General features: G+C 43.2%; 1 protein-coding gene across 1 annotated transcript; it reads right to left on the bottom strand.

The window, feature by feature from the left end:
• Nucleotides 1-9,855: 9,855 nt before the first annotated feature.
• Nucleotides 9,856-88,831, bottom strand: GPRC6A (G protein-coupled receptor class C group 6 member A). The gene is made up of 6 exons (XM_030195523.1): nucleotides 88,220-88,831; nucleotides 82,876-83,179; nucleotides 67,082-67,903; nucleotides 43,807-44,022; nucleotides 41,402-41,525; nucleotides 9,856-11,018 (listed from the first exon to the last, which is right to left on the bottom strand). Exons 1-6 carry the CDS (start codon nucleotides 88,417-88,419, stop codon nucleotides 9,895-9,897), a joined length of 2,790 nt encoding a protein of 929 aa, XP_030051383.1. The 5' UTR covers nucleotides 88,420-88,831; the 3' UTR covers nucleotides 9,856-9,894.
• Between the last annotated feature and the right edge of the window lie 55,348 nt (nucleotides 88,832-144,179).

The following is a 144,179-nucleotide window of genomic DNA, read 5'->3' on the forward strand; positions in this document are numbered from 1 at the left end:
TTAAAGCTTAGCTCAAGTTATCTGCAGCAGGACCCATTTTATTCTTATGGGCCCTGCTGCAGATAACTAGAGTTAAGCTTCAGTAAAAGACCCCCTAAGGCAGGGTCCACTTAAAGAATGAGTCAGGTAAAGAACTGGTTCAGGCCGCCAAAGCTCAAGGGTGCCAAAAGCTTGTCTCACTGGCTGAACCTTCACAAAAGTAAGAGGGTGTCCCTTTGCTTTCACAAAAGTTGTCTCAGGGTGCAGCAACCCCTTGAGACAGCCTTGGTCTAAGGGTCATATTTACTGAGCATTTTCCCAAAGACACAAAATTGGAGAAAATAATAGGCTCCCAAATTTGTACCTAAGACAATGGGGAGTGAATGACATGCCCAAGCTGAAAAGAAGACATGGGATTCGAACCCTGGCTCTATCCACCAGGCCACTCTTTTACTCCCATGTTAATGTTAAAAAAATATCATACTGGAAAATGTTTAAAGCTTAATGATGTGTTATACATTTGACACTTATGCAGTAGATGACTTTGATATGCAACTGATGTCCTCATGATGAAATATAGAAATTAGACATGACTGCAAGTTTTATGAAAAATATAAAAAGTGTTTTTATTTGTCCTACATATATATATATTGGATAAGCTCAGACATTCTAACATAACAGAGGGTTTGAATTGGGAGTTCCAAATATTTAGTTTTTAGTACTTATTTGTACCTAAATATCTAATAATCAGGTCAGGCAACAATTTTATTTCAATATTAAAACAAAATAAAACGACTAGTGCAGTCTTCATACAGCAGTCTGGTGAAGTTGTTTTGAATTATTTTCCTGACACTACTACTACTACTACTACTATTTAGCATTTCTATAGCGCTAGAAGGCGTATGCAGCGCTGCACAAACATAGAAGAAAGACAGTCCCTGCTCAAAGAGCTTACAATCTAATAGACAAAAAAAAAATAAAGTAAGCAAATCAAATCAATTAATGTGTACAGGAAGGAGGAGAGGAGGGTAGGTGGAGGCGAGTGGTTACAAGTGGTTACGAGTCAAAAGCAATGTTAAAGAGGTGGGCTTTCAGTCTAGATTTAAAGGTGGCCAAGGATGGGGCAAGATGTAGGGGCTCAGGAAGTTTATTCCAGGCGTAGGGTGCAGTGAGACAGAAGGCGCAAAGTCTGGAGTTGGTAGTAGTGGAGAAGGGAACCGATAAGAAGGATTTATCCATGGAGCGGAGTGCACGAGAAGGGGTGTAGGGAAGGATGAGTGTGGAGAGATACTGGGGAGCAGCAGAGTGAGTACATTTTTAGGTTAGTAGAAGAAGTTTGAACAGGATGCGAAAACAGATAGGGAGCAAGTGAAGCGACTTGAGGAGAGGGGTAGTATGAGTAAAGCGACCCTGGCGGAAGACGAGGCGGGCAGCAGAGTTTTGAACCGATTGGAGAGGGGAGAGGTGACTAAGTGGGAGGCCAGCAAGAAGCAGATTGCAGTAGTCTAAACGAGAGGTGACAAGGGTGTGGATGAGGGTTTTGGTAGAGTGCTCAGAAAGAAAGGGGTGGATTTTACGGATGTTGTAAAGAAAGAAACGACAGGTCTTGGCGATCTGCTAGATATGAGCAGAGAAGGAGAGAGAAGAGTCAAAGATGACCCCAAGGTTTCGAGCTGAGGAGACAGGGAGAATGAGAGAGCCATCAACAGAAATAGAAAACGGGGGGGAGTGGGGAGGTGGGTTTGGGGGGAAAAATGAGAACCTCAGTTTTGGTCATGTTTAATTTCAGGTGGCGTTGAGACATCCAGACAGCAATGTCAGACAAGCACGCTGACAGATATCTATTACTAAAAAGAAATGTTTATATGTAATAAGTTATTTAGTATACATGTACTATATACACAGTATCAAATTTGCATACATTAAACAAAATAGTTTGATACAAGCACATACACATTAGAACAAATTGCTACTTTCCAAAATGTGTTATCATTCAGGAAGAAAAGAATAAGATAAATATTGAATTGTTTTGTACAAATAATTAGTAGTAAAAAAATAAATATGTTAATGAATACGTAGCATAATTATTAGTTTAAAACAGTGGTTCTCAACCTAGTCCTCAGAATTCACCCAGCCAGTCAAGTTTTCAGGATACCCATAATGAATAGGCATGAGATAGATTTGCATACATTAGAGGCAGCAGATGTAAATTTATCTCATGCCTATTCATTGACAATAAATCTAAACAATTGAGTATCTAACAATAATATCAACAATAATCACCACTGTTACCTATATCAGTTGTTGATTTCAAACATTTTGGATATATACTTTTATTTTATTTTTTTTTTAATTTATGAATTATTTTACAATATATTTTCAAGCACAAACATCTTGAAAGAAAGTGAACCATATTCCATAATATAAAAAGAAGAAAAACATAATATGCCTTCAATATTACAAATTTCACTCAAGTCCATCAACTAAGGATTCCAAGACTTAAAACAGAGGAATCTATTAAGCAGTAATTAAACAAGGAAAATGCTATTCGCACAGGACTTGAATATATACTTTTAAACAAGAAATACGAGAAAAAAACACTTTATTAAACAAATATAATACCATTAACAATATAATTATACTCTCTAGACCATTTGGATAACCTACTCTCGCTGGTCACCACTAGGTATACCCAACATCTGACAGCTGGCAGGACTCCAAGTCGTAGATACCAACGGGGCTTCACCTTTCTGTAACCGTTTATTATTCAGGTGCTGAGCCATCTGAAATTTAACCTTATGGATGGTTTCCCCAGTGTACTAGAGATTACAGGGGCATTTAACCACATATATCACACCTCAGATTCATTCACAGTTCGTAGTGTTCTTCAAATAAAAAAATATATATATATTCAAATTAGGCACCCACATTCTCGTGTTTTCCAAAGCAGGTTTACAGTATGCACAATGTCCACACTTCTTATGCCTTCCCTGACTTAAATGCCCCTCCAGTGTTTTACAATAAGAGAGCAATAATTGCAAATTATGGAGGTTGATTGAACCCATTTAACAAAGACAACACTGGCCAATGATTTGTTATCAATTGTTGAATGGCCCTAACCTGACTATAATAAGGGAACATACAAGTAATTCTGGAATCTTTATCCCTCATGGCAGGATGTAGTAACCACTGACTATGAACATTATTCCCTCTTTTCATAGTTCTTCTCACTACCCATTTAGGATATCCTCTAGCTTCAAATCTGTTAAACATGTCACCCACTTGATAGCTATATTGCTGATCTTCAGTCCATAAAAGTTTCAGGCGCATAAACTGTCCTATAAAGGTGCTATTTCTTTATTTCTTGGGATGATTATTTGTGTAATGTAACACCATATTGCGATCTGTGGGTTTTCTGTATGAGCTTGTAGATATCCCAGACTGGTTTAACTCAATAGAGATGTCCAAAAACTACACTCTTGATCCCCCTATATTGGTAGTAAAGTGAATATTAGGATCACACTGATTCAAGTATTCCAAAAAAGCATTCAGATCTTCTCTTTCACCCACCAAGTGCAATACAAATATATTCAATGAAACGTTTCCAGGTAAAAATAGATGACCTTTGCTTATAAGTATAAACAAACTTAGCTTCGAATTCTGCCATATAAAGGCAAGCAACCGTGGGGGCTACCATGGCCCCCATGGCTACTCCTTTGATCTGACTATAGAACGTTCCCTGAAACTCAAAGTAATTCTTTTTAATCACCAATTGTGCTAATTGTTGTAATAATTCAACCATCTTCCCCGAAATAGACCTTGCATTCTGGGTATGCTCTATTAATAATAAGGCAGAATTTTGAGGGATGTTAGTGTAGAGGGAAGTGTCATCCAAGGTCACTAATGTCATTTGATGTTGTTGAGGTAACTGCAATGCTTCCAAAAATAACTGCAAATCCAATGAATCTCTAATATATGATGGTATCTCCAAGGCAGCTGGTTGCAAATAGAAGTAAAAAAACTGTGAGAGGGGCTCGAATAAAGAGCCCTTCCCCAATACAATAAGTCAACCAAGTGAGCTATGTAGAGTTTTGTGTATCTTGGCAAGAAGTATATCGATGGTATCATGGGAGTTTCTTTATATAAATATTTAAATTCCTTATAGGATATGATGTAATGTACTTCTTGCCTGCAATTGAAGATCTCTTGTTGGGTCTAATGATAACTGCCTCATAATCATTCCTATCTTGAATAACTACACCGCCCCTCTTATTTGCTCAATACAATTATTGAAGGGTCGTCACGTAAATTTTCCACTGCCTTCCTCTGTTGTTTAGTCAAATTCTTGTGAACGAAAATCAAATTGTTCTCTAGACTCAAAATATCCCTCACCACTAATTTTTGAATCGTATCTATTACTGAATCAATATTACCGGGTGAGACCCATGAGGAAGGGAGATGATGTTTCTTTAAGAATGCAATATCGCCTATTGAGTCACTGGTACCCTCTAATTCTCAAAACATTTTTGCAAATGCAACGTGCGAAAAAAATTATTCAGAGCTAATCTACATCAAAAGAATCATAGAAATAGGTAGGAACAAAAGATAATCCCAAAGATAACAGTTGTGTAATGCCTGCTTCTGAACCATTGTCATTTGACTCATCATCCAGCTATGACAGATGATAGGAATTCAATGGTTTTATTTTTTAAGAGAATATAGTTAGGAGAGATGTATAGCAATGATGTCTTTTGCTCATACTAGGATTTGGTCTCCTGAAGAAGCCAAGTGAAGCTTGGTCCATTTAGAGACCAAGTAACTGCATTCCATGGTTGCTTTTGGAGTATATGCCAGCTGCCTGTTCACTTGTGAGTTCATCTGTAATTTTATTTGCAAGCTTCTGTGAAAAATTGAAAGGAGTTTGGAACACGCTTTATTGCAATCACCAAAGGATTTGAGCTGAAGATCTGGATGGCTAATTGAATAGTATTTAAGAGCATATTGGATATATCAGACTCACTAAATAAGCCACTTCAGAGAAGACAAGGTTTATGTGAGAATTGAGGACACTGAGGAGTTTTACTCAGACTCACTAGTATGACTGGAAGGTACTGTATCTATTTGCTTTACTGAATTTCTAAGAGTCTGTTTGGAATTACTGTCAGTTACACTTCTGTCTCCGCTTTTCAGATCCGAAGAGTGTTTAATAATAGGTGAATTTGTTTATTTAGTGTGTAGCAGTGTCACTCGGGGGGTAAGGTAGTGAACAACTGTATGTTTTACAGTGATAGTAGGTTATTCAACTAGTCTAGAGAGTGTAATTATATTGTTAATGGTATATATTTGTTTAATAAAGTATTTTTTAAGTATTTCTTGTGTAAAGGTATATATTCAAAATGTTTGAAATCAACAATTGATGTAGGTAACAATGCATAGTCATTGTGGATATCCTGAAACCCTGACTGGCTAAGTGAGTCCCTAGGACTGGATTGAGAACCCCTGGTTTAAAATATATCAGCAATATTGAAAAAACCAACAGAACAGTAGTTGGGCAAACTGAATGGACCATACAGGTCTTTACCTGCCATCATCTATTATATTACTGTATTCCCCATGTTGGCTTCCTCCTAATTCTAGAAACTGAAAATTGTGAAATTCTTCTCATACTCATTTGCAGTCTGTCTTAGCATTTTCTCATTGCCCAGTTTAGCCAACTGTGATATTTTGGATTTAACTAACACTTTTCTTCAGTGGTAGCTCAAAGCAAGGTTATGTTCAGATAAGTGATTTGCACAACATCAGAGGAAACCACAGTAAGATTTGAACCCTGGCTGCTGGCCCACTGCTCTGAACATTAGGCTACTCCATGAACACAACCTCTCAGGAAGGGACAGTGAAATATTTACTGAGAAAGAAATGTAGCAAATATGGGACAAGTCTCTGGTACCTCTAGTATTAATAAGGACCTTGAATTGATTTAAAAGCTCTAGTTGCTTCTTTGTGATGCCCTTACTGAGGACAGCTTTCAAATGCATTCCCAATTTAGGTGCACATGTATATATGGTGATATTCATGTAATAAGTGTGTACATATATTTATTTATTTATTTGTTACATTTGTATCCCACATTTTCCCACCTATTTGCAGGCTCAATGTGGCTTACATAGTACCGGAGAGGTATTCACCGAATACAAAGTGATGTTGTGGTAAGATAAGGTTCATATGGAACAGACACATTTGGGAATCATAGAGCAGAAGAGTTGTGTTAAGTCCATTATGTACTTTGGTTTCATTGTGTTGCAGAGTTCAGGCATTTAAGTTGGATCGGTAGGGTATGCCTTTTTAATCAGGTTGGTTTTTATTAATTTTCAGAAGTTTAAGTGGTCATATGTTGTTTTCAAGGCTTTTGGTAATGCGTTTCACAGTTATGTACTTATGTAGGAAAAACTGGATGCGTAAGTTGATTTGTATTTAAGCCCTTTACAGTTTGGATAGTGGAGATTTAGATATGTTCGGGCTGATTCAGATGAGTTTCTGGTTGGTAGGTCTATGAGGTCAGTCATGTATCCAGGGGCTTCACCAAAGATGATTTTATGAACCAGGGTGTAGATTTTGAAAGCAATATATTCTTTGATTGGGAGCCAGTGTAGTTTTTCACGGAGGGGTTTTGCGCATTCAAATCACGTTTTTCCAAATATAAGCCTGGCTGCCGTGTTTTGGGCTCTCTGAAATTTCTTTAAGGTTTGCTCTTTGCATCCTGCATAAATTCCATTGCAGTAGTCCACGTGGCTTAGTACCATTGATTGTATCAAGTTGCAAAATGTTTCCCTTGAGAAGAAAGGTTTCACGCGTTTGAGTTTCCACACATTGGGTGGAACATTTTCTTAGTCGTGGATTTCACTTGGCTCTCTAGTGTAAGGTTATGGTCTATTGTTACGCCGAGGATTTTCTGGCTGTCGGAGATAGGGAGGGTGTAATCCGGGGTGTATATATTTATGGGGTTGTCTATGCTGTATTGGGATGAGAGGATGAGACAATGTGTTTTTTCTTTATTGAGTTTTGGTTGAAATGCATTTGCCCATGAGTCCATGATGTTCAAGCTGAGTTTGATTTCATTGGTGATTTCTGTCAGATCATGTTTATAAGGAATGAATATTGTGATATTGTCTGCATAAATAAAAGGATTGAGGCCTAGGTTGAATAAGGACTTGGCTAGTGGGGTCATCATTAGGTTGAAGAGGATCAGTGATAGTGGTGATCCTTGAGGTACTCCACAGTCTGCTTTCCACGGTGATGATATGTTAGAGTTTGATTTCACCTGATATGTTCTAGTGGTTAGGAAACCTTTGATCCAGCTAAGTATATTTCCTCCAATCCCGAAGTAATCTAGTAGTCTTAGTAATATGTTATGATTTACCATATCGAATGCACTAGACATGTCGAATTGGAGGAGGAGTATGCTTTTGCCTGTTGCTATTTCCTGCTTGAATTTGGCTAAGAGAGTAATTAGTACTGTTTCAGTGCTGTGGAGGGGGCGAAATCCTGATTGTGATTCATGTACTATTGAGAATTTGTTTAGACAGTCAGTAAGTTGTTTAGTTACCATGTTTTCCATCAGTTTGACTACCAGTGGGATAGATGCTACTGGGCGGTAGTTTGTTATTTTTTTTTTCTTGGTGCCTTTTGGTATTGGGGTGAGTAGGATGTTGCCATTTTCCTTGGGGAAGAAGCCTTGCTGAAGTATGTAGTTTAGGTGGGATGTGAGGTCTGCTATGAAGTGGTCAGGGGCGGATTTTATTAGGTAGCTGGGACAGGTATCTAGTTTACAGTGAGTGTTGGAGAACCTACTAATCACTTGGGTAACTGTTTCGAAGGTGAGGAGAGCGAAATTTGACCAGGTTCGGTCATCTGGGTATTCTCCAAGGATTGGGTCCAAGCCATTGAGGAAGTGTATATATATATTTATATAGGGGAGGCATCCTTGGATGTGGAATTGGCACTAAGAGTGCAGTGATGTGTGTGTTCTTGGAATTCCAGAGGTATGCATGTATGCTGTCACTGAAAAAGTACCCACTGAAATAGCAGGCATACCCATGTCAATCCCCCCCCCCAAAAAAAAAAAATCTTTTCCTTTTGAAAATCAATTGGGTCAATCGGTGGCGTACTTAGATTGTTGGCCATCCAGGTGGGTCGCTGCTGCACTTCCCCAATGAGTCACCTCCCAACCCCCCCAAACTGCATCACCCCCACCTTTCCTATCAAGTGGGTGCGCGGAGCAGGTGTGCAGCTGTCAGCGAAACAGGAAGCAACGTCAGAGGGGATAGGGGACCAGCAGAGCCGACAGCCATGTGCCTCCTTTGCACATCCCCTTGCTGCCTGCACCCAGGGTGGACCGTCCCTACTGACCCACCCTTGGTATGCTACTAAGGTCGATATGCAAAGCAATTTAACTAGCCAAAAGCGGTTCCTGGCTGGTTAAATTGCTTGTTTGGAGCTAATCAGTTATATTCAGTGGCACTTAACCTATTGTCATTGCTGAAAATAACCAGTTAGGGCTGAACTGAAAACTGGTTATTTTTTTTTTGGGGGGGGGGGGCGCATTCTGGGGGCTGAGTTGGCATGTGGCCAGTTAAGTTCTGATATTCAGCACTGAACTGTCCAGGGTAATGGCATAAATAGGACCGCATAAAAGTCAGTCCTAATTTGATTAAATTCCTATAATACTTCCCTAACTCTTTTCTCTCCACTCCTATTTGAGGTCTAAGGAAGGTTAATATAATTATTTGAAAAACATTCTAAAGAAAAAAAATTCTTAATGTTTAAGTTTTATGAAAATGTTGTAAATTGATATGAACATGAATGTTTATAATTTCTTTTTTTTTTTTCTTTTTTCTTTACCTGTTTTGTTAAAACAAGGTAATCCTTGTAAATTGTAATTAAAAGCATAAATAAAGTTAAAAAAAAAATCAGTCCTATCTTTGTGTGGTGCTCCATAGCTGGTTAAGTGATGAATTTCATACTTAACCAGCTGTGCGTTAGCCTGATCCACAAATCCGGAAATTCAATGCTGGTGCTCGGACGTGCTGCTGGTGGTGGTCAGTAAAACACTTGTTGCCACTGGCTGAATGTCGCTTGGGCCCAATGTAAGGTCTGTGGGTCCCCACTGACTTTACACATATGTACTTTGTTTGAAAGTTGCCCCCTAGGATTAGTATGAGAGCCCCCCCCCCCCCCCCCCCAAAGCAAACCAAGAAAGGAAGACTATAAATGAGCACTGCAAACAATTGGATCAGTATTGAGCTGAATGTGGATAGAGGTCATATTAAGCCCAATAGTTGGACAGCTAACCAGAACAGTTAGTGCAGCTCTTTTACTGTCCTAACCTTATGTGGATAGTTTTTTGGTTAACAGTTTGAATATTGTTGATAGCCTTTGGGGGCCATGCTCACTCTGCCCATGGACCATCCCAGTGCTACTACTACTACTACTATTTAGCATTTCTATAGCGCTATCTGAATAGCGTTGAGGTGCTCTGTAAAGGTCTCATTGCATAAAGTGGGACCTGTGTTACAATAGCACGAGTTAGTGATAAAATAACATATCTTAATGGTAGCCTACATTAGTAACTATGCTCCTAAATCAGAAACTATCAGAAAACTTTGAAATACATTTTCTTTCTTTACCTCATCTTCCACTGTGTACTAGGAAGGGCCAATGTACATTTGGGGCTTTGTTTACTAAGGTGTGCTAGCGTTTTTAGCATGTTCTAATGCTATAGACACCCATATGGGTGTCTCTAGTGTTAGCGTGTGCTATTTTTTAGCATGCGCTAAAAATATTAGTGCATCTATAGCGTGGCCTAGTAAACAGGGCCCTTGGTGTTATGCAATGCATTCTAGGGACCGAAATTTCTAGTCATATGCTAGATGTTCTCTTTCTTGGGAGGTTTCTAGCTAGACTTCTAAGGGGTCTTTGTCCTGATATAAACATCTGCTCAGGCTTCTGAAAATAAAAATGACCATTACTTACACAATTGATTGAAGTCTTATAGCAGGAGTCAGCAATGGAAGACCTGTGCTCTGTGCTCCTGGACTCCACTGAAGCCTGACTAATAGTATGACTGCTTACACTTTTAGAAGAATAATTATAAATCAACTTAAGAAAGGCAGATTTTGTGTTTGACTCCTGCTTGTATAGTATTACATAGCACTTAGGAAAGAAAGTACAGACTAGAATTCCATAATTTGATATTAGAATGACAATCACTTCGACGGCTGGCAAGAATTTGCCAAAAGTAGTTACATACACAGGAATGAAGGTGATCCAGACTATAAAGTAAATGAGCATGCCAAAAGTTATGAATTTCGCTTCATTGTAATTTTCAGGTAACTTTCTGCCTTTGAACGCAAATATAAAGCAAGTAAATGCCAAGATGGCTATATATCCCAACATGACACCAAAAATGACGATAGATCCTTCTGCACATTCCAGTATAATCATTTTAGAAATAGCAACATTTTCTACAACATGAGGAGCCCTGAATACCAGCCAGAAAGCACAGATGATGACTTGAATTCCTGTGCATGTGAAGACCATGGTGAACGGCTTATAGAGGCACTTCAAGATGTCTTGTATCTGGGGATCAAAGCTAAAGGCTAGCAAAATTTTCAGGGACTTCAGCAAAATGCAAGAGACGCAAACGGTAAAACTGATGCCGAACATCATTTGTCTGGCCATGCATTTGAAATCTTCTGGTTTGCCAATAAAAAAGCCAGTGCTCAGAAAACTGAAGAAAAGGCTGAGAAGGATAATATGGCAGAGAAGTCCACCAGAGGCCTTCACGACTGGAGTGTTCAGATGCTTGGTAAAGATGATGCAAGTTGTCAGAATGAGGATGATCCCAATACAGGACAGAATTGTTAGAACAATAGCAAGCCCGTCGTCCCAGTCGAAGTAGTCAACGTCTTTTTTGAAGCATATGGAACTGTTTGCGGGAGACCAGTGAGTTTGGTTGTTGCAGAGCAAGCAATACCCCATATCTAAAAGTAAAAGAATTAAACATATTTAATACCAAAAGTGCCCTGGATCATTGAGTATAAAATCTGTGTATGCATAATGTTAATGACGTACATATATTGGCTAATATGCTGGTTAATTAAGGGCCCCTTTTAAAAAGCGGTAGTAAGCCTAACATGGGTTTACTGCTAGCTAAAAAGGAAGTACCGCCGCAGCCCAGCGGTAGTTCCCACCCCCAGTGTGCTGTCATATCACACCCAACGGTAATCAGGCAGTACTGTGCACTGCCCGGTTACCACCAGGTTAGCACGGGAGCCCTTACCGCCACTAAGGGCTCCCCTCCCCCCCCCCCCGAAATGGCCGCACTGCAAGTGAAGCACTTGTCGCATGGCCATTTCCTCAAAAAAGAAAGACCTACCTTTTACTCACTGCAGTAAAAGGGGGGCCTCTGCGTACATCAAAAACACGTGCCAATGCAAGCGCAGGCCCCCTTTTGCTGCAGCTTGGTAAAAGGGGCCCTAAGATTTCTTCTTGAAGGCCACAAGTGTGTTTCAGGATATCCCAAATGAATATGTATGAGAGAGATTTGCATACAACAGAGGTAGTATGCATGTGGTTTTACATGCAAATTCATTATGGATATCCTGAAAACCTGATCCACTGGTGCACCGCCCTCAAAGCCTGGGAGTGAATGAAGCAAGTTTAGAGAATGGAGATGTTACAGCCCTCATAGCCTGGAGTTAGGTATGCTAAGCATGGATGTTATTTGTAGCCAGTTTTGGGAGTAGCTGGGCAAGCAGAGTAACTGCCTAGCTCCCTATTATCACAAGAAGACCTCTTGGTGAAGCTGAGTTGTACACAGAAGTTGAGCTTCAGGGTGCCTGGAAATAGCTGTGCTCGCTTTCTAGGTTCTGCTCTGGCCCTTTCTGCAGCCTCGAGATGCACATTTTTAGGCAAAATTCATATTTGACTCGGATTATTTATCATATGCCCCTCTCCCTCCAAATTACAACATTAAGAAAAAAAATAATCAGAGGTTTTTGTTGATACTGTGTGGCCTAGTGGTTAGGGTGGTGGACTTTGGTCCTGAGGAACTGAGTTTGATTCCCATTTCAGGCACAGGCAGCTCCTTGTGACTCTGGGCAAGTCACTTAACCCTCCATTGCCCCATGTAAGCCGCATTGAGCCTGCCATGAGTGGGAAAGCGCGGGGTACAAATGTAACAACAACTTATGTCTGATAAAGGCTCAGATTTTTAACATATGAAGCCCTATGAATAACACTCAATGAATTATTCTTGATTCCAAAATAGGCTGCAGTCTTATTTCCTCTGCATTCAGAGTTCAGGCAGATATCTATGTACGTACGGCTGCATACAAGTATGCAATCAATTGCAATCCAACGAGAAGCTGAAGCTAGCACTTGATTCACGATTCACTCAGTAATTCAAATAATCAATTGAACCAAGTTATTTAATGTTCATGTTTATCCATTTGTTTGATATACCATCTTTTGTCTTGTAGGGCAACAAGACAGTGCACAATAAATACAATCTAGCACAGCAATCTGCACACAAATCAACTAACAAACAAGTTTAAGCAGGCGAACCAAAATATGGAGCATAGAAACTTGAGAAAGACTGAAACAATATTAACATTAACAATATAACTTGTATCCCACCAATACATCACAGTTCAAAGCGGATCCCAGTAGAAAAAAGAAGCTGGACATTTCCAGGAATTATAAACGAGAACAACAAATTTTAACTCTCAATTACAAAGAGTCTAGTTCTACTAATCCACACTAATTATTAGATTGCAAGACAAATTTCTGAAATAGGTAAGTTTTTATGAGCTTCTGAAATTGAAAATAGGCTTGGAGTACTACATAAAAAAAAAATGAATATCTGCACTAAAACGAGCAGCCTGAAAAGCAAAAAAAAAAAAGCAATCTGATAATCTAAATCTTTTCATAAGGAAAAGTCAATAAAACTGGCAACCATGTAGCTCTACGTTTTTGAAAGAAAGCAAAATGACCTAACAAATAGAGTACTGCTAGCCCTTAAATTACTTTATAAGCAAAATAGCAAAATTTAAATTGAACTCTAGTGTAGACTGGTAACCAATGACTTTTTGTAGAATACTGAGACACACTATTGATTTTTTTTTTCAGAGAATATATCAAATGAAGTGTGGTGTTCTGGATGGTCTGCAACTTTCTAATTACTTGTTTTGAGACACCCAAGTAGACAATGTTACAGTAATCCAACATACTCAGGATCAATGACTACACTATCAAGCTTATTTTTGAAAGAGATCCCATCTTCTGACACAAATCGGGAGATGGCCGGCAGTGGCGTTCCTAGCCTCGACGACACCCGGGGCGGATCGCCGATGCGCCCCCCCGGGTGCAGCGCCCCCCCCCCCCGGCGAAATGACATCCTCCCCGGGTGCACGCCGCTAGGGGGGGTGCTGCGGTGCGCGCCTGTCGGCTGCGAGTTGGAATCGCTACGCTAAATTCTCTCGTTCGCTGCAGAGAGGGAGCTGCAGCGAATGAGAGAATTTAGCGTAGCGATTTGAACTCGCAGCCAACAGGCATGTGCCGCGGCACCCCCCAGCGCCGTGCACCCGGGGCGGACCGCCCCCACCGCCCCCCCTTGGTACGCCACTGATGGCCGGCCATCTCCTGAAGCCAGACAAATCGGTATAATCGAAAGCTGATTTTGGCTGACTCCAACTGCTTTCCATCGCCAGGACAGCCAAAGTTCCTGGGGGCATGTTGGAAGGGTAGCGAAGGCAGGACAGGGGTGTGCCGGGGCGTGCTTAAGAGATGGACGCCCTCGGCCAATAATAAAAAAAAGAAGGGCATCCCTGCCGAGAATTTGGTCCACTTCATTTGGTCCCTTTTTTTTCAGGTCCAAGTCCCAAAACAGTGCCTGAACTGACCAGATGACCACCAGAGGGAATCGGGGATCACCTCCCCTGACTTCCCCTGTGGTCATTAACCTCCTCCCACCCTAAAAAAAAACAACTTTAAAAACTTTTTTTTGCCAGCCTCAAATGTCATACTTAGGTCCATCGCAGCAGTATACAGGTCCCTGGAGCAGTTTTAGTGGGTGCAGTGGACTTCAGGCAGGCGGACCCAGGCCCATCCCCCCCCTACCTGTTACACTTGTGGTGGAAAATGGGAGCCCTTCAAAACCCACCCGAAACCCACTGTACCCACATGTAGGTGCCCCCATTCACCCCTTAGGGCTATGGTAGTGGTGTATAGTTGTGGGGAGTGGGTTTTGGGGGGGAGGGTTGGGGGGCTCAGCACCCAAGGTAAGGGAGCTATGCACCTGGGAGCTAATTGTATTTTTTTTAAATAATTTTTAGAAGTGCCCCCTAGGGTGCCTGGTTGCTGTCCTGGCATGTCAGGGGGACCAGTGCACTACAAATGCTGGCTCCTCCCACGACCAAATGCCTTGGATTTGGCCGGGCTTGAGATCGCCGGCCTTGGTTTCCATTATCGGCGAAAACCGATGCCGGCCATCTCAAACCCATTCATCTCTGACATTTGGCTGGCCCCAACCGTATTATCAAAACGAAAGATGGATGCCCATCTCGTTCGAAAATACGGTCGGCCCTGCCCCTTCGCGGCACCATCTTCGGAGATGGGCGCCCTTAGAGATGGGCGTCCCTGGTCGAAAGTGCCCCTCCATGTGGCTTACATAACAATTAGAAAAGCATGAACAAGTTCAAAATATATTAACAGAAAGTAAAATACATGATATAATGTTGGACCAGTAAAACTTGAGTTAGAAGCAGATGTTATAGTGATTTAAGCTAGATAACTAAAATATGGAGGAAAAGGCAAGGGCTAGGGTTAGCTGGGATAGATAGGAGTAGTGAGAGATGGGATGAGGTACAAATTAATACCATGAGTTTATTTGAAAAGGGTGCATATTTTCTTAAAGGCTAGACTGAAGAAATGAGTTTTCAATAGACTTTGGAATAACAATCTGCTGTGCAACTGTTGTTTATAAATCACAAATAGAAAACAATAATACCAATGAGCAATTATAATAATCCGCCCTGTTAAAATGTCCAGGGGTACAAAGTGGGGGAGAAATATGCCCTATGAAGCACTGTTATGATTTTTTAATCTGTGGATGAATAAGTCATCAACAAGCTCAGGATTCAGTCTAGCTCTCCTGTCTTCCACAGTCCTTCCTGCAATAAAAGATGTCTCACAAAATCTGAAAATTCTTGGAGTTACCATTGATCGAAATCTAATACTCGATGCCCACGTGAAGAATACGATGAAAAAGATGTTCCAGTCTATGTGCAAACTTAAAAGAGTAAAACCTTTCTTCCCGAGATACATCTTCCGTACCCTGGTACAGTCAATGGTAATAAGTCATCTGGACTACTGCAACGCACTGTACGCTGGCTGCAAAGAACAGACTATCAAAAAACTCCAAACAGCCCAGAACACCGCCGCTAGACTCATATTTGGAAAAACTAAATATGAAAGTGCAAAACCTCTAAGAGAGAAAGTTCACTGGATCCCACTCAAGGAACGCATTATGTTCAAGATCTGCACGATTGTACACAAAATCATTCACGCAGATGCCCCAATCTACATGCTAAACCTTGTGGACTTGCCTCCCAGAAATGCCGTAAGATCATCCCGCAAACTTCTCAATCTGCACTTCCCCAGCTGTAAAGGTCTAAAATACAAGCTGACACACGCCACCACCTTCTCTTACATGAGCACGCAGTTGTGGAATACACTACCTACAGACCTGAAAGCTATTGATGAAATAACTAACTTCCGCAAATCTTTGAAGACATATCTCTTCAACAAGGCATACAAAGAGAACCCATAGCCTGACAAAACCACCTTAATAACCCACCCAGCTACGAAAGTCCACCTCTATACTATCCCGCCTAATACCTTTCCTTTTTGATTCCTTTACTCTACTTTAACACACTATCTTATATTGTATCTTATATCCTGTAATGAATATGTCATGACAAATCTCTGTAAGCCACATTGAGCCTGCAAATAGGTGGGAAAATGTGGGATACAAATGCAATCAATCAATCAATCAATCAATCAATCAATAAATAAATGTGCTGGTAGCAGAAATGCACAGGATTCCCCATGAACATTTTGCTAGTTGTGGCCAGCATGTTTGCTTGTTTTTCTAAAAAAAATCAAAATATCATCATCTGCGTCACTCAAACATAAATAACAGTCCAGTTCATTAACAAGCTTCAAAGTAGAAAATGACATGGAGACAAAGTTTGTCCCTGTCCCCACGGACTCTGTCCCTGTCCCGTCCCCTCAGGCTCTGTCCCCACCCTGTCCATACAGTCTCTGTCCACGCCCCGTCCCCACGGTTACTATGGGTCACCATCCCTGTGTCATTCTCTACACTGGAACTGAGCTCTCCCTGGCTCCAAACCCACTGCTCCTGGGTTGGGACCCCTTTTTTGCCCGCCTGTAGCACTTGTAATTCATCGTTTGCCACTTTGTGGAGTAGCCACCTCCTTGTCAGACAAAGGTTACACTCCTTCCAACATGACTCTCCTCTCTCCTCCTGATCTATTGGCAGGGGATTTTTTAGATAGCCAAAAAAACATCTGTAGGCAACCAAAAGACCCCTCTAAAGGGAAATACTTAACTTTATCTTCTCCTAACTCCTCCCCCCTTGTCACTCAGCCCAGGGGTGCTTTTCTCCTTGCACTTACTTTCTGCGTTTTATTTCAAAGCTACTTCCCTTGGGCTGGGCTTACTTCCCAGCAGTGGTGTAGTCAGACAGCCAATTTCGGGTGGGCCCAGTGGCGTGGGAAGGGGGGGCGGGAGGGGCGGTCCGCCCCAGGTGCACGCCGCTGGGGGGTGTCGGCTCCGCTGGTTCCCCGCTCCCTCTGCCCCGGAACAGGTTACTTCCTGTTCCGGGGCAGAGAGAGCGGGGAACCAGCGGAGCCGATGCAGCTCCCAGCGACAACGTACACTCGGGGCGGACCGGCCCTCCTGCCCGCTCCCTTTCCTACGCGCGCGACTGGCAAGAATGCACTCTGGGGGGGGGGATGCGCGCCAAGGGGGGGTATGCCATGCTGCACCCAGGGGGAGGTGCGCAGCGGTGAACTGCCCCAGGTGGCAGCCGCCCTCGCTATGGCATTGGGTGGGCCTGAGCCCAAAATGGGTGAGCACAAACGTTTCTCTGTCCCACCCTACCCTCACCTCAAAATATAAATACTTTAGCTAATGAGGATCCCCACACAATGTCAGCTAAAGACTTTCTCTAAAGGTGGCCAGAGCTCCCTTTTACCAAGCTTGGCAGGCAGCAGCAAGGTCCCTAAGTCACTAATGCTGGCACCCCATGCATACTTAGTTGTTGGTGGCTCAAGGATGCTGTTACCGACTGCAGAGCTTGGTAGAAGAGAGTTCTGGCCATCTTTGGAGGACATCTTCAGTTGGGGATCCCCACAAGCTATATAGAAAGGGTCAGGACCAGTGTTAGACATGCTAGAGCCCAGATCAGAAAACAAAAAATAAAGGAGGGCCCCCACTCCCGATCCCCTCTCCTCCCTCCCTCCCCTCCAATTTCCCCACCTGCCAATACCCTCACCAAATATAGAACAAGGGATCATAAATGAGAAATAAAAATATTTAGACAAAAAACAGAAATTCATTTCCTTTTCTACAAAACATAGTACAAAGTCATTTGCTATGCACATTTCCCACAGCTAACATATTCCATTTAAAATATTCAAAACAAAATGCTTTTTTTCTACCTTTGTTGTCTGGAGATTTTATTTTTCCGTCACGTTGGTTCTAGTTTTTCTTTGATGCTTTCCTGTCTGTCATCTGCTAATTCTCTTTCAAGTGGCTGCTGTTCATTTCTTTTCCCCTCTATCCTATCCATTCCCTCACTACGCCTGCCTCTGACATATTGTTCATTCCTTTTTTATCTTTTTCCTATCTTTTATTTTATTTTCTGCTTGTCAACTCAAATTTCACTATTTCTCACTCTTCTCCTGCTCTTTACTTTTCAGCTACCTATCAAATATCCATGTTCTTTCACCTACTAGCTATCCCATTCCCCATCTCACACCTTCCTCAGCCCTCCATTCTCATTACCATAGCTCTACCCTCTGTAAACACTATCTTCTCATTCATTTACTTGCCAACCCCTTCCTCCCCTTTCTGGCTTCTCCCACATGGTTCCACCATTCCCAGCATCTTCCTCCCTTCACCCTTCTACCCTCTTCCCCATGATCCAGCATTTCTCCCTCTCTTCTCTCACTCCCATTGTCTGGCATCTTTTCATCACTCCTTTCTCCTCTCTCCACCTCCTGTGTATCTCTCCCTCCCTCTCATCCCCCCCCCCCCCCCCCACTTGACAAAAATCCCTCCCTCTCTCCCATTGTCCAATATCTCTGTCTCTCCCTCCTTTGTGCCCCAGATCTAACATCTCTCCCTTCCTCCCCTCCACCATCATGTCTAATATTTCTCCCTTTCTCTCCCATACATCATCTCTCCCACCTCTCCATGCAGTATCTTTCCCTCCCTTTCACAACCCTTCTACCCCTTTTCTGCATCTCTCCCTTCCTCCCCTTCACCCCATATCCAACAATTCTCCCTCTCTTGCTTCTCTCTCCCTCCTCACTATATCTCCCTCTCTCCCTTGTGCCCTGGGTCCAACATCTCACCCTTCCTCCCCTTCACCATCATGCCCAATATTTCTCCCTTTCTTGTACCCCCTCTCCATGCAGTATCTATCCCTCCCTCCCTGTGCAGCAACTGTCCTTCCCTCTCTCACCCCCCCATGCAGTATCTGTTCTTCATTCCTTCCCTCACCTCACCCTTCCCACGACTCTCCTTGATTCAGCACCTCAGCGGGTCCCTGGCAGCAGCAACAATTCCTATACACTGCCTGCCGCTAACCCAGAAGCCTCCCCTCTGTCACGTCCCACCCAGGCAGAGAAACAGGAAGCTGTGGCAGAGGAGAGGCTTCCGGTTTAGTGGCAGGCAGCGTATAGGAATCGCACTGCCACTGTTGGGGACTCGCTGAAGCAGGGGCGTAGCCAGACACCCAATTTTGGGTGGGCCTGGGCCCAAGATGGGTGGGCAGAAGAACCCTGCCCCATCCTACAGGTGATTTGGTATCTCCTTCTCTCACCAGCATGCCATATGATCTCTCAAACATCCCCCTTCTCCCGCATACCTTTTAAATAGCAGATTTTCACCGGCAGCAAGCAACAACTAATACACGCTGCTCATGTTGGCCTCACATCCTTCCCACTAATGCAACTTCCTGTTTCCACACAGGCAGGAATATGTCAGAGGGAAGGCTGTGGGGCCGGTGCGAGCAGTATGTATCACTTGCTGCTCACTGCAGATGAAGTACATAAGTACATAAGTAATGCCATACTGGGAAAAGACCAAGGGTCCATCGAGCCCAGCATCCTGTCCACGACAGCGGCCAATCCAGGCCAAGGGCACCTGGCAAGCTTCCCAAACGTACAAACATTCTATACATGTTATTCCTGGAATTGTGGATTTTTCCCAAGTCCATTTAGTAGCGGTTTATGGACTTGTCCTTTAGGAAACCGTCCAACCCCTTTTTAAACTCTGCTAAGCTAACCGCCTTCACCACTTTCTCCGGCAACGAATTCCAGAGTTTAATTACACGTTGGGTGAAGAAAAATTTTCTCCGATTTGTTTTAAATTTACTGCACTGTAGTTTCATCGCATGCCCCCTAGTCCTAGTATTTTTGGAAAGCGTGAACAGACGCTTCACATCCACCTGTTCCACTCCACTCATTATTTTATATACCTCTATCATGTCTCCCCTCAGCCATCTCTTCTCCAAGCTGAATAGCCCTAGCCTCCTTAATCTTTCTTCATAGGGAAGTCGTCCCATCCCCGCTATCATTTTAGTCGCCCTTCTCTGCACCTTTTCCAATTGTACTATATCTTTCTTGAGATGCGGCGACCAGAATTGAACACAATACTCAAGGTGCGGTCGCACCATGGAGCGATACAACGGCATTATAACATCCTCACACCTGTTTTCCATACCTTTCCTAATAATACCCAACATTTTCCTAGCCGCAGCAGCACACTGAGCAGAAGGTTTCAGCGTATTATCGACAACGACACCCAGATCCTTTTCTTGGTCCGTAACTCCTAACGTGGAACCTTGCATGACATAGCTATAATTCGGGTTCTTTTTTCCCACATGCATCACCTTGCACTTGCTCACATTAAACGTCATCTGCCATTTAGCCGCCCAGTCTCCCAGTCTCGTAAGGTCCTCTTGTAATTTTTCACAATCCTGTTGCGATTTAACAACTTTGAATAACTTTGTGTCATCAGCAAATTTAATTACCTCGCTAGTTACTCATTTATAAAAATATTAAAAAGCAGCGGTCCTAGCACAGACCCCTGAGGAACCCCACTAACTACCTTTCTCCATTGTGAATACTGCCCATTTAACCCCACTCTCTGTTTCCTATCCTTCAACCAGTTTTTAATCCACAATAGGACATTTCCTCCTATCCCATGACCCTCGAATTTCCTCTGTAGCCTTTCATGAGGTACCTTGTCAAACGCCTTTTGACAATCCAGATACACCACATCAACCGGTTCTCCTTTGTCCACATGTTTGTTTACTCCTTCAAAGAATTGAAGTAAATTGGTCAGGCAAGATTTCCCCACACAAAGCTGTGCTGACTCGGTCTCAGTAATCCATGTCCTCGGATGTGCTCTGTAATTTTGTTTTTAATAATAGCCTCTACCATTTTCCCCGGCACTGACGTCAGACTCACCGGTCTATAATTTCCCGGATCTCCCCTGGAGCCTTTTTAAAAAATTGGTGTTACATTGGCCACCCTCCAATCTTCCGGTACCACGCTCGATTTTAAGGATAAGTTGCATATCACTAGCAGTAGCTCCGCAAGCTCATTTTTCAGTTCTATCAGTACTCTAGGATGAATACCATCCGGTCCAGGAGATTTGCTACTCTTCAGTTTGCTGAACTGCCCCATTACATCCTCCAGGTTTACCGTGAAGTCAGTAAGTTTCTCCGACTCGTCCGCTTGAAATACCATTTCCGACACCGGTATCCCACCCAAATCTTCCTCGGTGAAGACCGAAGCAAAGAATTCATTCAGTCTTTCTGCTACGTCTTTGTCTTCCTTGATCGCCCCTTTTACCCCTCGGTCATCCAGCGGCCCAACCGATTCTTTTGCCGGCTTCCTGCTTTTAATATACCGAAAAAATTTTTTACTATGTTTTTTTGCCTCTAATGCTATCTTTTTTTCGTAATCCCTCTTGTCCTTCTTTATCTGCGCCTTGCATTTGCATTGACACTCCTTATGCTGCTTCTTGTTATTGTTATGAAGATCTATTTACAAGGTACGCAGGAGGGACAGTTGTTGGGAGTTTTCGGCTGGTGGGGCTTGGGGATCTCTGCCAGCTACTACTGGGTGGGTCTGAGCCCAAAGTGGGTGGGCCTGGGCCCACCCAGGCCCACCCTTGGCTATGCCACTGCGCTGAAGCAAGGAGAGTCGTGGGATGGGCAAGGTGAGGGAAAGAACAAAGAACTGATGCTGCACAGGCCCCATTGGAAAAAAATGCTCTCCTTATACGGATTGACAGGTGCTGTACCTGTGGGTCTCACTGAGATTTGATGTTATTTTAATGTTATTGTAACCTCGGGCATACCTTCAGCTTAGCTCCTCACTCCAATGGTCACTTACTCCTCCACACAGGACCAGGGTCACACAAACAAAATGTTTTTTTCCATTCACATTCACTCTGCTCCCACTTTCTAGGTCACTCGAGCTGGGTGCAGGCCGGGGCTGGAATAACTCCGGTAGGCCGAGGGTACTCTCGTTCTGGGCACTTTTACTTGATAATTAGTCAGCAACAACTTCAACATGGTTTACTAACAGCAACTTAGAAAAACAGTTCATAAGTTTGATAACTTGGTCTGCACAATTCAGGGTCTTTTTAGGTGGTCAGCACAGTGCAAAACATATTCTCCAATTATATCAGGGCATACAAATCACAGTTCAGTCCTATCTCAATATCTCCTCTATTTGCAACTAGAACAAGGTAATTGGCAATCTCCTCATGATTAATTTTCAGTCCACGATCATCTCCACATAACTGTTTTAACTTTTTCAATTACTTTGTCCCATCCCGGAACAGGGTCCATTTAAACATTGCAATGAAAGTCCTGCCAGAAGTGAGGCACTCCTGCTCCCACTCCTCGTACCTGGGGTGTATTTTCCCCCAAGCATTCCTACCTCATTCCCAAGTCAGAGACACTCCTCAGGCACCCTCTGCATTGTGCAGGGGCTTCCAATCACCAAAAACTGCAAATGTCTCTGCCTTGGTACCTCGGATTTCCCCCTCAGTATTACGGGTCTCAGCAAGGGTGGGCTATGAAAGAACAGAATTTTCTTCATGCAATGCCTTTTATTACTTCTTGGCCCTGCCCCCATAGGCTGGCTCTTCACAAAACCTCCCACCAAGCTTGCAAATGTAAATAATTTGCGTGTTCCCACCAATTATCTCGACCTCATATTCCCCCAGACTGCTCCCAAGCAGTCCAGGAATTAACAAACTCCATAATCAGAAGGACTCACTGGGATATAAGAAGATAATTTATTACATTCTCACCAACAGCAGTACAGGTAACCACGTATTCATATGGTAGAACAGCACCTCACGACACATCTACAGCCTTCTGGAGTCTCCTGAAGTCTTCTGAACTAATACCCTCTAAGCTGCCCTTTTTATACTATTTTGACCCTATTCATTTCAATGGACCCTAGCTTTCTCACCAGAGCTCTTGGCCCTTGTCAGTTGATCAGAATGACTTCACATGTTCCCAAACTCTAAGTATAAACAAATTATGTTCAGAGCACATTTGTGAAGAGATGACTTCATAGGTCATCTTGCTCTCTTCAGCTTCCCCCTCCCTTCTACTTGCATCTGACCCTCTACTATCTTTCATTTTAATCAAAACATCTTGCTCATGACTTCTCGCAGGTGCTAGTCCCAGGATTGTTGACAAGAGCAAATGCCCCCTCCCTTGCCAGCTCTCTGGGACCTCACTTCAGCTTGTGCTGCACTGAAATATATTTTGTATCAGAGATGATTTTTGATTTTAAGAGGCTGAGCTCTTAGCCTGTGCCATTGGCCTGTATTCCACTGAGAGCAATGGCTAGCATATTTCTACATTCCCCTCTTGCCAGGCCCCCTCAGGGGGGGGCCGGCACACATGACTACTAGTGTGTGTGTGGCTGTCCTTTCCAGAGGGCTCCTAGAGTCCTGTGGGGGGATGTATAGGTTTGAGGTGACATGGGTGGTCTGGCACAATAAGGGACAAGGCCATAGCAAGAGTCAGCATGTGGATACATAATCGTATGCTGGATGAAATGCAGCATTGGGATTCCCCATTTATCATAACCAACCCAAGGGGCCTAACTATCCTACACCTACCCCTCTAGGGCAGAGTGAGACTTGGAAACATGTGAATTCATTTAAATCTATGTGTCATACAATGGAATCAACACATTTGAGTACATATGATTGCAATCAACTAATATATCATTATTACAAAGCTGATCATTAGTCAAACTTTGATTGTGTAAATATAGCTAAAACTGGTGTTATTAGGGCAGCAATGTTTCATTTTAGCTTTAATAAAAGGGTTAATATTGGCTACATAAAAAAAACTCACTAGAGCAAATGTAATAAATAACTACTGCTTGCTAGGGAGCATTATGATTATGAGTGAGGCAGTGGCAACACTCTGAGTGTAATGGGCCTAGATCGTATATGAAGGCACTGTTGAGTTATAGTGTTTTTAGAAGATACATAGGAACATAATCTTCTTCCTTGGTACAGAAATTGAAGCAAATCAATACATTTCTCGCTTGATGATTAAGAAATCATCAACAGTAGAAAACAGTCTGCTTAGTTATCACTCGAGGTCCAATGATGAAAGGTACAACAGTTTGAAAATGAAAAAAACCCAATCTAAACCTGTCTATACAAATTGGCAAAATGTAACAAACTGAAAAGAAACGTATAATAGTTCAATTAAACAGCATAAGCAGAATAAATGTCTTCCTTAATAAAAGAGGTATACTTGTGTTACATGCAATAGAACTAAAATAAGTAAAATAAACAGCAGTAGTCCTACACAAAATTTGTGGTGGAAATGTAGTTTGCCTTGTACTGAGAGTAGTAACAAGGAGGCTTAAGACTAACCTCCGAACATAGGGAATAATGCACTAGATAACAGTATCAACACCTGGTTTAGTAGCTAATTTTGTTGGCTAAGGCAGAAAGGTCTTGTAATGCCTTTATAACAGAATCATCAGTGTCAGTATTATTGGGAATGTAGGTACAACAATGATTTCTGGCTTTAAATTGATCAAGTACCCCTCTTGACACTCCTATAGCATTTATAGTGAGAGGTACAGCACCTGTCAATCCGTATAAGGAGAGCAGTTTATAAATTTCAACATATCTATTTCCAATTTTCCAGATGAAAAACCAAGGATGCCACCCACTTTGATCAATATTAAGTTTAAATCATTTTTATTGGTAACATAAACAGCAACAATTCTTACAGGCAATTCTATAGGTTGATACCATCATTTTAACAACTTAACTCTGTTCAATTTTAATTTGTCCACATCCCTGGAAAATTTCAAAGTTATCGAACACGGACCTGTTAGATCCAGTAGTCCATGCATCAAATAAAGGGTAACACAAGATATCAAATCTAGTTAAAGGGTCCCAGTTAGGATCATCATCCATTCCAGGATCCCAATCTAGGGGGGGGGGGGGTGAGTGGGGAAGGCACCGTTCAGAGGCTCATTAGGGTGAGCTCCAGCCATTTGATAACAAAACAAATGATGATTCATATTGTCAGGAATAATAACATTAAATAGAATTAAAAGGGAAAGTAATGATTAGATACAGGGTTTCAATTAAAACAGGGTAAGTCAACTGTTGGGGTACCTAGGGTGGATTTTTGTGATTGAGGCCCAAGATAGGGGTTGGGGGGTGTCGGCCTGAGTCATGCAGTGGAAAATACCTCCCTAAGTCAGGAGAATTAAACAGGGAAAATATAGGAGCCAAGTAACAGTAAGGAGAATAGAGAAAGTAGGCAAGAGTATAGTAACAAGAAATTCAATAGCAGTCTAACATTAGTCTAGGTAACATTAATGAGTATACTGAAGAAACCTGTGAATCTTTTCAAATGTATAATAGATCAATCCCAAAACCAAAGTTAGGAGTAATATAAGTACAACAAGTCCCAACACAGTTTTTGGAGTACAGAGTACAGTGTTTTCTTGTGGGTTGCTCTGAGTTTCAGAGCAAAAAGTTGGACTTGCGTCACACGGTTCCACTGGAAAGATGGCAAGTGCAGCAGTGGGCTCACTTTGATGGGCAATGTTCCGTTCAGGTAAGGTGATTTCTTCCTGTAAGGTAATATCTGTAGTTGTTAGACACAGGACAGAAGGTTTTAGTCCATCAGCATGAAGTGGTAGTACCAGAGATTCCGTAGTTTGTGGAGGCTGCAGAACCAGTGGTAACTGCTGAGCTGGTGGGGATGGCTGGTTTATTTGTGGTGATGGATCTGGAAGTGTCAGCGGATTTGAAAAGGTCAGGATCAGGAGGTTTATAGATGTGGATATCTTTCAGTTAGACCCAGGATATGTGATCCCGTAACTTGACTAATTTGGAAGGGTCCTACGTAAATAGGGGTGTAGTACTTCCGGTGAACCAAATCTCCAACTTTGAGAGCTTTTGGATGACCGGTGGCAGGGGCAGGGCTATCATTACCCTCTGCTCTTCTGGATGAGATTGCCTGTGGAATCGAAGACAGAGAAGTAATGATAGTTTGCAATACATCCCAGTAAACAGAATAGGTGTCAGGCAAGGTGTTATCAGGATTGCCTTTAATAAGGCGCATATGGCGGCCTGTGCAGAGCTGGAAAGGAGACAGCTTCAAAGAGGCAGATGGGGGGCTCGCAGGACTAACAAGGCCAGAGGCAGAGCATCGAGCCATGTCTTAATGCCATTTGCCATAAGTTGTCTCAATTTCGTTTTTAAAAGGCCATTGTAGTGCTCAACTAGGCCATTGCTGGTAGGTTTGTAAACACAAACAGTATGGTGGGAAATACCCAAAGCAGGAAGAAAAGACTTGAGGAAGTCATTAACAAAATGAGAACCATTGTCTGTAGTAATCCGGCAAGGAATCCCAAATCTAGGAATGATTTCCTGACAAAGAGAAGGTGGCATGACCTGAGCAGTTTCTCTGGTGCAGGGAAATGCTTCTATCCATCTCGAAAAGGCATCCACGCAGACAAGCAGGTACCGTTTACCTCGGACAGGTATCTGCATATCTGTAAAATCAACATGCCAGTGGAGGCCTGGGCCTTGCACAATGGGCAAGTGACCAGTAGGGATAGCAGGACCCCGCTTAGGTGTATACAGAAAACATTTGTAACAATGCTGCACAACCGTCTTACATAAGGCTAGCAGCTGTGGAGTCTACAACTTAGTAGATAGTTGGTTATACAATATAGCAGCATTCAAATGACGTGGGTAATGGAGTGAATGTAGGAGCAAAGAGACCATGTACTGTGAAGCACATAACTGACCATGAGGGTGCGTCCAGACACCATCAGGATTGAGGAAGCAGCCTGCTAGTTTCCATTGGTTAAGTTCTGCTTGTGTAACTGAAGACTGCAAAGTAGAGGCAAAATCTGGTAAAGGGGGAGGGGGGTAAGGGGCGGTGGGACGTTAGAGGGAGTGGGCGTGTTAGGAGGAGTGGTGAGAGGAAGGGGAGAGGGTGGAGGAGGCGTAGAAGGGGGAGCGGAAGGGTGGGTGCAGGAAGGAGGGGTAGGAGGGGGAATGGAAGAGGTAGAGGAAGGAGGGGTGGAAGGGGGAGAGGGAGGGGGCTGGAGGAAGGGGGAGAGGAGGGGGGCTGAAAATCCTTCCTCCCACCCTTCAAGCATGGGCATTTTCAGGGGAGGGGGTCACACTATGCTGGTATAGGAGGAGGCTAGTTCATCATTTATCTGTTCTGGGGTGGGGAAGATTACACTGGGTTTGGGTGTCTTAGGTAGTGCATGCAGGTTAAGTTTCCAAGTTTAATTAGCATTTGTTGTCTCACACATCAACAACATATCTGAATGGTTTAAAGTTCTAAAATGGGGGCAGCAAGATAGAAAATGGAGAGAGAGACTCAGAAGTGAGGAAGGCAAGAGGTGGAGGGGAAGAAAGTTAACTTCAATAAATAATAAGCAAGATAAACAGTAGAGTGGAATAAGGTACGAAGGAAGTGGAGTGTCTGGCAAGCTTGTGCCGAAAACAGTCTCAAGGGTTAGGTATAGCCATTTTCAAATGGAAGGCTTTCAAATCCGATTTGAATTTCTTTAGGGAAGTCTGCTGTTGTAGATGGAGAGGTAGTGCATTCTAGAGAATAGGGCCTGTGACTGAGAAGATAATGTCAGATGGTGTCGTACTTAATTTGCCTGAATGAAGGAACAATTAAGATTTAATGTAGCTGCAGCCATTGCTTTTTTGCCACATTGATTTCTGTGTCTGTTCAGTTATTCTGGTTGAAATAAAGTTGAGCGATAGCGTGAGGAGTGATGCGAATGCCCATGTTACAGTTTATCAAATAAAACTGCGGCCCATAATTTTGCCACTACCATAATTGTTATGTCTTATTTAATTAAAGATTATGCAAATTTTGAAGAAGAAGCAATAGGCATTTGTAGTATATTATGCAAACAATATTGAGATTTCAAAAGTGTTAAGTAATTCTTTTAATGAAAGTAATTCTACATTAACTTATTCTAGCATATCACTTGTTAGAATAATGAGAAAACATCAAATCAAATCTGACTTCTTATTTGTATAGATAAGCACAAGTATATTTATAGAGTAAATGATCAAATCTATTATGCCATTCTATGTGGGTAATACCCAATGCTTTTTTTGTAAGAAAAAAGGTGCTGGTACTCATACAGAGCCAACCTTAAGAGCAGAGTCACTATCTATGGCTCCACCCCTACAGTAGCCACAACCTGCTGTAGCCACACCCATTTTACCAGCCATGAAGCATATAAAAAGGCATAATTGACAACAGTACACAAGTCCTTGGCCCAACAAAAAAAAACCTAAGAGTGACCATAAACGGATAAAATATGTAGACAAAAATTCAGCTGAAACCCCCCAAAACCAGACTCTGGCATGCAGGACAACACCAGAAAAACAAAAATATTTTCTCCTTGTACTGCTAAAATGATATCAGATGTAAATTTCAAAAACTGACATATTCCATTCACTACATTACAAATTAACAACTGCAAATAAAAAGAAAATTAACACAGCTACCACACTACTTTATCTTAAACTAAAATTAAATTTCTTTTTTCTACCTTTGTTGTCTGGCCACATACTTTTTTTCTATTGTGTTGTCCCAGTCTCTGGTTTCTACTTTCCTCACCTTCTGTTAACTCTGTTGCCAGGATTTCCTGTTTGTCATTTTTCTCTCCTCCTTTTCCTTTCAGCTTTCTTCAATTTTATTTTCTGCCTCTGTCCACATTTAATTCTTACTATCCAATCTTCAATTTCCCTCTTTTGACTGTGTCTACCTACAGCTTGCCCCTACTTCCATCCAGCATTTTACCCCCTCTCTCTTCTCCACACTTCCATCCAGCATTTGCCCCTCTCCTCTCAACTGCATTCCAGCATTTGTCCACTCATCCCCCCCATCTCCCGTGGCCACTGATGCTTCTCCCAATGAGTAGCAGTGGCAGGCAAATCAAGGAATATTTATTTATTTGTAGCATTTGTATCCCACATTTTCCCATCAATTAGAAGGTGTGGGGCCACAGTGCTCAGATGCGCACTATCAATTCTGCCGATCTCCTGCCCCAGAACAGGAAATTGACATCAGAGGGTCAGAGGATCAGTAGACCTGACAGTGCGTATCTGAGCACTGCAGCCCCACGCCTTTTACTCCTTGATTTGCCCGCTGCTGCTGCTCATTGGAAAAAGCAGCAGTGGCCGCGGAAGATGGGAGGATGAGTGGGCAAGGAAATAAAGGTGGCAGTACACTGTACTGGCGTGTACTGGCACAAAAAAAGCCCTGGTAACACCAAACTGAAATAACCCAAGTGAAGTGTCTCTGTGCTGCTCTATAACACCTAATAAAATTTCTTGCAGAACTATTTCTTATGTGTGTGCTATGTTGTGCCCTGTGTTCAGGGTTCTTGATCTGTGTGCATGCGCAGATGTGCACAGCTTAAAAGAAACACTGCTCCCCAGCCCTGATGTGGGACTAAAACATTTTAACTCTCTTCCTCACTTCTGTCACTTATCATAATTAAACCGAGGATCAGCTATGGGTTCAGCAATGCTATTTTGCATAGGCATCCACCTGGGCAGGAGTGAGTGGATTTCTCTCTTGTCTCCAGGGGGAGACTGACCATAGGAATAATAGGGCAGTGCTCAAGGGCCCACAACAGTAGGGAGCCCTAGCCTCCATCTAGTTTAATCACTTTTGATAGGTAGTTAGGGGCCCAGATCACTGTTAGTCCACTCTTGCTTGCCTCTATTGTCCCCTGGCATTCTGACTCACCCCAAGGGTTGGGTAGGAGAGGCAATGGAGGGAGGAGAAATATCCAATTTTTCCCAGTGGTTGTTTAGACAAAATGGCTCTACATAACCAAACCCCTAGTGGTAGCTTTGAGGTAGTATTCCTAGGGGTCAGGTTTCTGACACCTAGCATGAGTGTAAAATCTGTTTAATCAGGGTGAAATCTGATTCCTTGGAGAGATTCTCAGACTCAGGTTCTATGTTTAATAGAGGAATTCTTTGAACAGCAATGTGTATCAGTTGGAAGCATTTGTTTGACTAAGCCTGACTAAGCAATAATTACCATCAGGAGCCTGCATAACAGAAGGGAAGTCCTTGATCTCCCTGTGGACAGATTTTGCTCTTAGTTCTTTCTCAGCACCTGACCATTAATGGCTTTCCTTTTCAGTTTTTCCTTTACCTCTGGCAGCTCTCAATCCTTCTTTCCCTTTTCTATGCTGCCATGACCTCTACTGGTCACATGAAACACTGCAGCTTATATTTGTAATATAGTGGAAGTGGAACTAGTTTGTTGTGTTTCTTTTTTTTTCCTCCGTCTGCATTTTTGTGTAGCTGAGGAGTAGCCTAATGATTAGAGCAGTGGGCGGCAAACCAAAAGGCTCACATTCTTGCTTTGGGCAAGTCATTAAAGTCTCCATGCCTCAGGCTCAGGTTCTGGCAGCAGTGATCATAGGAGCCAACTTTTCAAAATTATTGGGGGTGCTAAACCCAATGGAAATGACCCCTCCCTGGACACATACAAGGAATTTTCTCAATATTGGGGGTGCTCAAGCACCCACAGCACCCACAGAATCGGCTCCAATGGCAGTGATATAGTTGTGCCACAAGATAAGGATAAACCACTCCTGTGTCATGCCAGGAAAACTAGAAGGGGGGTAAGGTCTCCCATTGTATGGTTGTGAGGAGTCAGTTCCACTCAAGGGCACAAATCTGTTTTATGTAAATAAGTACTCTAGTTTAATTAATTAATTTATTTGTTACATTCGTATCCCCCATTCTCCCACCTATTTGCAGGCTCAATGTGGCTTACATAGTACCGTAAAGGCGTTTGCCAATTCCAGTATGAACAAGTACAGTAATGTTGTGGTAGAATAAGGTTCGTATGTACAGACACATTAGGGAATCGTAGAGAGGAAGAGAATCGTAGAGAGGAAGAGTTATTATATGTCCATTACGAGCTTTGGTTTTGTTGTGTTGTCATCATAATATATTTTCTGCACTTTAAGAAGCTGTGAATTTTATAGTTTTTTTTCTTCTAAACCAACTCCAGGACTTACTAAGGCTCTCAGTCAAACAAATACTTCTAACACCAATAAATTAGGGTTAAAAGGTTACTTTGTATTTTTTAAACACAGACTGCAGAGTCCGAAAATCCCTCAGGTTAGAAGCAATATTCAGTAGGACGACTGCTACTTAAAGACAAGAGAATGACTTATCAAGTTATCCTTAAAAGAATATTCAGACAAGATATCTAAGCAGGACTGCCAGCTTTGTAGTGCTAAACTTAAAGAGAGTGGTTATCTTTTTTAAGGTAGCACTGCTGTTTGAGTCAGACAATATTTAGGTGCACTGTTTTGTGGTCTGTTCAGTTTCCTGGTTGTCAAACAAAAACTCCATCATGAAGCTTTCATGCTGTGCCTGCCCTTCTGACTGGGTCTAATCGATAGTACAGTTTAGTGGTGGCTGATTTGTCTGTCAATTACAGCAATTGATTCAGTCAGAACAACTTCTTGATGGCAAAAACCTTCCTCAGTTTGCTTACCTGAATGTGTCAAATTTTACATTTTTCCCAGCTGGTGCATAAAGACCAGTTTAACATTGGCCATTTAGGTAAAAACGCAAACAAAAAAGGACACCCAAATCTGGATACGCATATTTTGATGCATATTTTGCAAAAGGCTCACTGAATGCTGAGACTTTTGTAAAAACACTATAAGGCCATGGGAAATATACATTGTTTTTCGCTGTGTGGACAATGGGAATAGCTATTTTACAAAATGGCACATTCAAAAAAGAATGACATCCCTTGGGGCTCTGCACGTTTAACTGCTGGCACTTACCAATGTAAGTGGCAGGTTTTGCAAACTACATGTGTAACTTTCGTGCTTCATTGCAGTCCTGCTCCACTTCTTGGAACAATAATTTATAGGGATAGAATGCCATTTGAAAGAAATGTTTGTTGATAAGAGTGTGCACTATATGCACATACCAGTGGTATAGCCACAAGGGAGGGGGGCTGGGCTCCCCACTTTGGGCTCAGACCCCTTCCAGAACTGCAGCACCCCTTTACCTTTGCTGATGAGGATGCCCAAACCCCACCACAAAATAAATATAGTGCTGCCACTCCCCTCCTCCTTGCACCACTTCCTTCTTGCAGAAGTCGGTAGTGGTGCCTTCAGCCGCTAACTTCTGCAGGAAGGAAGCAGTGCGAGGAGGAGGGAAGCAGCTCGGGCACTATTTATTTGACTGGTGGGGGCCTCAACATCCCTGCCTGCAAAAGTATATTTAGCGCACATGGGAAGAGGTGGAGGGAAGAGAAAGGAGGAATGTGTTGCTCTCCCAGTCCACCCCTGGGTGTCCCCAAAATTGGAGGGCTGGCTACACCCATGTCACATATCCCAGATTTTATATATGGTGCCCAAATTTAGGAGCAGTGCCGAAATGCATGTGAAAATTAATTGGTTAATGAGCTCTTAACCATCAACAGTTGAATGCCAACAACTAATTACTGATGTTAATTGGCACTCATTAAAATCTGCGTGAGCACCTGGTTGGTTGCTATTCTATAAGGCATGGCGTCTAACTCTACCAATGTGTAACTCAAAAGGTGGCATATCCATGAGCGTGTTGGGGTGTTCTGAAAAGTTGCATGTGTGGTTACACAATACCGTCTCAGTGTACCTAACTTAGGTGCCAACATTTACACAGGTTTTAGCAGGCCTAAGTCTGGCGCCTAAAGCTGGGTGCGGGAATTGGCACTACGCATTATTCCATAAAGGGTGAGCACCCTTTAGAAAACAGTGCCTAGCATCTATTTTTTTTCAGCGCCCATTTTGAGCATCATTTATAGAATTTCCCCCGGATTCTATATAGCGTGCCTAGCATTTCATGCCAAAATCCAGGTGGATTCTATAACAGTGCATATAACTTAATTGGCTTAACAAGCCAATCAGAGCTGTTAACAGCACTTAACAAGCAATAATGAGCACTATTTGACAATAATTAGAATTTACACACACAAATCACTAAGCTCTGTAATGCAGAGAACCTAAATTTTAATGCATACAGGGGAAAAGGGGCATGGTTATGGGCGGGGAAATGGCCTTTCGTGAGCATTCTAAAATTTACATGCGTAGTTATAGACTATGGTTTCAGTGCGCCTAAATCAACTTGCTGGGATTTACGCCATGTTTTTATTGGTGTAAATAATGGACGTGAGTAGTTTTAGGTGTGGGATATCAACTAAGGGTATTCTATGCTTATAGAATATGCTTAGGTGAAAATGGTTTTCCCTGTGGATTTTTTAGGCGCCATATGTAGAATCTCCCACAATGCGTGCTTTTTCCTGATAGAATGTGCACGTGCACATGTGTACATAGGTTCACACATGCATGATGCTTTGCAAAAGTGTATCTATTAGAAAATAGCATACATCATTTATTGGATTTATTTTCCACCTTTTTCAACAAATTCACGCAAGGCGGTATACAGCAAGATGTACAAATAAGGCCAGATTCTATATTTTGCAGCTATCAAAATCAGCACTGATGGAAAATGCGTCTATATTTATTCTATAAACTGTGTCTAAGTTTAGATGCGGTTTGTACAATACACATAACGCCATTCATACAACTAAAATTTAGGTACAGTCATTTTCACCGATGAAAAGCTGATATTAATGTCCATGCCTAACTTTAGGCACAGAACAGGGTATTCTATAACACTGCACATAAATTTTAGGAACACTCACAACCCACGTATGCATCACCCACGGCCACGCTCCCTTTTGAGATCTGCACGGTGGAATATGCTCAGTGAGTAGTGCACATAAATTCTAATTCATGTAAATTAGTGCCGATAATTGCTTGTTAACATCCAATTATCGGCACCGATTGGGTCGTCACTCAATTGATACGTGCACAAATCAGCTATGTGTACCGATTTGCGTACATATCTCTAGGTGCCATATATAGAATTTAGGGGATAGTGTGTACTCTTTAAAGAGAATGTGCATTATGGAGGAAATTCTTTATATGGCGCCAAACATTACGTGTTACTTCTGCACTGAATTTTCAGCACAAAAAAAAGCTTTTTAAAGGCTGCAAGGCACTAAAATGGGGCAGAATCAGCAGATCTGTGCAAAAACATATTTACACGCCCATTTATAGAATAGCATGTAAGTATTTCAGCACAAAGTTGCAAAGAGAGTGTGGCCATGGGAGAGGCATGGGGGCCAGAGGCATCCCCCCCCCCCCCCCACACACACAAACAAGAAAGAAAAATGTTGTGGGTGCCTATCCCTAATAATTTCCCGTTCCAGGCCTTCACCATTTAGCTCAGTATCCTGCTTCCAACAGTGGCCAATCCAGGTCACATGTACCTGGCAGAAACCCAATTAGTAGAAACATTTCTTGCTATCAATCCTGGGGCAAACTATGGCTTCCCCCCCCCCCCCCCCCCCCATCTCAATAACAGACTATGGACTTTTCCTCCAGGAACTTTGTCCAAACCTTTTTTAACCCCCCAAAAAGCTAACCACTGTTACCACATCCTCTGGCAACAAGCTTCAGAGCTTAACTATTTGTCGAGTGAAAAACTATTTCCTCCTATTTGTTTTAAAAGTATTTCCATGTAATTTCATTGAGTGTCCCCTAGTCTTTATACTTTTTTGAAAGAGTACAAAATTGATTCATTTTTACCCGTTCTACACCACTCAAGATTTTTCAGACCTCACTCATATCTCCCCTCAGATTTCCCTTTTCCAAGTTGAAGAGTCTTAACCTCTTTAGCCTTTCCTCATATTAGAGGAGGTCCATCCCTTTATTATTTTAGCTGCTCCTCCTTGAACCTTTTCTAATTCTGCTATATCTTTTTTGATATATGGCGACCAGAACTGAATGCAATCTCAAGGTGAGGTCGCATCATGGAGTGATACAGAGGCATTGTAGTATTCTTGGTCTTATTTACAATCCCTTTACTAATAATTCCTTGCATCTTGTTTGCTTTTTTTTTGGACGCTGCCGCACACTGGGTAGAAGATATCAGCATATTGTCTACAATGACATCTAGATCTTTTCCTTGGGTGCTGACTCTAAAGGTGGACCCTAGCATCAGGTAACTATGATTTGGATTATTTTTCCCAATGTACTGTACATCACTTTGCCTTTGTCCACATTAAATTTCATCTGCCATTTGGATGCCCAGTCCTCCAATTTTCTATAGTCTTCCTGCAATTTTTTCACAGTCCACATTTGTTTTAACAACTTTGAATAGTTTTGTGTCATCTGCAAATTTATTCACCTCACTTGTCATTCCAGTTTCCAGAACATTTACAAAAATGTTAAATAGCACCGGTCCCAGTACAAATCCCTGCGTCACTCCACTATTCACCCTCCTTCATTAAGAGAAATGGCCATTTAACTCTACCCTCTGTTTTCTGACCAGTAACTAATTCCTAATCCACAGCAGAACATTGCCTCCTACCCCATGACTCATCAGCCTCTCACAGAAGACAGTGTGTATGAACAACTTGAAAATCTAAAGGTGGACAAAGCCATGGGACCAGACGGGATCCACCCCAGAATATTGAGGGAGCTCAGAGAGGTTCTGGCGGGTCCTCTTAAAGATTTGTTTAATAAATCCTTGGAGATGGGAGAGGTTCTGTGGGATTGGAGAAGAGTGGATGTGGTCCCTCTTCACAAAAGCGGTGATAGGGAAGAAGCTGGAAACTACAGGCCGGTAATCCTCACTTCAGTTATTGGAAAAGTAATGGAAGCGATGCTGAAGGAAAGGATAGTGAATTTCCTGGAAGCCAATAAGTTGCAAGATCAGAGACAACATGGTTTTACCAAAGGTAAATCGTGCCAAACAAATCTCATTGAATTCATTGACTGGGTGACCAGAGAACTGAATCAAGGATGTGCTAAAGATGTAATCTATTTAGATTTCAGCAAAGCTTTTGACAAGGTTCCCCACAGGAGGCTCTTGAATAAATTTGACAGGCTGAAGATAGGACCCAACGTGGTGAACTGGATTAGGAACTGGTTGACGGACAGATGCCAGAGGGTGGTGTTTAATGGAATCCACTGGGATGAGGGAAATGTGAGTAGTGGAGTGCCTCAGGGATTGGTGCTGGGGACGATTCTGTTTAATATATTTGTGAGTGACATTGCCGAAGGGTTAGAAGGTAAAGTTTGCCTTTTTGCGGATGATACCAAGATTTGTCACAGAGTGAACACCCCGGAGGGAATGGAAAACATGAAAAAGGATCTGCAGAAGCTAGAAGATTGGTCTAATGTTTGGCAATTAAAATTCAATGCAAAGAAATGCAAAGTGATGCACTTAGGGAGTAGAAATCCACAGGAGACATATGTGTTAGGCGATATGTACAGACAGGGAGAGGGATCTTAGGGTAATAGTATCTGATGATCTGAAGGCGATGAAACAGTGTGACAAGGCGGTGGCCATAGCCAGAAGGTTGCTAGGCTGTATAGAGAGAGGTGTGACCAGCAGAAGAAAGAAGGTGTTGATGCCCATGTACAAGTCATTGGTGAGGCCCCACCTGGAGTATTGTATTCAGTTTTGGAGGCCGTATCTTGCTAAAGATGTAAAAAGAATTGAAGTGGTGCAAAGAAAAGCTACAAAAATAGTATGGGATTTGCGTTACAAGACGTATGAGGAAAGACTTGCTGATCTGAACATGCTGGGTCAGACCAAAGGTCCATCAAGCCCAGCATCCTGTTTCCAACAGTGGCCAATCCAGGTCACAAATACCTGGCAAGATCCCGAAAATGTTCAATACATTTTATGCTGCTTATCCCAGAAATAGCAGTGGATTTTCCCCAAGTCAATTTAATAATGGTCTAACGACTTTTCCTTTAGGAAGCCGTCCAGACCTTTTTTAAACCCCACTAAGCTACAGTGGTGGAAATAAGTATTTGATCCCTTGCTGATTTTGTAAGTTTGCCCACTGACAAAGACATGAGCAGCCCATAATTGAAGGGTAGGTTATTGGTAACAGTGAGAGATAGCACATCACAAATTAAATCCGGAAAATCACATTGTGGAAAGTATATGAATTTATTTGCATTCTGCAGAGGGAAATAAGTATTTGATCCCCCACCAACCAGTAAGAGATCTGGCCCCTACAGACCAGGTAGATGCTCCAAATCAACTCGTTACCTGCATGACAGACAGCTGTCGGCAATGGTCACCTGTATGAAAGACACCTGTCCACAGACTCAGTGAATCAGTCAGACTCTAACCTCTACAAAATGGCCAAGAGCAAGGAGCTGTCTAAGGATGTCAGGGACAAGATCATACACCTGCACAAGGCTGGAATGGGCTACAAAACCATCAGTAAGACGCTGGGCGAGAAGGAGACAACTGTTGGTGCCATAGTAAGAAAATGGAAGAAGTACAAAATGACTGTCAATCGACAAAGATCTGGGGCTCCACGCAAAATCTCACCTTGTGGGGTATCCTTGATCATGAGGAAGGTTAGAAATCAGCCTACAACTACAAGGGGGGAACTTGTCAATGATCTCAAGGCAGCTGGGACCACTGTCACCACGAAAACCATTGGTAACACATTACGACATAACAGATTGCAATCCTGCAGTGCCCGCAAGGTCCCCCTGCTCCGGAAGGCACATGTGACGGCCCGTCTGAAGTTTGCCAGTGAACACCTGGATGATGCCGAGAGTGATTGGGAGAAGGTGCTGTGGTCAGATGAGACAAAAATTGAGCTCTTTGGCATGAACTCAACTCGCCGTGTTTGGAGGAAGAGAAATGCTGCCTATGACCCAAAGAACACCGTCCCCACTGTCAAGCATGGAGGTGGAAATGTTATGTTTTGGGGGTGTTTCTCTGCTAAGGGCACAGGACTACTTCACCGCATCAATGGGAGAATGGATGGGGCCATGTACCGTACAATTCTGAGTGACAACCTCCTTCCCTCCGCCAGGGCCTTAAAAATGGGTCGTGGCTGGGTCTTCCAGCACGACAATGACCCAAAACATACAGCCAAGGCAACAAAGGAGTGGCTCAGGAAGAAGCACATTAGGGTCATGGAGTGGCCTAGCCAGTCACCAGACCTTAATCCCATTGAAAACTTATGGAGGGAGCTGAAGCTGCGAGTTGCCAAGCGACAGCCCAGAACTCTTAATGATTTAGAGATGATCTGCAAAGAGGAGTGGACCAAAATTCCTCCTGACATGTGTGCAAACCTCATCATCAACTACAGAAGACGTCTGACCGCTGTGCTTGCCAACAAGGGTTTTGCCACCAAGTATTAGGTCTTGTTTGCCAGAGGGATTAAATACTTATTTCCCTCTGCAGAATGCAAATAAATTCATATACTTTCCACAATGTGATTTTCCGGATTTAATTTGTGATGTGCTATCTCTCACTGTTACCAATAACCTACCCTTCAATTATGGGCTGCTCATGTCTTTGTCAGTGGGCAAACTTACAAAATCAGCAAGGGATCAAATACTTATTTCCACCACTGTAACTGCCTTTACCACATTCTCTGGCAACGAATTCCAGAGTTTAATTACATGTTGAGTGAAGAAACATTTTCTCCAATTTGTATTAAATTTACTGCTTTGTAGCTTAATCGCATGCCCCCTAGTCCTAGTATTTTTGGAAAGAGTAAACAAACGATTCATGTCTACCCGTTCCACTCCACTCATTATTTTATAGACCTCTATCATATCTCCCCTCAGCCATCTTTTCTCCAAGTTGATGAGCCCTAGACACTTCAGCCTTTCCTCTTAGGGAAGTCGTGTCATCCCCTTTATCATTTTTGTCGCCCTTCTCTGTACCTTTTCTAATTCCAGTATACCTTTTTTGAGACGCGGTGACCAGAATTGAACATAATATTCGAGGTGCCCTACCAGTATACTCCTTCCCTTCACATATTAAATTTCTATCCACAAGTATTCCACGCTGCTGTTTCGTGTAGAATGTTTATTTTGTTTGACTCAATTCTCTCTCTAACATATAATGCAACACCCACCCTCCAATTTGATCCACTCTATCATTGCAATATAATTTGTACCCTGTTAATACAGTGTCCTATTGATTGTCCATCAGGTCTCTGAGATGCCTACTATATCTACCTCTTCATTTAGTGATATACACTCTAACCCTCCCATCTTATTTTTTAGGCTTCTAGCATTTGTATACAGACAGTTCGAATTGTGTATTTTCCTTGTATTTACAAGCTGCTTAGAAGATGACGGGGATGATTTGCATCCTTTACTCTGTTCTCCTATTAAACACTTCTGGTTTTCTTTCACCATTGTTGAAACCTCTCTACTGGGATTCCCTAAATGTCCTGTTTAAATAGTAGCCTTTAAGGATACTCCACACTGAACCATGCACTCCTGGGCGACTGTCAGCTCCCCCCCCCCCCCCCCCATCTCCATTTTAGTTTACCAGCTGCTCAGTCTCCCTTTTAAATGTTAGTGCCAGCAGCCTTGTTCCATCCCGGTTAAGGTGGAGTCCATCCTTTCCGAATAGGCTTCCCCTTTCCAAGAGTATTGCCCAGTTCCTAACTAATCTAAATTCCTCATCCTGCTTTAATCAGGAATGTAGTGTTACCTAGCAACTAAAAGCCTGTAGTAGGTGGAAGGAGAATAGATGAAGGAGGGGGAGAAGAGACATTAGCGAACTGTAATGTGAAATCTCAGAAGAGGAAATACCTGACCTACAAACTAAACCATATTATTATTATTATTATTATTATTGTTGTTGTTCTTATTTATATAGTACTAACAAATATATGTAGCTATTGATAGATATACATTATAGACAGTCCTTAATTCTATGAATTTACAATCTAGTCAAGACAGACTGACAAGATATACAAACAAAAACAAAAATCTTCAAGTTAAAATAGGGAGATGCCATAGGTTTGGAAGAATACATAACATAACATAGTAAATGACGGCAGATAAAGACCTGTACAGTCCATCCAGTCTGCCCAACAAGATAAACTCATTTTACATGCGTAGTTATAGACTATGGGTCAGTGCACCAAAATCAACTTGCTGGGATTTACGCCATGTTTTTATGTAAATAATGGACATGAGTAGTTTTAGGTGCTGGGATATCAACTAAAGGTATTCTATGCTTATAGAATATGCTTAGGTGAAAATGGTTTTCCCTGTGGATTTTTTAGGCGCCATATGTATACCCGAGTTTGATTTGTCCTTGCCTTTCTCAGGACACAGACTGTAGAAGTCTGCCCGGTACTGTTCTTGTACTAAGTTCTGAAGCTAACATCAAAACCCCTTAAAATTTACACTCCAGCCCATCCCTATTTATTCAGTCATGATCAGGGCGTAATGGGATTCATTGAAGTATGGACAACTTAAACTTAGTGGAGCAAAAAAAAAAAACGGGACTTTTCAGGAGGATATATAAAACTGCTATTGTGGTGGGTAGGACCACAAAGAAATAATTTGGGGTGAATTCACTTCAGCTGCTTGGGGACAAGTGACTTCCTTTCCGAGCTAGGTGAAAATGAATCTTAATGGAAAAGTTCTAGCTTGCTTGAATGTTGTATGAGAATGAGGTGTGTATTTTTAAATAGATTATGACAACAGAATTACCGTATATAGCCTGACTCTGCAAGATTACACTAGATTTAAAGCACCACCACTCTCTCCGCTCTCTTCCTAGTTTCTCAGCCTAGTTTCTGCAGAAGCTCTCTGGTGTTCATTTTGCCCTATACCTCATCCATCCAGCCCAGTCTGGCATTTATTTATACATTGACTACAGGGCAGAGTTCTCATATCTTGCAGTTTCAGATTAGCTAAAGGAAGCAGAAAGAAAAACAAATTGCTTTATTCTCTGCCTTATTCATCTCAGAAGGGATTGCATAAAAATGATATTTCACTAGAGATTCTTGTGCCATAAACTTTTCCATATCAATAGTGACAATAAACCACTCAGCTCCCTTCCTTTCCCTTTTCTCTATGCCAGTAGTGTACTCACAGCTGAAATCACACCACGGCTGACATGTCCCCTGGTGCCCCTGCCACACCCACTGCACCATGATCATGAAGAGGAAACGATGAAGGGTGCTTCCCTCGCACCCCATGTGGCCACACCACTCACACAGCTGTCGATAGAGTCCTGCCATACTCCTTTTCTAGTTCCTAACTTTGACCCTTCCTCAAATTAAAAAAAAAACAAACAAACATGTGCCCAAGTCCTTTTTCTTCCTCTGCTACCTGCAATTTTGGGGGTGGATTATGCTTTGAGAATCTCATGTTTTTCTTTCTTCACTGTAGAAGTAAACTCATGCTTCTTTGACATCCACCAAGGCTTGTAGGATGATAAGTCAATATACTAAACCTATTAACTCCTGAACTTCACCTATTGATCACCATTGACAAAAGTGTAGAAAACAGAGCTGCCCTTCTCCTAGCCTAAAGATTCTGGATATGGAAAATGCTCCTTTGCCTACCTGTCTCGTTCGTGTAATGGTTTTCTGGGCATATCACGCATTCGTAGCAGCATGTGTGTGGACTGGTTGATGTCTTCTTCATTTGCCCTGGTTGACATTCATCTGAGCACTTGGACTGAATCGCCTACATTGTCATTGGAAATAAACATGATTACCTTCTTTGCTGCCAACACATTTGCTTACCCTGTAATTATCTAAGATGTGTTGTTCCCAATTAAGCATTATTTAGAAGCAATAGGCAAAATATTGCTGAAAAGGAGAAGCCAGTGTTATCTCTTGAGTATAATGATTGTGATATCATGTACTATGCAATAGAAAAACATAAATGACAACATATACTGGTTCAAGGAGCTGAATATGTGACAGAAGGAGCTTAGAAAAAAAGGAATAGGACAGACAAAATATTGTTAATGTATCCACACTGTTAACAAATTGTTTTTAGTGTTACATATTAGGAAACTTGTATGTAAACACACAAAGTTCCTTTAACAAACATGAATAACTATACTGTACATGGTGGTGGCAGCAAGTACTTTGCATGTTGTAATATACTGAAATGACCACAGCCTTCCACATGACTCTGGCATTCTAGGCAGAATGCTGCAATGGCTTTCTTATGTTTTTGGCAGCCCACAGCACCCAATCTTCTATGATGCTCTATCCAGATATTTGCTAGAAACCAAAGATATTCACTGCTGTATGAAAAAGCAAGGCTAACAGCAATATAAGTCAAAGAGACTTTACTATGCTCATGCTATAAAACTAATGCCATTACTTTGTATATCTCATTGATCTTATTCATAAAGAGTGCCCTCAGAAATTACCACTCATATAAATGCAACATCATAGCACATCTTTCATAGGGTCACTCTGATATATAAGTGTAAGTGCTATTGCCTTAATCAAAACATGCTATAACATAATTTAGTGCACAAAAATCTGGAAAAAAGTGAACTTATCTTTTGAATATTTTTCACTGCTCAGCAGTTAAGTAAGTTCACGTTTTTCCAGATTTTTGTGCACTAAATTATGTTATAGCATGTTTTGATTAAGGCAATAGCACTTACACTTATATATCAGAGTGACCCTATGAAAGATGTGCTATGATGTTGCATTTATATGAGTGGTAATTTCTGAGGGCACTCTTTATGAATAAGATCAATGAGATATACAAAGTAATGGCATTAGTTTTATAGCATGAGCATAGTAAAGTCTCTTTGACTTATATTGCTGTTAGCCTTGCTTTCATACAGCAGTGAATATCTTTGGTTTCTAGCAAATACACTTTTACTACCAAGGATTGTGGGATTTGTTTTTGTATCTATCCAGATATTAACAAGGACTAACCACGTTTAGCTTCCAAGATCTGAAAAGTTTGGGCTCACCAGGGGGCTGTTGAGGAGTTTGGGTGGGGCATATCCCATGTCATTGCATGTTATAACTCAGTGGTTCCCACACCTGGTCCTGGAGGCTCCCCGGCCAGTCAGGTTTTCAGGATATCCACAAAGAATATTCATGAGAGAGATTTGCATGCAGTGGAGGCAATACGAATACATTTCTCTTCTGAATATTCATTGTGGATATCCTGAAAACCAGACTGGCTGGGATGCCTTCAGGACCAGGTTTGGGAACCACTGGCATTACTCATCAAAACAAGCAGAAGAAAACACAAATTTTGGGCCCTGTTTACAAAGGTGTGCTAGCGTTTTTAGTGCATGCTAACCATGTAGATGCCCATAATATTCCTTTGGGTGTTTATACAGTTAGCGTGAGCTAAAAACAGTAGTGCGTCTTTGTAAACAGAGCTCTTTGCGTTTGTTTCATTTACTGATAATAATGTGTCTTCTTTACAAAGAATGCGCATTGGGGTCCTTTCACTAAGGTGCCCTAACGGATTTAGTGTATGCAAATTGTTAGCACACGCTAAATGGTAATAAGCCCATAGGTATAAAAAGAGTTTCACAGCATTTAACGCATGCTAAATCCATTAGCGCACCTTAATAAAAGGACCCTACTATATGCAAAGAGGGTGTACTCATTTAGAAAGAATGCACACTCTTTGCAGGCAGTGCATGCATGAGTGAACAGTTGTGCATGTGTAAACCATCGGGAAAGAGTTTGCGCTCTTTCTGAATGAGTGCACACTGTTTGCAAACACTCCCTACTCTTTGCAAAAAGAGTGCACTTTTTCAAAGAAGTTAACACTCTTAACAATGCCCCCCAAAATGAAGACTAACCAAGCCAAAATGAACAATGCTGCATATGACATGGGAAATGAAAGGAACATTTTTGGGCTGCCCATCCCAATTATATATTCTTAACATTTGTATAATAAACAGAAGTCTTAGCAAAAATATAACTGTTATAAGGTAGTTTGTAAGAAGTGTTGACGTAGAGTACTATACCTTTAAATCATAAAAATCTTTTTCTTCTTTCTCATCCTTGAAAATAAATGTCTCACTTTCCAAGTTATATGCTGCCACAGTAGTAATATTCAGTATTCCCTTCTGGGTCTGTTTCCATATCACCACATCATATCCAATGTTGATGTCTCCAGTTGGATTAAATTTAATCCTTCTCCCATCATCAATAAAGGTCACTTTCTTGAGTGCTTGGAGTAACTGTGCAAATGAAAGTAAAAGATGTTCACTATGTAGTGGATTCTATTTTCAAAACAGTTTTGTCATTAATATAGAAGGTAAGAAATCAGTATGATAATAGAGCAAACACACAACATTTAACCCCTGTATTGAAAATGTTTAGTGTAATGTGACCGTCAGTGCTACTTTTGGTTTCATGGTATCATGGCATTGTGTTACTGTACTTTGTTTTGTTACAGTGTGATACGTTGCCTTTGGGAAATAATTTTTTTTTTTGCTCATAGAATAGAACACAAGACATTGCAATGACAATTTAATGAACCATTTATTAAGCTTCATTTGAGTATCTGTATAATAAAGACCTGACTTCTGAGATGGAGAGGAGCTTAAAGCAGAACCAGATTCTATTCACTATAATTTCTTCATGAGTAGAACAGGGAGAGATAAGGAATTTACCAATGTCATTAATAGAATAAGGTATGGCTAGACCTGTTCTTATTTTAGTTTAAGGAGTCCTGTTCTTTCTGGACACCATGTATATTCAGCACCACTATCAGGGTAATTTTATAACAGGGTGCCCAACTAAACAAATGCCTATTTTGGGGTTATTATATAGAGACACATGGAGGGGCATTTTCGATATGACATCTAAGTCCAACTTTGGACGTTTTGCACAAAATGTCCAAAATCCAAATAGGAAATAAGGCCATTTCGAAACAAGGTTTTGTGCTTTGGATGTTTTGTTTTTTGGTCCATTTTCAAAAAAAAAAAGAAGAAGAAGAAGAAGTGCAAAACGTAGAGATTCATGCCATTGGGATGTAGGAGGAGCCAGCATTTTTAGTAGACTGGTCGCCCAGACATCCCAAGAGAGCAATGGCGCACCCTAGAGTGCACTTCATGAAAATTCTCCCAGGTGAACATCTCACCTTTGCTCCTTTATCTTGTCCCCCAAGCCTTCCAAAACCCATCCAAAACACACTGTCCCCCACTGCAGTAGACCTTATGGGTAAAGGGGGCATCTATATGTGGGTCCAGTAGGTTTTGGTGATTTTGGGAGGGGTCACAGTTTCTACCACAAGTGTGACAAGTAGAAGGAGATAGGGACCTGGGTCCCCCACTGTGTACTGCACCGACCACTGCACTATTTTTTGGGGGGTGGGAGGGGCATTTGGGGGTCATCTCTGACTCCCTCCAGTGGTCATCTGGAGGGGCATTTTCAAAAGGAACATCCTTGTTTTGATTTGGACATCCTCGCAAAACGTCCTGATCCAGGGGCGGGGAAACCTGTATTTTCGAAACAAGATGGATGTCCATCTTTCGTTTTGATAATACGGTCAGGGACATCCAAATCCTGAAATTTCGTCATCCTTAGAGATGGTCATCCCTAGACATGGAGATTTCTGATTTTCAGCGATTTTCGAAATGAAGGATGCCCATCTCAGAAACGACCAAATTCAAGCCATTTGGTCATGGGAGAAGCCAGCATTTGTGGTGCACTGGTCCCCCTGAAATGCCAGGACAGCAACCGGGCACCCTAGGAGGCACTGCAGTGGACTTCATAAATTGTTCCCAGGTACATAGCTCCCTTACCTTTTGTGCTGAGCCCCCCCCTCAACCCCTCCCCAAAACCCACCACCTACAACTGTACACCACTACCATAGCCATTACAGGTTAAGGGGGGTACATAGATGTGGGTACAGTGGGTTTGTGGTGGGTTTTGGAGGGCTTGCTATTTTCTCCACAAACGTAACAGGTAGGGGGAGGAAGGGCTTGGGTCCGCCTGCCTGAAGTGCACTGCGCCCACTCAAACTGCTCCAGGGACCTGCATACTGATGTCATGGAGCTGGGTAAGTTATTTGTGGCTGGCATAGAGGCTGGAAAAATATTTAAAAACATATTTTTTAGGTTGGGAGGGGGTTAGTGAGCATTGGGGGAGTAAGGAGAGGTCATCCCTGATTCCCTTCGGTGGTAATCTGGTCATTTCGGGCATCTTTTTGTGCCTTGGTCGTAAGAAAAACACGTCCAGGTAAAGTCGTCCAAGTGTTCTTCAAGGATGTCCTTGTTTCTTTCGATTATGGGTCAAGGTTGTCCAAGTGTTAGGCACGCCCAAGTCCCGTCTTCGCTACGTCGCCAACACACCCCCTTGAACTCTGGCCATCCCTGCGACGGAAAGCAGATGGGGATGTCCAAAATCGGCTTTCAATTATATCGATTTGGACAACCCTGGAAGAAGGACATCCATCTTCCGATTTATGTCGAAAGATGGGCGTCCTTCTCTTTCAAAAATGAGCCCACTGGTCATTTAGGGTACGTTTTTGTTCCTTACTTATTCTGAAAACATGTCTAGACCAAAACATCTTGGTTTTAGTCCTGGACGTTTTTGTTTTGTTTCATTATGGCTGTAAAATGTCCAAATGTTAGCACACTCTAATCCTGCCTTCAAAACGCCCCCGACACAGCCCCTTGTGATTTGAATGCACTGTAGACGAATTGCATAGAAAAAGATCTGCAGAATAGGTTTTGAAAATACCAATTTGGATGTTTTCAGAAGAAAAACGTCCAAATGCTGCTTTATGACACTCTTTGGATGTTTTTCGCTTTTGAAAACAAGCTCCTTAGGTATCTTATATGACTTTATAACACTGGTGCATATCCAGCAGTAATAGCCCCTAGATCAGTGATGGCGAACCTATGGCACACGTGCCAGAGAGGGCATGCAGAGCCCTCTCCCTTGGCACGCGCGCCGTCGCTGGTCCGCCCACTCTCCCTCCCTTCGGCTTCCCTCCCTCCCTCCCGCCCTCCCTCCAACCCAACAAGCATCAGGCCGCCCGCCCGTCCTCCCTCCCTCCCAGCACCAGGAACCCCCCTCCTCCTAAAATTTAAAAAGCGTACCATCCTCGGAGTCATGGGTTAAGGCGGCGTGCGTCGGCAGTGGCAGCGAAGTGCGTGTTCTTCACTCGACGTGCCTTCGGCCTTCCCTGTCTCTCAAGCTCTGGTCCCGCTGCGTGCTGGGAGGGAGGGAGACCTGATGGTGGGTGCTGGGTGGGAGGGAAGCCTGATGGTGGGTGCTGGGTGGGAGGGAGGCCTGATGGTGGGTGCTGGGTGGCAGGGAAGCCTGAAGGTGGGTGCTGGGTGGGAGGGAGGCCTGATGGTGGGTGCTGGGTAGGAGGGAAGCCTGATGTTGGGTGCTGGGTGGGAGGGAAGCCTGATGGTGGCTGCTGGTGGGAGGGAGACCTGGTGCTGGGTGCTGGGTGGGAGGGAAGCCTGATGGTAGGTGCTGGGTGGGAGGGAGGCCTGGTGCTGGGTGCTGGGTGGGAGGGAGGCCTGGTGATGGGTGCTGCCGGGTGCTGGGAGGGCAGGGGGGAGAGGAGGGTGGCTGGACATTTGTGGCTGGAGGAGAGAGGATGGTTGCTGGACATGGATGGAGGGCAAGAAATGAAGAAGAAAGGAGGAAAGTAAAGAAATAAATGGAAAGGAAGCCCTGGAAATGGAGTTAGGAGAACAGATAGAGAGCAGCAGAATCAGCGACTAGAACCAATATGGATAGAAAAACAAAATCACCAGACAACAAAGGTAGGAAAAATCATTTTATATTCATTTTAGTGTTTGGAATATGTTGAATTTGAGAATTTACATCTGCTGTCTTATTTTGCACTGGGTATACTGGAGCTGTAACAGCTTACAGAAATGATTTATAATGGAAGAAAATCATGTTATTTGTTTCTCCTATACTAGTATAATATTTTCAGTGATGTCTGTTTATATGCGCCATGGCTGATGTAAGGGGTGTGGCTATCATAGGGGTGGAGTCATATGTGGTGACCCCACCCATAATGAGTACCGGCACTTTGCGATAAATAATTCGATTTTGGGTTGCTGTTTGGGCACTCGGTCTCTGAAAGGTTCGCCATCACTGCCCTAGATCAAGGGTTCTCAAAACAGTCCTCAGAACACACCCAGCAAGTCAGGTTTTCAAGATATCCACAAAGATTATGCATGAGAGAAATTTGCATGCACTTCTTCTATTCTATGCAAATCTTTCTCATGCATAATAATTGTGGGTATCATAAAAACCTGACTGGCTGGGTCAGTGGCATAGCCAAACCTGACATTTTGGCTGGGCCCAGAGCTAATATGGGTGGGCTATATATATATATATATATATATATATATATATATATATATATATATATATATATATATATATATATATATATATATATATATATATATATATATATATATATACTCCTCCACATCCAAAGTCAGACTTAGGCATCATATCAAAAATGCCCCTCCACATCAACCAGCTCACCTTTATCCACATGTTGGTTCACTGCCTTCAAAGAAATGTAGTAGATTGTTGAGGCAAGATTTCCCTTCACTGAATCCATGTTGGCTTTGTCTTATTAATCCATGCTTATGAATATGCTCTGTAATTTTGTTCTTTATAATAGTCTCTACCATTTTGCCCAGCACCAATGTCAGGCTCACCTATCTATTATTTCCCCTATCACCTCTGGAACCTTTTAAAACAATCAGTGTTACATTGGCCATCTTCCAGTTTTCCGGTACCATGCTTGATTTTAGAGATAAATTACATATTACTAACAATATTTAATTATTTAATTATTTATTTATTTAAATTTTGGTCACACCTTTTTCAGTAGTAGCTCAAGGTAAGTTACATTCAGGTACAGTGGATATTTCTCGGTCCCAGGGAGGCTCACAATCTAAGTTTGTACCTGAGGCAATGTACCTTGTGGAATAGCTCCACAAGTTCATTTTTCAATTCTATCAGTACTCTGGGATGAATACCATCTGGTCCAGGTGATTTGCTAATCTGCTATTTATCTAATTGTCCCATTATATATTCTAGGTTTACAGAGATTTGATTCAGCTTCTCTGACTCATCAACTTTGAATACCATTTCTGGCACTGGTATCTCTCCCAAATCTTCCTTGGTGAAGACCAAATCAAAGAATTTATTTAATCTCTGCGCTATGACTTTGTCTTTCTTGAATGCCCCTTTTTATCCTTCTGTCATCTAGTGGTCCAACTGATTCTTTTGTTGGCTTCTTGCTTCTAATGTACCTTAAACAGTTCCTGCTGCACAGACATTCGGAAATACTGCCAAGATACTGAAAGAGCCCAGTGGTAGTTCCTGCCCTCACTGCATGCTATTTCCAGCGTATCAAAATATTTTTGTATCCAGTGGCAGGGGTGCACCCAGCAGTAATCCTAAATAGGAGGTGGTAAGGGCTCCCCCGGGAAATGACTGCATGGGATGTATTCAACTTACTGCATGGCCATTTCCATTTAAAAAAGAAAAAAAACTTTTTACCAGGTAGTGGTAAACCTATGTGCTGACACCACTGCAGGGTCCCTTTTACTGCCACTTGGCAAAAGGGGCCCTAAATAAATAAAACAAGAAGAAAAACAAAATATGTAAATAGACTGATCATAATTTCACTTAGTTTTCAAAGAAAATTAATTATGCCAGAGTCCTAAAATTTATGTGTTGCCAGGGCAGAGAGAAAACACTGAGGGGCATAATCCAAAGGGACGCCCAAGTTTTGCTGAGGACATCCTCGCAAAACGTCCTGGTGGAGGGGCGGGGAAACCCGTATTTTCAAAACAAGATGGACGCCCATCTTTCGTTTCGATAATACGGTCGGGGACACCCAAATCTTGACATTTAGGTCGTCCCTAGAGATGGTCATCCCTAGACTTGGTCGTTTCTGATTTTCGGCGATAATGGAAACTAAGGACGCCCATCTCAGAAACGACCAAATGCAAGCTCTTTGGTCATGGAAGGAGCCAGGATTCGTAGTGCACTGGTCCCCTGACATGCCAGGACAGCAACCGGGCACCCTAGGGGGCACTGCAGTGGACTTCAGAAACTGCTCCCACAACCCCCCCCCCAAATCCCACTACCCACAACTGTACACCACTACCATAGCCGTAACAGGTAAAGGGGGGCACCTAGATGTGGGTACAGTGGGTTTCTGGTGGGTTTTGGAGGGCTCACATTTACTACCACAAGTGTAACAGGTGGGGAGGGATGGGCCTGGGTCCACCTGCCTGAAATGTACTGCACCTACTAAAACTTTTCAAGGTACCTGCATACTGCTGCAATGGACCTGAGTATGACATTTGAGGCTGGCACAAAATATTTTTAAAGATATTTTTTGAGGGTGGGAGGGGGTCATCTGGTCAGTTCAGGCACCTTTTTGTGGCTTGTTCGTAAGAAAAACAGGACCAGGTAAAGTCATCCAAGTGCTCGTCAGGGACACCCTTTTTTTTCCATTATGGGTCGAGGACGCCCAAGTTCCGCCTTCGCTACGCCTCCGACACGCCCCCATGAACTTTGGTCGTTCCCGTGACGGAAATTTGATTATGCCGATTTGGGCAACCCTGTGAGAAGGATGCCCATCTTCTGATTTGTGTTGAAAGATGGGCATCCTTCTCTTTCAAAAATAAGCCTGTCAGGCACTCATTTTCAAAGCAAATAGACATCTCAAAATGGCCAAAAAAAAGTCCACCTGCTAAAAATGTTCAAATTGCGATTTTCAAAAGGCAGAATTTGGATGTCCTACACTGCAGTTCATCCAAATAGCAAGGGGGCATGTTGTGGGTGTGTTTAGTACTAGGGAGGGCCCAAATTTAGAGTCCAACTGCAATAATTGAAAATAAAAGAAAATACAAATACACTATCAGACAAACTAAAAGAACGTACTACAAAACCATAATAGGACCAAACTACAAGGATACACACAAACTCTTCTCACTCGTAAACAAACTCCTAAATACTACATCGGTCACCTCTAATAACATAGACACCCCATCCGCAACCAATCTTGCGAACTACTTCAATGAAAAAATTATAAAGCTCCGACTCATGATACCTACCAACATCACTGAGTACACAAACATCCTTGAATGTCTAGACCCGAAACCCGGGGAATGCCCAGCAGATCGATCATGGAGTAACTTTGACATGTTATCGTCAGATGAAATCTCACAATGGCTTGGAAAATATGCCAAGTCACAATGCAAACTAGACATTTGCCCTACTAGCCTAATAAGATCCACCCCCAAACAATTCAAAGAAGACCTCACGAATCATGTAAACCACAGGCTTCAAAATGGTCTCTTCCCCACGGATAAAGGAAACATCCTACTTACTCCGCTGCCAAAAGATGATAAGAAAAGCACAATGGACCTAACCAATTATCGCCCAGTAGCATCTATTCCGCTCATAACCAAACTCATGGAAGGCATTCTGACGAAACAACTCACTAAATACCTAAATAAACATTCCATTCTGCACGAGTCTAAATCAGGATTCCAGTCAAATCACAGCACCAAAACTGTACTAGTGTCCGCAATGAACTCATTCAAACAAGCAATTGCAACTGGTAATAACATACTCCTACAATTCGACATGTCTAGCGCCTTCGACATGGTTAATCATGGAATACTATTACACATACTAGAATACTTTGGAGTAGGAGGCACAGTTCTCAAATGGATTAAAGGATTCCTGACCACAAGAGCTTACCAAGTAACAACGAACATGGACATATCACCCCCATGGATACCTGAATGTGGAGTTCCCCAAAGATCCCCCCTCTCACCAACTCTCTTCAACCTAATGATGAAACCTTTAGCCAGACTTCTAGCCAACAACAACCTCAACCCCTACATATATGGAGACGATCTAACAATTTATATCCCGTTCAAACATGATCTAAACAAAATTACCAATGAAATCAACCAAAGTCTCCAGATCATGCACTCCTGGGCAGATGCATTCCAGCTAAAACTCAACGCAGAAAAAACACAATGTCTGGTACTCACTTCTCAACACAACACAAACAACTACTCCACCATAACCACACCATACTTTTCTCTTCCCGTCTCACAAAATCTGAAAATCCTTGGAGTTACCATTGATCGAAACCTCACACTCGATACCCACGTAAAGAATACGACGAAAAAGATGTTCCACTCCATGTGGAAACTCAAAAGAGTAAAACCTTTCTTCCCGAGAGACATCTTCCGTATCCTGGTACAGTCTATGGTAATAAGTCATCTGGACTACTGCAACGCACTATATGCTGGCTGCAAAGAACAGACTATCAAAAAACTCCAAACAGCCCATGATACCACGGCCAGACTCATATTTGAAAAAACTAAATATGAAAGTGCAAAGCCCTTAAGAGAAAAATTGCACTGGCTCCCACTCAAAGAACGTATTGCATTCAAGGTCTGCATGATTGTACATAAAATAATTCACGCAGACGCCCCAATCTACATGCTGAACCTCGTGGACCTGCCCCCCAGAAATGCCATAAGATCAGCCCGTAAATTTCTCAATCTACACTTCCCCCATCTGTAAAGGACTAAAATACAAGCTGATACACGTCACCACCTTCTCTTACCTGAGCATGCAGTTATGGAATGCATTACCTACAGCCCTGAAAACCATTGACGAAATAACCAACTTCCGCAAATCTCTGAAGACATTTTGTAATCAGCTTTGCTCACGCTCAGTAAACAGTGCTTCTCTGGGACTTTGATGAAAATAGTCGTGGCTAACTCCCAGTTTCCACACCACTGAGCGTCAGAAGCTGTACAGGTCACTAACCTCGCCCTTTATTCCCGTGGAATGAAGGGGGAAGAAAAACTAAGAATTGGATTAATCCTGATTTTGGAAATGATCAAACTTACTGGTGCAATAAAGAAAATTTGGATTTATTGAACTGTAACAATATAAATCTGCATCAACATATCATTAACTCATTATGAAAGTATAACCTTTTAACATATTTTGTTTCTTTTACAGAATGCACCTCTGCTACCCAACATTAATCAGATAAGTATAGTTTTCCAAGTCCTCTCTTATCCTTCAATTTATTTACCCCTTAGACTTTAACATTTCAAACTTCCAATAACTTTTACTAAGTGCCTTGTCAAATAAGTGAATTTTGTGTTTTATTCTTTCCATGAATATGTAATACTTTAAACAGTTTCCTTGTGCTTGTATCAGGTAAATATTACTATTAAGAATTTGATTCTTTGTCTTTCTTTCTCTTTTTCAGGTGTCTCTAAGATCTTCACTCCCGGGAGACTCTAGGTAAGTATGTACTCAATTAGTTTGTTTATTATTGCATCTGTATTCCTTCACTATCCTTTTTCCACAGTAGTACTTAGCTGAAAGTTATAGCGGTGACAGGTATAGCATATGTCCACGAAATCTTTTTTGCGGTGGGGCCCTTTCTTTCCTCCAGAATAGATGTCCTTCTCTGCCGTTCAATCTTCTGGCTACACCTCACTCTTAAATAAAATAACTGGGAGCAAAACCCTAACCTTCCCATCTCTCTTTCAATGATGCTAAACTAATGGGTTTTTAACAATTAACTGTGGCCCACTATCATAAGTAAAATAAAATTAATTTAAAATCCCTTTCTTCCAGACCTGAGCTATATTTTTCTTTCCCTACGCTGTATAAGAGTGCTTGATTCCATTTTTCCACACTGTGCAGCTTCCTACATTCCGCTGACAGGCTCCATCACCAACATTCTAACCCTGACACTCACTGTACGCACACACAGGCTCAGACTTCTGATTTCTCTCAGCCTTCTCATGACACTTTCACAGCTCACTATCACTCTCACAGACTTCCCAAACCTCCCTCAACCAATAGTTTAATTAAATCCCTCACCCTTTTACTTGACCACCAACACAATCCCTCCAACCCCTGAAATTTAATAAAAAAACTCTCCACCCAAATCAAATTTACACACCTTACAGCTGCTTTAGTACATCCAACCTTTCAAATTCCTCCAAAATCCATCTCTTCCCTTTCTTCTACCAAAATCACCCTTCACCTGCTCACACACAGCACAACAGCTCCTCTCACCTTGGCAATCAAAAGCACTCTGCCAAACTGTCAGCTGAGCCATTTCCTAGGTTACGGCATCCACGCTTGGGATTCTGCACCCCCTGGACCAATCAGGAAACACCCAAAAATTCCATTTTTTTTTTCTAAAAACAGAATGGAATGTTCATCAAAACAGCCCAAACCCCATTTTAATTTTATTTTTCCCATAGGAAATAATGGAAAAATTACTAAATACGAAATTAAAAAAAACAATATTCCCAAAATCACCCCAACCCCTAAGCACTACTTTCCCCATTAAACCATGTTTTTAAAATTTAAATTTAATTATTTTTTACGTACGCCCCCTCCTTTTCTCCAAAAACACCCCCTCAAAAATCCCAAAATTATTTAAAAAGTATCTCAAAAATTCATACAACACCTTTTAAACCCACCCCGTCGAATAACAAATTTTAACCCTTAAGTAACTCCTAAAAACTAGCCCCCCTCAAAATCACCCTCTAAAAATATTTAAATTAAAAAACTAACCTGACAGAAAAATTCAGAAAACTCCCCTGAACCCGAATCCAAAAACAGAATTTAAATCCAACAAATCCCTGAATTTTTAAAAATCAAAAACCCAATTTATACAATTTAAAATTAAACCAATTAAAATTACGGGTCCAAAGACCCCTTACCTGATAGTAGATTTTCCCCTTACTCAATGCCTGCCACTGGTTCCATTCCCGCTGGTACTGACACAAAAACGGGGGTAAAACAAAAAACTGCCCCCAAAACCGCCATTTTGTCTGGAGCTCCGGTTTAAAATTGAGGCCCAGGCTTCTAGGCCTCACCGGAGCTCCGGACAAAACGGGTTGGTACGCGCTCCCGATTCGTGCATGAGGTGCGCGACTCGTGGGAGCGCGCACCCCTTGCCATCTTCGCCGCTCCGTCTCTTCCTCCCGGCAGGTTCCTCTCCTGCCGGGAGCCTCTTAATTTTCTTCTTCGGCGTTCCCGCTTCACTGCGGGGAATGCCAGTCAATTGCCTCCCGCTGCCGACCCCGGAGCAGTCGCGACGCTGTCCCTCACCGTACTTCCCCTCTCGCTGTCGTCCCCTGAGTCCCATCACGCCGACACTGTCCTTTCACTCTCGGAGACGTGCCCAGCTGTCCCGGGAGTCCGAAAAATGCGGCGCCCACTACCGGAGCAGGCCCAAAATAAAAACGAACCGCGCTGCTCTCCCCCACTGTCCGGTCCTCTTCACAAGGCCCGAGGACGCTCCCACCCATCCCCTGGCCACAGAAATGGCAGCGCTGCTAAGAGGGAGTCTACGGCAGCGCTGTTCCTCCTGCAGTGTCCCTTGTCCGGTGCCCTGAATTTGAAGATGACAAACTAGGCCCGAATTCAGCCCCAGATGTCCCAGCCAGCTACCATGCCCCCAGAAACGGCCCCAGATAAGTATTATTTAATTTCTTTAACCCCCTGTTACAATATCTCTTTTACAAGGTCTACAAAGAGAACCCACAGCCTTACAAAACTACCCCACCAATCCATCCAGCTATTAAAGTTCACAGTCTATACTACCCTGCCTAACACCTTCCTTCTCTCTTCTCTTACTCAATCTTTGTACAATACTAACTGTATTTGATTTCCTGGAATGACTTTGTGCAAAGGTCAGCTTACCTCAGCCAGGTTATAGCAGCTAAATGTATTCTGTAAAGGCATAGACTTAGGTTTCAGTTCCTCCTTCCCTGGGCCTCCTTAACCTCAGCCTGGCCCTGTCTTTTTAAACTCCCAGGTATTGATTCCCCCCTTCTGGCTCACTTCCTCCCGAGGCGGGATCAGTGCTCTTAAGGTGGCCCAGGCTAGTTAGAGAGGGGCTTTTCTTAAGGGTGAGGGGCAGTGCTCTATAAACCCAGTGCGTTTTTCTAGCAAAAAAGGTGCAGGTACTCAAATGTCAGGCCATCTTTCAAGGGGGGGGGGGGGGGGGTCATCACAGAGGGATCCACCTCACAATAGCCAGGCCCCCTGCAACCAGTCACAGAATCTATGACAAGGCAGAATTGGTGTGTAGAGCCTGAGCTCTTTCATTAAAACTTGGGGACCATGGGTCAATTGTAGCAGACAATGAAAAAGGTGCCGGTACTCAGTACCCCAAGTACCTCCTCAATAAAAGCCCTGTATAAACCCCATCAAACTCCTCTATCTTTGCGCTGTGTCAGCATTGCTATGCAGCTTTGTAAAAAAGGGGGAGGGGTAAATTTGCTCTTGACATAAAGTTATTCAAAGTTGTTAAATCACAAGAGGATTGTGAAAAATCGTGAGAGAACTTTAAGAGACTGGGAGACAGGGCGTCCATATGGCAGATGATATTTAATGTGAGCAAGTGCAAAGTAATGCATGTTGGAAAGAGGAACACATAACCATAGCTATGTGATGCAAGGTTCCACATTAGGAGTCACTCCAGGAAACAGATCTAGTTGTCATCATTGATATATCTTGAAACCCTCTGCTCGATGTGCAGCGGCAGCTAAGACAGCAAATAGAATGTTAAGAAGTATTTAGGAAAGGAATGGAGAACAAAACTGAGAATATTATAGTGCCTTTGTATCACTCCATGGTGCGACCACACCTTTGAATACTGTGTGCAGTTTTGGTCACTGCATCTCTAAAAAGATATAGCAGAATTAGAAAAGATACATAGAAGGGCGATGAAAATGATAAAGGGGATGACATCTCTATGAGTTAATGTTAAAGAGGCTAGGGCTCTTCGGCTTGGAGAACAGACAGCTGAGGGGAGATATGATAAAGGCCATCAAAGCTGGGTTTTCCAGTACTGCTCAGCGCCCTAGGTGTCAACTTTCCCCAGCATCCTTGACTCATATGTTCTGGTCCAGTGATAGTATACATCAGTTTTGGAAACAAATTTTGGTCTATTTATACTCTGTGCTGCATAGATGGATACTCATATGGGCGGATATACAATTATTATCTAATTTTGTTTCCTGGGATTGAAAAGAGGGACCAATAACTTATTGGAAAAAGCATTCGTGTTGGCCCAGAAATGTATTTTGCACAATTGAAGGCAACCACATTCACCAACTTTGACAGAATGGAGAAATTAAATGTATAAATTATTGAAATGGGAGAGATTGGATGCAAGGAGGAGTTCAGTGAAGACTTGGAGAAGTTTTCAATAGACGTGGCATCCTGTGTGGGAGACTCTACTTCATAGAGCTCGCAGTTACCTATTAAATTTGTGAGTCTATGTTCCGGAATGGCAGACATGTAGTGCTTGTTTTGGGTGGTGGGGTAGGGGGAGGAGGTTCAGGAGGTGGGAGGAGGGGTTTCCAGTTCCCAGTTTGGTGGTGGTGGTGGTGGGGTGTTGTTTCTGGTTGGGGCCATCTTGAAGAAAGTACATGGGTTATCTCAAATATGCTGTTATTATGATCCTACTAGGACAGGCAGGGTAGTGACTGGGTCTCGCTCCTGATTGGCCATGTCAGGGATTGGGCTGATGTGTGAGGTAGCTGACATCATAGGCGCCGACTCCGTGGGTGCTGTGGGTGCTTGAGCACCCCCAATATTTTGAAACCTGCCCTCGTTGCCTTCCTGCTGCCCAGCTCTTAAAACTAATTTTACCCCGTATAAGAGGCTTGGGGAGGCTAAGCCTCCCCAGCCCGCCACTGCCCCGCCCCGCCCCCCGCCGTACCTTTAAATATTATAGTTTTGCTGGAGTCGTGGGCAGCCGGCATTGAAGACATCGGCAGGCTTACACCGGTTCCAGCAGCCTTCCCTTTCCTCGTTGCAAGTCGGATGATGGCTCCGCCCTCTTCTGACGTATTTCCTGTTTCTACGAGGGCAGAGCCATCATCCGACTTGCAACGAGGGAAGGGAAGGCTGCTGGAACCGGCGTAAGCCTGCCGATGTCTTCAATGCCGGCTGCCCGCGACTCCAGCAAAACTATAATATTTAAAGGTACGGCGGGGGGGGGGGCAGGAAGGAAACAGGGCAGACGGGAGAGGAGAGGAGGGTTGCTGCACATGGTGGAAGAAGGGGAGAGGAGGGTTGCTGGATGGAGGGAAGGGGAGAGGAGGGTTGCTGGACATGGTGGAAGAAGGGGAGAGGAGGGTTGCTGGATGGAGGGAAGGGGAGAGGAGGGTTGCTGGACATGGTGGAAGAAGGGGAGAGGAGAGGGCAGGGGAGAGGAGGGTTGCTGGATGGAGGGAAGGGGAGAGGAGGGTTGCTGGACATGGTGGAAGAAGGGGAGAGGAGGGTTGCTGGATGGAGGGAAGGGGAGAGGAGGGTTGCTGGACATGGTGGAAGAAGGGGAGAGGAGGGTTGCTGGATGGAGGGAAGGGGAGAGGAGGGTTGCTGGACATGGTGGAAGAAGGGGAGAGGAAGGTTGCTGGCTGGAGGGAAGGGGAGAGGAGGGTTGCTGGACATGGTGGAAGAAGGGGAGAGGAGGGTTGCTGGATGGAGGGAAGGGGAGAGGAGGGTTGCTGGACATGGTGGAAGAAGGGGAGAGGAGAGGGCAGGGGAGAGGAGGGTTGCTGGATGGAGGGAAGGGGAGAGGAGGGTTGCTGGACATGGTGGAAGAAGGGGAGAGGAGGGTTGCTGGACATGGTGGAAGAAGGAGAGAGGAGGGTTGCTGGATGGAGGGAAGGGGAGAGGAGGGTTGCTGGACATGGTGGAAGAAGGGGAGAGGAAGGTTGCTGGATGGAGGGAAGGGGAGAGGAGGGTTGCTGGACATGGTGGAAGAAGGGGAGAGGAGAGGGCAGGGGAGAGGAGAGTTGCTGGATATGGGTAGATGGAGGGGAGGGTAGGGGGGGAGAGGAGGGTTGCTGGACATGGAGGGGGAGGTAGGAGTGAGGAAGGAGATGAGATAACCGAAAAGGAAGAGAGTAGAAAAACTGCACATGGATGAAGAAAATAGGCAAAAGCAGGATCTACTGGACAGTCAAGTTTGCGGAGGACCCAGCTTTTACTTACGGATGTAGGACAAGAAATGAAGAAGAAAGGCGGAAAGTAAACAAATAAATGGAAAGGAAGCCCTGGAAACGGAGTTAAGAGGACAGATAGCAGCAGAATCGGATACTGGGCCAGCACAATCAGAAAAACAAAGTCACCAGACAACAAAGGTAGAAAAGATCATTTTATTTTCATTATAGTGTTTGGAATATGTCCACTTTGAGAATTAGGTGTTCAACATTAAAAGTTTATTTACTTATTTATGACATTTTATCCCACATTAAACATGAATTAGGATGTTTTGTGGCTCTACATGAGAATTGTGATATTATGATCCCTTGTTTCAATATTGTTGACGGTCTACATTTTCCGTATGGGTGGTATATTGGTGTATTAGGTTCTGCCCAGTGTAATATTTATGGTGCAGTAAGGTTCAGAGTGTGTTTTTGCACAAAGTTGTGCATAGTGTTTTGCAGTTGAGCAATTGTGGTTAGTATATGCTTTGAGCAACCACTTTATTCTTTGACATATGATACATAGCTAATATCTAAATTTAATAAAAGGTATTAATTGTGACATTTATTTTTTTTTTTTTTTCTGTGTGTGATCAGACAATTATGGATTTAAGCTCCACCCCTGGCCCCACCCCTAACCCCGCCCCCTTTAGCCTCCCCAAACAGTTGGGCCACCGACCGCCTATGAACGGCAGTGAAACAAGAAGAGTACAGCTGGCTCTGTCTTCAGCTTCTCCTTCCCTCTCAGCGTCCCGCCCTTGCATAAACAGGAAATGAGGGCGGGTCCACAGCTGAGCTGAGAGGGAAGGAGAAGCTGAAGACGGAGCCAGCTGTACTCTTCTTGTTTCACTGCCGTTCACTCGGGTAAAATTAGTTTTAACTAGTCAAGGCTTTTTGATTTCATATTTTGATGTCACATAAATCAGTTAAAACAAGCTGATAGTTTAATGCATTTTGAATTAAATATGTTTTTTTTAGACAACAGTAAAATATTTACAAGGGTGTGAAGACTTTTGCACGGCCCTGTATCCTCCACCCCTCTAACTGTCCTGACCTGAGGAAAGAGGTTTTGGCCTTTGAAAGCTAATTGAAAAATGTATTTAGTCCACTAAAATGATATATTTTCCATTTTTGTTGTATTTGTTAACCTATAGTATAGTGATTGAAATATGTCAGTTTTTGACATTTGCATCTCTTTATATTTGCACAGTATAGGGGGACTGAGGGGTGGGACTGTTCAGGGAAGACGTCCTGGTGCAGGTTGCAGGCAGCCTATGAGCGGTGCTGCCACTGCCCAGGTGAAGACTGCAGTAGACAGAATTTTAAGGTATTGGGGGGGGGGGGGGGCGCACTGCTTGTAAAAAAAAAAAAAATTTCAGCACCCCCAATCATTTTGAAAAGTTGGCTCCTATGGCTGACATCAGATGCCAGACCCTATTTAAACATACCACTAACTGCATAGGATGCTCTAGCATTACCTCTCTCAGCTGTGAGCTTACCTTTTTCTGCTTAGTCTGTGCATGTAGCACAGGGTGAATTCTCTGTTGTTTGGTTGCCATTATTCGCTTTGTCTGTGTTTGTTCTGTGAGTCTGTAGAAGCCAGCTTCTTCTCTGATTATTTAGCTGTGTTCAGCTTCTCTGTGTCTGTTGCTTCACTGTGTGCCTTGCCTTTCCCTTCCCTGCTATGTGTGCTGGCTGAGTCCATGGAAAGAGCTTACTTCCATTGTTTGGATTTCCCTATTAACCTTTACCTGCTGTATCTGTTGCTTGGTTCTTATAAGCACTTCTCCTTGTCTTACCTGTGTACCTAAAAGCAGTCTCTCTCTGTAGTCTTCTTAAACCCTTTATCTGCTGTATCTGTTGCTTGGTTCTTGTGGGTACTGCTCCTCCTCTGAGCTGTATAACTAGAAGTGGTTTGCGAACTGCTCCTTATCTACTGTGTTGCTTTCATTATATTTTGTGTGGTTTCCCTTTTACCCTATTCTTGCTGTAGCACTTGTTTGGATCCTGTGTAGGTCACTCCTTTGTTTAACTGTGTGGTGCAGCTTGGGTTGCCTCTCTGTGTAAGTTCCCTTACTCTGGTTACAGTCTGTATCTGTCTGTTTGGTCTGATAACATTTTGTTGGTGTCTGTGTGTGGTGCTGTGTGCATGGCCCGAGTGCCAGTCCCCTCCGGGACTTCTCTCTGTTCTTTTCCCTTTCCTTGTGCGTGTTTGGGTTCCAGTTTGGCCTTGTGGCCCATATGCATGGATACTGTATGTGTGGGTTCCACTTCGGCCTTGTGGCCTGTTTGAGTGGTCTATTTCCCTTTCTGGTGGTGCTTGCTGGTCTCCCTGAGTGTGCTGGGCTTCGTAGCCTGTTGTTACTGTATAGCGTGAGCTTGGTCTGCCCTAGGCCTCAGCCTAGGTCTGTCCTAGGACTCAGCTGTTATGTGTGTTTCCTTCTTTCTATAATAAAATATAACATTATAAAAAGAAAAATCCTGAATGGAGTGGAAATGGTTGATGTGAATTGCTTGTTTACGCTTTCCAAAAATACAAGGACTAGGAGGCATACAATGAAGCTACTAAGCAGTAAATTTAAAACACATCAGAGAAAATATTTCTTAACATGTAATTAAACTCTGAAATTCACTGCCAGAGAATGTGGTAAAAGCAGTTAGCTTAGCAGGGTTTAACAAGGGTGTGGATAATTTTCTAAATTAATAAATTAATTTAATAAATAAGCCATTATTAAGATGGACTTCATAAATCCACTGCTTATTTCTAGGATAAGCAGCATAAAATTTTTTTTAGTCTTTTGGTATATTGGCAGGTACTTTTGACCTGGATTTACCACTGTTGGAAGCAGGATACTGGACTTAATGGACCTTTGGTCTGTCCCAGTATGGCAAGGCTTATGTTCTCATCTATCTATCTATCTATCTATCTATCTATCTATCTATCTAATGAAGAGCCGTGAGGCTTCTTATACAGTTTCTAACTTAGTCACTTTAGGATCCATAACAAGGGTGCTCAGTTTATTTGTAAACCACCTACAGTATTTCCATAATGCTTGTGCTGTGGCCCATTTGCACATATGTTATTGAATGTGCATTTTAGCAGATTTAGGTTCAGGTTGCATTTATTTGATATACTGCTAATGAAAACCAACGTCATAGCGGTGCATAATATCAATATTAGGAGAGACTTAAGGAAAAGAACTACAAATATCAATAGGACAGCAGAAATAAAAGAGAGGGGGGATAGAAAAGAAGGGGAGGTCAAAGAATAGGAAAGGTATAGTTTCTGTCAAGTAATGTACTCAAACTGCTGCATACCATAGGAGAAAAGAAAAAATCCAGGAAGAGTTAAATAATCAGGATAGAGAGGCATATATCTGCTGAAAAAAATAAGTTTTTAAGGCCTTCTTAATCTCTAAATGGGAATAGAATTAGCACAAATTTAGAGGAAGTGTATTCCAAAGGGACAGTCCTTTGTTTTACAAAGAGTAAGTAGAGGGGGCCTCCCATAAGGAGGGGATGACAAGGAGGTCTTGGTGTTAAGAGCAGAGCACTCCATGGCGCAACCTCACCCTCAGCATTGTGTGCAATTCTGGTCACTGTATCTCGAAAAGAAAAAAAATAGTGGCATTAGAAAAAGTTCAAAGAAGGGTGACCAAAATGATAGAGGGGGTGGGCCCCAGTGGCATAGCCAGACATCATATTTTGGGTGGGCCCAGAGCTAATATGGGTGGGCACCTTGAGGTTGATATTCAGCAATCCGCTCCCCCCTTCAATGTTTTTTTTCCCTAGTTGAGGACAGATTGTAATTTCTTATCAGGGCATTCCTCCCTGCAGGAGTGAAAGAAACTAAAACAAGGTCTGTGTAACAGCAACCTAATCCTCCTGTCCTCTCCTGCTATCGAGAAACTTCACTTGAAGACGGGGTTCGCTGACATCTCTTAATGTATTGCATTTTCAAGGGGTTTTTTTTCAGCCCTGAGCAGAGAGGAAACGTTTCAGCATTTTGAAAGTTGGGATTCCACCCCCGTGCTGCAATTAATTTAGTAAATTGTTAGTATTTTTTCCCCTCTAGATTTACAGCTATTCCATCTCTTGTGATTTTTGTTCTTTATCCCGGTGGAGTAACTGAAGAGCGTCTTCAAGGCTTGTGAATTTGCCTGAAGCTAGAGCAGCTGGTACCCCCCTCCCCCAGACCTTGTTCTCTAGATTGGGCTCCTTCAGCTGACTCTGGAGCACAGAAGACTTCTGGAGCTATTTATGTGTTTTGTATCTATTATTGCTGCCGGCCGGGGTCTCTTCTGTGCTGAATGACTAAGGCTGTCTCATCGTATCTCAAGAGGAGTTCCTATTTTCGTCTGATCCCTGCTGGATACATAAACCTGTTTCTTTTTGCTGGAGGGGAGCAGAGGATCTTGATCCGATTGCCCTATTTGGAGAGGAGGGAGATCCAGTCCTGACGTCTCCTCTTAGCTGCCAGAGATTTTGATCTTTTCTTTCCCAACTGGACGAAGAACGTTTTGCATGGACAGTTTCTAGAAAGACGTAAGTAGTGCCGGCCCAGAGCTCCAGTCCAAATAAAACAACTTCCTGCGCCGATTTTGCTGCAGACTGCCAGATTTCTCCAGCAGCACAGCACAGCAGGGGGAAGGGGGAAGCAGCCAAGTTAAAAAAAATAATAAAGAAGCGCCAGAGCTCCAAATAAATAACTTTCCCGGTCAATTTTGTTTTGCTAGAAGTGCTGCTGGCAATAGAGCAGCAGCAGCAGCATCCACTCCAACTTGGCCGCAAAGGTAAGCTTGTAGGAGGTCCTCCCCTGAAGCTGGACTCTAGGGCAGCCCGAAAAACAAAGTCCTGATTGGTGCACAGGCTGAGACAGGGTGGGCCTGAGCTGAGATTGGGCCCACCCGTAGCTGCGCCCCTGGTGGGCCCACATGAGGAAAGGTCAAAGAGGTTGGGTCTCTTTAGCTTTGAAAAAGAGATAGCTGAGGAGGGTTATGATTGAGGTCTACAAAATCCTGAGTGGTGTGGAACAGGTGGAGGTGAATCAATTTTTCACTCATTCAAAAAGTACAAGACCAGGGGACACTCAATGAAACAACATGGAAATACTTTTAAAACAAATAGGAGGAAATATTTTTTCACTCAAAGAATAGTTAAGCTCTGAAACTTGTTGCCAGAGGATGTGGTAAAGGTGATTAGCGTATCTGGGTTTAAAAAGGTTTGAACAAGTTCCTGGAGGAAAAGTCCATAGTCTGTCATTGTGATGGACATGGGAGAAGCCACTGCTTGCCCTGGGATTGGTAGCAATAACATAGAATGGTGCTGCTCTTTGGGTTTCTGCCAGGTACTTGTGACCTGGTTTGGCCACTGCTGGTCTGACCCAGTATGGCTATTCTTATGTTCTTATGTAAACAGCTAACATTGTATATGGTCATTAGGTAGTTCCTTAATAACCTCATGAAAACGTTAAATGCATGTTTTAGCACTGAGTTAGATGGGTGAAAGATATGTAAGTAAAAATGGGAAATCCCACTGGAAATGAAAATGAAGGCTTGTGGTTCTATAGTCTCTGTTGTACTAGATAGTGACTGAACTGGAAGCTCAAAAACCATGTAAAAAAGCTGCATGGATCTTATCTGCAATATTAATTCTCAGGGAGCAATAGCACTAGAATGACATGTTGAAGGCTCATGTAAAAATTGTTACTTCTTACATACATGGTTTTTTTTTTTGCCTGCTAGACTTCTCTCCCTTGGTTTTCAAAAGAACAGTTTAGAGATATGATCAAAATATAATTAGTACATGTCTGGGGCCATTTTCTGAGCTATGTGGGTCAGGGACATAGCCACAGGCGGGCCTGGATGGGCCCGGGCCCAGGCCCAGCCACTTTCCCTCCAGGCTCGCCCACCCAACACTGACCTGTCAAGTCTCCCGCGAAACACGCGGCGCCAGCTCCCATTTCTGACCACTGCTGCTTCTCCTGTTGAGCAGCAGTGGCCGCTACAAAAACAAAAAGTGCCATCAAAAATGTTTTTAGAAAGCAAGCGCAGCACCGCAGGTAGCCATCAGGCATTGGCCGTTGGCTCTGCAGCCGCTCCTCTCGCCTCCACGTCACTGCCCTGGAGGACGACCCTGGAGGAGCGCAGCGACGTAAGAGGCGAGAGGAGCGGCTGCAGAGCCGACAGCCAATGCCTGATGGCTGCCTGCGGTGCCGCGCTTGCTTTTTAAAAACATTTTTGGTAGCACTTTTTGTTTTTGTAGCGGCCGCTGCTGCTCAACAGGAGAAGCAGCAGTGGCCGGAAATGGGAGCTGGCGCCGTGTGTTTCGCGGGAGACTTGGCAGGTCAGGGTTGGGTGGGCGGGCGGGCGGACCTGGATGCAAAGAAAGGGGTAGAGAAAGAGAGACACTGGATGGAAGAATTGGGAGAGGGGGGTAGACGGATGGAAGGATGGGGAGAGAAAGAGGGAAAACAGATGGAAGGATGGGGAGAGAAAGGGGGAGATGGATGCAGAGAGAAAGGGGAGAGACTGGAAGGATGTAGAGAGAGAAGGGACACTGAACAGAAAAGGGTAGAGAGGGAAAGACACTGGCTAGAAGGAGGGGGAGAAAGACATTAGATGGAAGGATCAGGAGAGAGGGTAGATGGGTGGAAGGATGGGGAGAGAAAGAGGGAAGACGCTGGATGGAAGGGTAGGGAGAAAGAGGAGACACTGGATGGAAGGATGCCGAAAGAAAGAGGGGAGACATTGGAAGGATGGGGAGAGAAAGTGGGGAGACACTGGAATGATGGGGAGAGAAAGAGGAGAGCTGCTGGATGGAAAAGGAGAGTAGAGAAAGACTGGAGAATAAGAGGAAGGGGCATGGAGCCATAGGTAGATGAAGAAAAAAGAAGGAAATTAAAGAATGGATAGTAAGAATGAATTCAATCTGGACAGAGAGAGAGGCTGAAAAATATTGAAGAAAGTAAAGAAAAAGGAGAGAAAAATGACAAATGGAGCAGAAGAGTTAAGCAAAAATGAAGGAAAGCAGAATCTAGAGACTGGGAACAACACAATGAGAAAAAGTAAATGGCCATACAACAAAGGTAAAGAAAATAATTTTATTTTTAATTTAGGATCAAGTAATATGGTACCTGTGTTAATAATGTTTCAGAGACCAATACTTCCTTAGGTCAGGAGAGGATACCATAACAGCATTATACTGGCCTGAGGCAGGAGGTTTTGGCCTCTGAAAGCTCATTGAAAAGGGTGTTAGGCTGTTAAATTATTTTCTGAAACCTGATGCACTGAAAAGCAGCACTTTACCCCTGTGTGACAAATGCATCTGATTAGTGTGACTAAATTTTGCTGGGGGTGGGGGTAGAGAGAAATTTTTGTGCCCACCCACTTTGGGTTCAGGCCCACCCAAAATTGGCAGTCTGGCTACGCCACTGATGTGGGTAGCCTGAATAGCCACTGTATGTTTGCACCAGTTCTCAATGTATGCTCATCCTTCTCTGAAAATTTTACAGGGAAGATGTACCCACAGAGGTTTTCACCTGTTTTATTTATCTGCAATAATTTTCTCCTGAAATAAAAGTGAATAGTTTGGAAAATATAAAACTATGTGCATTGTTATCCCTCCCCCTAACCTACCCCTCCTGCCCTTAAGCTTTACTACTTTTCCTGTGGGTTAAAGTGTGAGGGGTGTTGATCTTGCATGCTTTTACCTGCAAATAATTTGTGGACTTTTCACACCGCCTATCCACTGTGGCATGCGGCTTTTAAAAATTGCCTTTCGTGAGAGTTATTGAGAAATCTGAGTATAATTCAGAAAGACTTGAATTAAGCAAAAATTGAGATACTGTGTAACTCTTGGGTGTATCTTAGAGAAAGATGCTTGATCTTGCAAAAAGCCATGTTTGAAGTGCATCAGTCCACTTTGTTGGATGAAGCTGTTTTAGCACCTTTTACCTGTTCAAATCTGTATTTTACAGCACGGCTTCACTGATCAGTAGAGTAAAGATTTACAAACCCCAAAGCTTAATTTCACGTACAATTGACTACAATATAGCATTTTACTTTATACAGTTTTTCTATGAGTAGTTACAGCAGAGCAGGTGAGTGACAATGAGAAAAGCGGTGAAAAAGAAGCATGGAACTAGTTAGAACAAGATGTATAATTTTCAGTTTAGTGCAGACTATTGTAGTATAAATAAAAGTATTACCTCCCAAGGACCAAACGCATTTGGGTCCTTGCAGTTTCGATCCTTGCACAGATTTCGAATGGCATATGCAATGGCATTCACTGCCATTTGAGTACTGTGTACAAATCCCGGTTGCACAATATCAGGGAGGAAATCCACATGAAGGGTCTGGTTGTCCACCGAAGTACTGTACATCCAACTCTCTTTGGAATAATTTGAAATGCACTGGATTAAATTGATGTCCTTTGAACAGTCTGACAAAAGCGCTGCATACTGTTTTAAGAGTTTGTTGTTTCTGATTTGCTCTTTGCCCAGATATGTTAAGAAGTTTAGAAATGCAGACACATTTCCATTTTTGAATGTAAACCCAATCACGTTTCCAATCTTGTTGAAATTTAGAATGGAGCCGATCTTAGTTGAAGTAGACCAAGAGTCACTTGCAATCCAGGTTCTCTGTATCTTTCTCACAATCGCTTTCTCAAACAATTTGACAACGAGGTAGGATTTCAGAAAGGCAACAATGACATTTACTCTTGACTCTCTTGTGATGACATTCAGCACTTTATTTATTTTACTGTTAATGGTGCTGTCAGAAAGATGGGATGGCAAAATTTCTCTAAACGCAATGCAGACATTGAATGCCATAGCTTCATTTCCAAAGTTCTCCAGAGCTAGACGACCATAGTCATCATCTGTGGCTAATATTCCAATCCAGTTCCAGCCATATCCATGGATCAACTGGGCCATAGCCTTAGTTTGATAGGAATCACTAGGTATAGTTCTTAAAAAGGATGGAAAGCGAATTTTGTTACTTAGAATTTCTGCGGATGCTGAGTGACTGACCTAGGAAGCAAGAACAATTCTCATACAGAATCTAGAAAGGCTTCAATTCATTTCAATCCCAAATCATGTAGAACAGTAATAATTATTGCACAAGTTCAAGTTGAGCCCATTACAACCAGAAGTTAATGATCACAAGCCTCTATTTAATTTGCAGTCAACATTCAGCAGGAGGTATTTGGGTAAGAGTAGCTCTTACCCGGTTACTTCCCACTGTCCGGACCCCCAACAAGATATTCAGTGGCACTTAACTGGATATTGCCACTGAAAATCTTTTGTGATTATAGCATAGCATAGCATTTATTCTTATATTCTGCATATACCAGACAACTAATTCAACATGGATCACAAAAACAAAATCAACTAGGTACAGCCCGGTGAATTACCACAGTCAAATAATTCAATAAATCACAAACAAGGGAATATACCCTTTAACATAAAACATATTTTTGAAATAAAGTTGTCTTTTAAAACTTTCTAAATTGAATAGATCTTAAATCAGGAGGAAGAATCCCCAAAGCTTCTCTGCCTGAAAGGAAAAAGAGCATTCAGACAAACGAGAGGATGTATTCCTCTAAGGCTTGGATAATCAAACATGTTGGTATCTCTCAAAGACCAAGATCTCATTTTGGGAGAAAATTCAAACAGAGCATATGAATAAAATGGGGCATTGCCTTGTAAAATCTTAAAAAGAAAACAATAAAATGTAAATAATATCCTAGCCTCTATTGGAAGCCAGTGAAGGCACAAATAAAAACTAGAAACAAGTTCCTAATCCTGACTAATCACTATCACCCTATCCAGCTTATTTTCGAAAGAGAAAGATGCGATATTTCGACCCAAATCGGGAGATGGGCGTCCGTTTCCCGTGGGCGCCCAAATCGGTATAATCAAAACCCGATTTTTGGCGTCCTCAATTGCAGTCCGTCACAGAGACGAACAAAGATCTCAGGGGCGTGTCGGAGGCGTGGCGAAGGCGGGACTGAGGCTTGGTTATCGGCCGAGGAGAGATGGGCGTCTTTAGCTGATAATCGATACAAGAAGGGCGTTTTTGACGAGAATTTGGTCCGCTTTATTTGGACCCTTTTTTTTCAGGTCCAAGTGCCAAAAAGTGTCCCAACTGACCAGATGACCACCGGAGGGAATCGGGGATGACCTCCCCTGACTCCCCCAGTGGTCACTAACCTCCTCCCACCAAAAAAAACCCACTTTACGAACTTTTTTTCCGAGCCTATATGCCAGCCTCAAATGCCGTACCCACCTCCATGACAGCAGAATGTGTTCTATCCTGTGACAGCCTTTCCCTGGTTCTGATGGTGGTCTCAGGTGAGTGTGACACCTTTTCTGTTAAGGGCACTGCAGAGTCACATCAGCAATGCATTGTGGTGGGTGTAGGGTATTGGGCTTCGTGATTCCACTAGCTTGTGTTAAATGCTCACGATGATGGTAGTTGGTAGGCTCTACTCCCATGGTGCTTTTCCCTCTGCTTACTGGGTCAGAGTGTGCCCTGTTTTGTTTCCGGTAGTCCATGAGGTAGTGGCCATTTGTATAAGACACTTTTAGATCCCTTTCATGTGTTAGCCACGTTACAGCACTTAGTTCTTACCTTGAATGTTGCTGAAAGAGGGCATTGTACACCATTCTGCCAGCTCTGACCTACTGCTAATCTCAGTACCAGCGAGACTTGTTGTCAGTGGGGCACAACCTCTGATCTGCAGTTAAATATGAGTAAAGGTGCTTATTCAAATAAAGGACGTTTTCAGCGAGATTAGTCTTCAGGTGTCAACTGCTGTGCCAAGGTTATACACCAGCAACAAGTCCTGTCCCTGGAGCACCTTTAGTGGGTACTGCAGTGCACTTCAGGCAGGCAGACCCAGGCCCATCCCCCCCCACCCGTAACACTTGTGGTGGTAAATGGGAGGCCTGTAAAACCAACTGTACCCACATGTAGTTGCCCCCTTCACCCCTAAGAGCTATGTTAGTGTTGTACATTTGTCCCTCCCACGACTAAATGGCTTGGATTGGGACGTTTCTGAGCTGGGTGTTTTTAGTTTCCATTATCGCTAAAAAAAAACCCCGCCCATCTCAGAAGGGACCAAATCCATGGCATTTGGTCCGTCCAAACCATATTTTCGAAACGAAAGATGGACGCCCATCTTTTTCGATAATACGGTCTGTCCCGCCTCTTCACATACCCGTTTTCGGACAGACGCCCATGGAGATGGGTGTTCGTGTTTGATTATGCCCCTCCACGGCTATTAGGGACGTCACTATAGGTAATATGATTTACCTGTTAATTACCACTATGAAAATCTTAGGTATAATTATTGACAAGTATGTGTGATTTGAACTTCAGGTGTCTAAGGTGAAATCCAGTGTCTTTAATACATTGTGCAGTTTGAAGCGATTGAGACCTTTCTTTCTGAATTCAATCTTCTGTTCTTTGATCCAAACACTAGTACTCTCTAAGTTTGACTACTGTAATGCCATTTACTCAGGTTTAAAGTACTCATTAGTCAAGAAACTTCAATGATCGCAGATCACTGCTGTCTGGTTCCTCGTTATACCAAGAGGGGCATAATCGAAAGGGGCGCTCAAGGTTTGCTGAGGACGTCCTCGCAGGACGTCCCGGAGAAGGGGTGGGGAAACCCATATTATCGAAACAAGATGGGTGTCCATCTTTCTTTTTGATAATACGGTTGGGGATGCCCAAATCACGAAATTTAGGTCGACCTTAGAGATGGTCGTCCTTAGAGATGGTCGTCCCTGATTTTCGGCGATAATGGAAACTTAGGACGCCCATCTCAGAAACGACCAAATCCAAGCCATTTGGTCATGGGAGGAGCCAGAGTTCATAGTGCACTGGTCCACCTCACATGCCAGGACAGCAGCAGGGCACACTAGGGGGATAGTGCTGGGCAGACTTATACGGTCTGTGCCAGAGCCGGTGGTTGGGAGGCAGGGATAGTGCTGGGCAGACTTATACGGTCTGTGCCCTGAAAATGACAGATACAAATCAAGGTAAGGTATACACAAAAAGTAGCACATATGAGTTTATCTTGTTGGGCAGACTGGATGGACCGTGCAGGTCTTTTTCTGCCATCATCTACTATGTTACTATGTTACTGCAGTGGACTTCAGAAATTGCTCCCAGGTGCATAGCTCCCTTACCTTGTGTGCTGAGCCCCCTAATCCTCCCCAAACCCACTCCCCACAACTGTACACCACTACCATAGCCCTAAGGGGTGAAAGGGGGCACCTACATGTGGGTACAGTGGGTTTCTGGTGGGTTTTGAAGGGCTCACATTTACCACCACAAGTGTAACAGGTAGGGGGGTGATGGGCCTGGGTCTGCCTGCCTGAAGTGCACTGCAGTACCCACTAAAACTGCTCCAGGGACCTGCATACTGCTGTAATGGAGCTGGGTATAATATTTGAGGCTGACATAGAGGCTGGCAAAAAATATTTAAAAAGTTTTTTTAAGGTTGGGAGAGGGTTGGTGACCATTGGGGGAGTAAGGGGAGGTCATCCCCGAGTCCCTCCGGTGGTCATCTGGTCAGTTTGGGCACCTTTTTGAGGCTTGGTCGTAACAAAAAATGGACCAAGTAAAGTCGTCCAAGTGCTCATCAGGGACACCCTTCTTTTTTCCATTATGGGTCGAGGACGCCCATGTGTTAGGCAAGCCCTAGTCCTGCCTTCGCTACGCTTCCGACATGCCCCTGTGAACTTTCGTCATCCCCGCGACGGAAAGCAGTTGAGGACATCCAAAATCGGCTTTTGATTATGCCGATTTGGGCGACCCTGGGAAAAGGACGCCCATCTCCCAATTTGTGTCAAAAGATGGACGCCCTTCTCTTTCGAAAATAAGCCTGCAAATATACCAAAGCAACTCCTCTCCTGGATAAATTACATTGACTTCCAATAAATTCTCGGATTACCTTTAAACTTTGTGTACTTGTTTATCAAATTTTGTATGGTTTACTACCTTGCTACATGCAAAACCTGATAAAACTGCCTTTATGAAATGCTTTTCCTACGTCTAGGGACTATCTCATCCTTCATTACCCAACTTGTAAGAAACTTCACTATAAATCCATTCATAACGCAGGCTTTACCTATCAAGTTACAAAGATATGGAATTCTCTGCCTAATCCAGTGTTTCCCAAACTGTGCGCTGTGGCACCCTGGTGCTCCGTAGTGACCTCTCTGGGGTCCGCTGCAAATTCCAACCTCCCTCCCACCCGAACCGCTACTGCACACAGCAGTGCAGCAGTGGCAGAAAAAGAACAACAACAAAAGAAGCAAGCACAGGACTGCTGCAGCCTTCAAGCATGTGCTGTCAGTTGTGCTGGTCCTCTACCCCCAGAACTGGAAGTTGACGTCAGCAGGGGCAGAGGACCAGCAGAGCCGACAGCGCATGCCTGAAGGCTGCTGCGGCCCCGCTCTTGTGTGTTTTTTTTTTGTTGTGGCCAATAGGACAGGGAGTAGATGGCGCTCGGGACTCAGAGGCATCTGCTGAGGAGGTTGGATGAAAACAGAAGATGGGATGAAGTAAAAAAAAACTGAAGCCAATGGGTCAATAGTCTCTGTTTCCATTCCCATTAAAAAAAAAAAAAAAAGCAAGCTAATCTATGAGCTGCTGCATCCGAATTGTCATTCATTATTGTTGGTAGCATTTTTTATTTAATCTCACTTATATTTTTAAACATGCTGGCTTGTACAGCATACAGATGTCCAAAGAGGAAGTATAATAATGGAATAACGTTTCATAGGTAGAATTGTAATTTGTTGTAAATCGTAATCAGTGTGTTATTTGGAGGGGGCTGGTTATAGGGACACCCTAGCACTGATTATATTTGTGCAGATAAAAAGATGGAGACCTGTGTGGCTAAGGGGGAGGGGGGGCCGAGACCTATGTGGCCGGGGGGGGGGGGGGGGGGGGGCTGAGGTTGGGGGGGGGGGGTGCTGTGAAAAATTGCTCAGACACGAAGGGTGCTGTAACCTGAAAAACTTTGGGAACCACCTGCCTAATCAATTAAGATAAGTTACTGATTACCTTTTATTTCGTAAGCTATTGAAAGCATTTTTATGTAGTAAATCTCTTACTCACATTAGTAATTGTTAGTTCTCGGGCATGCTTGGAACCCTGCTCTTGTTATTCAATAATAGTGAAGTTTGTGTATTGTATTATTACTACATATGCTATTACTAATTGTATTGTATTTTTTGCAAAAGTTTATTTTTAGCCACTTTGAACCCAAACTTGTTTGGGATAATGTGGGATATAAATGTTATAAGTAAATAATCAGATCTGGATAATGAATAGTAAGCCACACTGCTGGTTAGTGCTGGGGCAGTCTGGGGATGGAGCAGACGCCAAACTGTTAACTTAGAACAGCTAAGTAGATATCCAGGTATTGCTGTTGTATATCGGTGGTACCTGGGTAACTCCCTGGCATCCACTTTGTGCCTTGATATTTTATGCCAGTACCTAGATAAGACCCAGCACTAAATATCTGGTCATAATTCATCCAGTGGTGGTCAGCATTTAACAAAACACTAACTGCTGGCTAAATATCAACATATATATATATATATATATATTTTTTTTTTTTCTGTTTCTCAATGGAACAAGCAGGTGAACCTGCTGTATCTTGATAAATAATTTAACAAGAAATTTTATGCATCTGAAAAATCAGTTTCTTATAAGAGGGTTCTGCTCTCCAAGAAGTTCTGGGAGAAGAGGGATATTGCTAAGTCAGTTTCAATGACTGAAAGGCCTCTAATGAATCTGGTAAAAGTTTTATTCCTCCAAATAAATATACAAAGCAACCACCCCAACTTACTTTGAGGAAATATTTACTTCCTCACAGATTACATTTTACAGCTCTACCAATTAGATCAAATTTTTAAAAGCATAGCTTTTACCAAAACAATTACATAAAAAAAAAAAACAATGATAAAAGACAATAGCACATTAAAAATTTAATACTAAAAGCAACATAAAAAATGTTTGTTTGTTTTTTTAATTCTTAGTATAGATCAAAATTCACATTGGTCTCAGGGGTGAAGTACTTCTTTGCATGAGAAAAGAGTGGCACCTGAGGGTGATTGTATCTGATGATTTTAAGGTGGCCAATCATAAAAGGCATTAATAAAAGCCAGAAGGATGCTTCAGTTCATAGGCAGGGAAATGACCACTAGGAAAAGTGTTTCTGTATAAGTCTTTGATGAGACTTCCTTTAGAGTACTGTGTACAGTTCTGGAGACCAGACCTTCAGAAGGTTAGAAACAGGATAGAGTTGGTCCAGAGGACAGCTAGTGTAATGGTCAGTGTTCTTTATCATATATGAGGACAGATATAACCCCCTCCCCCCTACTATTCAGCCAGCAGCGGTTAGCTAACCCCAGTATTCAGTACCGGGCCGCATATGGGCATTAGCACTAAAATCTGGGGCTGTCCGCTGAAGTATATGCAGGTCCTGGACAATATCCAGCTGGTCTCACGCAAGAGAGTTATGTGGCCCTGACTGAATATTGACCAGGACTCGTATAACTTTGGATTTTTTTCACCCCTGGTCCTCAGAAAAGCTCCCCTCCTCTCTTCTCCTCCCCAGTCCATGAGGCAACAGCCACTTCCACCAACATGATCCCCCACACCCCCACGGTCTAGATAGACTCCCTTTGTGCCTACATTTCCTCCCAATGGGGTCATCAGGGGCAGGAGCAAAGCCTCCTCACTCTTGTTCTTTGCTGCTGCTTAAAAAAAAAAAAATAAATGCTGTGACCTCTTGTGATAGTTCGCAGCATTTGTGTAATACCGTAAGGTTGCCATGACAGATATGGTAGCCATTTTATCTCAGCAGTGGCAAGGGACAGGAGTGAGAGGGCTTTGCTTCTGCCCCTGATGACCCAACTGGACCACCAGGGAGGAAAGGTAGGCCCAGAGGAGCATACCTGGACTGCAGGAGGTGGGGGGTCAGGGGTCATTCCCAGGGGTGATGGGAAGGTTTGCTGACTCATGGGCCGGAGGGGGGGGGGGGAAGAGGAAGAGAATAGGGTTTTTGGAGGGAAATTGGGGGGGGGGGGGGGGAGTTATGTGGGCTCTGATTGAGGCCCGCAAAGCTAAGCATGTGAAGTTAGGACAGCTTTTGATCTGTCCTAAATTCACCCACTTAGCTATGCAGGTCCCAGCACTAAATACTGTCAGCATCCGCATAACCCTTGGCTCCTCCCTAATGCTGCCCCCTATACCACCCCTGACCTGCCCATCTGGGGCCAGTCAGAGGCAATATTCAGCAACATTGCCCGCTATAGTGCCACTGACTATTCATTTATTTATTTGTGACATTTACCGTATTTTTTGGACTATAAGACGCACTTTTTCCCCCCAAATTTGGGAGGAAAATGGGGGGTGCGTCTTATAGTCCGAAGGTAGAGATTTCCCTCCCTCCCTCCCTCCGAGTTCGAGATCGCCTGCCTGCCCGCCCGCCCTCCCTCCCTCCGAGTTCGGGATCGCCCTCCCCCCCGGCCCTGTCACCACTTCTCCCTACTCACGCAATCTTCCCTGGTGGTCTAGTGACGTTGGGGCAGGAAAGAGCCCCCTCTTTCCTGCCCAGCGCGCTGCTCTCCATCCTCCTGTATGCAGCCTGACGGTCTCGGCGAGATTCAAAATGGCCGCTGAGACTTCAATTCTCGGCGGCCATTTTGAATCTCGCCGAGACTGTCAGGCAGCATACAGGAGGACGGAGAGCAGCGCGCTGGACAGGAAAGAGGGGGCTCTTTCCTGCCCCGACGTCACTAGACCACCAGGGAAGATCGCGTGACGTGAGTAGGGAGAAGTGGTGACAGGGCCGGGGGGAGGGCGATCCCGAACTCGGAGGGAGGGATTCGGACAAGACGCACCGGAGCACCTAGGTTTTAGAGGAGGGAAAAAGGAAAATTTTTTTTTCCTATTTCCCTCCTCTAAAATCTAGGTGCGTCTTATGGTCCGGTGTGTCTTATAGTCCAAAAAATACGGTATATCCCACATTATCCCAAACAAATTTGAGTTCATTGTGGCTTACAATAAACAGTATAAGATACATAAGAAAGAATAATGCGTAAGAAGGTAAATTGTTGTAAGAATCCAGTTTTACAATGCAGTATCATAAACATGTTTTGGATAACTATGGATATTAACATTTAGAAAATACATTATGAATGAGAAATTGTACATGAAGCAAAGAGAAAGTTAATGGTAAATAGAATAATAACCAGTTCAAGTAATAATTAATTGTTTGAGATATGGTCATTCTTATATCAGGGGGTTAGGCAGAAGTAAGCAATTTAAACGGGCAGGAGCCTTTCCTACCCACTTAAATCACTTTGTATATCGGCCTGAAAGATCTCAGTATCACGCTTATTATCGAAAGAGGATGCCCATCTTTTGACACAAATCGGGAGATGGGTGTCCTTCTCGCAAGGTCATCTATATCGGCATAATCGAAAGTCGATTTTTTTGACACCCTCGACTGCTTTCCATCGTGGCGACGACCAAAGTTCACAGGGGCGGGTCGACAGGGTAGGGAAGGCGGGACTGGGGCGTGATTAGGAGATGGTCGTCCTCGGCCGATAATAGAAAAAAGAAGGGTGTCCCTGACAAGCACTTGGCCGACTTGGTCCATTTTGTTTCACGACCAAGCCTCAAAAATGTGACTGAACTGACCAGATGACCACCGGAGGGAATCGGGGATGACCTCCCCTTACTCCCCCAGTGGTCACTAACCCCCTCCCACCATAAAAAAGTTTTAAAATACTTTTTTGCCAGCCTCTATGCCAGCCTCAAATGCCATACTCAGGTCCATCGCAGCAGTATACAGGTCCCTGGAGCAGTTGTAGTAGGTGCAGTGTACTTCAGGCAGGCGGACCTAGAGGGGGGTTTGGGGGGCTCAGCACCCAAGGTAAGGGAGCTATGCACCTGGGAGCAATTTCTGAAGTCCACTGTAGTGCCCCCTAGGGTGTCCGGTTGGTGTCCTGGCATGTGAAGAGGACCAGTGCACTACAAATGCTGGCTCCTCCCACGACAAAAGGACTTGGATTTGGACGTTTTTGAGATAGACGTCTTTGGTTTCCATTATAGCCGAAAACCGAGGACGACCATCTCTAAGGTCGACCTAAATGTGAAGATTTGGGCGTCCCCGACTGTATTATCGAAACGAAAGATGGACGTCCATCTTGTTTCGATAATATGCGTTGCCCCGCCCCTTCACGGCACCGTCCTTATAGTTGGGTGCCCTTAGAGATGGTCGTCCCCGTTCGAAAATGCCCCTCTATGTATACTTTAGAGGAAAGGTGGGAGAGGGAAGATTTGATAGAGACATTTGAATGACCACGGGAGACCTTTTTTAATTGAAATAGAAATGGGTGAAGGGGAAAGAGGATAGACTTAGGGGTAATCTAAAGAAACACTTCTTTACAGAAGGGGTAGTGGATGCATAGAACAGCATCCCAGTAAAGGTGGTAGAAACAGACTGATTCTAAATTCCAGAAAGCATGAGACAATCACAGATGATCCCTGAGGGCAGTGGTGTAGCCAAGGGTGGGCTTGGGTGGGCCCAGGCCCACCCACTTTGGGTTCAGGCCCACCCAGTAGTAGCATACCTATGATGTGGCTGGCAGGGATTCCCAAGCCCCATCAGCCGAAAACTCCCAACAAGTGTCCCTCCTGCATACCTTGTAAGTAGCAGATCTTCGCCTGCAGTGACATACATACTGCTCGCACCGGCCCCACAGCCTTCCCTCTGATGTATTTCTGCCTAGGCGGAAACAGGAAGCTGCATCAGACGGAAGGGTGTGGGGCCAACATGAACAGTGTGTATTAGTTGCTGCTCGCTGCTGGTGAAAATCTGCTATTTAAAAGGTATGTGGGAGAGGGGGGATGTTTGAGAGACCATATGGCATGCAGGCGAGAGGAGAGACCAAATCACCTGTGGGACGGGGCGAGGTTCTTCTGCCCACCCATCTTGGGCCCAGGCCCACCCAAAATTGGATGTCTGGCTACGCCCCTGCCTGAGGGAGAGGAAGGAATTGTGAGCTCAATAGTTACTATGGGTGGTCTCTATCTCCAATCATTTTCTGTTTCTGTTTCTATGTTTAATCAGAAAATGTACCCACTTGTTTTCAAAATATCTTAAATTCAGTTTAAGGGAATTACACACAAGAAAGGTTTACCAAAGAGATTAGTAATTGCCAATCTGAGATACCATATTTCCTGTCAATTTGTTAGGAAAGAGATTTAAAGTCAAGAATACAATTTAGATCATAAGTTTACTCTAAATCCAATTTAAACATCAATAGGTGTTTTTTTGTAGTAGTTTGCAGGGTAAAATTTTCTTTTTAAATTGGCATAATCAATGCACATACATCGAATACAATTTGAATTTCCTTTATGAAATGTACTAAAATGGTCAAATAAATTTTTTTTTGTCTTTATCTTTTATTCTTAAACCTTGCTATAGATTTCTAGCATTTTAATCCCTGAATATGTGGAGAAAGCTGCAAAGCATGTTGGGTATTGTTTTACCTGTTTGGGTATATACAGTGCACTCCATTTAAGTGCACGTCAGATAAATGCATGATCTGTTTAACTGCATGCCGTACTTCGGTCTCGTTTTTGGCGCCATACATTTCTATGGGGACAAACTTCGGTTTAGCGCACCACTGATAAGTGCAAGATTCGCTTATATGCATGGTTTAATACCGCTCCTCTACAGGAAAGACTCCGCATAAGCGCACGCACGGAATATGGAAGCCGATTGGCGCGTGACAACCAACAAGATTTCAAATTTAGCGCTCCTTTAACTGCCACAGGCAGAATAAGTGAAAGAACGTTGCTAGAGTGTACACTGAGGTCGTAGTCATCGTTGCATAACTGTAAGACTTTAACACTGGCTGAATGAATAGAAGTTCTTAAAAAATTAGAAAACAAACAAAGTCAAGCATCTATTGCTAAAGAATATGGTGTCAATCCCAGTCAAATTTCACGTATCTTGAAGCAGAAAGACCAGCTTCTGGAAGACTGGCAAAACAATACAAATCCACACCGGAAACGAAAATGGGCGGGAAAAGCTGAGGAGGTAGAAGATGCTCTTCTTCGGTGGTTTTCTCAAGTCAGAAGCAGACAGTTTCCTGTCAGTGGTCCACTGCTTGTGGAGAAAGCTAATCAGCTAGCTGAAAGTCTTGGACTAACTGAATTCAAAGCCACTGTTGGATGGTTGGACAGATGGAAGGAGAGGAACAACATAAAATTCAAGAAACAGCATGACAAGATGCTGAAAATTGGGTTGTTTCAGTTCTTCCTACCATCTTGAATGAGTTTGCACCTCGTGACATTTTCAATGCTGACGAAAATGGTCTCTACTGGCGAGCGATTCCTGATGGAACACTTGCATTCAAACAAGCTGAAACTACAGGAGGTAAAACATTGAAGGATCGACTGACGATCCTCCTTTGCTGCAATATGGATGGGAGTGAGAAGTTGGAACCCCTCGTCATTGGAAAGAGCAAACAGCCCCATTGCTTCAAGAATGTTAAGCGACTTCCTGTGTCATACGAGGCTAACACAAATTCAGGGATGACTGGGGAGATTTGGAAGCAGTGGCTAAAGAAGTTAGACACTAGAATGTGGGCACAAAAACGTCAGATTTTGTTGCTTTGTGATAATTGTGCTGCACACAGTGATGATGTCAGGCTGTCTAACGTCAAGATGGTCTTCCTGCCACCAAACACTACCTCTCTGATCCAACCTATGGATCAGGGCATAATAGCCAATTTCAAACAACATTATTGGGCTCTTGTGCTATGTCGTCTGATGAGCATTATGGATGACCAAACTGGCAAGGATAAACGTGCTGTTGAACTGGCTCTTAATCTATCACTGTTGGATTCCCTACATATGCAGAAAGAAGCCAGGTAACCATTGTGAACTGCTACAAGCGGGCAAGCTTTGTTAGGGATGTGGAGAGGGATGAAACAGATGCAGCTGTTGCAAATGCGTCAGATGAACAGGCTATTGACATCCCAGCCTGTGTTACTGAAGAGGAGTTTCATCACTACGTAGTTGTTGATTACGATCTACAAACAGCTGATGACAGCACTGATGTCCAGATATGTGCCTACACGCAGTCAACGGCTGATGATGAAACAGATGATGAAATGAGCAGCGAGGCACATGCTGACGAAATTCAACAATCTCCTGTCACTTTTGCAAGAGCGCTGGAGAGTCTGAACACCGTGCGGGCCTATCTGGAGGCCACTGGATGTCAGTGCTATGACAGTTTTTACCGTCTGGCAGACGTAGCCTATGGAACTCAGACACAAGAGTGTACAGAGGACTATGACCGATTACTTCAAGTAAGCCTAACGTCAGTTAACGAAGACTGTATAACGTCAGTTAACGGAAACTGTATACTGTACGTTTATCAGATGTCAAGCTTCTTTGTGTCACAATGGTTAAGTGCACGCTCCGGTTAACTGCATGTATTTCTTTGGTCCCAGACCCTTGCACTTAAACGGATTGCACTGTATTTTACTCATGTTAAGTAAATTGCACATATCTGGTGGTTCTCTCATACTTAAGTTATAAAAGATAAAAAAACTAAACAACAAACAAATAAATGCTGTTTTATACTTTCTTTGGATTGAAGCTTCAAGGCTACTGCTATTGATTTTAGAGTCACCTGATAGGGCATGCACATGGCTAAAGTTACTGCTTCATTTTTGGTTCATTTGAATGCTTGGAGTAGCCTTGTGGTTAGTTCAGTGGACTTTGATCCTGGGGAACTGGATTCAATTCCCACTGCAGCTCCTTGTGACTCTGGGCAAGTTACTTGCCCTAGGAACAAATAAGTACCTCTATATAGTATGTAAATCACTTTGAATGTAGTTGCAAAAACCACAGAAAGGTGGCATATCAGTTCCCAATCCCCTTTTCCAGAATTTGGTTTGTTTCACATATTAATTTAAATAAAAGATTTTAAATGTGCTCGAGGGGATCCTTTAAGTTTCTGCATTAATCAACCTTTACAGGCCACAAAGGGATCTCACTAAAAGGAGATGCAGGACCACATAGAGGTGAGGAGAGGAAAGATGTTTGTTGGACCATTTAGGGGGGGATGAAAGAGGGGAGATGCTTGATAAGAGGAGATGAGGGAGAGATGCTGGAGGAGAAGAAATGAGAGAGGAGGCAAAGATGCTGAATCATGTTGGGCAAGGGAGGAGAAGAAAGATGCCAGACCATTTTGGGGAGGGGAGGATGGATGGGAGCAGGGAGGATAGATCAGGAATGAATAGAGACATTGAGGACAATTGCTGGATTGGAGAGGGGAAGGAGAGAGAGACACACAAGGAATGAGGGGAAAGGGAAATGGTACTTGATATACCCCCTTTCTGTGGTATTTTGCAACTACATTCAAAGTGGTTTACATATATACAGGTACTTATTTTGTACCTGGGGCAATGGTAGGTTAAGTGACTTGCCCACAGTCACAAGGAGCTGCAGTGGGAATCAAACCCAGTTCCCCAGGATCAAAGTCCGCCGCTCTAACCGCTAGGTTTCTCCTAGGCTAATGGTAATAGATGATAGGGTGGGAGATGGGAGAAGGGGACTGACTGGCAGATCTGAGGGATAGGAGAAGACTGCTGATGCTGGGGGAGGGGTGAGTCTTTAGTGAGTGGGAGAGAGGAACAAAGGGAGAAGGGATGGAGAATCAGGTGGAGAGATGTTGTGAGGATCAGGGGGGAAGGGGGCATAGGAAGCAGTGTAAACAGACGGGACTATGAAAAGATAGGGAGAATATAGAAATGGAGATAAATTGAGGAGAAATAGGAAGCTGGGCAGGGGGTATCAGAAAGAGGAAATGACCTAGATGTCACGAAAGGTTGAGTTACAAGGGAAGAACTAGGACTGGTGAGGAAATAAGAGTCAAAGAAAAGTAGATGAGGGCTTGGGAGATGATAAAATTGGAAAGATGACCCCTAGCAGTAGTACCAACAGACTACTACTAGGGGTTGCCTGCACCATTTTAGATGTTGGCGCTGATGAGGGTAGGAGCGACTGGGCATCACTCTTGCCTAACTAGTAGACACTAGGGATTTTTGTATAAGATATGTATGGGAGAGCCTTGGGGTCAGGGTGGAAATTGGCTGCTAGAGGGGGCATTTTGATGGGTGCAGGGGGTTGCAGGAGGGAGCTTCAGCTGGGTGGGGGAGGGGCCCTATGCCCCCTATCCAGTACTGCAGGTTTGTGAGTCACCTGGTATATCAAGGTGTGGTAAAATCTCTCCTGTTATCTCACCTTGATAATTTTCCCACAAAGGCTAAAACACTAGAACGGTGGGCACACAGACCCCTTGAGTGTTCAGGGAGAGCAGGTGCAGGGTTTTAATAATTTTTCAAGCCACCGTTCCTGTGGCTAGCATGGTTTTCAGAGGAAAACACTGTATTGGATTTCATTTTGCAAATGGGTTTGACGGTCAAGGCTGTCTGCAGATTTCCCTGATAGGGTATGATATATATTCAGATAATTTCCAAAAGGAGTGGAGGAGTGGCCTAGTGGTTAGGGTGGTGGACTTTGGTCCTGAGGAACTGAGCTCAATTCCCACTTCAGGCACAGGCAGCTCCTTGTAACTCTGGGCAAGTCACCTAACCCTCCATTGCCCCATGTAAGCCGCATTGAGCCTGCCATGAGTGGGAAAGCGTGGGGTACAAATGTAACAAAAAAAATGGATATGAGTTCAAGATGTTCTCAGCATGACTGTGCTTATTTGCTGTGTGTGTGGCTTGCTCCCTGATTCATGGTTACACCTACCACTTGAAAACAGGTTTAGCATATGCATGCCCATATATTTTTAAATGAACAATTATATCACTTAAGTACATAATTAATTACATCACCTTCAAACGAGGCAATCCCTGCTGATATACTAAAATCTTACCAGTGGTATGAGGTCTAAATTCAGCAACCTGGAAATTGCCATGGTCTCTTCCGAGTAACTGCCTCCCACCACAGCCTTCACTCGTGGAATGTAGTTTGTGTAGTTACACTGGAATTCCACAAAATTCTCAGAAGTGTTGAATTTGGAGAGAAATCGCATAGCTGCGGCCAAAGCCACTGTGACCTCTGCACATGTGTCGTATATTTCATAACCTAATTTAATTCCAGGTAACAGTGTAGAATTGTTTATTGATTCAATAGCAAAGATCATACACATGGACTGAAGAAACCCTTGTATTTCAAATCTGTTAAATAAAAGAAAGCAAACCACAAAATATATTGAATTTTATTGATCTGAAGAGACATACACCTGAATGAAAGCAGATACATATTCCAAAATTTGGTAGTTCACAGCAAGATGACATAAGCAAATTATTTGACTTTATTAAATTCTAGCACGTGGATTCACAGTTTTCACTTGAAAAGTGCATGGACAGAGAGCTGAAATCCTGCTGCCTTTAAGGGGTTAACATCAACACCTGCCTTTGTTTTGGGTAACACAAGGTAAGTTCATCCCATAATTCTTTTGTCTTAAGTCAAAACATGTTGCTAAACAAACGCTAATATTCAGCCTATAACTCAGTGAAACATACTAGAAAAGCTAGAAAAACAGAGTTCCCTTTCAACCCCTGACTAACTTAGCAGTGTTTCAGGATTTACATTAGCTTGATATACTGTAGGGGTTCTAATACTCCAGAGAACTGAAAAACAGCCAAACACAATCCAAAGGGTTGTGTGGAATGAATGTAAAGAAATGAGGAAAGAGGGAAATACCCTCAGAAACCAAGGCTTCTGCCAAGGTCTAATCAACAAGACACTATAAAATACTTTGTACCCGTGATCAAGTTTCTTTCATGGGGTAAGTATTCCCTACTCCACTCATTCAAAAATGCCCATATAGGAGCATCATACAAAATTGCCCATAATAGAGCACAAATTTTTTATACAAAAAAGCCCATAATAGAGCACAAATATTAAAGATAACTGAGTAACAAAAACTGTTCAAGCTACAGCATGGCATGCATCAACTTAGCTCAATAAATGCTGGCTTGACAACTGTCGGTTGTAAGAGAAGTTTAGTCAGCTTGAGACCGATACCCCTGTCAGTATGATCCAACTGAGTGGTTCCTGATGAAGCCCTGTTATGGGTGAAACGAATCGGGCCCCGTTGAAAAACAACAGTTGAATTGTGGGGTTGTCAAGCCAGCATTTATTAAGCTAAGTTGATGCATGCCATGCTGTAGCTTGAACAGTTTTTGTAACTCAGTTATCTTTAATATTTGTGCTCTATTATGGGCTTTTTTGTATAAAACCTTTGTGCTCCTATATGGGCATTTTTGAATGAGTGGAGTAGGGAATACTTACCCCATGAAAGAAACTTGATCACGGGCACAAAGTCTTTTCTAGATAATAGTGTCTTGTTGATTAGACCTTGGCAGAAGCCTTGGTTTCTGAGGGTATTTCCCACTTTCCTCATTTCTTTACATTCATTCCACACAACCCTTTGGATTGTGTGTGGCTGTTTTTCAGTTCTCTGGAGTATTAGATTACCTGTTTAGGATTAACAGCCCATACTGTTCTTTTTACCGTAATACTGTAGGGGTTCTCAACCCAGTTCTCAGGACAAACCTAGCCAATCAGATTTTCAGGATATCCACAATAAATATGTAAGCTGTAGCATATCTCCATTCTATGCAAATATCTCATACATATTCATTGAATATATCCTGAAAACCTGACCGACTAGATGTGTCCCAAGGACTGGGTTGAAAGCCTCTGATATACAGTCAATTGCACTATGGCATAGCAAGGTATTTTCCAACACATTAGATTGAAAGAATGAAAATTAGGAGAAAAGTCAAGCTGAGAGGAGAGAAGAGTGGTGAAAAAACAGGGAGAAGAGACAATTATTTGTGCCACCATTTGAAGATGTCTGGTTACCCATAAAATATACTCTGTTCTTTTACTTACTTAATTTCAATGGTACTCTGCTAGCAAAGGTATAATAGCAATATAACAGCAACAAGCACAATTCATTTGTGGTCGTTATTTGAACATAGAGTTAAGTTAAATAATAATTAGAAGAAAGCTGGAGAATGGGCTGTATGGAGGGACATTTTTGACATGATGTCTAAATTTGACTTTGGGTGTTTTGCAGCAAACATCCAAAAATCAAGTAGTGAAAAATGACCATTTTCAAACCAGAAAACCATATATCCTTTTTTTCTTTGAAAATGACCATTTTCTAGATGTTGTTGTGCTTAATACATCTATCTTTTTGGACCATTAAAAAAAAAAGTCCAAGTGAAAAACGTACAAAATGAAGCCATTGAGATGTAGGAGGAGCCAGTTTTCCTAGTAGACTGGACACACAGGCATTCCAGCAGACCAGTGGGGCACACTAGGGGGACCTCTCATAAAAGGTCCTAGGTTCACATCTCACCATTACCCCCTTATATTGTAAGGTGAGCCCTTCAAAACCCACAAAAAACATACTGTACCCAACTATACACCACTAGAATAGCCCTTATGGCTGCAGGTGTCACCTATATGTCGGTACAGTAGGTTTTGGGGGGCTGACACTTTCCACCACAAGTGTAATAGTTAAGAGTAGATTATGAGTCTGGGTCACCTGCTGTACAGTGCATTGCATCAACCACTATTCCAGGGACCTGCTTGCTGCTCTAATAGGACTAGCCATAATATCTGAAGCTTCCATACAGGCTGGTATGTAATGTTTCATTTACATCTTTGTGGGGTGGGTGGGGATCAGAAGGAATAGGAGGGTATCTTTGCTTTATTCCTGCAGTGGTCGTCTGGTTATTTAGGGGCCCTTTTTCTAAGCTCCAGTAGGGTTAATGTGCGGGTAGCACTCACCAAATTGGCCCTTCCGCAGGGGTAGCATGGGCACCTTGCAGTAGTTTTGAAGTTGGTGTGTGCTGCCCGGTGGTAATCATCAGTGGGGCCACATTGCTGCTTGCTGCCTGATTACCGCACGAGTAGCACGTGAGTCCTTACTGGCAAGTAAATAGGTGGTATTAAGAACTCAGGCAGTAAATCGCACACTACTTTTCATTTTAGTGCATGGCCATTTACTGCCCCATTAAAAAAAAGCCTTTTTCTCAGCCGCATTAAAAAAAATGGCTCAGCGTGTACCAATTTCACATGCCCACATAGCTTAATAAAAGGGTCCCTTAAGGCACTTTTTTGTGGCTTATTCTTTATTAAAAACTGGTCTAGACCAAAACATCAAATTTATAGCCCTGGATGTTTTGTTTAGTTCCATTATGGCGGAAAAACACGCCCCTAAGATGCCCCCTTGTGATTTGAACACACTTCTGACAGACCTCATAGAAAAACATCTAAAAATTGGTTTTGAAAATACCAATTTGGATGTTTTTGTGAGATTAACATCCAAATGCAGATTTGTGCCACTTTTTGGACATTTTTCTCTTTTGAAAATAAGCCCCATGGTAGTCCATTCTCTGGTTTTCTTTTCACTCGAATGGGATTTTGGATTCAGCTCACTCCTTTTTTTTTTTCAGATATAGCAGGTATTTTACCTGTGTCCACAAAGCTTGTAATCTAAGTGGGCAATTCTGTAACTTGGTTCCTCACATTAAGATACCTCGATGCCAAATCTAGAGCTGCATCTGGGCACCAAGATTCCATTATAGAATCCTAGCAGAAATCATCAATGAGGCATCAAGATTTGGCTGTGCCCCCTTTGCCAGATCTATGGATGCTGTAAGTTGGTGTGCCCACGTGCGCCATACATTGTAAAGTTTTGACTCTACCAAGTGGTTCGTGATAAAATGCCATGGTATTTTGGTAAGGTTTTCACTCTGTCCTGGTCTGGAAGGTCTTTAAGATCCGATGTCACTGAATGGTTGGATTTGCATTTGCTACTACTCGAGTGTCAGCCTTTTTAGTTGCAGGAATGCTTATGTGGAAGACTTTGCCTGGCCAGTTGCACATAAGTACTAGTATTCAGCAATTTAAGAAAATGTTAAAAACACAGCTTTTTGTACAATCTTTTTTTCTGACGGCCAATGTAGGGTTGGAGAGTTTGTGATGGCAGTATTTTATGTCATATGTGTCAATGAAGATTTCTTTCTATTATTTTTATTTTGTATTTTAATATGTATTTTTTTATGGAAACCACTTAGTATATAGGTGGGTTAGAAGTGTTTAAAAGAAACAAATAAATAAACTTATGAGGACACGCCCATGTCCAACCATGTTCCACCCATGTGTATGCCCCCTTGCTTTTATGCCTTATACTAATTATGTGACCCCTTATAAAATAGCTCTTAGCGCACTTGTGTTTGAAAGCGCCTATTAAGGCACAACTTATACTTGCAAGGTGCACAAAAATGCATGTGCACACATAAGGGGTCTGTTACTTAGGCGTGCTGGTGTTTTTAGAATGCGTTAAAAATAGGCACACGCTAAACGCTAAAGATGCCCATAGGAATACATTGGCGTCCCTAGTGTTTAGCATGTGCCTATTTTTAGTGCACGCTAAAAATTGCAGTGTGCCTTAATAAATGACCCCCCGAGAATTGGTTTGCATGTATCTTATTAAGCAATGGAGGGTTAAGTGACTTGCCCAAGATCGCAAGAAATGGAAGTGGGACTTGGTTCCCTGGTTCTCAGCCTGCTGGTCTAGCCATTAGGCTACTTATCCACTCCAGGGTCAATATTCAGCCGGCGGCGGCCAGCATTTTTTTGGTCACTGCCCTGGATATTCAATGCTGGGCCATGTCTGGGCACAGGTATTAAATTAACCAGTTATGCATAGCTGGATAACACTTATACAGTCAAGCACAATATTCAGCACTTAACCAAATATGTTAAACTGGATAAAAATAGGACTGTTTTATGTGGTTCCATTTTCCCAGTTAACCGCTGAATATCAGCATTTCACCAGAGAAGTGCTAATTCCACCCACAGAATACCAACAAAATTGCTGGTTTCAGTTTATTTTATTTATTTATTTGTTACATTTGTATCCCACATTTTCCCACCTATTTGCAGGCTCAATGTGGCTTACATAGTACCGTAAAGGCAGTTATAAAATGTATCAATCACCAGCTCCTAATGATAGAAACTGTTATTTCTCATCATAATTTTATTTTTATTTATTTGTGACATTTATATCCCACATTATGCCAAACAAGTTTGAGTTCAATGTGGCTTACAATAAACAGTATAGGATACATAACAAAGAATAATGCATAAGAAAGTAATGAACTGCAGTGTTAACTTTTCATATTACTCACCCAGCACAGTATGGGATTTCTGGTCTCTGGGGATTTCCTGGACCTGAGCGCACCGTTCTTCCGTGAATGGCAAACAAGCCTCCTATAACAATATCTCCAGGAGAACTGATGGCTACGAATTCGTCAGGAGTACGGCAGGGTTGTACAGCACCGAGAATGACCACAAAGCAAGGAAAGAACAAACAGCCAACGAAGGCCATGTTTCTGTTTCACACCGCTCCAGCACTTCATGTGAAGTCAGTATTGCCAGCTGCCAAGTGTTCCTTGTATCACCTACTAACATCGGACAAGGAGAAAGGCTGAAGTGAAAGTCAGACACACCTTGCTATTACTGACAGCTAGGTCCACCTATGCGCAATGTTGCAGTGATGCCACTAGGATGATCAGTCAACCCCTTATGTAATTGGCAGAGCCTCAATTGCCCCAGTGAGTGATCATAAATTCTTTGATTCTTAAAAGGTACTTATAACTAAGTGCTGCCTGGTTGTTTTGTCAGCATATTTCTTCATAAAACCAGAGCTGCTTTCAGCTGGAGTAGTGGTAATACACTTGTTTTGGCACTGATGCAAAATCTTTACTGGGAGGCTGTGGATTTTGGAGATTTCACTGCTAATTTCAGGTATTTTATAGGTGCAGAAGTCCAAGTCCCATCACCAGAGAATTGGCATTCATGGTCCTGTGGTCTTTATTAATTTACAACTACTGTGTTACTGTGTTCTTAGTTTGGACATGATTAGCCAAGATTTGTGACTTAGGAACATTTCTGGTGGGGAAAAAAAAAACTTATTTGCTTGCATTGTCAAATAAAAATAACATTCTATCATGTAAAACATACATCTGGTGCCTTGCATATTTTGCAAAAATTAAATAAACCTCTATCTGCAAGTTCTTAGGCTGCCACTGACTTGGAATGATGTCCTGCGTTATCAGCATCATTACATTATGCGTGACCCTCCTCAAAAACAATTTCTTGCTAAGCAGGCTTGCCTCTGACATCACCAACCTCTGGACGGGTAGAGGAGGCACACTGCAAATGCTCACACCATGATGTCATCCAGGATTGAAGTGTGAAAAAAAGCATGGATGCTCCCCCTTCTCTTTAGCCCACCAATCTGTCTGCTTTCCTCCTTCCGCTCATGCCCATACCTTCCATTATCTCTAGAACAGAACAGCCTTCTTTTTCCCTCTCCTCTATGTATCTGTCTTCTTTGTTCACAAGTCCTGCTTTCCGATTCCCCTTGTTCCTGTAACTCCCTCCTCCATTTTCTTTTATTTCCTCTTTCAACTTCAGTTCCAGTTTGCCTTCTACGTCTCATGGTCCTCTTCTCTATTTCCACTCTCGTGTTTTTCTTTTTCCCCTCTTTAATTAAGCGTCTTCTCTTTTCTAATTTCTTTCTTCACCCCAGTTTTTTTTTAAATCTTCTCTCATTGTCCCCAGGTTTCTCTTTCCTGCACCCAATCTATTCAAACTTAGGTTTCTCTCTGGCTTTATTTATTTCATTTGATATACCTGCATTTCAAAAGGACCATATCAAAATGGTTTGCAATACTTGGTTATAATTGAACATAGACCAGTATGCCTGATTTCAGTGCTGGGCAACATAGAGGGGCATAATCGAACGTTGCCGGCGAAATATTTCACCGGTGATCTATTTTGGTGGCAGCGCAACAGCTGGCCGGAACCGTATTATCGAAAAAGATGGCCAGCCACCTTTTTTTCGATAATACGGTTTAGCCCAGCCAAATGCCTTGGATTTCGCCGGGTTTGAGATGGCCGGTTTTGTTTTTCAGCAATAATGGAAAAAAAATGCCGGCCATCTCAAACCCGGCGAAATCCAAGGCGTTTGGTCGTGGGAGGAGCCAGCATTTGTAGTGCACTGGTCCCCATAACATGCTAGGACACCAACCGGGCACCCTAGGGGGCACTTCTAACAATTCTTAAAAAATATACAAATACCTCCCAGGTGCATAGCTCCCTTACCTTGGGTGCTGAGCCCCCCAAATCCCCCCCAAACCCACTCCCCACAACTCTACACCATTACCATAGCCCTCATGGGTGAAGGGGGGCACCTACATGTGGGTATAGTGGTTTTTTTTTGGGGGGGGGGGGAGTTGGAGGGCTCAATACTTAGCACCACAAGTGTAACAGGTGTGTGGGGGGGATGGACCTGGGTCTGCACCCATTAAAAACTGCTCCAGGGACTTGCATACTGCTGTCAGGGAGCTGGGTATGACATTTGAGGCTGGCATACAGGCTGGCAAAAAAGGTTTTAATTTTTATTTTCTTAGTGTGGGAGGGGGTTGGTGACCTCTGGGGGAGTATGGGGAGGTCATCCCCCATTTCCTCTGGTGGTCATCTGGTGAGTTGGGGAACCTTTTTGAGGCTTGGTCGTGAAAATAAAAGGACCAAGTAAACCCGGCGAAATACTGCTTAACGCCGCTTTTTTGTTTTCCATTATCCGCGAAAGCCGGCCATCTGGTAGCCACGCCCATGCCCGCCCATGTCCCACCTTCTCTACGCTGTCGACACTCCCCCTTGAACTTTCGCTGATGAGGCGACGGGAAAGCGGCGATCCTGTCAAAAAAGCCGCTTTCGATTATACCGATTTCGCCACTTTTGAAAGATCGCCAGCGATCACTTTCGAAAATAAGCCTGATAGTGGAAACTATTATAAAGAATAAAATTATACAACACGTAGACAAACATGGTTTAATGGGACAGAGTCAGCATGGGTTCAGCCGAGGGAAGTCTTGCCTCACCTATTTGCTTCATTTCTTTGAAGGCATGAATAAACACGTGAGACGGTTGATGTAGTGTATCTAGATTTTCAGAAAGCTTTTAATAAAGTTCCTCATGAGAGACTCCTGAGAAAATTAAAGAGTCATGGGATAGGAGGCAAGGTTCTGGTTTGGATTAGGAATTGGTTATTGGACAAAAAACAGAGGGTAGGGTTAAAAGCTCATTTCTCTCAACAGAGGAGGGTGAATAGTGGAGTGCCGCAGGGATCTGTACTGGGACTGGTGCTATTTAACATATTTATAAATAATATGGAAATCAGAATGACGAGTGAGGTGATTAAATTTGCAGATGATACAAAACTATTCAAGGTTGTTAAAACACATGCGGACTGTGAAATATTGCAGGAAGACATTAGGAAATTGGAAGACTGGGCATCCAAATGGCAGATGAAATTTAATGTGTACTTAGCGGTAAGGTCTCTCGTGTTAACCATTTGGTAATTGCCTACGTGCGTCAAGTCAGAGTTACCGTATGATTTTCACCGTGCACCAGAAAATAAAATATATTTTCTGGTGTGTGTAGCGGACAGCATAAAAAATGAAATTACCGCATGGGCCACATGGTAGCCGGGTGGTAACTCCAAACTGACGCATGTTGGGTGCGTGAAGGCACCTATGCGACTTAGTAACAGAGTACCATATCTGCTTAAGTTGATATTCATCACTTAAGTGGCCATGGTTACTGCATTAAAATAGGACAGATTCTTATGCAGGTCCTTTTATGTGGTAAACCTGGCCGTTTAAAGGTTGAATATCAGCAATTTAGCAGCTAAGTGCTGACTCCGCCCCCAGACACCCTTAACATAGGGGGCTTTGTGTTCAGTGCTGTTAAGTGTCACTAAATATTAGCACTCAGCCCCGACCAAAGGATTCAACTTAATTTCATTCTGGGTCCAGGAAAACATAAGTTTTATCAGAAAATTTCACAATACATTTACATGGAAATTGAAAGAAAATGGTCTCTTCCAGTGTCACTGAGACCTGAGGGCTAAAAGAGCCTTCCATCTCATGTGAGTGGCATGGTAGAAGTTAGGAAATATTAACAGTGATTGACCCAGAAAACTAATACTCTTAAAGCAAAAACACAAACGGGGCCCACATAAAGGCTTTATGCTGGTTGCAAAGAGTATATCATCAAGAAACTTCAGACAACTCAGAATACTGCAACTAGACTAATATTTGGAAAAACAAAATACGAAAGTGCCAAACCCCTAAGAGAGAGGCTGCATTGGCTTCCAGTTAAAGAACGTACGGTGTTTAAGGTATGCACGCCGATTCATAAGATTATTCATGGAAACGCTCCAGCCTATATTTCCAACCTTATCGATCTCCCATCCGGGAACGCTAAAAGATCAGCACGCACATTCCTGAAACTTCACTTTCCAAGCTGTAAAGGTCTAAAATACAAGTTAGTACATGCGTCTAACTTTTCCTACATTGGCACGCAGATGTGGAATGCATTGCCACCTGATCTGAAGACTATGCATGGCCTAACTAACTTCCGAAAATCATTAAAAACTTATCTTTTCAACAAGACTTACCAGAACATTCAATAATAGGATTTCTAACACATCGCTAGTTACTTGATAGTCTGACTGTTTACTTGTTTACTGAATTGATTATATCCATTCTGTTACACTTATTCTGTTTGTAATTAATTGTTTATCAACACTTGATATTCTGAATGTTCACTTGCTTATCGAACTGATACTACTCATTCTGTTACACTTCCTCTGTATGTAATTAATTGTGTGCCTACTTTCTAACGATGCTTGTCATGATATAATATTGTAAGACACATTGAGCCTGCAAATAGGTGGGAAAATGTGGGATACAAATGCAATAAATAAATAAATGTGGACATTTTTGTGAGAAAAATGTCCAAATGCAGATTTATGTCACTTTTTGGACGTTTTTCTCTTTTGAAAATTAGCTCCATAGTGCTTCCACACTTCCTCTAAAGTGATTTCCTCAGATTTTTCTTCAACCAATGAAAACTCTTATGTCCAACTACTGGTACTCCAGGCTCTCCAAAAGCACCATCTAGGCATCTACCTCTATGGCAGACTCACTTGACCTAGTACCGTAGTTGGAGGTAAGAATTTTCCTTGGTTGAAGAAAAAAACCTGAGAAAGTCACTTTAGAGGAAATGTGAGAAGCACTTGGTGAACTAGAAAGTTCTTTGCTGAATCGTTTCCTCTCTGTATTACAAATCCCTATTCAAACACATATTAAGCAAAGTGGGAATACTGTTGGGTTTCTGGATAAATGAGTGAGAGATGCTCACTTTGGAAGATCCAGCTGATAGCCAACCTGGCTGTTGTAGGATGAATGGTAGCACCTTTGGCATCTAATTCCCCTCTCATCGCTAGATCAGCCAGAGTTTTTCTGGGTTGAGGGGAAGTATTGCAGCTCTCGGGGCTCAGTGTGGTGTCAAATGCGCTTTGAGCCATTGCTCCTCCAGCATTCACTGGCTCCCAAGATATCAATGTTGTCTATGGAAGCACAAAGCCCTTCAGAGTCTGCTGGGTTAAACCTGGAGAAGCTGATGATTCAGCTGGGTAAATTCGACTCTTCCTCTTGCACTTCACCATGTTGTCTCAACGCTACAGTAAACACATTGCACAAGCTTCCTGTCTTCCTGTTCAAGTCACCATCTTGCCTCCAGAGGTCTTTGCTTTTTAATATTAAACTTTGTTCTGGAGGTACAAGTAGGCACTGATTGTTCTTTGAGTTTGTATGGCTGCCAAGATTTACTGTTTTGATCTGACTGCAACTGCTTTTCGCTGTCCACTACCTAGTCTTGCCTAATGGTTGGCCTGAGGCAAGCCTTCCATAGATTATGAGTTATGACCTTATATTTGTTTACTTTTAAATAATAAAGGGGTCCTTTTACTAAGGTGTGGTAAAAAGTGGCCTTAGGACACCAATATGCAGGTCTTTCCCACGTGCTAAGGCTATTTTTACTACAGCCAGAAAATGACCAATTTTCTATTTTTCTTATTAACGGTTGTGCACTAATGTTACCATTAGCACTTGGCTGTTAACAAAAATTAGTGCATGAGCCCTTACTGCCGCCCATTTTATAGGTGGTAAGGACGCTTTTCCTAATACCATGCTAAACAGCGCGCGGTAATGTGGTTGCACTAACTGATTCACGCTCTCATGCCCACTCTCTACCCCTAGACATGCCCCCTCTAAGAAAATTTCAGAAATATTTTGTAGCACATGGTTTACGCGTGCACATTAGCATTAGGATTTTACGCAGGATGCCTGAGTGTGTCCCACTGTAAGTCCTTTTAAGCTGTGGTAAGCATAAGCAAGTGCTTACCGCAGCTTAGTAAAAAGACTTCAAAGACTTTTATATTTGGCACCTGCTAGTATGATAGTCCTCTGCTTTGGCTATTTTCCATAGTGTTATCCAATCCATTTTCTTATGAATAATAAAACATGAAACATGATTACCTTCACAATTGACATCATTTTATTCTGTTTCTGTAATGAAAAAATCAAATGAACGCAGAGTCCTGAATTTTTTGCAATCGCCAGATAAGTTGTCTGGGCACACCCAGATAAATAAGATTACAATAATCCAACCTGGACAGAACCAATGCCTGTACCAATAATCTGAACTACTCAAATTCAAAATACTTTCTTAAAATACATCTGATCAGTCTGCCCATCTACAGAGTGTTTGCTGCCTGTAGCCAGTGTTTGTGTCTCCCTACACTTCAATGAGTGTCTGCTGGTTGCAGAAGGACTTTGTGGTCATCGGTACTGTAGCTCTGTACTGACAGTTCAGCCACTTCAAAATCGCTACAACTTCATTTACAATCAGCTGTTTTTCCTACTGCTCCTGTTTCCACAGCCAGAGCAACCCACCCACTACTGAGGCGTCGTGATTCTACCAGCGTCCTGGAAGTGAAGTGAGCAGTATAATATCACTGCTTCACTGCTCTCTATCAACAGTTCAGCCACTTCTGAATCGCTGCAACTTCAATTTCCTCTACAATCACTTCATGATTATTTGTTGTTCTTCAACTTTTGTTTTTCAATAATATTTCTATGTAATCACACCTCTTAATTGCTCTTTTATATAATTCTGCCACCAGGTTAACTGCTCTGTCTACCATCCCACATATTGCATATAAGATTATTTTGCTATCCCAGAACTACACTAGACTATAGTTGTCTCATTTATTATTCCATCATACATCATGCATATAATCTTTCACACAAACACCGAATACTTGTTTCAAAGTTCACCATTAGCAAGTTAAGAGACTTGTTATTCTGTTTAATAAACTTACTCATTCTATCAAGACACCTAACTCTTTCCACTAATGTTTTTGAATCCTTCTATAATATCCCAGTGATACAACTAAATACCAAAATAATCCCTCCACTTTCACAATGATTCAAATATAAAACCTCCTGCTAAGCAACATTATAAAAAAGGCTCAAACGTCTCTTACAATAAACGCATACTCACTAAAGTCCCTATATCAAAGTACATAAGTACATAAGTAATGCCATACTGGGAAAAGACCAAGGGTCCATCGAGCCCAGCATCTTGTCCACGACAGCGGCCAATCCAGGTCAAGGGCACCTGGCAAGCTTCCCAAATGTACAAACATTCTATACATGTTATTCCTGGGATTTTGGATTTTTCCAAGTCCGTTTAGTAGCGGTTTATGGACTTGTCCTTTAGGAAACCATCCAACCCCTTTTTAAACTCTGCTAAGCTAACCGCCTTCACCACATTTTCCGGCAATGAATTTCAGAGTTTAATTACACGTTGGGTGAAGAAAAAGTTTCTCCGATTTGTTTTAAATTTACTACACTGTAGTTTAATCACATGCCCCCTAGTCCTAGTATTTTTGGAAAGCGTGAACAGACGCTTCACATCCACCTGTTCCACTCCACTCATTATTTTATATACCTCTATCATGTCTCCCCTCAGCCGTCTCTTCTCCAAGCTGAATAGCCCTAGCCTCCTTAGTCTTTCTTCATAGGGAAGTCGTCGCATCCCCGCTATCATTTTAGTCGCCCTTCGCTGCACCTTTTCCAATTGTGCTATATCTTTCTTGAGATGCGGCAACCAGAATTGAACACAATACTCAAGGTGCGGTCGCACCATGGAGCGATACAACGGCATTATAACATCCTCACACCTGTTTTCCATACCTTTCCTAATAATACCCAACATTCTATTCGCTTTGGTCTTGCTGTAATCTCTGAAACTTGGTTACATGCAAAAGATGATCCTATAATTCTTGACATATACTACTACTACTACTTAGCATTTCTATAGCGCTGCCAGGGTTACGCAGCGCTGTACAAGTTTAACATGGGGAAGGACCTTCCCTGCTCAAAAGAGCTTACATATGTCCACCTGGGTATTCCATCCTTCATTTTTCCAGAACTAGGAAAAGAGATGGTGGATTATCCATCATTTATAACTCATTTTTTTATGTAAAAACAATTTCTGAATCACAATCCTCAAATTTGGAAATTGTTGCTTATCTAAATCTATTTGCCTACTATTACTATATCGACCTCCTAAAAACTGGAACCTTACAGATGTAGAGCTTACTGAATTCATCTCTAATTCTTGTATCAATAATGACAATATTATTATGGTTAGTGACATTAATTTACACCTTGAAAACAGTACCAGTCAATACACTAAACATTTTCTTGATTTCCTTGATATACAGTGGTGGAAATAAGTATTTGATCCCTTGCTGATTTTGTAAGTTTGCCCACTGACAAAGACATGAGCAGCCCATAATTGAAGGGTAGGTTATTGGTAACAGTGAGAGATAGCACATCACAAATTAAATCCGGAAAATCACATTGTGGAAAGTATATGAATTTATTTGCATTCTGCAGAGGGAAATAAGTATTTAATCCCTCTGGCAAACAAGACCTAATACTTGGTGGCAAAACCCTTGTTGGCAAGCACAGCGGTCAGACGTCTTCTGTAGTTGATGATGAGGTTTGCACACATGTCAGGAGGAATTTTGGTCCACTCCTCTTTGCAGATCATCTCTAAATCATTAAGAGTTCTGGGCTGTCGCTTGGCAACTCGCAGCTTCAGCTCCCTCCATAAATTTTCAATGGGATTAAGGTCTGGTGACTGGCTAGGCCACTCCATGACCCTAATGTGCTTCTTCCTGAGCCACTCCTTTGTTGCCTTGGCTGTATGTTTTGGGTCATTGTCGTGCTGGAAGACCCAGCCACGACCCATTTTTAAGGCCCTGGCGGAGGGAAGGAGGTTGTCACTCAGAATTGTACGGTACATGGCCCCATCCATTCTCCCATTGATGCGGTGAAGTAGTCCTGTGCCCTTAGCAGAGAAACACCCCCAAAACATAACATTTCCACCTCCATGCTTGACAGTGAGGACGGTGTTCTTTGGGTCATAGGCAGCATTTCTCTTCCTCCAAACACGGCGAGTTGAGTTCATGCCAAAGAGCTCAATTTTTGTCTCATCTGACCACAGCACCTTCTCCCAATCACTCTCGGCATCATCCAGGTGTTCACTGGCAAACTTCAGACGGGCCGTCACATGTGCCTTCCGGAGCAGGGGGACCTTGCGGGCACTGCAGGATTGCAATCCGTTATGTCGTAATGTGTTACCAATGGTTTTCGTGGTGACAGTGGTCCCAGCTGCCTTGAGATCATTGACAAGTTCCCCCCTTGTAGTTGTAGGCTGATTTCTAACCTTCCTCATGATCAAGGATACCCCACGAGGTGAGATTTTGCGTGGAGCCCCAGATCTTTGTCGATTGACAGTCATTTTGTACTTCTTCCATTTTCTTACTATGGCACCAACAGTTGTCTCCTTCTCGCCCAGCGTCTTACTGATGGTTTTGTAGCCCATTCCAGCCTTGTGCAGGTGTATGATCTTGTCCCTGACATCCTTAGACAGCTCCTTGCTCTTGGCCATTTTGTAGAGATTAGAGTCTGACTGATTCTCTCCCTCAACCAACCTACCCAGGTCTCCTTCTCCTCCTTTCCTGAGATCACCGAGGATGAAACTTCCCGCCTTCTTTCCTCCTCGAAATGCACCACCTGTTCCTCTGATCCCATCCCCACCAACCTACTCAACACTATCTCCCATACTGTCACCCCCGCCATCTGTCGCATCCTCAACCTCTCTCTCTCCACGGCAACTGTCCCTGACACCTTCAAACACGCTGTTGTCACACCTCTCCTAAAAAAACCTTCACTTGACCCTACCTGCCCCTCTAACTACCGCCCCATCTCTCTTTTACCCTTCCTTTCCAAATTACTTGAGCGCGCCGTTCACAGCCGCTGCCTTGATTTTCTCTCCTCTTATGACATCCTCGATCCACTTCAATCCGGTTTTCGCCCTCTGCACTCGACAGAAACAGCACTCTCTAAAGTTTGCAATGACCTGCTCCTGGCCAAATCCAGAGGTCATTACTCCATCCTCATCCTCCTCGATCTTTCCGCCGCGTTTGACACTGTCAACCATGATTTACTTCTTGCCACGCTATCCTCTTTTGGATTCCAAGGCCCTGTCCTCTCCTGGTTCTCCTCTTATCTCTCCCACCGCACCTTCAGGGTACACTCCCATGGATCTTCCTCCACTCCCATCCCACTATCTGTTGGAGTTCCCCAGGGATCTGTCCTTGGACCCCTTCTCTTCTCAATCTACACCTCTTCCCTGGGCTCGCTGATCTCGACTCATGGTTTCCAGTATCATCTCTATGCTGATGACACTCAGCTATACCTCTCCACACCTGACACCACCGCGGTGACCCAGGCCAAGGTATCGGCCTGTTTATCCGACATCGCGGCATGGATGTCCAACCGCCACCTGAAGCTGAACATGTCCAAGACCGAGCTCCTCGTCTTTCCTCCCAAACCCACCTCTCCTCTTCCTCCACTCTCTATCTCTGTTGATAACACCCTCATCCTCCCCGTCCCATCTGCCCGTAACCTCGGAGTCATCTTCGACTCCTCCCTCTCCTTCTCTGCGCATATCCAACAGACTGCCAAGACCTGTCGCTTCTTCCTCTTCAACATCAGCAAAATTCGCCCTTTCCTCTCTGAGCACACCACCAGAACTCTCGTCCACGCTCTCATTACCTCTCGCCTTGATTACTGCAACTTACTCCTCACCGGCCTCCCACTCAGCCATCTATTCCCCCTTCAATCAGTTCAGTACGCTGCTGCACGTCTTATATTCCGCCAAAACCGATATACTCATATCACCCCTCTCCTCAAATCACTTCATTGGCTTCCAATCAGATATCGCATACAATTCAAGCTCCTCCTCCTTACCTACAAGTGCACTCAGTCTGCGGCTCCTCACTATCTCTCCACCCTCATCTCCCCCTATGTTCCCGCCCGTAACCTCCGCTCACAGGACAAAGCCCTTCTCTCAGTACCCTTCTCCACCACTGCCAACTCCAGGCTCCGCTCATTCTGCCTTGCTTCACCCTATGCCTGGAACAATCTTCCTTTACCCATACGCCATGCCCCCTCCCTACCCATCTTCAAATCTCTGCTTAAAACTTACCTCTTCTATGCTGTACGTTTGGGAAGCTCGCCAGGTGCCCTTGGCCTAGATTGGCTGCTGTCGTGGACAGGATGCTGGGCTCGATGGACCTTTGGTCTTTTCCCAGTGTGGCATTACTTATGTACTTATGTACTTATGTACTTATGCCTTCGGCGCCTAACCGCTCGAGATAGATAGAATGCCCCAATCTATCCACTCTATCAGATTAACTGTTCACTCGTCCTCTAGATTGTTCACTTGTCTTTAGATTGTTCTCTTGTCTTTTAGATTGTAAGCTCTTTGAGCAGGGACCGTCCTTCTATGTTTAAATTGTACAGCGCTGCGTAACCCTAGTAGCGCTTTAGAAATGCTAGTTAGTTAGTAGTTAGTAGTTAGTGATTCACTGAGTCTGTGGACAGGTGTCTTTCATACAGGTGACCATTGCCGACAGCTGTCTGTCATGCAGGTAACGAGTTGATTTGGAGCATCTACCTGGTCTGTAGGGGCCAGATCTCTTACTGGTTGGTGGGGGATCAAATACTTATTTCCCTCTGCAGAATGCAAATAAATTCATATACTTTCCACAATGTGATTTTCCGGATTTAATTTGTGATGTGCTATCTCTCACTGTTACCAATAACCTACCCATCAATTATGGGCTGCTCATGTCTTTGTCAGTGGGCAAACTTACAAAATCAGCAAGGGATCAAATACTTATTTCCACCACTGTATGGCAATTCTCACTTTTCAACAGAATGTCCTCCCATATTAAATATTATCAATTAGACATATTAGCTACAAAATTTATTGACCCAACCAACTTTTTCAAATCTGAACCACAATGAACTCTAAAGTCCAGATCATATCGAGTCAATCAGGCACAATTTCTTCAACATGGTCTCCTGATTGTGAGTACCTCAATGTTCTCCTCTGTCCCCCATCCTATTCAATATCATGATGATCCCCCTAGGTAATCTACTAGAAATAAATGGTCTTTCATCATTCATTTACGCCAATGATGTCACCATTTATATCACATTCTCTAAAGAATTATATGAAATAATAAACTTGATCAAATTAGGCATCAAATTAGTGGAATATTGGGCATCTAATTTTAAATTAAAACTCAATACTGAAAATCTAGGTTTCTAATAGTAACTAACCCTCACCACCCTATAAATCTTAAAAGTTCTACATTAGAGAACATCACTTATCCACTTGACTCATCAATAAAAATATTAGGAATCATGATTGATCAGTTCTTTACCCTTGAAACTCAAGTTTCTAAGATGGTCTCAAGTGTCTTTAATTCACTAAGGAAACTAAAGAGATTAAGACCCGTTTTCACTAAATCAGTCTTTCTTACTTTGGTTCAATCCATAATACTAACAAAATTTGACTACTGCAACTCCATTTATGCAGGAATTAAAGGCAGATAGTCAGTGGCATACCAAGGGGGGCAGTCCACCCCGGGTGCACGCCGCTGGGGGGGTGCCACGGCACACGCCTGTCGGCTCCAAGTTCGCTAACTTCGCTCATTCGCTGCAGCTCCCTCTGCCCCAGAACAGGTTCCTGTTCCGGGGCAGAGGGAGCTGCAGCGAACAAGTGAAGTTAGCGAACTCGGAGCTGACAGGTGCGCGCCGCGGCACCCCCCCTCCCCCGTGGCATGCACCCGGGGGGGGGTGTCATTTCGCCAGGGGGGGAGGTGTCATTTTGCAGGGGGGGGCGCGCTGCACCCGGGGAAGGGGGCGCATCGGGGATCCACCCCGGGTATCATCCAGGCTAGGAACGCCACTGCAGATAGTTACTCAATTAGGGGGTAATTCTCAAAAGGACACCTAAAGTTAGGTGCCATGATAGAATGTGCCACATGTGAATTATAGAACACTAGCTTCTGTCCGCATTTGCATGCCTAACTTACGATAACTCAATTCTAGAATCTGGGCTTAGCACAGGTGGCCTTATCAAAAAATTACAAACTGCTCAAAATACCGATGCACACCTGATATGTAGATCACCTTGCTTCATCAAAGCAACTCCTCTTCTATATAACCTACACTGGTTACCAATAAAAGATAGAATATCTTTCAAGTTCTGTGTTTTTATTCACCAAACTCTATATGGTTACTCCATCATATATGAACAATCTCATTGAATTACCCCCAAGTAATGCTATATCATCCTCCAGAGAATAACTCTTTCTGCATTTCCCTGTTTGTAGGAATGTAATCTATAAAACAATTCACAATGCCAGTTTCTCATATCAAGGTACTAAAATTTGGAATTCTCTAGCAAAAGCAATTAAATGCACAGATGATTACCTGTCCTTCAGAAACCTACTAAAAACTCATTTTTTCAATTTAGCCTTTAGGAAAACAAAGAATTCTATTTGAACATTACCCATTAATACAATTAATTGCACTTCTTCTTTCCTCCCTAATCCTATCTAGCCCTATTTGTACCCATATTTATTCATCTTCACTTCTTTGTTTACAAACTTAGGGGTCTTTTACTAAAGCTTTGCTCGAGTTATCTGCAGCAGGGCCCGTTTTGTTCCTATGGGCCCTGCTACAGATAATGTGAGCTAAACTTTAGTAAAAGACCCCCTGATTTAATCTTCTTCTTTATCCATCTACCCTTAAGAATAGTTGCATCCATGTTAATTCACCACATATGTTATATTTGTTTTACAAAGCCAATGTTATAGCATTACTTATTGTACTTTAAAATCTGTGTATATAATTTTTAATATGTATCATTCACTCTCGGGCTAATGTGGGTTAAAATATCATAAATAAATAATGAATTCCTTAGAAGAAAGAAAGAGCTCTTAGTCAGAGCATTAAGTTGAAAGTCAAGGAATACATTTTGATCAACATAAACCCTTAATATGTTTGTTACAGAGGAAAGCGAGTACCTAGTTTGTTTTATCATTGTATGGTCCACTAGAGGGTCAGAACTGCTGCAGACTTTATAAAAAGTAGAACAAACACACCAAGTGAAAATGATCCAAGACTAACAAGAAACATTGAATTGCAGGATGATATACAGAGATTATACATTTCCTCTTGCTAATTACTGTGTAAAAACGTTCTCTGACTGGACATATTAAAGTTAAAGTAGGAGTTTAAAGTCAACAAAGTTTTCACAATGTTTGAGGTGCAGTGTTATCAACATATTAGTCATATGCAAAATGTGTGTTGATAGAAAGCACAATATTAAATTCCATCTTCACTGTTTTCAAAATATGCTGCATTCTGCACAGGTGATTATTTTAAGTGCTCAGCTGGTAAGAATGAACTGGATTTAGCTGGAAACGACAACACATACTACAGCTTGTGAGTCATGCACTAGGATATCTCACTTTTGATAAATGTGGGAGAGGAATAGTTTATGCTTGAGCCTACAATATCTGCTCAAAACTTACCTTTGGCATTTACCATACAAATGTAGGAAATTACACTGTCAGCAGCAGCAGCTTTTCATCCATGCTCTACCATGTTGTTGAAGGTAATAATTCATTTTATGCTTCAGAGAAGGTCCTTTCCTAATAAATAACAAAGATGCAGGGTGTACCATCTGATTCATAAAATCATAAGAACATAAGCGCCTGTGCCATACTGGGGCAGACTGAAAGTCCAGAAAACCCAGTATCCTATTTCCAACAGTGGCCAATCCAGGTCACAAGTACCCGGCAAGATCCCAGAACACTTTCCTGATCACCAGTATAAACCGAATTTAGGCTTTCCAAAGTTGTGGAACTCTTCGCCAGCCTCATTAAGATCAAATAAGAGCCTTGAGACATTGAAAAAAAAACATTTAAAGACTTTTTTTTTAAACTTTCAGCAAGCCTTTGGTGATACTTTCAGTTGATTATGAAAGCAGAATGATGATGTTAGTCAGACCGTTGAGTATGCTATAATGGGAACATTTTTAAAAAGTTCTTAAAGTTTTAATTATGTGTGTTAATTTGTATCCCAATCAAGAAAGTGAGGTAACTAAAGATGAGGATTCCCAGTCTGAAGTGCAAAACCTTTTATTCTGCCTCATTTTCTTGCTTTGCTGTTGCACACTCATGAAGCCTGAACTTCCTTTTTTGGTTTCCTAATTTGTATCCCGCCAAGAATTGTAGATTGTACAGGTTATATGTTTTTAAATAAACAGATAAGAGGCCCTTCTACTAAAGAGCATTAAGCCCTAACACACTCCCCCCCCCCCCCCAGTCTACTAAGCCACACTAGTGGCTGCCGTGCAGCAATGTCAACAGTCCATTCAAAGTGAATGGGCTTTGCCGACACCAGCACAGCTTAGTAAACGGGAGTTAGTGTGGGAAACACAGACTACTGGAAAAAATTTTAGAGTGTTTTGTACTACTTTGCCTGTTTCTGTGTGCTAATCGTGCGTTATTTATTTCTTAGGAAATATTTTTTAGTGGGGGCATGGCATTGATGGAGAATGGACGTGGAAACATTATCCAGCTAGTACGTTATAGGTAACAGAGACTTAAGGAGAGAGCACTTAGCCTCATGTTAATTTTTTTGCAGGTTCCACTTGCTAATGGAAAAATTAGCACAGGAGCTGCAAAATAAAATAAATAACTAAGGGCCCTTTTAATAAAGGGTTCCTGCGTGGCAACACGGAATTATGGCTGGAACCACCGCCAGCCCAATACATGTACCATTTCTGGCGCTACAGAAAATAATTCCATAATTTCTAGCGCGGAGCTAACCCAGTGGTAATCATTGCCCGGTTACTGTAGGATCCAGTAAGAATAATGGTAAGAATAATCTTACAGTATGGCCATGTCTTTTTTAGGGGCTTTTTTGCTGCTGTGGTAAAACGGCTCCCGCCGCTACCGCAGGGTCCTTTTACTGAGCTTAGTAAAAGGACCACTAAATAAATAAAACACCCTTGTAAAGTGCTGTGTTAAATCTGGGCTTAGCGGTGGAGATCATGAAAAAGGGTGGCATCAGAGGGGGGCAAGGAAAGGGAGGTTTTAGAGTGAGGGATTGGAAGGGATATGTGCTGAGGGGTTACTCTTCAGAGCAGAGTAGTATGTGGTTGGGGAGGGACAACGCCAGGAAGGAGAATCTTAAATGCTGAGGATTATCAAGCTGCAGTTTGTGGCCCTTATAATTTATATATGTGCTAATATTCCCTAGGTGCAAAGGTCTGAAATACAAACTAATGCACGCATCAAACTTTACCTACTTGAGCACACAGTTATGGAACGCATTGCCGCGCAACTTAAAAACGATTTACGAACTAACGAACTTTCGCAAACTACTGAAGACCCATCTCTTTAACAAGGCATACCACAAAGATCAACCAATGTGAATATACACAACTCCTCCACATATATTCAGAATTGTCTTACAATATCTGCTTGTTATACTACTATCATGTTTTATCATTATCTTGTTGCCCAAGATCCTTCTGTAACACTAGATGTCTATTTTCTAATGTATTTCCACCATTCATGATGTATTGTAAGCCACATTGAGCCTGCAAAAAGGTAGGAAAATGTGGGATACAAATGCAATAAATAAATAAATAAATAAATAAAGTACTACTACTACTACTACTATTTGACGTTTCTAAAGCGCTATTAGGGTTACGCAGCGCTGTACAATTTAACATAGAAGGACAGTCCCTGCTCAAAGAGCTTACAATCTAATGGACAAATGTACAAACAGTCAAGTGGAGGTCGTCAGATTGGGGCAGTACTTGAAGGCTTATTATTTTGTACAAGCTTTTATGGAATGAGAACTGTTTGAATTTTATTGCTGTGATTACTGTTTTATGTGTAATTGTTTTATTATATTTTGTATGTTTTTGTGTAATCTGCTTTGGTTGAAAGTGGAATATGAATGAAAGAAATGAAGTGAAATACATCTAAGTGGAAAGATGCAGTCACTAAACATCTACTAGTTGATGTTCAGCCCATGACAGTTAGTGGTTTTAAAACTACCAACAGCCATGGGCCGAATTAGATGTGGATATTCAATGCCAGGCCACATTTGGATACTGGCATTGAATATCTGGCTCATCCACAGATCCAGAAGTTATACAGGTGCCAGCTGATAATCAGTGCTGGTACTGTATACCTAACCAGTCAAAGGTAGGACTACTTTTCGTGCGGTCTTACCTGCCAGTTAGGTATTTGGGCTCCAGTCTGTCCACACATCTGCCTGCTCTGCCCCCACACTACCCTGGCACTACCTAGACCAGTGATGGGCAACCTTTTGAGCTTGGTGTGTCAAAATTCGGCAAAAAACCGAGCATAACTTGGGTGGTGTGTCACTTCGAGAAAAAAACCATAATTTCGTGATATTTATAGTTTAAATAACAAAAATGTATAATTGTAATATATAACTGTATTTAATAAACCAAAAACTAATTATTTAACTTACCTGCTTAGTGACTTCTTTGTTCATCTGTCAGTCAGTTTCTTTTGTTGGTCTTGATATTATTTAACTTGTGTGGGGTGCCGTGAACTAAGATAAGTGAGGGGGAGGGGGAATTCTTTAACTAACCTGTTATCAATAGAAATCAAACAAAATAAAACATGGAAAAGAAAATAAGATGATACCTTTTTTATTGGACATAACTTAATACATTTCTTGATTAGCTTTCGAAGGTTGCCCTTCTTCGTCAGCTAATCAAGAAATGTATTAAGTTATGTCCAATAAAAAAGGTATCATCTTATTTTCTTTTCCATGTTTTATTTTGTTTGATTTCTATTGATAACCTTAAGAGTGGACTAACACGGCTACCACACTCCTTAACTAACCTGGAAAGGAAAGAAAGAAGAACAGCAGCAGCAGCAGCAGGGTGAGACTTAGCAAATGAAAATCAGCTCACACTGCATGTAATTCTCTGGAAGGTTTTCAGTAGATTGTCTTTCTTTCAGAGAACTATGCACCCCTCCCCCCCAGGCTGAGAAATGCCTGCCCTGTTAAATCATGGCATAACCTGCTGTTATATTACTTATATTTATCCCAAACAATTTATCATGGGAGCCCATTCTTAAGAATCTTACCTCACTGTTATGGTGGCGGCTAAGCAAGGGGCAGGCAGGGCATAAGAGAAGAGTCAGAAGACAGAGACCAGACCGTCCTGCTGCAGCCTCGTGCTCTCGTTGACTCGCGATTATTATGGCAGCGGCTGAAGAGAAGGCGGCAGGCTGCAGACAGTAGAAGTAAGCCGCTGCGCCTGCGTGAAGCGTGCAGCATGCAGTGCGTGCAGGATTATCACCAGCTGATGCTGAGCATGCAGGCGCTGGCTGGCACGCGCACGAGCACAGACGCTGCCTCTAGCCTGCCTGCGTCGCCGTCGCGCGTGCATCAGAGCAGAGGAGTTAAGAAGGTGAGGTGGTCGCGTGCTCATCGGAGGATTCTGTCGGGGAGTGCGGGGCGGATTTCAGCATTCCCTTGATTTGTCGAGAAACCTGGACAAATCAAGGAAATGCTGAAATCCGCCACGTGTCAGCGAAAATGGCACGCGTGTCATAGGTTCGCCATCAGGAACCTAGACAATGCCACCACACTCAGAAGGGATATTCAGTGGCTTTGCCCAGTAAAGGGCTGCTGCCTATCACCTCCCTGTACACTGATTGGGGTTAAAGCAGGTAGGACCCTCTCCTGCTCTCTTAAACCCCTTTGAATATCTACCCCCCATAAATTATAATGGCAAGTCTATTACTAGATGTCTGCATTTATACATTATTTGCACATGTAAATGCACTTTAGCAGTAAGTGAACACTTATTTGCTTGTAAGGGTAGCATTCACCTGGGTTGGCAGTGCTGCCATTTACACATGCAACTAAAGAATACGGTCAGTTACATGTGCCCTTGTTGCATTTAGGTGCCTGCATTTACACCAGATCTATGGCTAGTATAATAGCGGGTGTGTAAATGTAAGGCACACTGATGTCACACCATACTAGTTTACTATAATAATTTGCTCCTCCAACGGTCGAATGAGGCTACCTGCGACCGTAACCATCTCCTGACATCACTGGGCCGCGTAAGCAAGTAGCCTCATTCGAATGTTGGATGCGGGAAGCGCGCGAGAAAGGGCAGAGACGTTGCTGACTGGCAGTAGAAAAATAGAAGATCGCCAGCAGCCGCAGAAGCCGCTTCAGCGCGCGACAAAGGGCAGAGACGCTCTCGGGCAGGGCAGAATGTTGCTGAACGGCAGTGGAAAAATAGAGGATTGGCAGCCGCGGAAGCCGCGGAAGCCGCGGAAGCCGCTTCAGCGCAAGAGAAAGGGCAGAGACGTTGCTCTCGGACAGCTGAATGGTACCAGAGCCATGGCAGCGGAAAAAAAGAAGACTGGGTGCCGCTACTGAACAGCAGTAGAAAAATAGAAGATCGGCAGCCGTGGGAGCCGCTTCAGCGCAAGAGAAAGGGCAGAGACGTTGCTCTCGGACAGTTGAACGGTAGCGGAGACACGGCAGCGGAAAAAAAGAAGACCGGGAGCCGCTTCTGAACGACAGCTGCAAAAAAAGCTAACCCACAAAAAGAAAACTCACACACACTGTCTCTGGAGCCTGGGATGGGGACAGAGAAAGGAAAGAATGGAAAAATAGATTGGGGATTGGGGGAACAGCAGTGATTGATTGGAGGATGGAGATGGGGACTTGCAGATTGGGTGAAACGGGTGAGCAGGTAATGAAATAATGGAAGACAGGATGAGGAGCTAGAAGGAAAGGATGATGCACTGAGGTTGAGGAACATGATGGAAAAAGGGGGAATTGATGTGCAAGGGAGTGCCCACACACTGTCACACACACACAACATGTGTCTTGGGGGTCCTGAGACCAGAGGGAGGGAAGGGAGGTCCTCAGACCACAGGGGAGGGGGTCCTGAGGCCTGAGAGGGGGGAGGGGGGAGGACACTCACTGTCTCACATACACACTCGGACACACTCTCATTCTCACATACGCACAGTCTCTCATAGACACACTCGCACCCAGTCTCACTCTCTGTCACACACACACACACTTGCATATTCACTCTCTCTCTCTCTCTCTCTCTCTCACACACACACACACAGTCACTCTCACAGACACGCTCTCAAACATACACACTCCGCAGAAAACCTTGCTAGCGCCCGTTTCATTTGTGTCAGAAACGGGCCTTTTTTACTAGTGTTCTATAATGGAATCTGGGTGCCCAGGTGCTGTTATAGAATAGGCTTTCACTATGCAGCATTGAGCACCCACTTATAGAATTGACTCCTGGTGTCAGAACTGCCAATGGGGCCAACCTCCTATACGGGAGATGTAGAGCCTGCCCTGCCCCTAAAACTGCCCACAACTCCATCCAGCCCCGCCCACAGCGGTACCAGCAGCAGGAGATGACATTTAGGACGGTCTGTCCTGCTGCTGCAGGAAGGGGAGGCCGCTCAGCGGGAGAGCCTGGCTCCTCAGCGGGAGTATGGGAGATGACCTGCAAAAGTGGGAGTCTTCCGCTAAAAGCGGGAAACTTGGTAGATCTGATGTGTCTTGGTGGCCCACACAAGCAGCAGGTATAACCGGATTCAAGTTTTATATGGATATTCAGCAGTGATACCTAAATGGATAGCATTGCTGAATGTATGTATGATTTGAAAACGTCTGAGTCAGAGGTTTCAAATTATAGGTTGACTGCATGGTTGAAATTTGACTGCATTTATTATGCATAACAGGATCGTACCCTCTAAAATAAGATGTCGGGGGGGGGGGGGGGGTGCTTCAGTGCAGGTCTGTGCGTACAGGGCCCAGTCAGTGCCAATGCTTCTTTAATCTTCAGGCCAACCCGTGAAGAGGTAGGCATCAGCACGCCCAGCGAAGAGAAGGAAAGGAAGGTGGGAGGAGATTCTGGATGTGGGATAGGGATAGGGAAGAGGAGGTGAGAGGCTGGCCAAGCAGAGAGTGGGGAATGGGGTCTGAAGGTAAGGTTAGATGCTCAACACAGTGTGTGTGAAAGGGTTAGAGGGGAAAGGGAGATGTTGGATACCTCTGGGAGGAGGTTGAGGAGGGAAGAAAGAGGAAGGGGAGATGCTCAACCATGGGGGGGGGGGGGGGGGAAGGATAGATGGCATGAATAAAGGTTTGCCTAGAGCATCTGCTGCTAGAATGAAGGTTGCTAGCTTCATTCTAGCAGCAGTATTGGACAAAGTGCTCATATCCACTGCCTAACAAAATTCACAATGGTCACAGCTCTCACTGAATGAAGCCTGTACTACAACATCGAATAACCACTCATCAACATTCCTCTCGCTGATCTTGCAGGGATGAAATCGACTGTCCCTGGTTGGTGTTCCTCTCAGCTCCAGCAAATATAGCTTACCTTGCCAGTTCTATGTGAGAAGACAGGGGTTGCACATTCTGTTGAATGAACAACTTTCTATAGTAAGAGTGATTCTTTTACTGTAGACATGGAGGGGCATTTTCGAAAGGTCGTCCAAGTCTGATTTAGGACATCCTCATGAAGTCGTCCAAAATCAGGTAGGTATAATCGAAAAATAGTATGGACGTCCTCATAGGCGCCCGGTATAAGAGGCTTGGGGAGGTTAAGCCTCCCCAGCCAGAAGTGCAGCAAGGGCGGGGCGGGTGCGGCTCGTGAACATCTCACTCCCCCCCCCCCGACTAGTGCGCGATGGTCCCGATCTTTACCCCCCCCCATTCCCCCGACTAGAACGGTGCCGCTCTCCCCCTCCACTGTTTAATGAAGGAGTACAAAGGCCTGAAGGACCAGCTATATTTGGTGGCGGATGTTGTCAAGCATAGAGCTTTTTCTGTGTCAACAAATACCTTTGTTGTCTATTTCTGGGTGCATACTGGTATGATGCCTGCTACCTGCTGTGTTCTGTCTTGTTTGTGTATGTTTTGGTCCAGCTGTTTCAGAGGGAAAGTTCCCTCCATCTGCCTCTTTCTACTTTGTCTCTGAAGTTGTGTGCTATGGTACCATTTACTTTTTTTTGCTGCTTTGTGTGTACCTCTGTTGCATGAAAGGGAAAAAAAGCACAAAAGGCTCTCAAGACTGGAACAAGTGTACTTTAATGTTGACCTGACACAGGCCACGTTTCAGCTTAACAAATGCTTGCCTCAGGGGTCAATTCAAACTACACAAGGTGCATGAATTTCAACAATAGTAGTCCACTCAGAGAAATTAGAAACCAGTGTCTGGAGCAGAGAAGAACGCCAAGAAATTGCGCCAAAAACCAAATGTGGTCATGGGTATTCTCTCTTTTCAATCTGAATTGTGCTTTTTTTCTGGACTGTTTGTTTTGTGTACTTTGACCCTCTCCATTGTTCGTTGCATGAAAGGGAAAGACACATGCATTTTTCTGTTCCCTGAGTAGTATTTGTTATGTTGCTTGTCGTTTTTTTATTTTATTTATTGATTTACTTATTTATTATTTTGCATGTTTGTTATGACTGTTAGGGATGTGCATAGCAAAGATTCTCAGATTGGTTCATGTTCAGTTCAATCATCTATTCAGTTCATTTTTGGAATCTGAATTTTTCTGGTCATTCAGATCATTGGGTCCAATAAAATCAATGTGAAAAGCACTGTACTTTAATAGTGGAGTTTTCCATTCATTCTTAATAAAACTTGCTTTAACCTTGGGCAACAGCATTCCATAAAACATCAAGAGTGGCATGAAGCTCCCTTGGCATCAAAAGAAGAGCACAGGACACTATCAGTGGCATGAAGATTTCAAACCACTTCTCAAAGCAGCTGCAATGTGTCTGGCACCATGAACTGCATTGCATTTGTCTCATTCTACCCTTGCAATTTAATTATTCAGTATTTTTAAAAGTATAAGAACTGAAAATGCACTTATTGGACCAACTAAAAGTTTAAAGAAAGGACATATGTGGTACCAAAACCTAAGGTTTTACACCCTGGGTTCTGTTTACTAAGGTGCTCATTTTCAAACGAGAACAACGTCTCAAAATCAGCACAAAGCAGCAGATGGACATTTTTCTTGCAAAAACACCTAAGCTGCAATTTTCAAAACTCAGAATTGGGATGTGCTACTCTGAAGTTCATCTAAATCACAAGGGGGCATGTTGGAGGCATGTTTTGGGCAGGACTTAGGCAGCCTTAAAATCTGAACATGTGACAGAGACAGTAGATACCAGCCTCTATTATATCTTCAGATATTAAGGCCATTCCTAAGAAAGCAGCAAGCAAGTGGATGGAGTAGCCTAGTGATCATTGCAGTGGACAGTGAATGGGACCCAGGTTCAATTCCCAATTTAACTCTTTAATTTCAGTACAAATGTGAGCACTTCTGGAACATAGATATACCTCCTGTATCTAAATATATAAGTGACCTGCAAGCCTGAGGGCTATTATAGTGGTGGACCTTTATATATAGTAGATTTTCTCTGTTCAAGTTCCTTCCATCCTTGCCTTGCTTTGTCTCCAACCTCTAGCCCTGCCTTGCCTTGTTTCCTAGTTTCTGTCTTGCAGTGTCTCCTATTTCATGTCCTGCCTTGTCTCCATATTCCAGCTGTGTCTTGTCTTGTCTCCTAGTTCCAGCCATGCCTTGCCTTATGTTCTAGTTCCTGTCTGCCTGTGTCTTCTGTTCTTGCCTTGTTTGCCTTGTCTTGTCTGGGTGCAGTTCTAGCCCCACATGCCTTGCTTTACGTTGTCTGGATTCAGTTCTAACCTCATCTGCATAGTCTTGTCTAGCCTTGTCTTGCCTTGCTTTGTCTGCCTTGTTTCCAATTCAAATCTGGCCTGTGTTGACTTCTGCCAAGCCTTGCCTAGTACCTTCTCTAGTGCTGTGCCTAGCCTGAGTGACTTGCCTGCTGCAGTTGGTCCCCTGCTACGGTCCAAGGGCTCACGTCCCCTGAGTCTGTGACAATAACACACCAGGGTCATGCCTTAGTAAATGGATCACAACAAATATTTCAATCTATGTTACAGAGGGGATTGTGAATCTTGAACAGAGATCCTGATATATGTGCTATATCTTTTTCACATTTTATTTGCTTTTTTTTATTTTTTATTTGTTTATTTATAAATTTAGTGATTACATTTATGAAATTATTCATAAATACGTATATTGAAAAATTAACATAAATCAAATAAAAATAGGCATATTATCTTAATATATTTAGTCCACAATATGATGATCCAAGAACTAGGAAAATATTAAATCCAAAAGAATTCTCAAATAATTAAATTAAAGCTGAGAGAGCCTAGGTATCGCAGCCGAGATTAAAGCGCTAACAATCAAGAACTACTACAAAATTATTCTTTAGAGGAAATAAATTGTAATAATTTCCCTGGGTCAAAAAACACATAATTAGTAGAATTTAAAGAAACACAACATTTGCAAGGAAACCTAAGCAGGAAAGTTCCTCCTATTCGGAGAACTCTCTCCTTCAACAACAAAAATTCTTTTCTTCTTCTTTGTGTTTCTCTGGCAAAATCAGGAAAAATCTGAACTTTTGATCCAAGGAAATTTGAGTTCATGTGGCGAAAATAAAGCTTGAATATATTGTTGCGGTCTAGTTCCAGAGCAAATGTGACCAGCAGCGTGGTTCTTTCAGTTATAACCTCCATTGAACTCTCAAGAAATTCTGTTAGATTTAAGCCAGATTGAGGAGCATCAGGAAAAGTTCCTGTTCCAGCACCGGAGATATATTGCATTTAAGTAATGGGTGGAAAACCCTCGGAAGGGACACCCAATATTTCCCTGAGGTGTTTTTTTAACATTTCCAGTGCTGGAATCAGAGGAGATTTAGGAAAGTTCAAAAAACGTAAGTTATTTCTCCTAATCTGGTTCTCCAAATATTCCATCTTATGCTGATGGATGTTATTACTTTTTATCAACAATAAAGCTGGGGAATTCACTGCTTGTAAATCCTTATCAAAAAGTTCCATTTTTGTTGTTTGCTCTGCTATTTTAATAGTAGCCACTTCCTGAGCCTGCTTTAATTCAGCCACATCTCCCCGTAGAATACCTGAGATCTGTTGTAGGCTGGAGTTCAGTCCTTGAATTGCTTCCCAAAGTTTGTCTAGGGTTACAATCGTTGGTCTTATCATTATACCTCCACCAGGCATTTGCCTCCAGAGTGGGGGAGAGAGATAAGGAGACTGACCCCATTCATATTATATATTATATATTGTATATTGTATATTTTAATTATCCAATTGGGTTGGGCTCTTTTTCTCCATTGGGCTCTTGAGATACTTTCTTTTCATGCCCTCCAATCACTTTCACATGGATAATCCAACAAAAGGTTACACTGCTGATTTTGGTCCACTGGGTCTCCCATCCAGTGGCTGACCAGGGGTGCACCTGCTTAGCTTTCTGCTTTTCTCCTGTGACATACACCTTTGCCACTTGTGTGGTCCCACATAGAGGGAGCTTAACTTGCCATTTATCTAATCTGGGATACACACCTCCACCAGGCATTTGCCTCCAGAGTGGGGGAGAGAGATAAAGAGACTGACCCCATTCATATTATATATTGTATATTGTATATTTTAATTATCCAATTGGGTTGGGCTCTTTTTCTCCATTGGGCTCTTGAGATACTTTCTTTTCATGCCCTAAAATCACTTTCACATGGATAATCCAACAAAAGGTTACACTGCTGATTTTGGTCCACTGGGTCTCCCATCCAGTGGCTGACCAGGGGTGCACCTGCTTAGCTTCCTGCTTTTCTCCTGTGACATACACCTTTGCCACTTGTGTGGCCCCACATAGGAGGAGCTTAACTTGCCATTTATCTAATATGGGATACACACCTCCACCAGGCATTTGCCTCCAGAGTGGGGGAGAGAGATAAAGAGACTGACCCCATTCATATTATATATTGTATATTGTATATTTTAATTATCCAATTGGGTTGGGCTCTTTTTCTCCATTGGGCTCTTGAGATACTTTCTTTTCATGCCCTCCAATCACTTTCACATGGATAATCCAACAAAAGGTTACACTGCTGATTTTGGTCCACTGGGTCTCCCATCCACTGGCTGACCAGGGGTGCACCTGCTTAGCTTCCTGCTTTTCTTCTGTGACATACACCTTTGCCACTTGTGTGGCCCCACATAGAGGAAGCTTAACTTGCCATTTATCTAATCTGGGATACACACCTCCACCAGGCATTTGCCTCCAGAGTGGGGGAGAGAGATAAAGAGACTGACCCCATTCATATTATATATTGTATATTGTATATTTTAATTATCCAATTGGGTTGGGCTCTTTTTCTCCATTGGGCTCTTGAGATACTTTCTTTTCATGCCCTAAAATCACTTTCACATGGATAATCCAACAAAAGGTTACACTGCTGATTTTGGTCCACTGGGTCTCCCATCCAGTGGCTGACCAGGGGTGCACCTGCTTAGCTTTCTGCTTTTCTCCTGTGACATACACCTTTGCCACTTGTGTGGTCCCACATAGAGGAAGCTTAACTTGCCATTTATCTAATCTGGGATACACACCTCCCCCAGGCATTTGCCTCCAGAGTGGGGGAGAGAGATAAAGAGACTGACCCCATTCATATTATATATTGTATATTGTATATTTTAATTATCCAATTGGGTTGGGCTCTTTTTCTCCATTGGGCTCTTGAGATACTTTCTTTTCATGCCCTAAAATCACTTTCACATGGATAATCCAACAAAAGGTTACACTGCTGATTTTGGTCCACTGGGTCTCCCATCCACTGGCTGACCAGGGGTGCACCTGCTTAGCTTTCCTGCTTTTCTCCTGTGACATACACCTTTGCCACTTGTGTGGTCCCACATAGAGGGAGCTTAACTTGCCATTTATCTAATCTGGGATACACACCTCCACCAGGCATTTGCCTCCAGAGTGGGGGAGAGAGATAAAGAGACTGACCCCATTCATATTATATATTGTATATTGTATATTTTAATTATCCAATTGGGTTGGGCTCTTTTTCTCCATTGGGCTCTTGAGATACTTTCTTTTCATGCCCTAAAATCACTTTCACATGGATAATCCAACAAAAGGTTACACTGCTGATTTTGGTCCACTGGGTCTCCCATCCAGTGGCTGACCAGGGGTGCACCTGCTTAGCTTTCTGCTTTTCTCCTGTGACATACACCTTTGCCACTTGTGTGGTCCCACATAGAGGGAGCTTAACTTGCCATTTATCTAATCTGGGATACACACCTCCACCAGGCATTTGCCTCCAGAGTGGGGGAGAGAGATAAAGAGACTGACCCCATTCATATTATATATTGTATATTGTATATTTTAATTATCCAATTGGGTTGGGCTCTTTTTCTCCATTGGGCTCTTGAGATACTTTCTTTTCATGCCCTAAAATCACTTTCACATGGATAATCCAACAAAAGGTTACACTGCTGATTTTGGTCCACTGGGTCTCCCATCCACTGGCTGACCAGGGGTGCACCTGCTTAGCTTCCTGCTTTTCTCCTGTGACATACACCTTTGCCACTTGTGTGGTCCCACATAGAGGGAGCTTAACTTGCCATTTATCTAATCTGGGATACACACCTCCACCAGGCATTTGCCTCCAGAGTGGGGGAGAGAGATAAAGAGACTGACCCCATTCATATTATATATTGTATATTGTATATTTTAATTATCCAATTGGGTTGGGCTCTTTTTCTCCATTGGGCTCTTGAGATACTTTCTTTTCATGCCCTAAAATCACTTTCACATGGATAATCCAACAAAAGGTTACACTGCTGATTTTGGTCCACTGGGTCTCCCATCCAGTGGCTGACCAGGGGTGCACCTGCTTAGCTTTCTGCTTTTCTCCTGTGACATACACCTTTGCCACTTGTGTGGTCCCACATAGAGGGAGCTTAACTTGCCATTTATCTAATCTGGGATACACACCTCCCCCAGGCATTTGCCTCCAGAGTGGGGGAGAGAGATAAAGAGACTGACCCCATTCATATTATATATTGTATATTGTATATTTTAATTATCCAATTGGGTTGGGCTCTTTTTCTCCATTGGGCTCTTGAGATACTTTCTTTTCATGCCCTCCAATCACTTTCACATGGATAATCCAACAAAAGGTTACACTGCTGATTTTGGTCCACTGGGTCTCCCATCCACTGGCTGACCAGGGGTGCACCTGCTTAGCTTTCTGCTTTTCTCCTGTGACATACACCTTTGCCACTTGTGTGGTCCCACATAGAGGGAGCTTAACTTGCCATTTATCTAATCTGGGATACACACCTCCCCCAGGCATTTGCCTCCAGAGTGGGGGAGAGAGATAAAGAGACTGACCCCATTCATATTATATATTGTATATTGTATATTTTAATTATCCAATTGGGTTGGGCTCTTTTTCTCCATTGGGCTCTTGAGATACTTTCTTTTCATGCCCTAAAATCACTTTCACATGGATAATCCAACAAAAGGTTACACTGCTGATTTTGGTCCACTGGGTCTCCCATCCAGTGGCTGACCAGGGGTGCACCTGCTTAGCTTTCTGCTTTTCTCCTGTGACATACACCTTTGCCACTTGTGTGGTCCCACATAGAGGGAGCTTAACTTGCCATTTATCTAATCTGGGATACACACCTCCCCCAGGCATTTGCCTCCAGAGTGGGGGAGAGAGATAAAGAGACTGACCCCATTCATATTATATATTGTATATTGTATATTTTAATTATCCAATTGGGTTGGGCTCTTTTTCTCCATTGGGCTCTTGAGATACTTTCTTTTCATGCCCTAAAATCACTTTCACATGGATAATCCAACAAAAGGTTACACTGCTGATTTTGGTCCACTGGGTCTCCCATCCAGTGGCTGACCAGGGGTGCACCTGCTTAGCTTTCTGCTTTTCTCCTGTGACATACACCTTTGCCACTTGTGTGGCCTCATGTAGAAGGAGCTTAACTTGCCATTTATCTAATCTGGGATACACACCTCCACCAGGCATTTGCCTCTAGAGTGGGGGAGAGAGATAAAGAGACTGACCCCATTCATATTATATATTGTATATTTTAATTATCCAATTGGGTTGGGCTCTTTTTCTCCATTGGGCTCTTGAGATACTTTCTTTTCATGCCCTAAAATCACTTTCACATGGATAATCCAACAAAAGGTTACACTGCTGATTTTGGTCCACTGGGTCTCCCATCCAGTGGCTGACCAGGGGTGCACCTGCTTAGCTTTCTGCTTTTCTCCTGTGACATACACCTTTGCCACTTGTGTGGTCCCACATAGAGGGAGCTTAACTTGCCATTTATCTAATCTGGGATACACACCTCCACCAGGCATTTGCCTCCAGAGTGGGGGAGAGAGATAAAGAGACTGACCCCATTCATATTATATATTGTATATTGTATATTTTAATTATCCAATTGGGTTGGGCTCTTTTTCTCCATTGGGCTCTTGAGATACTTTCTTTTCATGCCCTAAAATCACTTTCACATGGATAATCCAACAAAAGGTTACACTGCTGATTTTGGTCCACTGGGTCTCCCATCCAGTGGCTGACCAGGGGTGCACCTGCTTAGCTTTCTGCTTTTCTCCTGTGACATACACCTTTGCCACTTGTGTGGTCCCACATAGAGGGAGCTTAACTTGCCATTTATCTAATCTGGGATACACACCTCCACCAGGCATTTGCCTCCAGAGTGGGGGAGAGAGATAAAGAGACTGACCCCATTCATATTATATATTGTATATTTTAATTATCCAATTGGGTTGGGCTCTTTTTCTCCATTGGGCTCTTGAGATACTTTCTTTTCATGCCCTAAAATCACTTTCACATGGATAATCCAACAAAAGGTTACACTGCTGATTTTGGTCCACTGGGTCTCCCATCCAGTGGCTGACCAGGGGTGCACCTGCTTAGCTTCCTGCTTTTCTTCTGTGACATACACCTTTGCCACTTGTGTGGTCCCACATAGAGGGAGCTTAACTTGCCATTTATCTAATCTGGGATACACACCTCCACCAGGCATTTGCCTCCAGAGTGGGGGAGAGAGATAAAGAGACTGACCCCATTCATATTATATTGTATATTGTATATTTTAATTATCCAATTGGGTTGGGCTCTTTTTCTCCATTGGGCTCTTGAGATACTTTCTTTTCATGCCCTAAAATCACTTTCACATGGATAATCCAACAAAAGGTTACACTGCTGATTTTGGTCCACTGGGTCTCCCATCCAGTGGCTGACCAGGGGTGCACCTGCTTAGCTTCCTGCTTTTCTCCTGTGACATACACCTTTGCCACTTGTGTGGTCCCACATAGAGGGAGCTTAACTTGCCATTTATCTAATCTGGGATACACACCTCCACCAGGCATTTGCCTCCAGAGTGGGGGAGAGAGATAAAGAGACTGACCCCATTCATATTATATATTGTATATTGTATATTTTAATTATCCAATTGGGTTGGGCTCTTTTTCTCCATTGGGCTCTTGAGATACTTTCTTTTCATGCCCTAAAATCACTTTCACATGGATAATCCAACAAAAGGTTACACTGCTGATTTTGGTCCACTGGGTCTCCCATCCACTGGCTGACCAGGGGTGCACCTGCTTAGCTTTCTGCTTTTCTCCTGTGACATACACCTTTGCCACTTGTGTGGTCCCACATAGAGGGAGCTTAACTTGCCATTTATCTAATCTGGGATACACACCTCCCCCAGGCATTTGCCTCCAGAGTGGGGGAGAGAGATAAAGAGACTGACCCCATTCATATTATATATTGTATATTGTATATTTTAATTATCCAATTGGGTTGGGCTCTTTTTCTCCATTGGGCTCTTGAGATACTTTCTTTTCATGCCCTAAAATCACTTTCACATGGATAATCCAACAAAAGGTTACACTGCTGATTTTGGTCCACTGGGTCTCCCATCCAGTGGCTGACCAGGGGTGCACCTGCTTAGCTTTCTGCTTTTCTCCTGTGACATACACCTTTGCCACTTGTGTGGTCCCACATAGAGGGAGCTTAACTTGCCATTTATCTAATCTGGGATACACACCTCCCCCAGGCATTTGCCTCCAGAGTGGGGGAGAGAGATAAAGAGACTGACCCCATTCATATTATATATTGTATATTGTATATTTTAATTATCCAATTGGGTTGGGCTCTTTTTCTCCATTGGGCTCTTGAGATACTTTCTTTTCATGCCCTCAAATCACTTTCACATGGATAATCCAACAAAAGGTTACACTGCTGATTTTGGTCCACTGGGTCTCCCATCCACTGGCTGACCAGGGGTGCACCTGCTTAGCTTTCTGCTTTTCTCCTGTGACATACACCTTTGCCACTTGTGTGGTCCCACATAGAGGGAGCTTAACTTGCCATTTATCTAATCTGGGATACACACCTCCCCCAGGCATTTGCCTCCAGAGTGGGGGAGAGAGATAAAGAGACTGACCCCATTCATATTATATATTGTATATTGTATATTTTAATTATCCAATTGGGTTGGGCTCTTTTTCTCCATTGGGCTCTTGAGATACTTTCTTTTCATGCCCTAAAATCACTTTCACATGGATAATCCAACAAAAGGTTACACTGCTGATTTTGGTCCACTGGGTCTCCCATCCAGTGGCTGACCAGGGGTGCACCTGCTTAGCTTTCTGCTTTTCTCCTGTGACATACACCTTTGCCACTTGTGTGGTCCCACATAGAGGGAGCTTAACTTGCCATTTATCTAATCTGGGATACACACCTCCACCAGGCATTTGCCTCCAGAGTGGGGGAGAGAGATAAAGAGACTGACCCCATTCATATTATATATTGTATATTGTATATTTTAATTATCCAATTGGGTTGGGCTCTTTTTCTCCATTGGGCTCTTGAGATACTTTCTTTTCATGCCCTAAAATCACTTTCACATGGATAATCCAACAAAAGGTTACACTGCTGATTTTGGTCCACTGGGTCTCCCATCCAGTGGCTGACCAGGGGTGCACCTGCTTAGCTTTCTGCTTTTCTCCTGTGACATACACCTTTGCCACTTGTGTGGCCTCATGTAGAAGGAGCTTAACTTGCCATTTATCTAATCTGGGATACACACCTCCACCAGGCATTTGCCTCCAGAGTGGGGGAGAGAGATAAAGAGACTGACCCCATTCATATTATATATTGTATATTGTATATTTTAATTATCCAATTGGGTTGGGCTCTTTTTCTCCATTGGGCTCTTGAGATACTTTCTTTTCATGCCCTAAAAAATCACTTTCACATGGATAATCCAACAAAAGGTTACACTGCTGATTTTGGTCCACTGGGTCTCCCATCCAGTGGCTGACCAGGGGTGCACCTGCTTAGCTTTCTGCTTTTCTCCTGTGACATACACCTTTGCCACTTGTGTGGTCCCACATAGAGGGAGCTTAACTTGCCATTTATCTAATCTGGGATACACACCTCCCCCAGGCATTTGCCTCCAGAGTGGGGGAGAGAGATAAAGAGACTGACCCCATTCATATTATATATTGTATATTGTATATTTTAATTATCCAATTGGGTTGGGCTCTTTTTCTCCATTGGGCTCTTGAGATACTTTCTTTCATGCCCTAAAATCACTTTCACATGGATAATCCAACAAAGGTTACACTGCTGATTTTGGTCCACTGGGTCTCCCATCCAGTGGCTGACCAGGGGTGCACCTGCTTAGCTTTCTGCTTTTCTCCTGTGACATACACCTTTGCCACTTGTGTGGTCCCACATAGAGGGAGCTTAACTTGCCATTTATCTAATCTGGGATACACACCTCCACCAGGCATTTGCCTCCAGAGTGGGGGAGAGAGATAAAGAGACTGACCCCATTCATATTATATATTGTATATTGTATATTTAATTATCCAATTGGGTTGGGCTCTTTTTCTCCATTGGGCTCTTGAGATACTTTCTTTTCATGCCCTAAAATCACTTTCACATGGATAATCCAACAAAAGGTTACACTGCTGATTTTGGTCCACTGGGTCTCCCATCCAGTGGCTGACCAGGGGTGCACCTGCTTAGCTTCTGCTTTTCTCCTGTGACATACACCTTTGCCACTTGTGTGGTCCCACATAGAGGGAGCTTAACTTGCCATTTATCTAATCTGGGATACACACCTCCACCAGGCATTTGCCTCCAGAGTGGGGGAGAGAGATAAAGAGACTGACCCCATTCATATTATATATTGTATATTGTATATTTTAATTATCCAATTGGGTTGGGCTCTTTTTCTCCATTGGGCTCTTGAGATACTTTCTTTTCATGCCCTAAAATCACTTTCACATGGATAATCCAACAAAAGGTTACACTGCTGATTTTGGTCCACTGGGTCTCCCATCCAGTGGCTGACCAGGGGTGCACCTGCTTAGCTTTCTGCTTTTCTCCTGTGACATACACCTTTGCCACTTGTGTGGTCCCACATAGAGGGAGCTTAACTTGCCATTTATCTAATCTGGGATACACACCTCCACCAGGCATTTGCCTCCAGAGTGGGGGAGAGAGATAAAGAGACTGACCCCATTCATATTATATATTGTATATTGTATATTTTAATTATCCAATTGGGTTGGGCTCTTTTTCTCCATTGGGCTCTTGAGATACTTTCTTTTCATGCCCTAAAATCACTTTCACATGGATAATCCAACAAAAGGTTACACTGCTGATTTTGGTCCACTGGGTCTCCCATCCAGTGGCTGACCAGGGGTGCACCTGCTTAGCTTTCTGCTTTTCTCCTGTGACATACACCTTTGCCACTTGTGTGGCCTCATGTAGAAGGAGCTTAACTTGCCATTTATCTAATCTGGGATACACACCTCCACCAGGCATTTGCCTCCAGAGTGGGGGAGAGAGATAAAGAGACTGACCCCATTCATATTATATATTGTATATTGTATATTTTAATTATCCAATTGGGTTGGGCTCTTTTTCTCCATTGGGCTCTTGAGATACTTTCTTTTCATGCCCTAAAATCACTTTCACATGGATAATCCAACAAAAGGTTACACTGCTGATTTTGGTCCACTGGGTCTCCCATCCAGTGGCTGACCAGGGGTGCACCTGCTTAGCTTTCTGCTTTTCTCCTGTGACATACACCTTTGCCACTTGTGTGGCCTCATGTAGAAGGAGCTTAACTTGCCATTTATCTAATCTGGGATACACACCTCCACCAGGCATTTGCCTCCAGAGTGGGGGAGAGAGATAAAGAGACTGACCCCATTCATATTATATTGTATATTGTATATTTTAATTATCCAATTGGGTTGGGCTCTTTTTCTCCATTGGGCTCTTGAGATACTTTCTTTTCATGCCCTAAAATCACTTTCACATGGATAATCCAACAAAAGGTTACACTGCTGATTTTGGTCCACTGGGTCTCCCATCCAGTGGCTGACCAGGGGTGCACCTGCTTAGCTTTCTGCTTTTCTCCTGTGACATACACCTTTGCCACTTGTGTGGCCTCATGTAGAGGGAGCTTAACTTGCCATTTATCTAATCTGGGATACACACCTCCACCAGGCATTTGCCTCCAGAGTGGGGGAGAGAGATAAAGAGACTGACCCCATTCATATTATATATTGTATATTGTATATTTTAATTATCCAATTGGGTTGGGCTCTTTTTCTCCATTGGGCTCTTGAGATACTTTCTTTTCATGCCCTAAAATCACTTTCACATGGATAATCCAACAAAAGGTTACACTGCTGATTTTGGTCCACTGGGTCTCCTATCCAGTGGCTGACCAGGGGTGCACCTGCTTAGCTTCCTGCGACATACACCTTTGGCACTTGTGTGGCCCCACATAGAGGGAGCTTAACTTGCCATTTATCTAATCTGGGATACACACCTCTGTTGGAATGTAATTGTATTTTACATGCATTGCCTGTCACCTATTATTTCTCTGTGATTACTCTGTGACCTCTGATGTGAATTACTTAGAGAGGTCACACAGCTATGCAACTTCCTGTGGGGGTAGATGCAGCAGATGCAGCACATGGAGCACATGGAGCTCATGATCTCTCCTAACCTGAGAGGATCTATGGTGGTGTGAGCATCCATTACCATCTAAGCACATGGAAGGAGCTGATAATACAAATGTATAATAATATGTATATATAAGCCTGTCTGATTATAATCTAACTACAAACTGTGAGTAAACAGATGTTTTGTTACTTCAACTTTAAAGTGACTCAGCAGTGAATTATTCAGGGGTGAATGAGAGAGAGATGAAGAAAGAAATTAACATTTCTAAAGCTGAAGCTGTGTGTACTAAAATCTGCTAATTATTTACTACAAATAATCCAACAAAAGGGTTATGGGCCCAGGGTCCAGGAATTGAAAAAGAAGAGAAATATTACCAGGCAGTAAAAAAGCCACATTTTTCTCTTAAGTTTTAAAGGAAAGATTCAGTCTGTCTCTCTCTCCCCCAACACAGCAGACAGAAGGCTAAGAAAATGGCTGAGGGAAGAAATTCACCATTGTTCTATTCTCTCAAGGTGCCTAAATTAACTGAGTTTAATTATCAGCAATGGGAATTAAGATTCATATGTCTCCTTCGAGCAAAAGGATTAAATATATGCTTAGACCAAGACAGAACAGCTGAAAATATGGCTGAATGGGACAATGCAAACTATTATGTGAAGTGCATGCTTTTGGAAGCTCTCTCAGAGAAACAAGCCATATTAGTGGAGGGAAAAGATACACCAAAGGACATTTTATATAAACTGAGAACTATGTATGCAACTACATATGCAAAGCAGCAACCAATTTGGTTGGTAGAGTTGAATGAAACCAAATTAAGGGATAAAAGTAAATGTAATGATCACATTATGCATCTTATGTCTTCATTTCAAAAGCTAGAACTTTCTGGAATTCCCATGTGTGATGCATTGAAAAGAGCATTTCTTTTTACCTCACTATCAAAGAAGTTTGATGTTTTTAGGTCTGTAAATGAGGCCATTGAAGGGCAATCTTTTGAACAGACAACATCAAAACTAAGGCAGGAATGCATAATAAATGATTCTGAGGAGATGTGTTCTCAAAGCAAGTCAGAGAGAAATGAAACAAATTTCTTGGCAAAGAACAGAGGAAGGCGGAGCTATGGGAAAACTCCACCCAAGGGCAAGCTGATTTGCTACTCATGTGGAAAGGAGGGACATGTATCTAAATGGTGTAAGGAAACACAAAACACTCCCTCTAGCTCACCTAAGCCAATGGAACAAAAGAATTTTCAAACCAGGAAATGTATGAAGGACAATAATAAACAAAAGGGCTTTCTAATGGCAGAAAAATCTTTGACTATGGTAAATAATAATTCAAATGAAAGTACTTGGATTTTGGATTCGGGGAGCACATGCCATTTAACCAATTGTAAGGATTTCTTTCAGGAAATGTGTCCAGAGGAAGGTATTCTTAAAACTGCAAACGCAGGGACTGCTAAGATCCAAGCAAAAGGTATTGGATTCTTAAAATGCAAAGTGTCTAATGAAGTTAAAGAAATTCCTGTAAGTGATGTCTTGTATATTCCCCAAGCAGTTTGCAATATGCTTAGTGTATCTACATTAGATAAGAAGGGATTTGTGATTCATTTTGAAAACAGTAAGTGCACAATCTCTAAAAATGATGAAGTGTATGCTGAAGCTTTTATGCATAATGATGTTTATAAGCTGAACATTTCAGGTGAAGCCTCACATATGGCGCAAGTAAGGAAGAATGATGGTAAATGTAGTCTGGAAATCTGGCACCGCCGCCTGGGACATCGTGATTTTAAGGTGATCCAGGATCTTTACAGTAAGCAACTGGCCACCGGCATTCAGATAAGTGCAGATGCTGGTAAAATGGAGAAATGCATAGACTGTGTTACTCAAAAAGATGTGAGACCCTCATTTCCTGCATACACAGGAAATAGGAGTAATAAAGTGCTGGACTTAATACACAGTGACTTATGTGGACCGTTTAATATCCCATCATTGGGAAATAACAGATTTGTGCTAATATTCTTGGATGATTTCTCTAGATATTGTGTGGCCTATTTGCTGAAAGAAAAAAGTCAAGTCACAGACATGCTGAAGAAATACGTAGCCATGGTGAGCAATAAATTTGAAAGAAAACCAAAGGTTCTTCAGACCGACAATGGTGGTGAGTTCACTTCACAAAGCATGCGCACATTTCTAGAACAAGAAGGCATTCAGCATATCACAACAGTAGCTTATACACCAGAGCAAAATTCTGTTGCAGAGAGAAAATTTAGGTCACTTGTGGAAATGACCAGATGTATGCTGTCAGATAGCAATCTCCCTAAAAGACTATGGGGGGAAGCCATTCTCACAGCAGTGTACCTACAAAACAGAATGCCAACTAAAGGCGCTGAGCGCACACCACATGAGACATGGCATGGTAGGAAGCCAAACCTGTCACACATAAGAACATTTGGAAGTACAGCATATGCTCATGTACCAAAGCAAAGAAGGCATAAGCTGGATTCCACAACAGAAAGGGGCATTTTAGTTGGCTATGCTCCAGGACACAAAGGATATAGAATTTTGAATCTGAAAACTGGCATTGTTGGCATAAGACATGTTACATGTTTTGATGAAAACAAAAGGGTTGATAAAGGCTGGATTATCCCAGATGAGCCTTATCATCCAGAATATGAAACTAGAACCATAATAGACATGCCAGTGTATATAAATGCCATACCAAGGCAGATGTCTGAAAGCAACTCACCTGTATCTAACGAGGAACAGGCAGAGGAAACAGACACAGAAAGGATCATTGAAGAAGACAGTACAGTTGGAGAAGGGGAATCAATTGGAGAAGGACTCTCAGATTTAGAGGATGCAGAAAGGTCAGACCAACCTGTTGTCAGACGCTCATCCAGGGAAAACAAAGGTGTTCCACCCCCAAGACTGTCTTACCTAACAAAGTCAGCAGAAGCTCAAGAGCCCTTAACATGGGATGAGATTGAGAAAATGCCAGCAGAAGAAGCTGCTGAATGGCATAAAGCTGCACAAGAAGAAATTGATGCATTGGATAAAAATAATACTTGGATTCTTACAAAATTACCTCCTGGCAAGAAAGCTATAGGATGCAAATGGGTATTCAAGTTAAAAAGGAATGCACAAGGAAAAGTGGAAAGGTATAAAGCCAGATTAGTGGCAAAGGGATATCTTCAAAAATATGGAGAAGATTTTGATGAAGTGTTTGCACCTGTAGTGAAACACACGACAATCAGAACACTTCTGAGCATTGCAGTCTCAAAAGGCATGCAAGTCAACCACATTGATGTGAAAACAGCGTTTCTTCACGGAGATATAACTGAAGACTTGTACATGGAACAGCCAACAGGTTTCATAAATACAAAACAAAGACAGCTAGTGTGTAAATTAAACAAAGGTCTTTATGGATTAAAGCAAAGTGCAAAATGTTGGAATGATAAATTGCATGAAATATTGACAAATTTAGGATTTAAGCAAGGTGAAGCAGATAAATGCTTGTACACTAGGTGCACAAATGGACAATATGCATACATTTTAGCTTTTGTTGATGATCTGCTCATTGCAAGCAAAAGTGAGCAAGAGTACAAGGACATTGTAAAGTGTTTAAACCTCAATGTTGAGATAAAAGAACTGGGTAATGTGTCATACTATCTTGGTATAGAAATTGAGAAACAAAATGATGGTTCTTATCTTCTAAGCCAGAAGCAGAAAATAAATGAGCTTATTGAAAGTTTAGGTATGCAAGATGCCCAAGTTGTAAGCACTCCCATGATCACTGATTTTCTGAAGGATGAAACAGTAAGAGAACCTTTACCAGATAACATCCAATATAGATCAGCCATAGGTAAGCTTTTATATCTAGCTACCACATACAGGGCTGATATAGCAAATGCAGTAGGAATTTTGAGCAGAAGGGTCAGCTCACCTACCAAATCAGATTGGACTGCAGTTAAAAGGATGGTAAGGTATTTAAAGGGTACCATTGATTGTAAATTAAAGATTTCAGCCAATAGTAATCCAAAACTAATATGTTACTGTGATTCAGATTGGGCAGGGGATCATTCTGATTATAAATCCACAAGTGGATATGTGTTTATGTATGGAAATGTACACATTTCATGGGCCAGTCATAAACAAAGTATTGTGAGTTTGTCTTCTACAGAAGCTGAATATGTGGCAGTATCGGAAGCGTGCAGAGAACTGATGTGGATTGAAAAACTTATGCTGGATTTTGGAATAGCTGAACAGAGACCAATCCAGATAATGGAAGATAATCAGAGCTGCATCCGACTGTCACAGAATGACAAGGTTCAGTCACGCACCAAGCACATCGCAACGAAATACCACAACGTGCGAGAGTTGGCGAAAGAAGGGGTCATCAGTCTACACTATTGTAAAACCAGTGAGATGACAGCTGACATCATGACCAAACCGTTACCCAGAGAACATTTTGTGAATCTGCGTATAAAGCTTGGACTTTGTATGAATAAATAATTGCATGACAGTTATGCATGAGAAGGGGTTTGTTGGAATGTAATTGTATTTTACATGCATTGCCTGTCACCTATTATTTCTCTGTGATTACTCTGTGACCTCTGATGTGAATTACTTAGAGAGGTCACACAGCTATGCAACTTCCTGTGGGGGTAGATGCAGCAGATGCAGCACATGGAGCACATGGAGCTCATGATCTCTCCTAACCTGAGAGGATCTATGGTGGTGTGAGCATCCATTACCATCTAAGCACATGGAAGGAGCTGATAATACAAATGTATAATAATATGTATATATAAGCCTGTCTGATTATAATCTAACTACAAACTGTGAGTAAACAGATGTTTTGTTACTTCAACTTTAAAGTGACTCAGCAGTGAATTATTCAGGGGTGAATGAGAGAGAGATGAAGAAAGAAATTAACATTTCTAAAGCTGAAGCTGTGTGTACTAAAATCTGCTAATTATTTACTACAAATAATCCAACAACCTCCACCAGGCATTTGCCTCCAGAGTGGGGGAGAGAGATAAAGAGACTGACCCCATTCATATTATATATTGTATATTGTATATTTTAATTATCCAATTGGGTTGGGCTCTTTTTCTCCATTGGGCTCTTGAGATACTTTCTTTTCATGCCCTCCAATCACTTTCACATGGATAATCCAACAAAAGGTTACACTGCTGATTTTGGTCCACTGGGTCTCCCATCTGGTGGATGACCAGGGGTGCACCTGCTTGGCTTCCTGCTTTTCTCCTGTGACATACACCTTTGCCACTTGTGTGGCCCCACATAGAGGGAGCTTAACTTGCCATTTATCTAATCTGGGATACACACCTCCACCAGGCATTTGCCTCCAGAGTGGGGGAGAGAGATAAAGAGACTGACCCCATTCATATTATATATTGTATATTGTATATTTTAATTATCCAATTGGGTTGGGCTCTTTCTCTCCATTGGGCTCTTGAGATACTTTCTTTTCATGCCCTAAAATCACTTTCACATGGATAATCCAACAAAAGGTTACACTGCTGATTTTGGTCCACTGGGTCTCCCATCCAGTGGCTGACCAGGGGTGCACCTGCTTAGCTTTCTGTGACATACACCTTTGCCACTTGTGTGGCCCCACATAGAAGGAGCTTAACTTGCCATTTATCTAATCTGGGATACACACCTCCACCAGGCATTTGCCTCCAGAGTGGGGGAGAGAGATAAAGAGACTGACCCCATTCATATTATATATTGTATATTGTATATTTTAATTATCCAATTGGGTTGGGCTCTTTTTCTCCATTGGGCTCTTGAGATACTTTCTTTTCATGCCCTCCAATCACTTTCACATGGATAATCCAACAAAAGGTTACACTGCTGATTTTGGTCCACTGGGTCTCCCATCTAGTGGCTGACCAGGGGTGCACCTGCTTAGCTGCCTGCTTTTCTCCTGTGACATACACCTTTGCCACTTGTGTGGCCCCACATAGAGGGAGCTTAACTTGCCATTTATCTAATCTGGGATACACACCTCCACCAGGCATTTGCCTCCAGAGTGGGGGAGAGAGATAAAGAGACTGACCCCATTCATATTATATATTGTATATTGTATATTTTAATTATCCAATTGGGTTGGGCTCTTTTTCTCCATTGGGCTCTTGAGATACTTTCTTTTCATGCCCTAAAATCACTTTCACATGGATAATCCAACAAAAGGTTACACTGCTGATTTTGGTCCACTGGGTCTCCCATCCAGTGGCTGACCAGGGGTGCACCTGCTTAGCTTTCTGCTTTTCTCCTGTGACATACACCTTTGCCACTTGTGTGGCCCCACATAGAGGAAGCTTAACTTGCCATTTATCTAATCTGGGATACACACCTCCACCAGGCATTTGCCTCCAGAGTGGGGGAGAGAGATAAAGAGACTGACCCCATTCATATTATATATTGTATATTTTAATTATCCAATTGGGTTGGGCTCTTTTTCTCCATTGGGCTCTTGAGATACTTTCTTTTCATGCCCTCCAATCACTTTCACATGGATAATCCAACAAAAGGTTACACTGCTGATTTTGGTCCACTGGGTCTCCCATCCACTGGCTGACCAGGGGTGCACCTGCTTAGCTTTCTGCTTTTCTCCTGTGACATACACCTTTGCCACTTGTGTGGTCCCACATAGAGGGACCTTAACTTGCCATTTATCTAATCTGGGATACACACCTCCACCAGGCATTTGCCTCCAGAGTGGGGGAGAGAGATAAAGAGACTGACCCCATTCATATTATATATTGTATATTTTAATTATCCAATTGGGTTGGGCTCTTTTTCTCCATTGGGCTCTTGAGATACTTTCTTTTCATGCCCTAAAATCACTTTCACATGGATAATCCAACAAAAGGTTACACTGCTGATTTTGGTCCACTGGGTCTCCCATCCAGTGGCTGACCAGGGGTGCACCTGCTTAGCTTTCTGCTTTTCTCCTGTGACATACACCTTTGCCACTTGTGTGGCCCCACATAGAGGAAGCTTAACTTGCCATTTATCTAATCTGGGATACACACCTCCACCAGGCATTTGCCTCCAGAGTGGGGGAGAGAGATAAAGAGACTGACCCCATTCATATTATATATTGTATATTGTATATTGTATATTTTAATTATCCAATTGGGTTGGGCTCTTTTTCTCCATTGGGCTCTTGAGATACTTTCTTTTCATGCCCTAAAATCACTTTCACATGGATAATCCAACAAAAGGTTACACTGCTGATTTTGGTCCACTGGGTCTCCCATCCACTGGCTGACCAGGGGTGCACCTGCTTAGCTTTCTGCTTTTCTCCTGTGACATACACCTTTGCCACTTGTGTGGTCCCACATAGAGGGAGCTTAACTTGCCATTTATCTAATCTGGGATACACACCTCCACCAGGCATTTGCCTCCAGAGTGGGGGAGAGAGATAAAGAGACTGACCCCATTCATATTATATATTGTATATTGTATATTTTAATTATCCAATTGGGTTGGGCTCTTTTTCTCCATTGGGCTCTTGAGATACTTTCTTTTCATGCCCTCCAATCACTTTCACATGGATAATCCAACAAAAGGTTACACTGCTGATTTTGGTCCACTGGGTCTCCCATCCACTGGCTGACCAGGGGTGCACCTGCTTAGCTTTCTGCTTTTCTCCTGTGACATACACCTTTGCCACTTGTGTGGTCCCACATAGAGGGAGCTTAACTTGCCATTTATCTAATCTGGGATACACACCTCCACCAGGCATTTGCCTCCAGAGTGGGGGAGAGAGATAAAGAGACTGACCCCATTCATATTATATATTGTATATTTTAATTATCCAATTGGGTTGGGCTCTTTTTCTCCATTGGGCTCTTGAGATACTTTCTTTTCATGCCCTCCAATCACTTTCACATGGATAATCCAACAAAAGGTTACACTGCTGATTTTGGTCCACCGGCTCCACCAGGCATTTGCCTCCAGAGTGGGGGAGAGAGATAAAGAGACTGACCCCATTTGATATTATATATTGTATATTTTAATTATCCAATTGGGTTGGCTCTTTCTCTCCATTGGGCTCTTGAGATAGTTTCTTTTCATGTCCTCCAATCACTTTCACATGGATAATCCAACAAAAGGTTACACTGCTGATTTTGGTCCACCGGGTCTCCCATACAGTGGCAGAGTCGCCGATTTCCCTCTCAGGCAGCAAACCTGCCTGGGGCGTTGTTCCTACCGGCGTCGAAGCAGCAGCGGGGTCTCCACTCGCAGTCACAGGGGTCCGACTTCCGTCCTCCGTGTTCTGCTCCCTCGCTGCCCTCAATTCATCCCCAGGTCGTGGCGGTATTGTTATGGGAGGTGGACTTAGCGACACCCCCTCCGCGCTCAGGTCTGAAAGATCTCCCGGACTTCCCGAAGCGATCAGGTGGGCTCCCGGCGCTCGTAGCCCCGACTCTTGCAATGTCATCTGTCGCAGGAGAGGTGGAACTGCCCTGCCTGTGGAGGTAGGCAAAATAGACTTTCCTTTCCGCTTTCCCATTCCGGGTCCGAGGAAACTCAACTGTGGCAGAGTCTAGAGGATATCAGAGGCTAGTTCACGCGCGTCAGCTTCAGGCGCCATCTTGGATCAGCTGAATCCATTTTATTTGCTTTTAACAGGCTTACTATGTGCTAGCAAATAGGGTAAAATAATTCATAAATCAATTAGCTATTTGTGTTTATAAAAATATTGAATGAGCAATGACCCATCTTGTGTCCCTGTTTTGAGGATGCTGCTTTACACACATTTCACACACTGGCAGCAGACTCGTTTGATAACAAGCACAACAGTATTTTCTTCTTGCTCATTCAGTTACTGCTATACATCAAACATTCATTTACCTCCTGCCTGTCCTCTAGCTTTTGTCTAGCTTTTGTCATCATGTGGGATGAATCATTCTTTCTGTGCTGGTAACCAGATCTCGCTTGCCACCATATAAACTTACATGTGCAGCCCCGTGGAAATCAGAATTTAAACATCCAGGTTGGGACCAGTGGCGTAGCCAGACCTGACATTTTGGGTGGGCCCAGAGGTAATATGGGTGGGCACTATGTATACAGGTATGAGTAGTGTTTCTTGGAATACTACAAAATAATGCCTTAGATTGCACTGGATGATGGATTTCTAATTAGTCTGCCCAACAGCTGCCCTGCATCAGCATAAACCATACACATACTTAATGGAAAAACTGATATTTTTAAATAGAGTTACGTTATCCCATATTTTAAATTTGACAAGACTTAAGTCTACTATAATGGCAAACATCTCAACACATATGTCAGGATCCTGCAATATAATTACAGAAATGGCATATATCCTTCAAAGTTTAGTTTATAACAAATGTAAATGACTGATTAAACTGTATTAAAAAGAACATGGGTAAATACCTTTGAAGTCCTTTTCCCCTTCCATTCATCCCTGTAGCCCAGTATCAGACCTTTATTTCCCTTTCCTACCCCCCTCCATCCCCGTAGCCCAGCATCAGCCCTTCCTTTCCCTTCCCTTCCCTACCCACCCCCCATCAATCCCCATAGCCCATCAGCCCTTCCCTATCATCCATCCCATAGCTATGTATCAGCCCTACCCTACCCCCCACCCCTCCCTGTAGCCTAGCTTCAGCCCTGTCCTACCCCCATAGTCTGGCATCTCCCCTGTTCCCAATCTTTCCCCCTCCCCCACCCTGAAGCACTAACTATAAAGCCTTTTGTTTTTTTAATGGCCTGGGCACTTCAGAGCCCACCCCCATCCAAAAACCCGCCTACATTAAACATAAAACTTTTTTTTTTTTTTAACCTGGCCACTACAGAGATCATCCCCAGCCAAAAAAACATTATATGAAATATACAACCACTGAGCCCACAACTACAAAAATCTAATTATAAAAAGCTTTTGTATTTTTCTTCAAAGCCCTGTTTTCAACAACACAAGAATTACATGAATCCCAGAACATCTTATAATTCTAAAATAGGTTGTCAACGACCATCTTATCAACCTAGAGTAACTAGAGACAAACATACTCAGAAGATGGCAGCTACAACTCAACAAAGCAGACACCTAATTCTTGAGCTAGCCTTAATTAAAAAAAAAATTACATGATGATTATGATGAAAAAAAAAAGCATATACAATTTTATTACCTGCTGGCAGCTGCTGGGCTGGGCTGGGCTGCTGGCAGCAGGCAGCTGCTGCTTACCTTGGCAGTAAAGTTATGGAGACACTGCTGAGTGCTGAAACTTGACTCTGGATTGGAATGATCTCTCGTCTATCTCGAACTTCCAGTTCCCAAACCAATTCCCACGTCCAGGCAGGGCCAGGCTGAGGTTTGCCTCGCACCTGCATGTGTGCACGTGCACACGTCCAGTCATTAGCGCTGCTACCGCCGCGTAGGATGGATGGAATCATGGGAAACACTACAACGCGCTGCCTGCGCAGCCCTGCAGTGCATTCCCAAAGGTAGGCACCGGCGGGCTGATGTTCGGAACTTCGGAGCTTGCCCTGGGAGACCTGAGCGGATGCCCGGCTGCCCGCAATGTGGTACGCTAGGCTGCCCACCCGTAGCTACGCCCCTGGTACAGAGTGACATAAAAAATAAACTCAAAACTCAACTCCTCAGTTGATTCTTATCTGAGATAAAGTTCAGATCTAGGCCTCCTGCCATCCAATTTTGCCCCTATTTGTAGCCCCAAGAAACCAAGCACACATACACCTCCCCCTCCCATACCAACCCCCCTCCTCAGGTGAGTGAAACCCAAGGGAAAAAAAACCTTCAGGAATCAGTGTCAACAGGATCCCATACATCAGATGATGTAAGGGTCAATAGTTCATTCCACAGCTACTTCTTGGTTACCATAGATGGCCCACCTTGAGGCTTCCACACCGACTTACCTCCTGTCCTAGCCTCTGCTTCAGTTCCAGGGCGGCGCACAGACTAAGGCCCACGAAGAGCTCGTCGGAGCCATGGAGGAAATCTGAGGAGGGCGCGCAGACGGGGCCCAGCTGCTGGAAGTGCTCCAGGGCCTGTTGGGCCGCCTCGGGTTGCTCCAGCGCCGCCACCGCGTACATGCCGGCCCCCCCCAGCAGGAAGGCGGCGCGGGTCTTGGGATCGACGTCGGCCGCCCGCAGCGGGGCTTCCAGGAGGCGGCGCGCAGGTAGCACGAGAGCGGCGGGGCACGAAGAGCAGGTGCAGGTTAAGGCGGTAGAGCGTGTAAGCCATGCTGGCCACACCCCCGTACAGCCCTCCGCCTCCGATTGGAGAAGGACATCCAAATGGGCGGGCCTGAGTCGAGAATGGGTGGGCCTGGGCCCACCCAGGCCCACCCGTAGCTACGCCCCTGGTTGGGACATATATAGTTCCAGTAGTATTTTAGAAATCTACCTATGTAGAGCCTTTTCTGGAATGCAAGTGTGTTTGCCAGTATCTGCAGCAGGAACGGCCATTTTACAAAGATATACCGTGGAATACTGATAAGAGGAACCTCAGCAATTTACGTGTGTAAGTTGTTTTAATATGGGGGTTCAGAGACCTCAAATCTGACTCCATCTCTAAATAGCACTAGTACTGGGGTAATCAAGAAATTGTGAAGTTCTAAAAGGAATTGCCACTGAGAGAGACATCAGGTCTAAGGAAAAGATACCAGCCTTATGACAAACTGGATTTAGATTACAAGTTATACAATGCAGCGAAAGATAGCCTGATACAGCAAAAGCATTTATACTTACAGCCTTTGATCATTAAGTGAAGTCCACAGAACATCATTTGGGATGAGGAGTTTATTTGCCAAGATACAAGTCAAATCAGTGATTGACAACAGGCATGTACAATCAATTAATTATAGGAATATAATAACCCAGCTGCAAACAGGTGTTAATTAGTTCCTAATCTTTTATAATTTCTTTTACCAATTAAAGGTTTTACAAGGGAAAGCAATTAGGTAATTTGTCAATTCTGCTGGTCACATTGGTTTCCCTTGGAGAGAGAGAATGGCAACCCTTCTCTCTAGCTCAAACCAGGAAATACCCTGATTTTTATAGGTGCCCTCAGGATATGGATAATATGACAGTAGATATACCTGATTGGATCTATGCTAATGTTATGGTTACCACTGATTGGCTCATGCAATTGAGTAGCTTTTATCTTACTAACAAAGTTCCCTGGGGCATGTGGGAGGTTTAGTGAAGGCGGGACTTGGGTGTGCCTAACACATGAGCGTCCTCGACCCTTAATGGAAAAAAAAGGGCACCCCTGACGAAAACTTGGACGACTTTACCTGATCCTTTTTTTCTTACGACTAAGCTACAAAAAGGTGCTCGAACTGGCCAGATGACCACCGGAGGGATGACCTCCCCTGACTCCCCCAGTGGTCACTAACCCCCTCCCACCCTAAAAAAAATTTTTTTTAAATATTTTTTGCCAGCCTCTATGCCAGCCTCAAATATCATACCCAGCTCCATGACAGCAGTATGCAGGTCCCTGGAGCAGTTTTTGTGGGTGCAGTGCACTTCAGGCAAGCAAACGTTTATGCTTTAAATACCTAAGTACCTCTTCCGGTCGGTGCTTTCATTGCTGGTGTCACATGTGAAGTGGACATCATTGCACAAGGTTAGTGTCTGTGGCTTTTTCATTTTCATTAACATTTGCTTATACTATAAATGCAAAAGTAATTACTTTGTGGTATTATTTTGGGTTTCAGGCATTGTGATTTGCCACTAGTTACTTGGCCCCCTGAGGAAGCTCAATTGCAGAGTGAAACGGTGAGCCCTGTTGGGAAAAATTAAAAAAGCTAAGCAACAGTCAAGCAACACGATTCAGACTATTCTTTACTGGTTATATTTAACCTTATTTATAGCCCTTACTTACACACAGTGGAGGTTTTTTGACCAATGACAAAAACGGAGTCAAAGATATGCGGGCATTGAGTGCATTTATTGTTCTGCTGCTACGTGGTGACTACTGAGGTCTTTTTCTCCACTCCAAACAAAAGAAAAAAGAAAGCCACTAACTTGATACTACATACTTTTAAGTGATTGGGTTAGTCAAGCTTATTTCAGCTTCTTATTAGTATTATACTTTGTTCTACTTTCGCTGAAATTTTGTCTAGTGTTTTCTGAAAATAGACATGGCCATATGGTAAGATTGCTCTTATTATGTGGCCATACGAGGAGGAGCACTTACCAACACTCATTGAGGTGGCGGTAAGGACTCCCATGCTAGTGTTGCAGTAAACAGGTAGCACATAGTGCTGCCCTATTACTGCCGGGTAACTGCTGTGCTAGGAAATAGTGCCCTATTTTCCCTATCGCAGGAAATGGCGCACGCTAGGGGTGGAACTACCACTGGTAGTAGCTCCAAACTTGTGCACGGTAAGCCCACGTTGAGCTTACCGCTACTTAGTAAAAGGGCCCCAAGATGACAGCATGTGATAGCATTCTATAAATTTTGCATGCAACTGCAAGACACCCCCTGATTTTCCCATGTGCACATCCTCTTTGTAGTTCTGCACTGTGGAGGGGCATAATCGAACGGCGCCCCGACCGTATTATCGAAAAAAGATAGCCTGCTTTCTTTCGTTTCGATAATACGGTTGGAGCTGGCCAAATCTCAGCATTTGGGCTGGCTTTAGAGATGGCCGGCATTGGTTTCCGGCGATAATGGAAACTAATGCTGGCGATCTCAAACCCGGCCAAATCCAAGGTATTTGGTTGTGGGAGGAGCCAGCATTTGTAGTGCACTGGTTCCCCTCACATGCCAAGACACCAACTGGGCACCCTAGGGGGCACTGCAGTAGACTTCAAAAATTGCTCTCAGGTGCATAGCTCCCTTACCTCGGGTGCTGAGCCCCCCAAATCCCCCCAAAACCCACTCTCCACAACTCTACACCACTACCATAGCCCTAAGGGGTGAATGGGGGCAACTACATGTGGGTACAATGGGTTTTTGGGGGGGGGGTTGGAGGGCTCCCATTTACCACCACAAGTGTAACAGGTAGGGGGGATGGGCCTGGGTCCACCTGCCTGAAGTGCACTGCACCCACAAAAAAACTGCTCCAGGAACCTGCATACTGCTGTCATGGAGCTGGGTATGACATTTCAGGCTGGCATAGAGGCTGGCAAAAAATGTTTTATATTTTTTTTTGGTTTGGGTGGGAGGGGGTTGGTGACTACTGGGGGAGTAAGGGGAGATGATCCCCGATTCCCTCCAGTTGTCATCTGGTCAATTTGGGCACTTTTTTGAGGCTTGGTTCTAAAAATAAATGGACCAAGTGAAGCCGGCAAAATGCTCGTCAGAGCCAGCCTTCTTTTTTCCATTATCAGCAGAAGCCGTCCATCTCATAACCACGCCCCCGTCCTGCATTCCATTACTTTCCGAAACGCCCCCTTTAACTTTGGCCGGCTCTGCGACAGAAAGCAGTTGGAGCCGGCCAAAATCGGCTTTCCATTATACCGATTTGGCCGGGTTCAGGAGATTTGTGTTGGAAGATGGCCGGCGATCTCCTTCGAAAATAAGCGGGATAGTATTTAGGCTCAACGTTTACAGAATAGTACCTAAGTGCAGTTACATAGTACAATTAAAACCAATTAATGCAAGTTAAGGGCTATTATTGGTACTTAAGGCCAATTAGCACCTAATTTAACATCTCTTGAATTACAGTAAAAATATAATGCACACTAGCAAGAGAATGAACTGAAGCCCAGATGCACTAAACTTTAACGACCCTTTAACGAAGAAATTTTCAACCGTAGATTGCATTAAAGGCCATTTTCCGATGACGCTAGCAGCTAACGAAAACGGAATGCAAGCGAGTCACTTACAATTGCAATGTGGACAATTCGGGATGCAATAACCATACCGACGATTGCACCGAATCATTTACCGTGAAATATTTAATGTGAGGTCAGAGCTGTCGTTAAGGCCTGAGCTGTCATACAGACACTGCTCCCCGCTTCTCCCTGCAGCAAAAAAATCCAAGCTGCCACGTTTGAAAATATAAATAACCCCCACAAACACGTGGCTCCCCGCTTCCCCCTGCATAAAAAAGAAAATCAAACCAAAAAGCAAAAAAGGATCGGGAGGGGGCAAAGGCGCTCGTCAGTAGCGTCCTATATGGACGGCCTTGCCCCCCGCCCGAGGTCGCCGCTGCTCCCCGCTTCCCCCTGTATTAAATAAAAAATCAAAACAAAAAGCGAAAGTTTAGCAGCTTACATCGGACGGGGGCGGGCCCAGGTCAGGGAAGGAGAGACGTCCTGAAGACTCGCGGCGATCAGATGTTCTTCTTGCCCTGCAGCGCCTTCACACAGAGGTGAGAGGCGCTGAGCGGGTCCGGTAAGGCGGAGGGGATCCAGTGGAAGGGGGAGCGGTGGCAACGACCTCAGGGAGGCGGGGCATGGGGTGGAGGATGGCAGGAGGCGGAGCCATGGGAGAAGGAGAAAGAGAGAGAGAGGAAGGGAGGGGATTTTTGTTTTGATTTTTTATTTAATACAGGGGGAAGCGGGGAGCAGCAGTGACCTCGGGCGGGGGGCAAGGCCGTCCATACAGGACGCTCCTGACGAGCGCCTTTACGTCTTTTATTTTCAATGTGTTTGTGTTTTTGTTTTTTTGTTTTGACGTTTGTGGCATGCGTAGAGCAGCCAGCATAATGCTTGGCTGCTCTGCGCATGCTTTATGGGTCGATTAACGACGGGGATTACACCAGTTTGATGCATTGTACTTTACAATGCCGCAACGAACATGTGCGGCTTGTTTTTTTGGTGCATTTTTAAAATTCGTTAAGGACTTTTATGTTTTAGATTTTTTTATGTTTGGTTGATGCATCTGGGCCTGAACAAATTTAAAAATATGCAAACGGAAAAACAAATCAAAATAAAGGGACTAAATGGAAAATGAAATCAAAGATGAAATGACAAATTTTTTTGATGCACACCTCTTTAGTGTACCTGCTCAATAGGTCCTCAATAAAAAATAGGGTTATATATTAAAAACAGGGCAGATCTAGAGGAGAGCTGGTAGTGAGCCACACATTTGCTGCAGGCACTTGCCAGGAGGAAGCTATTTCTTCTCTGTGAGCCCACTAGGGAGAAAGTACTTGTATATAATACGTAAACCACTCTGGTTGATCCACAGAAAGGCAGTATATCAAAAACATGACCCTTGCTCATGCTCACACTCATGATGCAGAAGTCTGTACAATATGCCCACCAAATCTTTTATCATATATCTATGACTCTTTTCCATGACTGACCATGGTCCCTTCTATGCTTTTTGGCTGAGCTGGAGAACCTGTATAATATGTGTTAACTCTCTTCCAACCTGCCCCACTGGGAACCTGGTGGCACTATTGCCAATGCAGGAAGATTAAAGCAGCTGCTAAAAAATGTTTTCCAAATATGTACAGCAGGTGGCGCTATTGTCTTGATGTTTTGCTCTCAGTTAATGCTTTTTCCCTCCTTCTTCTACAGTGCAACCTTTGCTTCTTTACATGTAGAACCAGCACTGCAGCAGCAAATGCTAAGATGGAAATGGTACAAAAAGGAGACTGAGGCATATTTTAATTGCATTACTTTGTTGCAACAAAGATGGGGCTCAAAAAGCCAGAGTTTCAATGTTCTTATATGGAGTGGAGGAGTGGCCTAGTGGTTAGGGTGGTGGACTGTGGTCCTGAGGAGCTGAGTTTGATTCCCACTTCAGGCACAGGCAGCTCCTTGTGACTCTGGGCAAGTCACTTAACCCTCCATTGCCCCATGTAAGCCTGCCATGAGTGGGAAAGCGCAGGGTACAAATGTAATAAAATAAAAATATACTATGGCAACCAGTTAAAAAGAAGAACACAGGTGTCAACCTGCCACTAAATAGAATGGTAGAAAGGGTTCTTTTGGAAGAGAAAACAGAAAAGCTGACATGTTTTTAACCAAGATCCAAATAACTAAAAAGGGACTATCCTTACTCTTGAATGCGTCCATCTTCCCAGCTGAATTTAGATTAGGCCTGTTGATGGGGTGACAGCATAGGCGCCCGGTATAAGAGGCTTGGGGAGGCTAAGCCTCCCCAGCCAGAAGTGCAGCAAGGGCAGGGCAGACTGGACCGGACTGGACCACCCCGGGTGCAGCTCCCGCTGCCTTGAACATCTCCCTCCCGTGGACCGCGCGATCATTACCGCCACCCCCCCCCCGACTACTGCAGTATCGCTCTCCCCCTGCGCTCCTGTCCTGTCACGTCGTCTTTGAATGTCAAGGATTCCTTCCGGTAGCAGCAGAATTGGCAATGATGTAAGCGCTGCTTTCAGCCTGCCCCGGAAGCACTCTCTGTACAGTTTCCCGCGTAGGAGGCTTCTCGGGCAGGCTGAAAGCAGCGCTTACATCATTGCCAATTCTGCTGCTACCGGAAGGAATCCTCGACGTTCAAAGACATGACAGGAGCGGAGGAGGAAAGCGATACCGAACTAGTCCGGGGGGGGGGGGAGAGCGATGCATTATGCCAGCCAGCTGCTAGACCAAAGGGAAAGGGGGTGGAGAGAGGAGGATGTGAGGTGCCACATCTAAGGGGAACAGGGAGGAAGGAAAGCAATGGCAGGGAATAGGAAAAGGGGGGTGGAGAAAGGAGTGAGAGTGATGGGAGCAAGAAGGGGAGGGAAGAGAAAGGTAGGATGCATGAGGACGCTGGAGGAGAGAGAGAGAAAGTGGAAAAGTGCAGGGGAGAGCCAGGGACATGCAAAAGAGCAGGAGAGAGTCAGAGAGAGATGGGGAGAGAAAGAGGGGACATGGAAGAGAGCATGGGAGAGCCAGAGAGAGATGGGGAGCGAAAGAGGGGACATGGAAGAGAGCAGGGGACAGCCAGAGAGAGATGGGGCGCGAAAGAGGGGACATGGAAGAGAGCAGGGGAGAGCCAGAGAGAGATGGGGAGCGAAAGAGGGGACATGGAAGAGAGCATGGGAGAGCCAGAGAGAAGATGCTGGATGGAAGAGGAGAGAGAGAGAGATTAGTGGAAAGATGGGGAGAGAGAGAGAGAAGCTGCTGGGGAGAAACTGGGGCAGACCCTAGCTGTCAGACGGAGAAATGCTGAATGAAAGGAGGGAGAAAGAGGGAAAATGCTGGAAGGAGGGGGCAGAAAGAGGGAAGACACTGGACGTAAGGGTAGGGAGGGAAAGAGGAAAGACACTGGAAGGATGGGGATAGAGAGGACATGCTGAATGGAAAAGGGTCGAGAGAGAGAACTGTTTAGAAGGAAGGGAGATAGAGGGAGACAATGGATGGAAGGAGAGGGAGACAATAGACGGAAGGATTGGGAGAGGGTAATGGGTAGAAGGATGGAGAGAGAAAGAGGGATGACACTGGATGGAAGGGTAGAAGAGAAAGACATGGATGGATGGAGGGGAGGGAAGAAGGAGATGCACACGGATGGAGTGGAAGGGAGAGAGGAGAAATGCCGGACATGGATGGAGGGGAGGAAAGACAGAGGAAGTTCATGCACATGGATGGAGGGGAGACATGCTGGATTTGGATGGAGGGGAAATTGCTGAATTTAAGGGCTGGATTGGAACACTTTGAGGGCAGATGCTGAAACTGGAGAAAGGATAAGGACAGGGCTACAGATGGTAGACAGGACGCATAAGGACACAGGAGGATGGTGGACATGTTGAGAGAAAAAATATCAAATGGAAAGAAGACACTGGGACCAAAGAATAGAAAAACTAAATGATCAGACAACAAAGGTAGAAAAAAGTATTTTATTCAGAATTTATTAACTGGAATATGTCAGCTTTTGGAAATGTGCATCTGTGATATTTTGCATGTAAGTTTCAATTTTTCTAGTATTGCTGCATGCTGAGTCTGACTTCTTGAGGTAACTTTCCAGTTTTGCCTTCATATCTGTTGTGTCATGTGTTTTTCATGTGTAATCAAGGTGCAGTATTCTACTAGTGTGTAGTATTTACAGCCCTTTTTTTTTTGTTTCAATAGGTTGTGTACTGGTGTTTTAGAGCCCGGTGTAATTACAGTGCTGCTTTTCCACGCATAAGGTTGTAGCTCATCCTGTCCTTGGAATTAGTGCTGTTATGGTTTGCTAAGGTTATGAGTGTGTTTTTGCACAAGTTTGTGTATAGTGTTTTGCAGTGGAGAGATTGTGTATTGGCATTACTGAGGTGGCACCAAAACATCAGAAAGGGTTTTAGAGCCTAAATCATGACACACTACCTCTTGAAGGATCTATATATAGTTGTTAATAAAAGGAGCTCATTGTGAACACTATCCACCCTAAAAGGGTGTTTTGTGGCTCTACATGAGAATTGTGATATTATGATCCCTTGTTTCATATTGTTGACGGTCTGCATTTTCTATATGGGTAGTATATTGGTGTATTAGGGTCTGCCTAGTGTTATGGTACAGTAAGGTTTGAGTATGTTTTTGCACAAATTTGTGCATAGTGTTTTGCAGTTGAGCGATTGTGGTTAGTATATGCTTTGAGCAACCACTTTATTCTTTGACATATGATACATATCTAATATCTAAATTTAATAAAAGGTATTGTGACTATTTTATTTTTACTTATTTTTTTTCTGTGTTAATTGTGGCTATAAGCTCCGCCCCTGGCTCCACCCCTAACCCCGCCCCCTTTAGCCTCCCCAAACAGTTGGGCCACCGACCGCCTATGGGTGACAGACTGAAATAGCTCCCTCCTAACAGGAATTAAAAACGTAGGCTCAAGTGGCTGTTGCAAGTGCAACCTGAGTGCTTCTGGTGTTTGTGGCCCTTTACACAAAGCAAGTTAGGCAACAACTTTTTTCCAGCTCTTATTTTTAGGTATGTCTCGCATCAGGTGATATTGTCTAATGTGGAGAGTCAGTCCATCTGTTTGTCTGCTTGTGTTCCTCCATATGTCTAGCTTTGTTCATCCATGAGCAAACAAGGCAATGCATAGTTAGGTAGAATTCACAATAGTGGGAGTCAGCATCTCAGACTCTTGTATCTTTACCTACCCAATCCCACCCCAAACCTCCTCCCCCTGTCCCATCTCTGTCTCTCTGGCCCTCTTCCTTTGAAGCAACACTAGATTCTGTTTTTCTTCCAAAAGTAGGAATTTATTGTAAAGGCCACAGCAATACAACAATTGAATTCTTCCTAACATGCAACTTTTATACAACATTATGTCACCATAAAACTTCCTAATACATTAACATCATATCCTAACATTATTCTATGCACTCTTGATCACATGTAAACCCATGAGGAACTTCACTTGTTTGTGTTACATGGGGTCCATTCTTCTACTACTACTTCTATTTAGCATTTCTATAGCTCTACAAAGCGTACACAGCGCTGCACAAACATAGAAGAAAGACAGTCCCTGCCCAAAGAGCTTACAATCTAATAGACAAAAATAAAGCAAGCAAATCAATTAATGTGGGGGAGTGGTTACAAGTTAAAAGCAATATTAAAGAGGTGGGCTTTGCACCATTCATGCATTAGCCATTAGCCACTGGCATAGGAGCCAACTTTTCAAAATGATTGGGGGTGCTGAATTTTTTTTTATATAGGTGGTGCATTCCCCCTCCCCCTCCTCCCTGTCCCCCTCCCCCTCATCCCCTTCCCTCTCCCTCTCGTCCCCCTCCATCTCCCCTGTCCCCCCTCCACCTCCCTCCGAGTTCTAGGCCCCCCTCCCTCCCCTCTCT

Source organism: Microcaecilia unicolor, chromosome 3, assembly GCF_901765095.1.
Source record: "Microcaecilia unicolor chromosome 3, aMicUni1.1, whole genome shotgun sequence".
NCBI classification, from domain to species: domain Eukaryota; kingdom Metazoa; phylum Chordata; class Amphibia; order Gymnophiona; family Siphonopidae; genus Microcaecilia; species Microcaecilia unicolor.

Bases quoted from the DNA above. Each gene is read 5' to 3' on its own strand.
- GPRC6A (XM_030195523.1), bottom strand. From the start codon at position 88,419: ATGGCCTTCGTTGGCTGTTTGTTCTTTCCTTGCTTTGTGGTCATTCTC. The intron at 83,180-88,219 runs GTGAGTAATATG...TTTATTTAACAG, and splicing joins GAAATCCCATACTGTGCTGG to ATTTGAAATACAAGGGTTTC. The intron at 41,526-43,806 runs GTATAGTACTCT...ATGACAATGTAG, and splicing joins AAGATTTTTATGATTTAAAG to GCGATTCAGTCCAAGTGCTC.